The 138,738-nt window shown below is 48.2% G+C and overlaps 14 protein-coding genes across 17 annotated transcripts in view; 10 read left to right on the top strand and 4 right to left on the bottom strand.

Moving 5' to 3' along the window:
• LOC135813817 (autophagy-related protein 2 homolog B-like) overlaps positions 1-4,702 on the top strand; it is a 51,372-nt gene extending 46,670 nt beyond the window's left edge. Inside the window, exons 32-33 of the mRNA XM_065326829.1 lie at positions 2,304-2,453; positions 3,010-4,702. Coding sequence (XP_065182901.1) covers positions 2,304-2,453; positions 3,010-3,240 — 381 coding nt within the window. The 3' untranslated portion in view covers positions 3,241-4,702. The remainder of the gene's footprint in view (positions 1-2,303; positions 2,454-3,009) is intronic.
• A 2,416-nt stretch (positions 4,703-7,118) lies between these two features.
• Positions 7,119-21,979, top strand: LOC135813816 (sushi, von Willebrand factor type A, EGF and pentraxin domain-containing protein 1-like). The gene is made up of 7 exons (XM_065326828.1): positions 7,119-7,770; positions 8,152-8,229; positions 8,889-8,981; positions 10,823-11,083; positions 16,370-16,492; positions 17,155-20,610; positions 21,579-21,979. Exons 1-7 carry the CDS (start codon positions 7,704-7,706, stop codon positions 21,962-21,964), a joined length of 4,464 nt encoding a protein of 1,487 aa, XP_065182900.1. The 5' UTR covers positions 7,119-7,703; the 3' UTR covers positions 21,965-21,979.
• Positions 21,980-23,872: 1,893 nt separating this feature from the next.
• On the top strand, positions 23,873-32,129 carry LOC135813814 (tyrosine-protein phosphatase non-receptor type 1-like). Its single transcript, XM_065326824.1, has 10 exons — positions 23,873-23,964; positions 24,389-24,493; positions 25,063-25,395; positions 26,373-26,450; positions 26,723-26,881; positions 27,556-27,693; positions 28,245-28,376; positions 28,737-28,882; positions 29,689-29,848; positions 30,543-32,129. Exons 1-10 carry the CDS (start codon positions 23,944-23,946, stop codon positions 31,305-31,307), a joined length of 2,037 nt encoding a protein of 678 aa, XP_065182896.1. The 5' UTR covers positions 23,873-23,943; the 3' UTR covers positions 31,308-32,129.
• Positions 32,130-37,520: 5,391 nt separating this feature from the next.
• LOC135813815 (splicing factor 1-like) lies at positions 37,521-49,997 on the top strand. Of its 3 annotated transcripts, none has more exons than XM_065326827.1 (16): positions 37,521-38,050; positions 39,058-39,180; positions 39,919-40,147; positions 42,315-42,404; positions 42,795-42,825; positions 43,497-43,547; positions 44,432-44,533; positions 44,892-45,010; positions 45,253-45,393; positions 45,662-45,761; positions 46,142-46,282; positions 46,945-47,041; positions 47,347-47,571; positions 48,056-48,142; positions 48,715-48,893; positions 49,450-49,997. In XM_065326827.1, the coding sequence occupies exons 1-16, from the start codon at positions 37,780-37,782 to the stop codon at positions 49,468-49,470; spliced, it is 2,007 nt and encodes a 668-aa protein (XP_065182899.1). In that variant the 5' UTR covers positions 37,521-37,779; the 3' UTR covers positions 49,471-49,997. The 3 variants fall into 3 exon arrangements, with proteins under 3 accessions (XP_065182899.1, XP_065182898.1, XP_065182897.1); XM_065326826.1 differs by having other exon boundaries at positions 48,712-48,893; XM_065326825.1 differs by having other exon boundaries at positions 48,709-48,893.
• Positions 49,998-51,017: 1,020 nt separating this feature from the next.
• On the top strand, positions 51,018-63,971 carry LOC135813813 (synergin gamma-like). The gene is made up of 12 exons (XM_065326823.1): positions 51,018-51,368; positions 52,330-53,122; positions 53,560-53,595; positions 53,827-54,740; positions 55,648-55,758; positions 56,369-56,465; positions 56,962-57,040; positions 57,379-59,356; positions 60,442-60,592; positions 60,986-61,030; positions 62,132-62,226; positions 62,883-63,971. Exons 1-12 carry the CDS (start codon positions 51,303-51,305, stop codon positions 63,183-63,185), a joined length of 4,668 nt encoding a protein of 1,555 aa, XP_065182895.1. The 5' UTR covers positions 51,018-51,302; the 3' UTR covers positions 63,186-63,971.
• A 371-nt stretch (positions 63,972-64,342) lies between these two features.
• Positions 64,343-67,790, top strand: LOC135813812 (CDP-diacylglycerol--inositol 3-phosphatidyltransferase-like). Its single transcript, XM_065326822.1, has 4 exons — positions 64,343-64,706; positions 65,364-65,696; positions 65,980-66,140; positions 66,562-67,790. Exons 1-4 carry the CDS (start codon positions 64,670-64,672, stop codon positions 66,637-66,639), a joined length of 609 nt encoding a protein of 202 aa, XP_065182894.1. The 5' UTR covers positions 64,343-64,669; the 3' UTR covers positions 66,640-67,790.
• Positions 67,791-72,610: 4,820 nt separating this feature from the next.
• LOC135813811 (uncharacterized) lies at positions 72,611-88,920 on the top strand. Of its 2 annotated transcripts, XM_065326819.1 has the most exons (14): positions 72,612-73,282; positions 73,518-73,731; positions 74,013-74,346; positions 74,656-74,757; positions 75,054-75,163; positions 76,422-76,564; positions 76,716-76,780; positions 77,293-77,361; positions 79,056-79,167; positions 79,509-79,654; positions 81,059-81,221; positions 81,673-81,868; positions 86,996-87,163; positions 87,983-88,920. In XM_065326819.1, exons 1-12 carry the CDS (start codon positions 73,081-73,083, stop codon positions 81,777-81,779), a joined length of 1,767 nt encoding a protein of 588 aa, XP_065182891.1. In that variant the 5' UTR covers positions 72,612-73,080; the 3' UTR covers positions 81,780-81,868; positions 86,996-87,163; positions 87,983-88,920. The 2 variants fall into 2 exon arrangements, with proteins under 2 accessions (XP_065182892.1, XP_065182891.1); XM_065326820.1 differs by lacking the exons at positions 86,996-87,163; positions 87,983-88,920 and adding an exon at positions 82,223-82,242 and having other exon boundaries at positions 72,611-73,282.
• On the bottom strand, positions 82,611-86,201 carry LOC135813341 (uncharacterized protein K02A2.6-like). Its single transcript, XM_065326440.1, has one exon. The coding sequence runs from the start codon at positions 86,199-86,201 to the stop codon at positions 82,611-82,613; it is 3,591 nt and encodes a 1,196-aa protein (XP_065182512.1).
• A 519-nt stretch (positions 88,921-89,439) lies between the features above and the next one.
• On the top strand, positions 89,440-107,648 carry LOC135813810 (uncharacterized). Its single transcript, XM_065326818.1, has 14 exons — positions 89,440-90,109; positions 90,567-90,780; positions 90,991-91,333; positions 92,151-92,252; positions 92,582-92,691; positions 93,998-94,140; positions 97,752-97,816; positions 98,132-98,200; positions 102,690-102,801; positions 103,472-103,617; positions 105,490-105,652; positions 105,902-106,098; positions 106,246-106,413; positions 106,731-107,648. Exons 1-14 carry the CDS (start codon positions 89,968-89,970, stop codon positions 106,956-106,958), a joined length of 2,202 nt encoding a protein of 733 aa, XP_065182890.1. The 5' UTR covers positions 89,440-89,967; the 3' UTR covers positions 106,959-107,648.
• A 2,184-nt stretch (positions 107,649-109,832) lies between these two features.
• On the bottom strand, positions 109,833-110,327 carry LOC135813340 (WD repeat domain phosphoinositide-interacting protein 3-like). Its single transcript, XM_065326439.1, has one exon. The coding sequence runs from the start codon at positions 110,325-110,327 to the stop codon at positions 109,833-109,835; it is 495 nt and encodes a 164-aa protein (XP_065182511.1).
• Positions 110,328-111,332: 1,005 nt separating this feature from the next.
• LOC135813809 (proteasome subunit beta type-4-like) lies at positions 111,333-117,438 on the top strand. Its single transcript, XM_065326817.1, has 9 exons — positions 111,333-111,559; positions 112,894-112,970; positions 113,338-113,467; positions 114,111-114,194; positions 114,614-114,676; positions 115,101-115,182; positions 115,902-116,021; positions 116,396-116,484; positions 117,080-117,438. The coding sequence occupies exons 1-9, from the start codon at positions 111,423-111,425 to the stop codon at positions 117,090-117,092; spliced, it is 795 nt and encodes a 264-aa protein (XP_065182889.1). The 5' UTR covers positions 111,333-111,422; the 3' UTR covers positions 117,093-117,438.
• A 305-nt stretch (positions 117,439-117,743) lies between these two features.
• Positions 117,744-119,392, bottom strand: LOC135813808 (BOS complex subunit TMEM147-like). Its single transcript, XM_065326816.1, has one exon. It carries the CDS (start codon positions 119,122-119,124, stop codon positions 118,441-118,443), a length of 684 nt encoding a protein of 227 aa, XP_065182888.1. The 5' UTR covers positions 119,125-119,392; the 3' UTR covers positions 117,744-118,440.
• Positions 119,393-119,783: 391 nt separating this feature from the next.
• LOC135813807 (high mobility group protein 20A-like) lies at positions 119,784-133,288 on the top strand. The gene is made up of 10 exons (XM_065326815.1): positions 119,784-120,016; positions 120,454-120,608; positions 121,406-121,480; positions 122,791-122,997; positions 123,230-123,353; positions 125,217-125,285; positions 126,095-126,186; positions 129,357-129,467; positions 129,907-130,064; positions 132,384-133,288. The coding sequence occupies exons 2-10, from the start codon at positions 120,477-120,479 to the stop codon at positions 132,433-132,435; spliced, it is 1,020 nt and encodes a 339-aa protein (XP_065182887.1). The 5' UTR covers positions 119,784-120,016; positions 120,454-120,476; the 3' UTR covers positions 132,436-133,288.
• LOC135813806 (meiosis-specific nuclear structural protein 1-like) overlaps positions 132,960-138,738 on the bottom strand; it is a 9,068-nt gene continuing 3,289 nt past the window's right edge. Inside the window, exons 7-15 of the mRNA XM_065326814.1 lie at positions 138,486-138,577; positions 138,017-138,092; positions 137,335-137,475; positions 136,758-136,807; positions 136,260-136,317; positions 135,845-135,967; positions 135,478-135,612; positions 134,425-134,550; positions 132,960-133,546 (exon numbers count right to left, since the gene is read on the bottom strand). Of these exons, the coding sequence (XP_065182886.1) occupies positions 133,445-133,546; positions 134,425-134,550; positions 135,478-135,612; positions 135,845-135,967; positions 136,260-136,317; positions 136,758-136,807; positions 137,335-137,475; positions 138,017-138,092; positions 138,486-138,577 (903 nt within the window). The 3' untranslated portion in view covers positions 132,960-133,444. The remainder of the gene's footprint in view (positions 133,547-134,424; positions 134,551-135,477; positions 135,613-135,844; positions 135,968-136,259; positions 136,318-136,757; positions 136,808-137,334; positions 137,476-138,016; positions 138,093-138,485; positions 138,578-138,738) is intronic.

Here is a 138,738-nt window from a genome sequence, read left to right as displayed (position 1 = left end):
CCTGTACGAGAGCTTCAGCGTGGTGGCTGGCAGCAGCCTGGGCGCTTTGCTGCACGTGGTCTAGGGCAGTCCCGTCAGCAGAGCAACAAGAGCTTGCAGGCGCTGGTGGTGCCGTACTTCCGACCGTACCCGAACTCTTCATCTGGTGCGTCTGGTTGCTTGAGCTGGAGTTTGAACTTGAGGTGTGTACGGTACTTTGGCCTCGTCGTTTCATCGGGGTTGAGGGTGGCGGGCCCTTGGCTGTAATGGCGGACTTCTTTTCAAGGGAGACACGAACCTCCTCCTTCAACTCCACGATTTGGGCAGACAGCTCATCTAAGCGTCGTAGGAGGCACCTCTCCTGGTCTCTCGACTCACTGACAAAAGTTGTCAAAGTCTGCAGCAAGCTGGCCACATTTTGCTCAATACCAGGCAGAGAGCAGAGCAGTTTTGTCGGCTCGCCCATGGCAAAAAAAAGAAAGACTACGACTACGGGCACCACACTACTACTGCTACCTATTACACTGAACTACTACAACCACTGCTAAGACCCTACCGGTACCTCCAGACCGGCCTGGTGCCGACTGGGCTATCAAAAAGACGAAAATCTACGAGCTGAAAAAACGCTACCCTCACTCATGCATGCAAAAAAATCGAAAATGACTATGTCCTGTTAGCCGGCTCTTTGCACGTCTAGAGAACGGCGGCAGTCTTTTCTGAGGGAACACTAGAGAGGACGTGACTTCTTCTGTCAAGTAAACTGTCCACCATTGAACGGATGCTGCACTTATGTCGGTGCGCTGTTCACTGCAAGCAAGGTACACTAATCAACGAGACGATCAGTTTTGCAACTTTACCCCTAGTGCAAGACTGAGTATTCTGTTTGAAGGCAGGACATTGGAACGTACATAACGTAAATCTGGACTATGAGAGTAGTAGACGGCAATGCATGAAACTCGATTTTTCGTACATGTCCACTCTTGAGAAGCGGTAGCCTTTCACTACTCCTCGAAAAGAAGACACTTTTTCTGCTGGCCTATTACCGTCACTTGTCGTCTCAGACAAGTCTGACAAGCAGTCTGTTATATCCACTGGATCGTCACCGAGCAGAGCGCTTTGCGGACGTTCCAAACCCAGTGCCGGATGTCAGCTGCAGCTTGCAGCTTGTGCTCTGCAGTCAGGTCATCTAGAAGGTGATGCTGCTCTGCAGGGTCTGGCAGTCACATGTTCACTGGCTAGGGGGGGGGTCATAGTGTGGCCTAACACACGACGGTGTTTCTTCTTCCCATACTCTTCCTTCTCAAGCACTACGTTCCTAATCCGTGATGGCGCCACATTGCTCCGACATGGCTTGTTCCATTGCTGGAGCTTACTGGGGCAAGCCAGGCTGTTTTCTTCTCGCAAGCCCAGGTGAACAAATTCCTCCAGAGCATATTGAAGAGCAGCAATGTGGTTGCAGCAGCTGGTCAAGCCTGCAGGACATACGCAGTGTGCAGTGCGCACGTCACCGTTGGTCTTGAGGCATAACGTCACTCGGTATATTTTGCTTTTTGTCATTGAAGGCAGGACATTGGAACGTACATAACAGAAATCTGGACTAGACGGCAATGCGTGAAACTCATGTTTTGCACAATCCACTCCTCACCAAGTAATAGCCTTCTGTGAAATTTGACTCAGTGGAACAAGAACACTTCAAAGCTGTCAGAGTCCTTTCCTAGTGTTCAGTTGCGGTCTTGTGTCTGGCCAGTGGCCACTACTTCACAGATCGTCTGGTCTTGTGTCTGGCCAGTGGCCACTACTTGGCAGATCTTCTGTCTTGTGTCTGGCCAGTGGCCATTGGCCACTACTTGGCAGATCTTCTGTCTTGTGTCTGGCCAGTGGCCACTACTTGGCAGATCTTCTGGTCCAGCTGATCAGCTGCCTGGAAATCCCATATCAAATATCTCAGGCTCGGCAAACCTTTCGGAAATTTGGGTTGCACAGCTCTCCCGCAACCCTAGTAAAGTTGCTGTTCGACCTGCTTCGGTCTCTAACTAGACCAGCATAGTCAGAACTTCTTGAATCGTTACCCGTCTCCAGAGCATGCGACTTACGGAAACTGCGCCTGCAACATTCCGGCGAGCTGAGGCTACTGTCGCCTCCTGTGCCGCTCCCAATAGTTGTGTGTGCACATGCGTGTGTGTATTTATGTGTGCATATCTGTGTGTCTGCGTGCCTGTGTGTCTGTTTTTGTGTGTATGTGTGTGTATATGTGTGTGTATGTGTGTACACATGTCTGCGTGATGGCGTGCCCGTGTGTCTCTGTGTGTGCGCGCTGCTTGCAGGTGCTGGCTGAGACCATGTATGACGTTGTCACACCGTCAGCTGTTCAGGAGTTGGAGAGGCAGCCTGGAGAGTTCCGAGCTCACCGTAATGCTGCCCAGCCAGCCGACCTCAGAGAGGCGGTGGTCAGTGCAGCTACCGAACTCCGCACGGTCAGTTGTTTAGACACAGCTAATACTACTGTTTGTAAAGCCTATCCTCTGCCTGCCAGGCATGCTGCCACTGCACTCGAAACAGGTCTTGAAAGAAATGTGGGCCATTCCAAGCAAGATCGCGTCTTTGGGGCTTAATAATATTTCACGAGAATCAGCATTGACGTATATTTGACTGCTTGCTCACTATTAGGACAACACTAAAATTTCTTCGTAATAACCCTACTTTGCCCCCAAGACACGATTTTGCTGACAACTTCCCATGTGCTTTAGCTACAGACAGTAGACAGTAGCAGTGATGTACACTGGCGTTGCCCTTAGAAACCGTTAACGTCCAGTCGGTGTTTTTAGAGTGAGTGGTTAATGGCATGCTTTTGGGTTTGCTGCGGTTTTCGTATGCGATTTGAGGAAAGTAAGTGTTTCTCTCCGTGTGGAAGGTCGCACATTTCCTGCGGATGCGTTAGGACCATACACCTGTATACAGTAGCAGTAGCCAACCATGTTCCTTTGCTGGTGTGTGTGTCGCTGGGTGCGTATTACGTTCGTGGCGTTTCAGGGCTTTGTGGACAGTGCTCAGAACTTCATAAGTGCCGCTCAGACGGAGTACCGTGCCAAGGGAACGTCCGGAGCAGTAGGCGGTGCTGTTCGCCAGATTGCCAGCTCCACGCTACGGCCAGTGGTGAGCAGTGCCAAGGCTGCCAACACCATGCTGCAGGGGGCCAGGAACCACGTCTTGCCGGACGAGTTCCGTGAATCTGAGGATAAGTACCGCCGTACGGCCGATTAGGACGACATCCCCGCTGTCTTGGTGGTGCTGGTGGTGCTGATGGACTCCCCTATCCACTACTGAGTGCCCCATACTGATAAGGTGTGTCTGTGACTTCTGATTACTCTCAGCGGATTGCTCCTGCTACTGACTACTGACTACTGATCACTCTCAGCTGAATGTCCGGAAACAGCACCAGTGCTTTTCAATGTGCCATTTTTATACATTAATTTTTACGTTTGGTTGGGTACGGATACGGCCACTCGCGAAACAACAAGACATGGTGTGACTGCCACTTGTCCCAGGGCCATGTACATATACCAAGGTACTGCCCGGTACTACACATTCTTACCAACCCTACTCCCCGGCAGGTCACAGACAACTGCCAAGCGTTCATGTAAATATTCATTAGCCCCAGCATGGCGGTGGTGCATTATCCTAGCTAACTTATCGAGTTCCTGGCGCCACCCCTGTGTACATAGACCAGGCCTGCTCTCTGGTGCTGTCAGTGTACATAAGCCAGACCAAATGCACAGTCTGGGGATTCTCTTCATTCTTATCGCCCCGTGCATTGTGCATTGTATTGTGTGTGCAACCGTTAGTACTTACCAACATGTTGAAAAGATATCCGCCGCCTTGCCGTAGGAAACGAATAAACCAAAAACAAAATGACGACGCTATGCAGCGTCACACTGCTGCTGTACACGCGTAGCGTAAATAGATCGATCGTTTAGGCTATTCTGTGTTCTTTACTCGCGATATTGCTGCCAATAGATTGCTGGCCGCCATTATTCGTTTTGCCATCATCTGTACTAGCGTTCTCTATCGCTGTCTCTCTATCTATCGCTCTCTCTCTCTCTTTTTAACCAACTCACTCTCAGCATGGCTTGTTTGCATTGACCACAGGAGCTTTTGATATACTGTCCGCATACCGTTTATGTACCATTTTATGACTAGATTTGATCTTTCTGAAAAGTACTCTATTCTACAAACAATATCAAGTCTATCTTTTCTCTCTCTCTCTCTCTCTCTCTCTCTTTCTCTCTTTCTCTGTCACAATATTTGTGAATATAGATAGCAATTGGCCTCTGCTGCTTGCTTGTATAGGTGCATTCTGTGTTTACTGTCCCCTGAATGCCTGAATGTTGACTGCGTGCTGGCATTTCGTCATCCATTCTTTCGTTGAGCACCGCGGCGTATTGCTGGTGTGTCTGATTGTTGTAGGCACCGCGCTCTCCCCAAGTTCTTTAGCAACGTCCCTTGTGGAGTTGAAGCTGTGCTGGCCACTGGTTTGTTTAGCGTCCTCTTTTTACTAGTATTGTTAGTGGTTGTCGTGCAGTGCAGTACTGTATTGGTTTTGTTTCTCCCCAGCTCAAACACTCATCTTTCTTCTTCACTTTGCTCGAACTTGAGTTGTTGATGTTATACCAAAAGCGCCTATGGTCATAACTAACATAATTATGCTGTTGAGAGCTTGCTTTGATACCTGCTATTGTGTGTGTGTGGCTATTACTCTTTTTTTTACTTCCGCTCTTTTCGATTACCGTTAACAATACGCTTGTGAATACAATTGTTTTTAAAAATTCGACTCCGTTTGCTGCTTTGATAGCTGTGGGCGTTATCACTGTTATGTGCTGCGAGCTACTAGTACTGCAAGTGCTGCAAGTACTGCAAGTGCTGCAAGTACTGCAAGTGCCCTTATTTTCTCTGGCAGGTAATTCCTGGTACCCTTGGGCAGGCGCGTAGCCGCAACCGCCGTTGGAGGTGGTCTGGTTGGACGGGGGTCTGGGGGTGTCCCCCGGGAAAACATCGAAATTAGGGTGCAAAATCCTGCATTCTGCAATTTCTGGGCGAAAAAGTGGTCCGGCCAAAGCCGAAGCCGGACCGGCTACTACGCCCCTGTTGGGTCGCTTGTTTTAGGCAGTGCAGTGGCTCAGTTTCAATGCATTCATAGAACTTCGCACAGCCCTTGTGGATTTCATTGGGGAAATATACTGATGGCCAACATGTCACTCATACTTCGAAGTAGGAGTCATACATTTTAAAAAAAGTAAATTATCGTGGCCGTTCCCAAAGGGAACTCACGACGGCCGCTAACACCCGATAAACCCTAGCGGCAGATGCAGCGCCTAACGGTGGGGGTGAGTGGATAAGTCTCACAACCACTGGCACAAGTGCCGAAAACGACCCCATTAGCTGCATCCATGTACATGTACCCCTTACATAGCCCACTTGGAAATCGAGCAGGGCAGCCGCGGCTCATGCAAACGAACTGAATTAGATGGGAGGGCAATTAGCCTATCAATAGCACCACCAATTGTCCCCGCGATGGTGCCTCATTTTATACATGATGCGTTTAGAATAATGATTGCAGTAATGGGGAGGGGAGGAGGTACAAATCACTGGAGGTAACACTATGTTACCAATAGAGCGGCGGAAACCTGTCGGAAACGCATTTCAGTCGATGACAAGCCAGGAAAGTGTCCTGCCGCACTGCGTGATATACATTGGATACTCAATTATTATTTTTGGATGTGCACAGGTGTTCTTTGTTGGGCTCGTGATCATTTTATGTCACTTTTAGAAGTTTGAGATTCCTAAACTAAACTGGTTGGTTTGCATGTGCCTGCGTTTGTTCATGTCACTATGTTAGTATGTACACAACAGAACAACAAGGACAATCAAGGCTTGTTTGCTGCTACTTTAAGTTTCATGCTCACGCAATCATCAGGCAACACGTATGTATATTATTATTTTTTTATTTTATTTGAATTCGCAAGTGCACACGGGCTACAAACCCAATTACATGTACATGTACATGGAAGGGAATGTGATAATGGGGTTAAAGAAAGGGTTAAAGAAAGGGCTAAAGAAAGGGCTAAAGAAAGGGCTAAAGAAAGGGGTGTAGGAAGGAGGAGGAAGGTAGCAAAGGAACAGGGAGGACAATTCAGGAGCAGCACTAACCATGTTCACCGTGGTCACCGTGTCAGTGTGTCTGCTGCGTTACGGCGTGTGCGCTGTTGATGGCGACGCCCAGTCAAACAAAGCGGGAGATCACAATCGGAACACGGATACCGGGATGGAGACTTAGAGTGGCATATGTCACGAAGGACACTAGCTGTACGGCTGTAGCTTGGTCATCGAGTAGTTTTACAGTACTGTCTGCCTGTCTCTACATAGTATTAACCGGCTTCATTGACATTCCACCTTCTCAGGCTTCTGTCAAGTGTCAGCAGTGCACAACGCCTGCTGTGACAGGGAGTCGACTCCCTGTAACCCTAGTCTAGATCCGATATCCCTGCCCACAGCAGTACAGGCTACAGCCCACAGGCCTCAGCCTACAGACCAGTACCAGAGTACGGTCAGTACAGACTACAGTTATGACATGCGCATATCGCATATCGCATATCATCATTCACACGTAAGTGTTGCTGTGTGGTTATGACCATGATGACGCCTCCGCGATTGATCCGCGAGCAGTCGGACCTGCCCATGTTTCCACCCACTAACTAATACTTCAGTGAGTCAGTGAGTGTAGCCCAGGCCCGTAGGCAGGTCATAACTAATATATAGCCGTATGACATACTTCATCCTCCGAGGAGATGCATCGATGGTCCGGTCCATGCCCAAGTCTATCCATGGCCATGGTCCGCAAGATCGTACGCCAGGGTCACTTGGCCCGGTGTCAGAGGGCCTATACACTAGGCCATATGTAGGCATTACATACTGAGGGCCTAGGGCGGACTCAGATGCTCACGATCACCGCCCCACGAGCACGTCAACACAATCATGGTGAAGTCCCATTCAGTTCGATCGCTTCTTGTAAAGTAAGTAGTAATAAAAGTTCGAACGACTGGTCCTGGATTTTGACTGTGGAGTACTACGAGTGTGGGTTGCGCGCGGTTTAGCAAAAAAAAACGTCCACTGTCACTGACATGACGTGTCTACAATCCTGGCCTAGCGAAGTGTCGCGAAATGAATGCTGATCCGCCAGGAACTTTTCATTCGAAATTTCAGAGGTGCAGCAAGTAAATAGTTAGCTCATCCGAACTCCTCAAAGTTGTGGGCGCTTGTAGATGTTGATTCGGAGACTGACCAACTTACTTGAGAAAAAGGGCTGTGTGACTGCGCATCCTCCTTTATGTTTTAGTCTGACTATTCGACGCGCGAAGACTGCTGATGCGTATCGATCTTGGATGAACAGGTCTGAGAGCTTGTCCACCCACTTATTTCGACAAACACCGCGTACCGGTGCATGAGTGCAAGCTGCTGTTCGTGGCGACGAAACGGGCGGGATCGGAGGCTGCTTGTTGATTTGCTATCAATATTGTGTATCAGCTGGGCCGCAAAGCAATACCTGGCGCTGAGCGATGTGACGCTTGCCACCCGCACTTGTTCAAGTCGTCGGCCATCGGCATCGCCGAAACCGCTAGCGCTACTGCTCGTTTGCATGACTATTTGAATCGAGGATAACCGATATCAACATGGTTGTCTGTGACCGAAGATTGCTGATTGGCATGAAGCTCCTTACCCGACATTTCACCATGCAAGGTAAGATCAGAACCATAGATCTACGTATATACATGACTGTATTGTCAGCTAACAATACAGTCATGCAGTTGCATTGGGTACATGACCATTGTGGTAATGGTGTACTGTACACAATAAACGCTGGTGCATGCCAGTGCAGGATGAGAATATGCACAATCCAGCGTGCCAAGTCTGATCTTCTGCTATAATTATTATACATCGTGCTGCACTTTACAGACTTGAACTAATTCCCGCCCCCTGCCGGAAAACCAGCTGGGATGCGACACGGTGTGGGGGGGGGGATCAACGGTACAGTCTACAATACCTGTGTACATGACGACTCGTGATGACTGACACATGCACCTCTTGGGTGACGTTTTCATGTGTGTCCCCCATCCGCAGGCTGGGCAACAGCTGTGCTTCTACTGGTTGCCATGGCAAAGATGGCTGCTGCTAATGACACAGGCGGCGGCTTCATACGTAAGTCGGGGTTCACAGGCACTTCTTGACCGGGTGCCGTTTTGGACGGTTCGAACTGGGGAAGGGTTGTTGGAATACTAAGCAGGGGCGTCGGAAGGTATTTTAGTGTGGTACCGTCAGTCAGCCATCCGAAGTACAAGTTACTCGTGTGGGACGGGTGGCTGAGCCAAAAAATTCGGAAATTTTAGAGCCCAGATGAGTGTATTTTATTGATTCACGCGGTGTCTGGGGCGAAAAGTGGTACGGTCAATACTGTAGTGACCGTACCGTGTCCGACGCCCCTGCTGCTAAGAAATTATCATCGGTACAACATCTCCAAGCAGAACTGTATGTTGATTGAGTAACCGTGATTACTACCCTAGCTAGGTGGACCTGCACTGGCCGTGGATACATTGTTGACTATCCGGGAGGGTGGGGGGGGGGGGGGGAGTGGGGTGGGGCGGGGGGGGGGGAGTGGGGTGGGGCGGGGGGGGGGGGAGTGGGGTGGGGCGGGGGGGGGGAGTGGGGTGGGGCGGGGGGGGGGGAGTGGGGTGGGGCGGGGGGGGGGGAGTGGGGTGGGGCGGGGGGGGGGGGGGGCATGAGACCACTAACACATGTAACAGTAGCACAGTATGCATGGGACATGAACGCTGACTCTCTTCATCTTGGTGTTGTTGCAGCAACTCCACCACCCACAACTCTACCACCCACAACTCTACCACCCACAACAACAGCCCCAGCAACGACATCCGACACCCTTGGTGAAGCTATGGGTAAGTCAGAAATGTCCATGCCAGTTGTTACGGAGGTAGCCTCAATTGAAGTATTATTCGTTCTCGTTGTTCTGCTTCTTTGAATGTTGCTGAACAGTTTTCCTCTCCATGCTCTGCTAAATCGTTGCCTGTACGCGCCACGTCTAGCGCCTTGTTTCTACGCTAGCACTTAGCACCTTATTCGTCATCACGCGCTCTTCTTATCTACATGTATGTGCTAAGTGTTGGTGTAGAGGCAAGGTGTTAGATGTGGCCGCCGCTCTTGCTATATAGTTCATTGGAGCGAAGGCACAGTTGTTGTTTTTTCCAGAGTTCTGCTTGTGATGGTATTCTTCTGAATGGTCATCGAAGTAAATCTGAGTATGGTTCAAGACAGTTTGTTTGTTTGTATTCCTTATTTAGAGTGGGAAGTCCAAAACAGGCCCTAGCCTAATAACAATGGTCCCACTAAGTAGTTGCCTTTCGAGAGTATCTCTGGGTTTATGAGCCACTGCCCAGTCAATCGGCTCCGAGCAGTGTGAAATTTAGTACATTACTATGTGCAAGTATTTGTGGTGGGTCTGATCTACTCACCTCCCACCGCTTTAGGAGCTGCATCTGCGCCTTGATCCACACAGGGTGGTGGTGTCCCTACGGATGCCTTGATCCACACAGGGTGGTGGTGTCCCTACGGATGCCTTGATCCACACAGGGTGGTGGTGTCCCTACGGATGCCTTGATCCACACAGGGTGGTAGTAGTAGTAGTATTTATTATTTGACTAGGGGAGTCCCAACAGGCATGGCCTTGTTACAGGGAACCCTAGGTGAATCTTTGTGAGGTGAGCAAAAGTACCAGCAGATTGTGCCTGACGACAGTTTGGAGGAAGAGTGTTCCACCGACCTGCCGCCAGAAAAGAAACTGAGCGTGGTGGTGTCCCTACGGATGCCTTGATCCACACAGGGTGGTGGTGTCCCTACGGATGCCTTGATCCACACAGGGTGGTGGTGTCCCTACGGATGCCTTGATCCACACAGGGTGGTGGTGTCCCTACGGATGCCTTGATCCACACAGGGTGGTGGTGTCCCTACGGATGCCTTGATCCACACAGGGTGGTGGTGTCCCTACGGATGCCTTGATCCACACAGGGTGGTGGTGTCCCTACGGATGCCTTGATCCACACAGGGTGGTGGTGTCCCTACGGATGCCTTGATCCACACAGGGTGGTGGTGTCCCTACGGATGCCTTGATCCACACAGGGTGGTGGTGTCCCTACGGATGCCTTGATCCACACAGGGTGTGCAGCAGTGAGTCAGTCAAGTGTCAAGTCGTCGGCGGAATAGCGCGAGCTCCAGTGTGGGAGCAAACCCATTCCTAAACAAAATCATCGCCGAAGTCGCAACCTCTATTTCGTATCATAATGTGTGTGTGTGTGTGTGTGTGTGTGTGTGTGTTTATGTTTGTGTGTGTGTGTGTGTGTGTGTGTGTGTGTGTGTGTGTGTGTGTGTGTGTGTGTGTGTGTGTGAAAAAAAGGAAAAATAGGGATTCACTGGCCAGAAAAAGCCACTTCAATCAGCTGTGTGGTGGATACCAGGCTAAAATCAGTGGCAGTCAATTCATCAGCCTTGCAAGCTGTCGAATGGTGTAATCCCAGCACAAGTTGCTATGTCTAACATAGTGTTCGCTATCATCACTTCCGCGATGGGCATGTCTGAGGTCTGAGGTATGTGTGTGTGTGTGACTGTGTGTGTGTGTGTGTGTGTGTGTGTGTGTGTGTGTGTGTGTGTGTGTGTGTGTGTGTGTGTGTGTGTGTGTGTGTGTGTGTGTGTGTGTCAATGACTCAATGTATGTGTATGTGTGCAGATAACAGCGACACTTGCATCACGGCACAGCATTTCTTAGCGGTTGCCAACGCCAACTGGACCTCTAATAATACCTTTCAAAACGGAGTGACCGACTCCTTCTCTAAAGGCGTATATATCCTGTACTGGTGTGTCAAAGGGTATCATAGAGTTGACGGTGATCTGGTTAGAACCTGCTTGGGAGGAGGTGGTGGTCTGAACAATGAGAGTGTTGTTCGAAACTCATCATTACTATGGTCTGGAAGTGAACCCGTCTGTGAAGGTAAGGTTCGCACACACACACACACACACACACACACACACACACACACACACACACACACACACACACACACACACACAATGCCGATTTATCGTACAACGGGCTTATCAATAGTTATTATTCTACCCACTTACGGTAACATCCACGGGCCATGCAAGAGATGGGGACGGAGCGATAGGCAAACAGATGGACGCTTCACAACTGCAGAGCTTCTGCCTAATAGAAGTACAGACATCAAACAGGCAGACAGACAAACAGACAGAGCGAGAGAGAAATCCGGTGCCCGTTATCAAGCTTTAAAAGCGCTAAATTAATTACCATTAGCTTAGTTGCTTACTCCATCGGTGTCCATGTCCATTGATCCATCCCATCCCAAGATGAGGCTGCCACCAGGCATGGTACTGGTGTATGCCTGCTAGCTGAAAGGTTGATGATGAATCAGCATAGTTGAGCCTTAGCCTTAAGCAGGAGGGTGCAATGTGCACTGGATCAGCAGCTGCATGGAACTCAGTGAGCGGGTTCAACCATTAGCATGTTGCATTGCACAAGTGTTTTAAAATGTACTTCCATTGCACTCACACGGAGTTCAATGGGCAGGCAAATGAGACAAGAAACCCGGAGAGTGGACATCTTAAATGCAGGACAGTGGTGTAAAGTAGCCGTCAATAAATAACGGCACTTCGAAATAGACAGATCATACGGGAAGAAACCACGGTGTCTATTATCACACTACAAGCACTGGATGCAGAGCATAGAGTACAATGTGGTAGTGTGCACGAGAGGTGTAAGTGTGGTGCTGCAAGCCTATATTAGAGTGATATGAAGCATGGACAGAAGGGGGTAGTAACAGCACTGACGACATGACGTGCGGAGATGTCACCCAATGCCTGAGAAGGCAACGAGAGAAGTACTTGCTGGATTCTATCTTGCCAAGAGCCTCGTATTGACTGTGTTGCGTTGGCAAGCTCTATGTGAGCGAAAACTTCAAGATTAGCTTCTTGATAGGCTGCTCATCGGTTGGTTCTAACTATACTTGCACTGTACTGGTAGCAAACACCATATCTATTAGAGGCATATCCGGAAGATCAGGCCAGCAGCAGTGTGTTTGCCATTCCGCTGTAAATCGTCACCTTTGGTTCTGTGTGTGTCAACGTCCTACCTTGATGGCTGGTTTTAACACCCGCTCCCAACACACTGGCATTGGCTCCGATCCCTGGCCATGTGTACTACATGATGCTGTGACTGATACGTATCACCTTGGACAGCCAGATGACTACCATCACCAGCAGGGACGCCGTGACATGTTGTAGAGCTGACACCGACCCAGTTAGCGCCTGTACCATGTGTTTGAGGTGTGAAGCACTGAGCTCACCCGACACTGAGGCCTGCTGCTCACCACTGTAGGAAGTAGCTAAAATCCCACCTGGCGCCGTAGGTGAGCGCTCCGTTGCAATGCCTTCACCGCGTTTGTGATTATCGCATTCCTGCTATCAGCTACAATACATGCAATAGTGATTTCTAACCACTGCGGCCCCGTGTTGATACATTTCAGAGCCAAGCTAAACTGTGAAACACTCTCACCTGAGTATGCTCGCCAGCATTAGCCCATTTCCAAGCTGTATAACAGCTCTACTTTTTCCAATTCAGGCTTATTGTCATCTAGCAACACCTCCTGTGGCTGCAGTAATTTCTGGATTATTCGAACTAGACCGCCGGGTGTGAGCTTGACCAGCAGACCAGCAGACAGCCTTCATCTCCACCAAACACCATCAGTTGTCATCCTCTTGTTCCAGTTCCAGCTGCTTTCTGCCTGCACTGTTTGAGCTCTGACCGCATAGGTGTTCCTGGTGTTCTCTGCTCCCTGTCTGCGACTGGACACCATAGGAACGCTATATGGGAGGCCGCAGTGGAATGGACACCTGTGTTGAGACGTACACCTGTGTTGAGCCGTCACGCTATCCTAATTTGGCTACACGACTGAAGGAACTAGAGTTTGAAGAGCTGCTGGACAACAGCTTCTGGCAGTCTCGTGTCCCGAGTCGCCTTGAGCGACTTCTCCTGTATTCAGTACACAGTCAGAATATCACGCAAATCCAGGAATTGCTGGAGGTGGGTGCAGATGTCAACCATCGTGTCAGCTGTTATCGTGGTATAGGCAGTACGTACCTACATTGTGCTATTGGCCGAGGGTATGGCAACGTGGTCGAGACATTACTCAAGTGTGGCAAGAACGTCGACTTGACAATGACCGATGAACGCAATCACACAGCCTGCTACTCTGCCTACTTGATGGGGCATTTGGAGATTGTCAACCTGTTTCCCGTCAACACCATCTACACGGATGTTATCAGTGTGGTATCGACTTCTCCGTACGCGTACACCCACATCGACCTGTCTGCACCTTCCACCAATGTCTCTCCATCCCAGGAGTCTTGTCAGCCACACGTTGACGAGCCGGAAACCGACTACAGCGACTTAGCTGACCTGGAAGAGGCGGTGAATTCATTCTTCCGTGTGCACAGCTTGCATGATCTGGCTAAGCAGGGCTATGTGGATCAGATGGAGGATGTGCTCCGGGATGGGGACGACAATGGTAACTTCTGTGAAGTTCACCAAAGAGATGGGGACAACTTGACAGCATTGCATCATGCCGTGCGGAATGGTCGCACCGCTGCTGCACAGCTTCTCATCAAGCACGGAGCGGACCTCAGCCAGCAGGACCCGAGCGGCATTAGCACTCTGGCCATGGCGGTGCGTAAACACTGTAACTCGATGATTACCCTGCTCAGCGATACGTGTCAGGAAACAGACTATCTACTGGATGGTATCCACGAGGCTGCCTTCACTGGATATGCCCCCGCAATACGCATCATATCAGCAAAGAAGTCGTTAGACGTGAACTTCCGCCCGTACTCCTCACAGCCCGATGAGTCATCACCACCGGTCGGACACACACTGCTATCTATATCTGTTCACTATGGCAACAACGATGTCATGGTTGAACTGCTGAAGGCCGGCGGGGACCCTAACCGTATTGTTAACCACTACAACCTCAGCATTGTACACTTGGCTCTCAGAGAAACTATTGAAATTGGCTATCTACTGCGCTACAAGCCACGGCTGAATACCATCGAGGATAGCACAGGCGGCACAGCATTGCATCGCTTTGCTCGCTGGAACCGACTGCAATCCGCCGTGGCACTTGTGTATGCTGGCGCCGATCTGAGCGTGCGGGATCGCCAGGGCATGACGCCAGCACAGGTGGCCGACCAAGAAGGTCTGCATCGTTTCTCGGAGGCCATGCATGACCTGCAGTACAAGCTGCAGGAGATGTGTTTACGGTCAGTGCGGTCCCGCCTGCCAGCGGACCTTACCGAGGAGATGCTGGACAAACTACCTCTTACCCCGCTGATCAAGCTACGTCTCATGTACTTAAATGAGTGACTGACACCCGGGTACCGGACTGGCTGATGAATCTCTAGGACAAACCATGGACATGACACCACTGGTTTGTGACTCACAACACATACACTCATGACCAACTTCTGACCCCAAACCGAACAGTAATGACTTCTGATACTTCTGACAGCTTATATCACTGATTTGTGTCCTTGAGTGAACCGGACGGATAACTACTTAATCTGCAACATTTTTTCTGCAAACGGAAATGCTCAAGATGAGGAGAGTTCTTCTAAATACTTGCCTCAGGAACTGATACCACTGTACTTGTTATCGCCGATCTAAATGTGGCCTTCCATTTTCGCCCTACTTTATCGAGTTGCATTGTTTTACCGATTCAAGCACATTTTTCTCTGCTCCCTTTTTTAATGAACACCCATCCTATCTCATTTCCCACCATTTATATTCCTTTCATTTTTCCAGTTGTATGCTCGAGTTGTTTTAGAATGCCCCCTGAAATGGCTAAAGAAAAGAAATGCAAGTTAACAACACGTAATCTTGGCTAGCCGGGGATGCCCCGGGGCTTATCCAGGGTCATTGTGCTATCCTGAAGTGTCCACTAGAGTACTTTGTGGCTTGTGCACTAATCTGGGGACCACATTATCGTGTCCCCAGAGTGTGCACAATTCATCCACAGCATATCGGGTACCGGTTTCTCCCATGGGGCACCCAGCCCATCCCGGTTGGCCTACGTGCTCCTCCCTGGTGTTGCAGCACAGTACCGTGTGTGTTATAGTGTATACATGGTGTGTAAGGACATTTCGTCATGCAGTAGGCTCATGTCAGGCATTGTTTGCCGCCCTCGTTGTTGAGGTGTTTGGGCCGCTAGTCACCGGCACTCTGGAATGGTGAGTGCCCACTAGGCAACAAGCGGGCGTTAGCATCACATGTTCATGTGTGTACACCAACACGTGATGACATGGACCTGTAGCTGGTTGTGGAGTACCCTGCCCCGCAGGCTGCCCTGCCCTGCCTTTCCCACTTAGACTGGTCTAGGTGTGCTGTTCACATTTTGGCAGAAACTGCAGCTACATGAACTGTTAAGTAAGGCCGGGTGGTCTGTACGTACTAACTGTGATGGGTAGGCGGGCTGCATGAGAGACAGTGATGCCACGGTAGACTGGAATCACACCAGGGAGTAGTATTTTACGACTCCCTGAGTCACACAGAGGTGCCCCAAGTAGAGACGTCACACAGAGGTCCCGGCAATGATTGACAAGTCACACAGAGGTGCCCGGGTCGTTGAGAAGTCACACACAGGCCAGTGCCCGGGTTGCGAAGTCGCAACAGTGTTGCATATCACGTCGGCATTGTTGCATATCACGTCGGCATTGTGATATTAAGTAATTCACTCCTCAGGTAGGACATGCAGAGCATATACTACATGTGATCCGCATCAGCGCATCACGGCTGCACACTCGACACATTGTATATCGATTTACCGCTACACTCGGAGCCATGACTGAGTATGGTATTCCACAGAGCCATGACTGAGTATGGTATTCCACGGTGGCTAATAACTCAGATGAGAGTTAGCACCTTCACTATACTCTTGGAGCAGAACTACAGAATTGTAGTATATCCACCGAACCAATGCAGGGTCATCCTCCAGTCCTAAAGTAGGCGATGTAGGTCACAACTGAGGAATTTTCAAGGTAGACATTCCTTGGCCAGTAGCCTTTTAAGGCAAAAACTTTAAAAAAAGTTTTGACCTCTGGGGAGAACTTGCAAAACTGTTGTTTTCATCCATCGTGTCTTTGCTGGTGTGTGGCGTGTTGTGATGCACACACGGTTTGTGATGTGATGTGCTCTGCTGTCCTGCTCTAGATATTGATGAATGTGTGAATGGCACCCATGACTGTCATGACAACGCTACCTGCACTAATACCCCAGGACACTGGGTGTGTACATGTGACAGTGGTACCAACGGCCCTGGGCAGGTCTGCTACCGTAAGTCAATCACACCAGATGTGGATAGAGCCTTCAAGATTGAACCCCTGGGTTATAAGTTATAACCCCCACTCTCCGGCTTACTTGGATAAGAGACTTGCAATCAGACAGGACAAGTGTCCAGGGTACAGCTCAGCTCTGTCAGTCTCCTGCTTACTGAGACTATTCTTGTGTGCAGGAGTTGTAAAATAATGACTTATGAAACGTATTTGCGTGGTATATCATGTAGCGTGCAACACTGCGACTGCACTGCACTGCACTGCACTGCACACTGTGTCACCCAAGTGTGCAGTGCAGTATACTGTAGATCTACATGTACCTGATTATACTGTTTGGTTGGCAGCTGGCCTCAGTACGAATGTGTATGATATGCATGATTGTGTTTGCAATGGCATGTCTTGCTCTTTCTGACTGCAATGATGATGGAAAAAAGCCAGAATTATTATCAGAAGATGTGTTTCATGTGGTTCGGTGCCCATGTCTGCACAGTGCATACCTACATGTGACGTATATGCCTGTGCACGTACCTACTGTGCATTTTTTATGTATGCGCTTGTACCGACCGTGCACTTTTCTTGCATGTGCCTGTACCGTGGCTTCTGTGTGAATGTTGTGGACTAATATAGCACCTTTCCCCTTATGTTCTGTTGTCACATCTGCAGCCGACTGTCCCCGCGCTCTGACTGTGGCACATGCAAGCACTAGCGTTGGTCCACTCCAATCAGTGGAGCTCAACGCCACCCTGACTAATGTGTCCATCACATGTGACATGGGCTATGAGCTTAACCAGACCGTCGCTGCCACTACTCAATGCAGTGCTGCAGGTGACTGGACACCGGTTCCCGTGTGCAGTCGAGTTAACTGTGGTGTGCCGCGGGATGAGAGCGGTGCACACGTGACTTCACTGGCCAACGGGCAGATCAACGGCACGGCGCACGTCTTTGAGAGCGTAGTGCGCTACTCTTGCAACCCGGGCTATGTTCTTCAGGGCGATACGTCGCTGACGTGTTTGTCCAGTTCCGCCTGGTCTTCGGTGACACCGATGTGCATGGCAGACTGTGGTGCTTACACGTACACACCATTGCACGGTGGTCTAGTGCTGCTCAACGATAGTTCAACGTTACAGGACTCTCTAATAGAGCTACGCTGTGACACTGGCTACACTCTATCCGGTGAGTCTGAAGCACGGTGTGGCAACAACACACAGTGGCAACCGGACCTGAACAGCTCCCTCTGTCAGATTGTCGACTGCAATGAGCCCACTGTACCGCAGTTTGCAGAGCTGCAGATGCCGACTGCAGCAACTACCTACAATACTACACGGCGCATCCGCTGCATGGATGGTTACACTCTGGTTGGTATGGGTGAAACCACATGCTCGGCGCTGGGCGCATGGATGCCCGACCTAAACAACTCGTCTCGTTGTGATCCCGTCGATTGTAAAGCACCAGTTAACCCTGCTAATGGTCTGACATCCCTGGACAGCGGCACACAGACAACTTTGTTTTCCACGGCCACGATCACCTGTTACACAGGGTATACACTAAACGGTGCCAATCTAACACAATGTGAAACATCAGCCATGTGGTCACCCCAACCCAACGCTACAAAGTGCGAGCCTGCCATCTGCGGAGCACTTCCATCGCTTAGCAACGGAACGATTGCGGGAACCCAATATACTTTTGGTGAGACACTCGTATTCACCTGTGACAGTGGGTTTCAGCTCTTGGGGAAGAATTCGACCGTGTGCCAGGCAGATGGTGCATGGTCTTCGTCTGTTTCCACGTGTGAAGCAGTCGATTGCCAAGACCCGGGCACTCCTCTCAATGGCACAAGGCTGGGCGATATATTCACCTTTCCTTCAGCCGTGGAGTATTCCTGTGATTTTGGCTTGATTGTGTCTGGTAGTGGACGAGCTACTTGCCTCCCTGATGCTACATGGTCGTCTCCTGTCCCTGTGTGCGAGCTGGTAGATTGTGGAAACCCGACCAGTCCTGCTAACGGACTATCATCCCTGTCGGTGGCTAGTGAAACGACTCTGTTTGCTGAAGCCACGATTGCCTGCACTAGTGGCTATGTGCTGAGGAGTGGTGCTAATATTACACAGTGTGCACACGCAGGGCTGTGGCTTCCAGACCCTAATGCTACACGATGTGAGCCTATCGACTGTGGAGCGCTCCCAGCCCTGAGCAATGGATCAATATCCGGAACTTCATTCACTTTCCAGAAGGCACTGACATTCGCCTGCGACAGTGGCTTTTACCTTATCGGGGAAAATACGGCAATCTGTGAGGCGGATGGAACATGGTCGTCCTCTCAGCCGACATGTGAACCGGTCGATTGCAAAGACCCAGGTACACCTCTGAATGGGTCCAGGACGGGTGACGTGTTCACGTACCCTGCCACATTAGTGTACTCCTGTGATACTGGTCATAACATATCCGGCAATGGAACGCTGTCTTGCCTTTCCTCTGCATTGTGGTCATCTGCTGCACCAACGTGTGATCCAGTTGACTGCAAAGACCCAGGAACACCGATGAATGGCTCAAGAATGGGGAATGTGTTCATGTATCCTTCAGCAGTGGACTATTCCTGTAACAGTGGCTTCAATCTGTCTGGTACCGCAAGAGTTTCTTGCCTTCACACTGCCGCGTGGTCATCTCCTCTCCCAACTTGTGAACCGGTCAATTGCAAAGATCCAGGGACACCTCTGAATGGGTCCAGGGCGGGTGACTTGTTCACGTACCCTGCCATAGTAGTGTTCTCCTGTGATACTGGTCATAACATATCCGGCAATGGAACACTGTCTTGCCTTTCCTCTGCATTGTGGTCGTCTCCTGCACCAACGTGTGATCCAGTTGACTGCAAAGACCCAGGAACACCGATGAATGGCTCAAGAATGGGGAATGTGTTAACGTATCCTTCAGCAGTGGACTATTCCTGTAACAGTGGCTTCAATCTGTCTGGTAGCGCAAGAGTGTCTTGCCTTCACACTGCTGCGTGGTCGTCTCCTCTCCCAACATGTGAACCGGTCGATTGCAAAGATCCAGGTACACCTCTGAACGGGTCCAGGACAGGTGACGTGTTCACATACCCTGCCACAGTGGTGTACTCCTGTGATATCGGTCATAATATATCCGGCAATGCAACGCTGTCTTGCTTATCATCTGCCTCATGGTCGTCCTCTATTCCTACATGCAAACCAGTGGATTGCCGAGATCCAGGTACTCCCGTGAACGGAACAAGAACCGGCAATGTATTTACATACCAATCAGCGTTGGACTACACCTGTGACTCGGGCTATGACCTGTCTGGTGATGCTAGACTGGCTTGCTTGTCCTCTGCCCAATGGTCATCTTCTGTACCGACATGTCAGATTGTCAGCTGTGGTTCGATCCCTGCCCCTGCAGGCTCCAAGTTCCGATTTGGCGTGCATGGCATGACCTACTTGAGCAATGTCAGCATTGCATGTGTTGATGGCTATGTATTGTCAGGCCAGCGTCATGCTACCTGCCCGGCTAGTGGCCATTGGGATGTGGATTTCAACAGCACTCGCTGCAATCCGGTCAGCTGCGGTGTGCCTCCACTGTTGAGCAATGGCTTGTATGCTGGTCCAATAAGCTACACCTTTGGGGATCAGCTTACGGCTGTGTGTGATCGTGGTCATACGGTGGCAGGCTTGACAAACATATCGTGTTTGTCGAACAAGACCTGGTCCAATGCCTCTTGGTCTGGTGTGCAGCCAGCATGCCAGCCAGTCAACTGCGGGACATTACCAGCGGAGCCTGCGTTTGGTACTCGCACTGGCAACACGTCCACGTACACATCTCCAGCCCTGAAATTCTCATGTAGTCCTGGTTATATCCTTTATGGGAATAACACAATAGTGTGCCTGGCAAGCGGAAATTGGTCATCGCCCGCGCCACACTGCCGTGTGCGAGACTGCGGCCCGCTGGTGCTCAACACGACCGGAGTGCTGGTGTTGAGTGGTGGAGCCACAACGTACGGTGAAACACTGGAGTTTAGATGTGCTACCGGCTACTACATATCCGCTGGTGATAGCGAGAGGCAATGCTCAGCAGATGGGATGTGGAACGGCATTGCTCTGGAATGTTCCCGTGAGTACGATACTTGTATACAGTGGTGCGGATATATAGCGGTGTTATTTGCCAGCATACCCGGGGTTGGTGATTGAACTTCCAGTACCGATGTCATTGATTGTTCTTCTTGAAATTGCTGACTTTCAAATAACTGCGGTACGGCATACATAGGATCATGATACCGGTAAATGTGTTGTATTGGCAATACATGTATATAAAGTACTGAACGGATGTTAGAGGTAGTTGCTTGCACTCAATAGTTGGTTTCTTGCCATGATAGATGTTGCAGCAGAGCTCTTGGCTATTCAATAGATTTGAAGTTCCTCTCCCAACCACCGCCACCGCCACTACACATTGCGTCCTAATTGAATCGCACATCGTTTGTACACCATATTCACTGTGCACGCCGCGAGCACACTCATCCTCACTCTAGTGGTTGTGGTGCATGCAAGATGAGTGCAGACTGTATGGGATACAATGTAGTGGTGCTGTTGGTGCTGGTGCTGGTGGTGCTGGTGCTGGTGCTGGTGGCGGTGGTGGTGGGGTGGTGCTGGTGATGCTGCTGGTGCTGGTGCAGCGGGGAGTCTCTCTATATTTCCATGATTTACTTCGAAGTACGTCTCATCACGAGCACAGTGTACTGTATTGACCCGTGGAGAGCAGCTCACCAGGGACATGCTACACCAGGGACTTGCTACACCAGGGACATGCTACACCAGGGACATGCTACACCAGGGACATGCTGGGAAATTATAGCGCCAGTTGTCAAGCATCTTCCCCTCAAGCCAGTGCCGGAATTGTCAAGCATCTTCCCCTCAAGCCAGTGCCGGAATTGTCAAGCATGTGCATTACACAGTTCAGATCATTCATGCATTGTATTACCATGGTTACTCCATGTCACACAATACTCAGTTTCCCTGGTAACTTATGCCGGTCTATGCCTGTCTGCCTGTCTGCCTGCCTGTCTGCCTGTCTGCCTGCTGCAGCTATTGTCTGTACGTCAACGGAAGTGAAGAACGCAGATGTGAAGGTGTTTGATATGGGACAGGTCTTGGAGGTGCAGTGCAACACGGGCTATTTGCCAAGAGAGAAACAGTCTCACAGCTGTGTCAGCGACGGTGATCCACGCAGTGACTCTGCACACTGGCATCCAGCAGTCACCGACTGCAGTATCGTTGAATGTAGCAAGTTAGAAATCCCGCCAAACGTCGTCATAACCAATAATGACACTGGTATTGTGTTCAACAGCAGGTACTCATTTGAGTGTGCCAGTGGCTATCAATTTGATGGAGAACCAGAGCTCATTATCCGCTGCCTGGCCTCGGGAAACTGGAGTGGTCCTGCTCTGCAATGTCAGGGTATGTACATGTAACTGTCCTTGTTGTTTTCTTTGCTGGGTACAGCCAGGGATTGCTGGGTACACTGGGTACACTGGGTACAGCCAGGGATTGCTGGGTACAGGGATTGCTGGGTACAGGGATTGCTGGGTACAGGGATTGCTGGGTACAGGGATTGCTGGGTACAGGGATTGCTGGGTACAGGGATTGCTGGGTACAGGGATTGCTGGGTACAGGGATTGCTGGGTACAGGGATTGCTGGGTACAGGGATTGCTGGGTACACAGGGATTGCTGGGTACAGGGATTGCTGGGTACAGGGATTGCTGGGTAGTACAGGGATTGCTGGGTACAGGGATTGCTGGGTACAGGGATTGCTGGGTACAGGGATTGCTGGGTACAGGGATTGCTGGGTAGTACAGGGATTGCTGGGTACAGGGATTGCTGGGTACAGGGATTGCTGGGTACAGGGATTGCTGGGTACAGGGATTGCTGGGTACAGGGATTGCTGGGTACAGGGATTGCTGGGTACAGGGATTGCTGGGTAGTACAGGGATTGCTGGGTACAGCCAGGGATTGCTGGGTACAGGGATTGCTGGGTACAGGGATTGCTGGGTAGTACAGGGATTGCTGGGTACAGGGATTGCTGGGTACAGGGATTGCTGGGTACAGGGATTGCTGGGTACAGGGATTGCTGGGTAGTACAGGGATTGCTGGGTACAGCCAGGGATTGCTGGGTACAGGGATTGCTGGGTACAGGGATTGCTGGGTAGTACAGGGATTGCTGGGTACAGCCAGGGATTGCTGGGTACAGGGATTGCTGGGTACAGGGATTGCTGGGTACAGGGATTGCTGGGTAGTACAGGGATTGCATGCTGGGTACAGCCAGGGATTGCTGGGTACAGGGATTGCTGGGTACAGGGATTGCTGGGACAGGGATTGCTGGGTACAGGGATTGCTGGGTACAGGGATTGCTGGGTACAGGGATTGCTGGGTACAGGGGTTGCTGGGTACAGGGGTTGCTGGGTACAGGGATTGCTGGGTACAGGGATTGCTGGGTAGTACAGGGATTGCTGGGTAGTACAGGGATTGCTGGGTACAGGGATTGCTGGGTACAGGGATTGCTGGGTACAGGGATTGCAGTAATCAATTAACAGCTTGTAATCATTCACCTGTTTGAACTGATTGTGTACCTCCATTTCCATATTTTCATGATTTTACTTCGAAGTAGTATTGCATGCCACTATGGAATTATAGTATGGACCCCCCCCCCCCCCTCCCCGTTATCCATGCCATGCATTATAGTATGGATGGCCGTTATCCATGCCATGCATTATAGTATGGATGACCGTTATCCATGCCATGCATTATAGTATGGATGGCCGTTATCCATGCCATGCATTATAGTATGGATGGCCGTTATCCATGCCATGCATTATAGTATGGATGGCCGTTATCCATGCCATGCATTATAGTATGGATGGCCGTTATCCATGCCATGCATTATAGTATGGATGGCCGTTATCCATGCCATGCATTATAGTATGGATGACCGTTATCCATGCCATGCATTATAGTATGGATGGCCGTTATCCATGCCATGCATTATAGTATGGATGACCGTTATCCATGCCATGCATTATAGTATGGATGGCCGTTATCCATGCCATGCATTATAGTATGGATGGCCGTTATCCATGCCATGCATTATAGTATGGATGGCCGTTATCCATGCCATGCATTATAGTATGGATGGCCGTTATCCATGCCATGCATTATAGTATGGATGGCCGTTATCCATGCCATGCATGGCACCTCTTGCTGGAGAATGTCACAGGAAGGTAGTGTGCCAAGTTCTCCTCTGCCTTACTTCACATCTGACTTCATACTCTTGTCCAACATAACATTGGTATGCCTGTGTGTGCTTTCTGGCATTTCTTTTTTGCTCTGTGCCTACACTACACCTAACGATGATGTCATCTTCTTGTGCTATGCCACAACCATGACATCATTACTATGTCGGACAATGCAGAAGCTGTAAGTGCATGGATTGTCCAGCACTACAATCATACTTATCATCAACAGTTGAACGCAATGCATTGAGTTGTGTGTACAACAGTTTGTAAACCATTCATCCGACAGAACAACAGGTGAAAAAATTAAGACTGTGACAATGCTTTTATGAATAACTCTTCACTTCTCCAACTCCGAGAAAAAGAACAATACCATAATTATCGTGTATTCATACGTTTGGCGGTGTATATGCTACTTGGAAGACATAGCTGTCTAGTTTTGCCAGGCTAAGCATGTTCACAACAGCACGTCAATGTAATCAGACTGTGCGAGCAGCTTTTGCTGAACTTCTCATTTCAGTATCGGCATAGGCTTAGCCATGCAGATGACTTGTAATGACGTGACATGCGCCGATATCATCTATTTGTCTGCCCTGTGCTGGTATTAGGTGAAGGAAACTGGTGATGACTTTCCACTGTGGGTTCTTGCCATTATCATTCCCTTGCTTCTGCTACTACTGCTGATCATACTGCTGTGTTTGATACGGCGCAGGGTACGTACTGCATGTGATATAGGACATCTCAGTTGTGTCTTGCCAGTGTGTCAGTATGCTAGTGTGTTACAGCAGCACTAGGTATAATTATCAGTTCTGGTCCTGCTGCTGCTGATACATGTACATAACACTATAGAGTATACTGAAGTAGGCTTCGTGTACTTGTAGCAGAATTTACTGACAAAGAACTCCTGCGTGGAGTACTGCTAAGTTGTATTCCGAAATTTGATTCTCTATCGAGATCCATGCCTGGCGATAAGTCACTGATGGAGGTGGGATAAGGGAGAGAAACAACCAGTCTTATGCTCTTACACCAAATGAGACACATGATAAGACCACCTTAGATACATCAGATTGTATTCTTCTGAAGGTCTGTACAGCCGGATTGGCCAAGAACAGTTCAAGTGCAGATGCCAGCTGATCATGTTGATTCGCCAACACACTGCCCATCTCAACTGACTTACAAAATGCTGGTGTGTAGACTCTAGACTAATACTAGCGACGAGGAAGCAACAGACTCTCTAACAATACAGGTGTGTATAAATCTGGTTCACTTCTATTGTCTGTAGGAACAGCGCAAAAAGGAACAGCGAGCTGCGGCTGAGGAGCCGAAAGTTGGAACGGTGGAGACGTTTACGAGAAAACCATCGGTCATCGAGCGATTCCGTTCCCGCCAGTCCTCGTCATCGTCGTCATCATCTGCTCTTCCCTCACCCGGCATGGAAATGGACCCGGTCGTCACTGGTGGCACGGCTATTGGTGTTGAGCTGGATAAGACGGAACAGGCAGAGACATCAACAGCAGCGGCGGCAGTGGCGGTGGTGGTGGTGCCGAATCCAGCCAGCACAGAAGGCAGTGATAGAAACTCCATGACAGTGCGCGAGCTGCCCGAAGAACTGGAGGTGAGCGAGTGCGGTGCCGTGTGAGTCAGTGGGTGTCAGTGTGAGTCAGTGGGTGTCAGTGGGTGTCAGTGGGTGTCAGTGTGAGTCAGTGTGAGTCAGTGGGTGTCAGTGGGTGTGAGTCAGTGGGTGTCAGTGGGTGTGAGTCAGTGGGTGTCAGATGGGAAGCATTGATTGACTTGTACAATGTACAACATTAAAGAGGGTCATACAGAAAACAAAATAACTGTGAATCATCAGAAAGGGAAAGAGAGAAAAGGTAGAGCAATCCGTCGATGCCCACTTACTAGTTACTACAAGAAACATGGCTTAGGCCACACCAAGTTTTTTCATTGTTTCTCGTCACCGCGCGCGTACCTTTCTTGAGGATTGGACCAAAAAAAATCTCGCGTCCCGGTAAACACGCATAAAAAGGCGTTGTAAAAGTACGCGCGGCGTCAAATCTGGAGTGCAGTGCTAGTGCACGAACCGAAGGACGACTTTTGCACCGTGTATGTACGCATACCGGTAGTTCAAGTACCACCCCTTGTATAATAACTTTGGTTTGCTTTCTTTCCTATTTAAATAACATGCAACACTGGACTTCCTCACCAGAGGCCGGTGCAGGAGCCTGGTTTTCTGGCTGTATGTTGCAATTGACTGTCACGCGTGGTGTATAGTCTGATTTTAGGTCATAAATTGGGCCTTTGTAGTGTAAATAGCAGTTTTTGTTTTTCAAACCCTATTTTGTTTTTTTTCCGCCCGCCCGCGTTCCTTTTGAGATTTTCAGGTGACGAGAAACTCGGCAATGAAATAACTTGGTGTGGCCTTACTTCAAATAAATAGAAATCACGTCTCACTGTCAGTGTGCATGTCTATGCTGGTGATGTGCCTGTGATCTATGCTGGTGATGTGCCTGTGATCTATGCTGGTGATGTGCCTGTGATCTATGCTGGTGATGTGCCTGTGATCTATGCTGGTGATGTGCCTGTGTTGATCAGATCCTGAGCAATCCTCTTCACGGCCCTGCGTTGGTGATCTTCTCGGACAACTATGAAACCGTTCTTGACGAGTTCAGGGTGAGTTGCAGGTCTCATGTACACTGTATGTACTTACCAGCTGTTTCTGATTGCTAAGCAATACTCATGTGTGTGTGTGTGTGTGTGTGTGTGTGTGTGTGTGTGTGTGTGTGTGTGTGTGTGTGTGTGTTGCGGCGTATAGTTTGACAACACTATTGACATGACCACTCAGCTGGTTGCATGCCATTCACTAGCCTCGGTCTAATGAGCCATTCTCAGTCCATGTCTGGTTCTGCTGTGCTTTGAATGTTACCATGGTGACGTTGCTGCAGACAATTCCGCTGAACATGGCCCCGGAGTCGGACATCCCGCCCGGTGTTCTCTACAAGAACAGGTTCCGCAACGTTCTGCCCAACGCACACACCCGTGTGCCATTGCCGCTGCTCTACAGCGAACCGCACAGTGACTTCATCAACGCAAACTTTGTGCGCGTAAGTACAGGCATGCGGTGTCACCATGCCAACTCAGTATTTTTTATCTTTTTTATTGTATTTTTTCACGAGTTTGTTGCCTCAACAGTACAATGTACAGCTTCAAATCTGTACACAGTCTGCTGCATGGCTGATAGCAGGCTCAGCGTGACTGCACACTGCACACATAGTGTGTTAGACTGGCAAACCGCCGGGCCACAGTGACCGGGTGACCGAGATGAAGCTGTGGCTGGCTCAGCGGCACCGGCCGGGTGTGCATCCGAGTACACCGCATGAGTCACAGTGATTCTCTTCTGGGCCCCATGGTACAGTGTTTCCTGGCACTGCATCGTTGACTACACTACCCATTACAAACTTCTAGCGGGAGGCTGACCTACTGGGAGTACTTGAGTCCGTAGGTCGGTGACCCGGCAGTATCCTGTGCAGGACATGGAGCATAACCATGGCCGCTGACTGACTTGAGCATATCTATCATGATGTTCTCGGAGCATCTGTTTGCAAGCTTACTTATACCTATAGCGGCCCTTGGCCCAGTGAATGAGTGAATGATTGTGGAACTGATTATGAGTGGTAAGGCTTGCGATACCTGCTACAGTACTATAGTCGTGTATATCCGCATCTATTGCGTTGGTTTGACATATGAAACCATTCTGTTGTTGTTGGCTGTCTGATAGGGTTACGGCCAAGCTCCTCGCAAGTACATTGCCACACAGGGACCGCTGATGGGCACCATGGGTGACTTCTGGCGCATGGTTTGGAAATACGACGTGTCAGTCATCGTGATGCTGACTGGACTGGTGGAGAATGGAAAGGTAAGTTGGTGGGACGGTGTCTCCGGCGCTGGGGTTGGAGCACGGTATAGCTGTGGCTGACCTTGGTATGCGGTTTCCGACTGAGTCACTGAGTGGAGCTCAGAGCAAACCTTCCTGCTGTACATCTACCTGGAAAAAGAAGAACTTACACGAGCGGCTATGATACACGTTGGCCGGTTTTGTGTGTGATGTACATGTGTATATATGCGGGTGTCTTCTCTAGCAAGTTAAACTGTCAGTGAATGCTACAATTCTCAGCATGAGCTCCTACAGCTGTGTGCATCCCATCTAGACTACTGTTGCCAAGACTGGTAGTATTTCCTTCTTTGATGGATATCTATAATTATGGTCTACCAACGAGGGCCACTTGTGTGCATGAAATGAATGTGTGTCTGTCTTTCTGTGCCTGTGTCTGTGTCTGTTTGTATGTATATGTGTGTATGTGTGTGTGTGTATGTCTGTGTGCGTGTGCGCGTGCGTGCGTCATGGTGTGTGTGTGTGTGTGTGTGTGTGTGTGTGTGTGCGTGTGTGTGTGTGTGTGTGTATTGCAGAACAAGTGTAGCAGCTACTGGCCACAGGAAGGTGGGCAGACAATGGTGATAAATGACTTGCTGATAACATGCCAGTCTACAGATGTGTTGGACGTCTACACTCTCACCACCCTGACCATATTCCATTCCAAGGTGAGATGCAACTACAGTACAAGTCTGCTACTGAGTGTTACAGACGCACTTTCGCGTTATCACTATGCAAATAGTTCTTTCTGAGTCATCTACAGCAGCTACTGTTGGTGGTGGTGGTGGTGGTGGCGGCGGTGGTGTGGTTGTCGTTGTTGCTTGCTTGCTCAGCCGGGTGGGTTTGCAAGGCCGCTGAGCTAGCAGGGTCACTGGAGGATGGCAGATAGTGGCGCAGTCCGAGCACTCTATAATCTCTCCGGGTGTTTGTGATGCAATCTGCATTGCTCGAGCAGTTGTGTTTGAGCTGCCGGTAGCTAACTGCCTTGGTGCACATGTATCCCAATTGTCCACTGTGTGCTGCTGCAGAGCAACACAACGCACGAAGTCAAACATTACTTCTTCTCTTCTTGGCCCGACCACGGGGTCCCGAACGAGCCCGACATGCTGACATTTGTACGCGCTGTCTCTCCAGCCATGCGCTGGTCAAAGGCACCCACCGTGGTCCACTGCAGGTTAGTTCTTTCTCACACCTCACATTAGCCGTAACCAGTGCAGGGTTGGCTACAGGCAGCCATATTACAAGAACTATGCTTCTCCGACGGGTTTTTTTTCCAGATATTCAGCCTGTGAGAAGCGTCCATACATGTAGCTTCATGCATGACAATACATGTACAAACAACATTGACTATAATGTTAACTGCTAAAGGGCTAGGCCAGGCATGGGTGTTGTTATTGTTGCTTGCTTCTAGGTTGTAACCTATAGAGGTTGTGCCACTACATCCGGGATGATTTGAGATGCTTTGTAAGGAGTTGTAAAGCTGCAGCGCAGTGGTTTACTTGTGCTGGTTTTGCCGTACAAACTAGCATACGGTGTGTATGGATTGCCACCCGGCCGGGTACTCAGTACTCATTCCGCCCACTCTCTACAAGTCACAGCACTCTGCGGGGTAACTTTTGTTTTACTGCAGTAGGAATGGTAATGGTAGGAGTGGGGAGTGTGAAGTATTCAATGGGTATCATCTGTTGTTACTGTACGCTAACTGCATAATACATGGACATGTATCATCAACCACCGCATCACAACTGCGCTCTCCAGCCAGCCTCGGCACGTTGCCACAGCACACCATTATCAGGAAAGCGACACATCTGTTGGTACTCAGTTCCTTCACACAGCGCTGGAGAGCGCCGCTGGAGAGCGCCGCTGCCGAGCGCAGTTAGGGTATGGTAGTTGGTGATAAATCTGTTCAGTGCCAAATGCTGCCTCTTACCCTTTATTTAACATGTGCATGATTGTACTCGATTGTACACTATGCCACAGTGCTGGAATAGGCCGCACGGGTGCCTTCATCACTGTGGACACCGCCATGCAAGAACTGCTCACGAGTGGAACGTGCGACGTCCTGAAGATTGTGGCCACGGCGCGAGAGGACCGAGGCGGTCTGGTGCAAAACCAGGGACAGTATCTGTTCGTGTATAGGGTAAGCAACAGCTTGTGAACTGTCTATGTTATTTGTATGCTGACTGTCCATGTTATTTGTATGCTGACTGTCTGCTGTATCAGCGCTTGCATGTGCTAAGATCATCTCGCTCCGTTACTGGCTGTGCGCGGATGCTTGTATACTTATACTGTAGGGAATCTGCTGGTCTATGCCTCCGAGTCACCTGTTGAAATGTTGGCCACTTGAACCCTGTGTACACATCCAGTGGGTGAGCAATGACTGACAAATTCCAACAGACTACTATCCATGCTGAAGGCTGTACAGACTACTATCCATGCTGAGGGCTGTACAGACTACATGTACTACATGCTACAGTCAACATACAGATCACATCCAAACGAAGTACCAGTATAACTCAGGGACTACTTCTTTGATCTGTGATCATGCCATCAGACGATGTCGTGGCTGGCTGTGCTCGGTCTGACTCTCTCTCTCTCTCTCTCTCTCTCTCTCTCTCTCTCTCTCTCTCTCTCTCTCTCTCTCTCTCTCTCTCTCTCTCTCTCTCTCTCTCTCTCTCTCTCTCTCCTCTCTCTCTCTCCCTCCCTCTCCCTCTCCCTCTCCCTCTCCCTCTCCTCTCTCTCTCTCTCTCTCTCTCTCTCTCTCTCTCTCTCTCTCTCTCTCTCTCTCTCTCTCTCTTTCTTTCTCTATGTTATGTTTGTGGGCTGTGCCGCAGGTGTTAGGCCGCTTCATCAAGCGCATGCAAGGCGAAGTACCGGAGGAGGACGAAGCCAGCTTCTCTTCAGAGATCGACATCACGGTGACTGCTCCCAACGGCACCGTATTCGACAGCCACGCAGTGCGGCGTATGAGCACTGTACAGCGTGCCCTCAGCGCCAGCCAAGCCAACGACCAGGTGGCTGCTGCTATCACCATGGCTGCCTCCAGTGAGCTGAACCTACATCAGCTGGACCAACAGGAGAAGGACAAGCCCGCCGGCAATGCTGAAGAGAACGTCACTCCTAACAATAGCGACGCCACTGATGGAGCAGTGCCTGCTGTTACGCATGTAGCTGATAAATTCAACAACGCTGTTGATCAGCAAGCTCTCCACGCCAATAGTCTTCCTGCACCACGCAAGAACAGCAATATAGATCTGGCCAACGAGCATCAAGTCACTCGTATCAAAAGTACATTTGAGTCCAGTCGCGGCGGCGGTCCGCGTGACAGCAGTAACCTCACCTACGTCAACCAAACTCATGAAGACGTGGTGTTACGTGCACCCCCGCCCAAGCCGCATGCAGCACCGCCTGTAGCGCCCAGAGCCCCGGCTCCCAATCCTCCGAAAGATGCTAACGATGTGTCCCTGTCAGCTCCTGCCGGCACGTCCACATCAGACTTAAACAGTGCATCGGCCACACTTGTCTCACAGATCGACAAGGTACTGGCTGACCTAGACAGTGGACTAGACGATTTCACAAGTGATGTTGCGTTGGCCTGATATATAGCCTGGTGATACTAACCCGAACACTGCAGGCCTGGTCAGTCATCACACGGTGGCAGTATGCTAAGTCGCACTGGCTATCTGGGCTAATCGAGAACAGCCACAGCCACCGCAACAGCCATCGCTGGTCTGATGTCCTCACAAAAAGCTGGCACACATCGACAGATTTTACCCAGTGTGCGGCGTAGTGTGCCATTGAGCGATTGAAACCGACCATGACTTCTAATGATGCCTTTTATCCTAGTGCGTGCTTACAAAACAGAGAACAAGTGCCAGTCAAGATGCCGGCCCCTTCTGCATGTCATACTTATTCTGCAACTGAGTTGAAGCTTTATCATGCCCCCCCCCCCCCCCTCCAAACACACACCACACACACACACACACACACACACACACACACACACACACACACACACACACACACACATGTGCGAGCGTAATCTAGTAGGTGTAAAAATATCATATTTTATGTTCACAGCTCCCCTGCAGGACGCACACAAAGCACAATATACCGCCGGTATGCCCGGATATACTGTTTCATAGCATTGCACGACTACTACTGTACTAGTATGTCTACTAGTAGTATGTGTACTAGTACAGCTGAACAGTGCACTATTCCCATGACAATGCCTTGAGAGGTTTAGTTCTTGACCATGTCCTCCACACTAACCTTTCTCGAAGACTGTTTTGTTTGTTGTTGGCAGATCTTAGTTGCTGCAGAAAATACATGAAACCATATAGGCATCGTTTTTAATTGTGTTTTTCTACAAAAATTATTTTTTATTACAGTTTTGAATACACAATGGCGACTCTAGTCGAGCGGCCCGGGGATCTGAAGCATGCAGCGTACTCCTAAATCTCAGAACAATTGAACCAGGGCGGACATGTATTGTGTACTACTCCCAGTCAGTACCTCTCAATGCACTCAGTCTGCCTACCTAGCGGTGTGGCATAGCTTGTACCACCACCACCAATAGACAACCACCTGGAGATGATTCTGAGGACTGTTGACTGTTGACCAGTGCATTTCTGATCCTAGCGTACTCATAATTATATTGACTCATACCTTTTGTATTATTTCGGCAATGCACAACAGACAGACTTCATGAATCACTCATATCCAGCACTTGCCAGCGCTGCTGACCTGGGGCCCCTTTCCAGCATTGCAGTCATGTGCACCAGAGTCAGTATTCAGCAGAGAAACCGTTCCTGAAATGGCATTGCTCTCCCACGCATGCAGACGTCCAGAGTAAAACATTCTTACACCATACACACACACCGACCGTTCACATCACCCAGATCAAACCGTTCCCAGGAGATGTAGCAGGAAACAAGTATGCAGACGCACGCGTAGGAATATAGCGAAAATATTCTTGGTATCTTTATCCATATCGGATAGAAGGATAGCTTTACGTCAACCAGCAAAGCACACACGCCACGCTTCAACAGCACGGTACACCGATAAGTAACTACAGGAGGTACCGTGGCCGTGATGGACAGGCGGCCTGAGCACGAACAAACAAACACCTATGTGTGACACAACCAATATGACACTCTACTCAACAAACACACCAGCTGTCGTATGACAAAGATAAATTCACAGTGTGTTTCGTGTCAAAGCCCGAGAACATTTTCCATGTCTTTTTTCAATACTATTGACAAGGGGGATGAGCAAAATCCAGCACGCCAAGACTTTGAGTAAAGCGAATTTCATGACTTCGTTTGATGAGGTAAATTAAAAGCTCGGGCACAACAGCACTGGGATAAACATCACTCAACGTCCAATGTTAAAACTGCACTGAAACCCAACCAGTAGATTCGGTCAAGCCAGCTGGCATGCACACAATAGTAAGAAGAACAGCTGCCGTGCTCCAAGCACACGCAAAGCAGCAGCAGCAGCACACCAAGCACACAAGGTAACAGTGCCTGCTGCACACAGTACAGCAATTCAATGATGCAGCGGCCGCTTTCGCCTGCGGTCTAGCTCCGGTGGCAATCCCCAGGTCAGCTGTTCCTATAGGCGGTTGACTATGCTCCTTCCGACCATCACCAACCCCAACACCCCTAGAGAACAAATGGCTGCCCACTTGAAGATAGGATATGTCAGCGTGTAGGCAAAATGGAAACGAAACCCTCGCTGTAGCCAACAAGACACAATGATAACCAGGAGGAAAAGAATGCATTATTTCAAATTTTTATTTATTTATTCGCAACCAAAAGGGGCAAAAATTAATGTTCTATTTTCGACATGTACAATGAAATGAAAATGGGCAGAATAGACCAGGAAACTGCAAACAATTAGTCACAGCTCCACGGTACGGTACTATGGATCGGATCCGCATACTGTTAGTCACACTACAAATACAACGCACTTACTCTATACTACATCTACCATTATTACAGTGTTACCAAGTGCCCCAGTCTGCCCCCATGCGTACTGCCCAGTGCCATTTTGCAGAATTTTGCAAAGTTTTCCGTACTCGTTTTTCAGGTCAACATTTTGACTGATTTAGTGTAATTTGGAACAAAAAACGATACTGTGCAACTTTTCAAGCTACAGAGTTCACTTGTGAAGCCTACGAATTCAGTACAATTTTCAACTTCACCAGGTCATAACTTCGGTCTACTTCGCTTGATTTTCACAATCTAGGGCTTGTTGGAAAGCTCTTGGCAGGAGCAACGCCAGGATGCCAAGCTCCATGATGAAGCCGTCACAAATCAGGCGCGGTAACCGTAGTAGGCCTTGGCGGATAATGCCGGCAGAAAAATTGGCAGAATTCGGTACTTTTTCTGGTAAGTCTCATGCATGTTTGGTATGTGGATAAAGAAATGGAGCAGAATTCGAGGAATTGCCCGCCATAAGGTTTGTATGGTTCTGCCAATTTCGGTGCAAAAAAAGCAGAATCTGCCATCTTTTCGATGTGGATAAAGAAATGGAGCAGAATTCGAGGAATTGCCCGCCATAAGGTTTGTATGGTTCTGCCAATTTCGGTGCAAAAAAAGCAGAATCTGCCATCTTTTCGAGCATTATCCGCCAAGGCCTAGCGGTAACACAGCAAAGTCGTCTCCAAGGCTAATACGCAAGCAAATTCGTCCCAGCAAAAAGGGATTTCCCCACAAATGGCGAAGAGATCGATCAAAAATTTGATTTTTGCCGAGGTAACTTTTTAAGAATACCTGAATACGGCGCACGATATCTCTGGAATCCGACATCGTTACGCTTCAGCGATTGTTGCATTGGATAGCTTGGAGTTGTTGCTACCACGTAGACCCTTCGATTATTGAATTCGCGAAGAAACGATGGAGTTACGAAGGTATTAGCAATCGTTCATATACATGATCGTTTGCGGGATATTCGATTGAAATCCGTACTGCGGACAAAACTTCGTTTTTCCGTAAAAATACGGACAAATACGGGCGGTTGGCAACACTGTTATTATTGAAAGATTCATTGGTCCAGTCTTTGATGATATACATAGTGGAAGACACTAATCGTGCCACTAGGGTGGAAAGCGCAAAGATCGACCTTTGACCTTCAAACCACAGTGCAAAGGTTGACCTTTGATTTGCAAACACCCTTTGCTCCTCAATTCTAGCAAGATTGGAGCCTATGGTCAGTATGAGGACTTTAAATTTGAAAAAGAAAGAAATAGCTGTGACCGCACCACCAAAGGAGTACGGGTGACAGCTGAATTTCACACTTATCCTGTTGGCATCATACACATGAAATATTCCTGTTTAACCATCCAAAGTGTTGGAGTAAGTGCATCTCAAATCATCTTTGGATATTTCATGATCACAGAGACATGTTCAACTATGTTGTTGGTTGACACTTGACAACATGTAACAAGGTGGAGGACCACCGTGTTCGGAAACAGTGACCTTTCTACAACTATCCACCGTTGGTAGAGCTCCGGTCTTGTGACCATCTGAACCGTATGGGTGTTAGACCCGGTCCTGACCCTCTCTACATTTGTAGGGGAGTTGTCTTAGACTTCTTGTTGTTGTACCGTAAGTCGTGTACTCTTTGTTCGCTCCTTGATGTCTTCTTGATACTCAGTCCTCATAAACTTAGTGGCTTTGTTCTGAATTGTTTATCTGATACCATGATTGTACAAACTAGTGTTGACACAAGGAAGAAAATGTTGAAAACCTGCATTTGAAGTTTTTTTTAACCCATAACACCTGGACATGCTAGTCCGAATAACCGAGATCCCAGTCCGGGTAAATAAGGATCAACTGAACATCATATACATGTATGGTAATGCTTCAAGACGGGCTTTTCTGTGCGTGTAGTACACAATACTTGGCCAGCCGTACACGCATGTGCAGTTGCAATGAATGACTCTTCTCCAGCAACATCCCTAACATGAAGATACCGTATTTTCCGGAGTATAGTGCGCACCTTTGTATAACGCGCATCCCCAATCTTCATTGGGGGTTCGCACTTCAATCTGCATTGAAGTACATGCATTTCATATTCGGAGCATAGTGCGCACCTGCGATTTAGGGCCTAAAATAGCACATAATTATAAAGTGCGCACTATACTCCGGAAAATACGGTAACGGCATAGGCTTTGTACAAATGATCATCAAAGGACTGGTAGTTGATGCCATGTGGCATGTGATACCGGTAATACCAATCAGCACTCCCTGATACCGGCAATCGGGTGCTACCATGGCATAAGCCAGCGAATATTCCCTGAGCTTTCATTTCTCCAACAGATACCATACACGCACAACAGCAAAAACCATAAACTACGGAACATACTGCGAAGTATTATTACTTTTTATCCGCTTTAGAGCGGCTGCATAACGCATCGCTCGCTACTTTTCGTAGTTGGCGCACTCTGGCGCTAGAGCGAAGAGCTATACTGTGATGCCACTTTTTGCCGTGGCTGTTGGTTCGGCTTACTTGTAGCTGTGATGATCAGTGGCCGAAGCAGCTAGCTGCCAGTGTCTATAGCATTGAACACATCTATAAGTTGTCTACATGTACTTTCACTCACCCATCCGTCGTTCTCTTTGATCCATTGGCCAAGTTCCTCGTGCATGAACTCTGCTGTCCATAACGTCAACTGTTCTATGCAGTGTGGCAAATCCGGATCGTCCAGGACGAGTTTCCTTTTCCCTTTTCTGCCAGGGCCGCTGCCACTACTGCTACTGTTATCCAGGCAGTACTCGCAAAGGGATCCAGTGAATGCAATCAAGAGCACGATTCTTCCCCAGTTGACTTTGGCCAGGAATAACTCTTTGGCAACATCTCTAAACGTGGCGTATAGCGTCTCTTTAGTCACCGACAGCTTCTCGCACATCAAGGAGAGTTCTCGTTCGTGTTCGCTTCGCACGTGAGAAACAATGACAGAGACGCTCTTCTCATATCGAGTCACAGGTTCAGTGTATTCTCCTATGAACTCCTCTCGGTAGCCCTTTACGTTGCGAAGTTGTGACGCGACGCACGACCTGACAATGTTCAAAATCTGGACAAATTCTGGATCGTCATGCTGTGAGCTGCTGGCATCAACTTTGAGTGCTGTCGACGCCATTAGTAACGTCCAGCGATCTAGAGAGCAGGTAGAACTGCATGACAATCCATCTTCCTTGATAAGACCCATTCGATCATTCAAATCACCCCCGTCACCAGAGCATTGTGATTAGTAGCTGTAGAGAGAACTCCGACTCAACAACTCGACTTTCAAGTTGAACTACGGTCTTCCTCATTGGCCGACAATTTCTCCGGTTAGAAATCAGCACTTTATCTCAGTGAAGATATGGAGACAGTCTAGTTTGCGGCATGCACAGTATTTTCTACCAAGCTTGCAAGTAGAATGATGTAAATCTACGAGACTGCTTGGATTACGAAAGGAATTTTGCAAGCTGGGCATCTTCTTCCAAACCGCTGCCCAGCATTATTATTGTTGATCCCGTCGGCCGTCGTCGGCGTCGCGCCCGCGGATATCCGATTGTCATCGATCGAGTGTAGAAGTAAGTTCGACGGTATACGTGCGCGTGCACTTGGCCGTGATGTAGCCGATACCGTTGCGTCGCCGGTAGGACGCGGTAGCGCCCGCAGATATCGATCGTTCGTTGCACAAGATCTGCCGTGTATGCTAGCGCGAAATCACCAGCGCGCTAGCGCTGCAGCCGATCTCCGAGCTACGAAAATTTTGCCTTGTTCACACTTTTTGAAGCTCCCTTTGTCAGAAAGAAGACGAGTGTTGTCATGTAACTGTTTGTTTCTCGACTGAGTTCGCTTCAGTTCAGGTGGTGTGACGATCAGACCTTGTTGCAATCTACTTCCCTTCGTCGTTTGTTTTGGCCTGTGAGCTGAACAAAGGGATCCGATGCTGTTCAGTCTTCGCCCTTGGATTGTATAATTTTCAGATTGTGAAACTCCGAGCATTGATTATTTATTTTTGCTGGTTTTGAATCGGGCCACACTTGCTGGATTTGCGTGAGCACCTAAAAGATGGCGACGGGTGCTAACACTACTCCGTTGGGACTCAACCCTATCCTTGCCGCTAGACAAGCTGCTGCAGCCATCCCTGCCCTTCAGAATAGACAGCCCTCAATGCTACCTCAAACTCAGCTTCTGCCACAGCAGCAGCAGCCTCAGCAAGTAACGCAGCAGCAGCAGCAGCAGCCGGCACAGCAGACTCCCCAGAAGCATAGCACTTTGGATACATCAAGTCGACAGGCTCTAACTGCCCATATTGAGGCTGCTAAAAGAGCAGCGGAAGGTGAGAAAGGCTAACGTTAGTGTGTAGCCATAGTTGAGTGTACATGTGCCATGCCAGACATATCCAACACCAATCCCATAGCAACAGCATATACAGTACCTTCGGCATGCAATAGAGAGGTTCCGCATAATGTAATTTACGTTAGTAAAAACGTAGTCGATCTACGGAAAGTCTTACGTAAACTGCATGCGGATCTGTGTTCCGCCATATGAAGTTTTCAAATCACGTAGCTGCCCTTGGCAACTCCGCCTGGGCAGTGTACGACCGGATCGACCTGGGGAGCGGGTCATAGATTTGTACCCCAATCCACTTACGGAGCACCTATGTTATCAGAGCCCTATCTACGTACTCTCCGTAGACAACTTTTCGTAGTGGAGTGCAAACTCGCGAATTCACGGGTTTTTCCCGCCCACTAGCGTAAAGTTGCTCAACTTTACGTAGTGCGGAACCTCTCTACATGATAAGTATTGGCAAATCAATATCCCAACCATCTGAACACCTGTTAATTCCATACGGGCTGTAGCAAGAAGGGAACTCAGACGCACACACTCTGAGTACATGTAGTTACAAATAAACTGCTCAAAGATTGCTGGTTGCTCAGTCGAAAGCCTCCATTTCTCGTGAATTTGTTCAAGGCGCATGGGCTGCGGGAAATAGAAGTACATGGTTGGAACCTGTACTTTGTAACATCATTATTGAAAGGAACACCTTGTCCATTCAATTTTCTTAGAGCTCATGTTTCTAAACACAACTACTACAGTATATACAATGTCATGTAGCTGTTGGTGATGCAGATGTGTCTGTATCTGTGTGTGTGTGTGTGTGTGTGTGTGTGCGCGCGCGTGTGCGCGCGTGTGTATGTCTGCGTGTGCATATGCGATGTGTGTGTGCGTGCGCGCATATGTTTATGTGTGTTTGTCCGCGTGTGTGTGTGTGTGTGTGTGTGTGCGTGCACGTGTGTTTATGTGTGTTTGCCCATGTGTGCGTGTGTGGGTGTTGTGCTACAGCTGTCACATCACATCTCCCCAAGCGCAGGAAGACCCGTTGGGGCAATGAATCAGAAAAGAGCACCGCTGTGCCTACGCAGCTTCCATCTCACCTGTCTGAAGAGGAACAGAAGAAGTATCTCAGTATGTTATGTCATGCATTGTAGTAACACACACCGCATCAGCATGCTTTATGCGTTATAGTCTGACTTTGAGAATTGTTTTCATTGATACCAAATTCATCTTCATCTCTGGGTGCTGCGCTGATGAGTCCGCGAGGACTAAGCTGCAATGTCTGTAGATTGAGTGGCTGTACATATGTACATAAATTATACTGTTGAGTGGGTATCGACATTCCCGTTTTGTAGCCTAGTCCTCGGGTACCAGTATCCGATATAAGCCAGCATTCCCATACTTTGACCGAAGTTAAAGTGACGTGTTGTTAATAATTTAATATGCCCCGGATCCTGCAATCTACACCTGACTCTGCTCACGTGGCATAGAAACTGGATGCATGGTGTTGTCTTGCATCAGTCCTATTCCACCCACCGCATTTTCTGGGGTCAGTGCTGCACGTTTTGCATGGATATCGGATCGGAATCACCCCTTTGGCTTGTACCTCGAATAGTCATTTCATACAAACAAATGCTGGAATGTGCTGCAAGAGCGGGTGCGGGGGGGGGGGGGGGGGTGCAGCTCTTCCCCAGAAATACGGCAATAGAGTGCGCACATGGAGAGACAGTAAAGTCAGCAGAAGTAATGAAAATGCCATTTTTCCTAATCCAATGGATTTTACTGCCATCCAATGGAGAGAAATTTTGCCAGCATTAAAAATATCGTCATTCACATGTTTCGTATTTCTGATCTTTTCATCTCGTTCAGTTCACATTCGCATCGAGGAGCTGAATAAAATGCTTCGCGCTGGCGACTATGGCATTCCCGAACGACAGGAAAACCGTTCGCCGTCTCCAGAGCCGTTCTATGATCACAAGGGAGTACGACTGAACACACGCGAGTCTCGCATGAAGAAGCGCATGGAAGAGGAGCGCCATAAGCTGATCCAGGACGCCATTCAGTTGAATCCGGACTACAAGCCACCCTCAGACTACAAGTAAGTCATTGAAAACTGTGCGTGATTGAGTCTGCTCAGTGTGTTTGCCATGAGAACATATATTGTCGGTTGGAGTCAAGTCCGTTAGTTGGTAGTTGGGTAAGCAATCTAGTGTCCATGCTTCATAGGGTTAATGCTCTTGTACAGAACAAAGCAGTGCTGTAATAATAGTACTGATTGATGGTGAAGTAAAGTGATGGCGTGGACACAGAGCAGATAAGGAAATCTCTCAGATATTGCCCACCAATTCAAGCAATAATAGTTCAGCCAGCACGAAAATTGTGTACGTACGTGTACACTGTAGTAGCCTTATCATTAGTGTAGGGTAGGTGCGTTGATATCGGTACACCTGCGAATTAAAAGCAGCAATAGGCCGCCAAAGGTATGAAGGCAGTTGTTGTCCAGCTAGGCATTGTGATTACGTGACTGTAGTGAGTGGTGGTGTATTCTCGTACCAGTACTCTGTGCTGTCATTTCCATGGACACTAACACCACTGTGTTGTGAGTTTGCCTGTTCAGCAGCTGCCAAGATCCCTCCAGTCAACACCCACACACACACACACACACGCAGACAAAGACATACTAACGTGGCACAGTTTGTTTGATTTACAGGACTGAAATAAACCCCTGTGCAGCAGCTCAAAGCAAGACTTCACATCCGCTGAATGTCTTCATTTGTCCTTGTTCCTTTGCAGCCAACTAACCCACTAATATGGCATGCCGTTGTGTTGTTCTAGTGTTGCTGACTAGGTCCGTGGTACCACTGCACTGTAAACGATGTCAGCGATGGCATCGCACACATGGGTGAAAACACTGAAAAGGTTTTTAAAAGAAACCGAGTTATTAGTACATGGTCCGTGTGTGTTCGGGTTTAGTTTTAGTCCTCTGGGTTCTATTTTTCACACGTAGCCGAAGTGAAATGTATTATACTACATGTGTAACTTTAAGTTATGTGTGGTTGCAGCAAGTGAAATCTGGGCCGGTGTGCACCGCTGGCAACACCAAGGGTTACTCAGCCTTGCGATGTTCGGTGCTCTCTCTCTCTCTCTCTCTCTCTCTCTCTCTCTCTCTCTCTCTCTCTCTCTCTCTCTCTCTCTCTCTCTCTCTCTCTCTCTCTCTCCCTCTCAAGCACGCGTGCATGTTTTCGCATTAGTTTGCAGCTGTGAAAGTGTACATCGGTCCGGATCTCGCCCGTCACAATTGTAGATAGTGAGAGATCGAAATAGTTGCTAGGTATTGCCTTTGGCTGGTCTTTAACGTTACTGCTTTCAATTGGAGTCCAAGATTAGTTTCTTCTCGCTCTTGTGAGTGCTGTCAAAGTAGAGAATTTGTTCCAAATGTGCTCCATTCGAAAGGAAATCTCCGTATAGTGATCGATTTTCGATTAAAGCTGATGAGATGTGTGAGGGGGGGGAGGTTGAAAAAGGTTATAATTCCTGTCACTGAGTCAACTACCTTTGATGAGGTATGCTTGGCTTTTGTATGTGTATCCTCTGTTTGTGTGCAATCGTGTTCTACTGTTTTCAATAAATAATGTGTACATGGCTCTTGAAATGGCTATGGTGGCTGGAGAGTGTAGACTGTAGCGTGTCCCAATCTCATATAACCAGCCATACTAATGCAATGTGCAGAGTGTGTATCACTCTCAGCCTGAGCCCATGCGCCAGTGTGTTGCCTGCTGCATGCCGCTTGTGTGTAGTGTAGGATGATGTGGACATATTGCGACTAACCGAGCACAGTATGCACATGCGTGAGGCGGTAGACAGATGATCTGTTTGCCTGGTAACTCTCTGTGCATCTCCTATTCCTGTGTGTTGACATACCCGGACGTGGTACTATTTGCACTGAGAAAGGAGCATTCAGGCGGTGCTGCTGCCGTTGTTCAGCCGGCTATAATGAAGGTTTGTCCAGTTGTTGTCTCCTTGAGCACACCCCCAGCGTCCTCCTTTCTTTGACTGTCGCATGGCCACTAGGCGTTTGTCACAGTCAGTGCTCTGCTCCTCTTCTGCTGTCCGTCTTCCCCTGTCCCCCTTGCACTCGTTCCTTGTTGCCACATGTGCTAATCCTGTCTGTGCTGTGCGTGCGTGCGTTCTGCTGTCTTCTCTCTTCTCTTTTCTCTTTTTTGTGTCTTCTCACGGTTGTGGCTCTCCTGTCCCTCGTATAATAGGCCACCGCAGATCAGAATTCAAGATCGAGTGTCCATACCGCAGGATGAAAACCCGCACATCAATTTCATTGGCCTGATCATTGGGCCCCGGTAAGCGTTCTGATCGCACTGCAGCACAGTCCAGCTGCAGTCTGCAGTACTTGTGTAGTAGTAGCCACCTACAGCTGCTGGACTTGTGTGATGGGTACTGAATCAGAATTGTATTTTTTCACTATGCCTTTAAAGATAGTGGCAGCAAGGAGTGACTGGGGTGCCATATCTTACACCGGTTTTCACCCTCGCCCCTGTACTGAATGACCTGTTGTGCAATTTCTAGGTGGATAATATCCCGGATTTTGCCCAAGAAAAAGTCAATCCATCTATTGCTCTCTATTTCTCTTTTTCTCTCTCGTGCGCTCTTTCTATTTTTCTCTCTCCCCTCTCTCTCCCTCTATTCCTCACTCACTCACTTTCTGCTTACCCCTGTTCTGCCTTCTACAGTGGCAACACTCTAAAGAAGCTAGAGAAAGATGTAAGTATGGTCATTGCATGTAGTGTTTTGTGTGCTCTCGCCTTCTCTCTGTGCGTCGCATCATGTACTGGTCTGCAAAGTTGGTTTTGACTCGGGCCCAGGGGAATGACTTCGGCAGTGGTCTGTGCGAAGGGGTGACGGGAGGGACAGTGTCATCTACTTTGTGAGCCATGCTTGCAGACATCTATGCTGCTGTGGGACAGACTTTCGCCGAGTGTTCCTGTGTGGAGACATCGCAAGTCCCATGTCTCCACACTCACAGCGAACCCCGGACGAGGTCGGTTGGGGGAGACATAATTATATTAACGGAGACAACGAGGGGAGGCAGGGCGACGAAAAACTTCATGATGATGGAAGAGAGAGAGAGAGAGAGAGAGAGAGAGAGAGAGAGAGAGAGAGAGAGAGAGAGAGAGAGAGAGAGAGAGAGAGAGAAGATAAATGGCCTGAATAGCTATGGCAATATGGTCGTGCAAGCAGCTACCCAGGCCAACGGGACAAGAGTAGTCATACGGGGAACGCAGGAAGCTGCGGGGTGCAGGTCAGCTGGGGAACGGATGTACGAGGAAATGTACGGGAGACGAGGGCCTAACACATGTGTCATGTCATGCATATTACATGCTGTGTTTGTGTGTGTGCGTACGTGTGTGCTGTGCGGACCATCTGTTCTGCAGACGAACACTAAGGTCATGATACGTGGCAAGGGCTCCGTCAAGGAAGGAAAGGTTAGTTAGTGTATGGTGTATATGCAGTGAGTGCAAGCGCACATGAGTTCTTTATTGTCTGGTATATTTCTTACTGTGGCTGTTAGTGCTGTTGCTGATGGTTAGCATGTGGATTTGCTTCATGGTAGTCTCCTTTCACTGATCTTATCACAGGGGTGTCGCAGCTGGTCCGGCTAAAGCCGGACCACTTTTTTTTCACAATGCCAAAAGTGCCCAGAATACAGGATTTTGCACCCTTAAAGGCGAGACCAAAATAAAATCGAGATTCCCGGGCAGGACCCATGTGAAATTGGTGCGGGCGAGCGAAATTTTATTTTTTATTTTTTTCCCATGTACATGTATGTACATGACTATGTGTGCATGCCATGTTGAACTTTTTCTACAGCATTTTCCGGTAATTTTTTATTCAATTTTTTTACAGACAACAGGTACGCGGTTTCCCCGTTCAATTTTTCTATATTTCGGCCAACGATGGCCCTGATCTGTACATCAGGGAGTCGTATACAAGCTCGGGTTTGTGTGACTCCACGTCACAGATCTACTCACACCATCAGTAGTGTACATGCATAAAACATGTACATCCTTCAAAGCGGTGAACCCCTTGATAGGCGACAAGCCTCTGGGTCATCCTAATAAAGATAATATCTTTATTAGGATGACCCAGAGGCTTGTTATTATTATTATTATTAACTGTTCAAAAAATTGGCTTTGGCTCGATTTTGGTGCGGGAGGGCCCGGGAATCTCTATTTTGTTTTGGTCTCGCCTAATTTCAAAATTTTCCCGGGGGACACCCCGCACCCCCCACAACCGGACCACCTCCAAAGGGAGTCTTACGCGCGCCTGTAGCAGTGTTTTATTTTGCTCTTTTCTTTGTTTCTTGTAGACACCCAGGCCTGGTGTTAAGCCAGACAATGCTGAAGATGAAGAACTCCATGCACTTGTGACTGGCCAGACTTGTGAGTCAGTGAAGAAGTGTGTTGACAAAGTAAGTTGTGATGGTTAGTGGGTGTGCTACATACTGTGACTGACACACACACTCTCTCTCCTCTGTCCTTTGTCTCTCTCTCTCTCTCTCTCTCTCTCTCTCTCTCTCTCTCTGTCCTTTGTCTCTCTCTCTCTCTCTCTCTCTCTCTCTCTCTCTCTCTCTCTCTCTCTCTCTCTCTCTCTTCTTAGAACATTAGCTATCTTCGTTTGCTGCCTGTGTGATATGTATTATTCAGTGTATCAAGCACACTACATGTGTACTGCATATCCACTGCATCACTGAGTTGATAGATGTGTGTTCCATTCCACTATTCTTGTCTGATGTGACCGTGCCCTTTGTGCACTTGTCTTGATTGCAGATCAAAGATGTCATTCGTCAAGGTGTTGACGCACCCGAGGGTCAGAGCGATCTCAAGCGACTTCAGCTTCTTGAGCTGGCAGCACTGAATGGAACTTTGCGTGCTGATGAAGTGGCAAGGTTGGTCAGAGTTCCTCAGTGTAGAGCAGTGTGATCTTGTTGTCGATAGATGCAGTTGTGGCGAATGGAGTATGGTGTGTTGCAACTTGCTTATGCTTCTTCACATGTGTGCTGGTGTGCGTTGTGTTGCCTTGTGGTTGTGTAGTTTCCAGCGGTGCACAAACTAGAATGCATGTCATTGGGCTTTGAGTGCTGAGCTTGGCACGAATGTTGTACTTTGTGTGTATATGTGTGCTGTGCAGATGCCGTAACTGTGGTGCCACCAGCCACAAGACCTGGGAGTGCCCTGAGCAGACCAACTTCACCAACGAGGTGATGTGTGCAGAGTGTGGAGGTCGCGGCCACGTCGCTAAGGACTGTATCGTCAAGAAGCCACAACCAGAGTAAGTGACTGGTCGGGGGGGGGGCTGCCTTCTGCTGTCGTGGATGCATTGCGTTTTACAGTGAGGGTTTGTTTATAATCCACAGCTCATACAATACCTGCGCAGATGATGTTGTGAATGCAGAATGTATTTGTTTTTACATGCAAACCACAATAGGCTGGAGCTGAATCCTGTCAAAGTCACTTCACTTCAGTAGTTGACCTGCTGTGTCCTTGTTTGACTCTATTGGTCATTTCTGTGTGTACGTACGTGTGGTTGCTGCCTCCAGGGACAAATCTAACATCATCATACCGCAGCACAACAGTTTAGTAGAAGCTGCTCCGCCGAGTAGCTACCTTACTGGTGGCCGTGGCAAGGTGGATGCCGAGGTGAGCATACTTGAGCAATCAAGTCTAAACTGGTATAGACCCGTTGGGTACATGTGTGCTGTGCTGTGATCCGCTCGTCAGCACATTCATTGTGCCATGTTTGTGATTGTGTATGGCGTTGCATGGCTCAGGTTCTGTCCCGACCAGTATGGTCAAGTACTGGTACCAAGACTTAGTGTTTGCTTTATCTGCTCAATACACTAATGCGACTGCCGCCATGTATGGCATGTTTGTTGTTGATATTGTTGCGGATGTTGCTGCTGCTGCTTTTGTTATTGTTTCAAATCTTTATTCTCACGATTGTTGTTTTTCAAATCTTTATTCTCACGAGTGTTGTTGTTATTGTTGTTGTTGTTGCTGCTGCTGTACCTCTTCTGCAGTATCAATCCTTCATGGCCGAGCTAACAGGCAAGCCTGCTGCACCAGGCAACAACAGCAGCGGTAGGAATCAACATCAGCCACCACCAGGAGGACATGGAGGATATGGTGGCCGGGGCAATGTGCCACCACCTCAAGGACTGGTATGCTCTAAGTTTAATATGTACTGAACATGACTGTACTTCAATATAGTCACCGCACATTAGTAATTAGTAGAATGCGGAGTGTATTGCCGCACTTTTGACAGGCAAGCCCGAGCTACTGGGTTTTTAGTCACTTTTTACTGAGTCAAAAAGCAAACATTGCAAATCGAATGTACTCTTACATGTCATACCAAGAGTACATAACCCCCCCAGAGTGTGCAACGCCTGATCCAGCTCTGCATAGGGTCTTGGTCGAGCGGAATCGGATCTTTGCGTCATAATACCGTACACATCTGAGGGGAACCCGGGGAGTCGCGGGTGCTCTTGGATAAAAAACAATGGTACCCTGCCTCGAGACCGGCCTTGCGCTGGTATGAAGTGTACGCATGACATCAGAAGATCCGATTCCGCTCGACCAAGACCCTATGCGGAGCTGGATCGGCGTTGCACACTCTGTGGGTTATGTACTCTTGGTCATACTTGTGCAGCTCATGCATATTCTTTATGAAGAAACTGTGGGATATGTTGTTGTTATTGTCTTATTTTATTTTACTTCGTTATGGGCACAGGATATCAGCATTGCGCTCTTTGTTTTCCTCTCTCTCAGTTCGGTCTCTCTTTTTCTGTGTGTCCCTCTATCACTTCTGTTTGTGTGAGTTCAGACTGGTCGTGATAACACTGGTGGTATTACGGTGTATGATCATTCCAAATCCGGTCCAATGCCGTGGAACAAGCCTGCAGGTGCACGTCCGCATGCTGGTAAGCTCTAGAGTGGAAGGAAGGCTTGCAGTGCAGCCTAGTTCCATGTCTGTACGAGTTGCAACTTTTTATCTTTTCATCATCTCCCCTCCCTGGCCTTGGTTACTAGTGGGTGATATGCCCTCAAAGCGCTAATATCCGGTGACCTTCGTGGAATTCCGTCAGTCATTAAAAAACGTGATGCATTGGTTTGAGTGTCTTCCGCATGTCATTGTATTTCTATAAGAGAGACAGAGAAAGAGAAAGACATGGGGAGAACTAATTGGTTGTTCTCATTTGTTTTCACACTCAATGGCGTTGTTTAGCTGCCAACAATCCACCGTGGGCACCGAACAGTTCGTCGGCCGGCCAGGTTTCAACCCCGTCATCATCGGTCTCGTCCACTATGCAGTCTAGCCATGGGGGTCCTGCACCACCAGGTGTCACTGTACCGCCTGGCACTAACCCCATGCCACGGCACAGTAGCTTGATGCAGCAGCCGCCACCAATGTCTATGGCACCACCGCACGGAGCTGCACCACCACCTCCCGGTAAGACATGGTCATGTTTCCCTGCTTTTCTAGTGTGGGTGTGAAGGGGTGTGTGAGTGTGTGTATGCGTGCGTGCGTGTGCATGTCTGTGTGTGGGTGTTTCTGCACCGCATCACACTAGGCTTGTTGTCACTGGTGTTGTCTGACTAGATCACAACTTGCTCACTACCAATGCTGTCTTTCTATGGAATCCTGGGGAGCAGATGGACTCACGTAACTTACTGGACTTGAATTCCAGCCGATTTTTCGTTGGTTCATTGTGTACTGAATTCTTCCTCTCTCCACGGAATCCGGGGGATTCGGGCACTGGGTTTGAATTCCAGCGTGTGTGGTTTTGCTTGTTCATCGTACACTAACTTCTGTGTTAGGTGTTTTGTTTGGGTGCACACAGGCAGGTAGTGATTGTACGGAGTCCCGTCGAAGTGTCCTTTGCATACTATCATTGTAAATGCCGAGAGATTGCCTTGTGTGCTGTGTTGTGTAGGAGTTATGCAGCCGATGGGTCAGCAGTATTCTCAGATGGGCCAGCCACCACCGCCTGGGAGTACGTCTGTACCCCCATGGCAACAAGGTACTTACGCTGTGTGCTAACGTGTGCTTGTGAGCCTCAGCTTTTTTTGTTTGGTCATCATGTTAAGTTGCATCAATGCGACTTATAAAGAAAATCGTTCTTGTTCTGAATCTGCGTTTATATTTGAGGGTTCCCGTATCCGTTCCTTGCTATATTGAGGTTCAAACATTGGAATAATGGGAATACCAGGCAAAATAGCAACATCTGGTACCTTTCCACTGGAACAGTAGTAAAACCTGAGGGACCCCTCATTTTTTTGTCAAGGAACGATTTATGAAGACATTATTGACATGTCCACAGAATTTGAATAGAATATTACATTGATGAGCGTTGCATCACTTTTGCACGCCGCATAATGACGCTAAAGACTATACTGTGCGTGTGTGTGCCTGTATGTCGGTGTGCCTGTGTGTGTGTGTGTGTGTGTGTGTGTGTGTGTGTGTGTGTGTGTGTGTGTGTGTGTGTGTGTGTGTGTGTGTGTGTGTGTGTGTCTGTCTGTGTGTGCATGTGTGTGCATGTGTGTGCATGTGTGCCTACATGCGTCCGGCAATGATATCACTGTTCAGCAGCAGCACCAGCACCATGGCAGCAGCAACAACAACAGCAGCAGCCACCATCGCTCATGGGTATGGCACCTCCAGGCACTGGCGGATACGGTATGGCCATGCAGCCTCCTCCACCAATGGGTCCGCCAGGAGTGGTACCACCTGGTGTCAACCCACCTCCTCCCGGCACACAGCCTCCACCATGGGTAAGTCAAATGTAGGACACCTTTCATTTCATTATTCGTCTGCTTCAGTGTGCTTGCCAAGGAGTTTTCATCGCAGTGCTGGAAGTTATGATCGTATGAAGTACGTACTGAGTCCCAAGTGTTGACAGGATATAAAACCCTGAGATGGAAGACTGCAGCGAAGGCAGCAATTTTTTATGGCTTTTCCGAGGGTGAAGCATGCGTTTTCTTAACCTAGAGCAGTGTTTACTATTGATGCAGCAAATGGCAATTTTCTTTGAACGAATATTCTCTTGAATATTGCCTTGGCGAATGAACGCAAAATTATTCTTCTGGTGTGGCTCGCTCACTGCACTATATCCCTTATGTACGTTGCATACTGAATCTCATCGTTTGAATATTGCATAACCAATAGACTAGCGAGCAAGCAGATTTGAAGAAAAAGAGCGGCGCCTTGCCATAGCACGGGTGCAGCTAGGCTGCTTGGCAGTACCGCTAAATGACAGTAACAGTGTCCGACCATGATACACATAGTAACGCTGTAGTGTTTTTCCTCTTTGTGCCCCGGTCTGTGCAGGCAAGTGGACCACCAAGATAACCAACTTGCCTCCTCACTCCGTCGTTGTTTTCCCTTTCTTCTCCCCAAAGTCCTATTCTTTCACGTCTCTTGTCTCGTTCTTGTTGTTGTTCACTGGTTATGCTATCGTGTTGTCTATCACCATGACATAGTTATGGCCATACTAAGCGGGTGATTGTAAAGTCTCCAATACCATTATCATCAGTCTGCTGCTGCTCTGCCTACCCTGTTTGCTCTGCTGTCATCTTGTTGTTATTGCTGTGTGACTGCTCTCAGTGCTCTGTGACTGCATGTTGTCCAGTTGCTGGGTGGCACTCAGCACCACACTCTCACTTTGTGATTGAGGTGTCTTGCTCAAGCCTCGCCAAGTATTAACGGTCTTGCTCTTTTCTCTGCATTCACACTAGCTGTTGTATATCACGTGGAGTCACTTGCTGAGGCGCTGTGAGTTGTCTCTTATACAGTGGCACCAGCCCAGACCCAGGCCTGCTTCCGCTTCTTATTCATTCTCGAAGTACTGATAATTATTTCATTTTAATTAACTGCTACCACGAGGCAGCTCATCGTGTGTGTGTGTACGTGTGTGTGTGTGTGTGTGTGTGTGTGTGTGTGTGTGTACGTGCATGTTGTTGTGCATGCTGTTGGGTGCCTCCGGCTGAAGGGTGCATATTGTTTGGGCCAAGAGGTGGGATTGGAGGAAAAGACGTGTCTGTATACCGTACTGGTATCCCTAACGGTTATTCGTGGGAGATTGTACTTGGACACAGCAGTGCATGCATGCTTCTGGCATCTACCCTGCACGCTCTCAGTTCCTTTATCTGTGCACTGAGCAAAATTCAAGTTGTCCCGATTTATACTTCGTTTCGCGCAAGGGAAACGCGTTGCGCCTGGGAGTGGTAAAGTGCCATATTTCAGGACTCCCTGCTTCGCACGATGTGCCAAATAAGTTGAGCTCAACTGTTCGCCGTGTAATTATTTGCTACTCCCTGATATACAATTTGCTTGCTTGAAAGCGCGGGTTTCACGACTTCCTGGTGGGCCCAGACGGAGTTTGTGGGCAATTCTTCTGGAAAAATGTTTGAAGAATTGAAAACGGAGATTGCCCGTAAAATAATTGCACAATCGACTTCAAGACTCAATTTCATCAAGAGCCAAACAAGATTTAGATTATTTCACCAAAATATCACGCACTGTGAATCACCTAGGTCCTTGCATGTTGGGTGAATTGAACCCTGGCAATTATGCGCTCATAACCGGCCGGGCGCCCCGGGCCTAAACAAGTGTGCGATTTTTTATAGAAAAGAGATGGTTGGTTATGCGGGAAATGGGTAAACTACCCGTTTTTGCAGAGCAAAGTGGCAACATGGAGAAAAACATCGGGTTTAATTATAGTGCCAGATATATGTGCAGCAAAATATCGACGATTTTTGCAGCAACATTTTGTGTGCTGGCTACAGACAGTATTATATACGCGAAGTACGCGGTACGGGCCTACATGTACATACTCCCGGTCTGGTCCTATATTTTTTTCCTGTGGCTGCAGACAGCCTCCTCAAATCTAACAAAAGTAACAGGTCGTCAACGACAATAGCACTGTAGCTGTATCAAGTTCTTGAGTCGAGCGTACATCATTACATGGTGTATCCCTAGGCCCTCTGTCACTCTCAACGAGTCCTTGACTCCTCCGTCAAGTCAGAATGGCGCATGTGTCTAGCTTTGTGAAAGAGTACCTGTAGTCTTTTGCTGCAAGCTATTTTACGTACAGAAGTGTCGTGTTGAGTATCTCTACTACATGTACTCTTCTGGATCACTCACACCACCTTTTAGCTATTGAGATATTGTTGAAGGTAACCATGAGCCAACAATTTGGAAGTGGGTTTGGCCAATTTACGGGTCAGCCTGGAAATGCTAGCTTTCAGGTACGATCTTTCTTTCTGTGTATTTAAATGTTCCAGTGTTTCTCCTAGCTGTTACTTGCATCGATGTGTAGTTCCACTAAATGGGAATATAGTTGAGGTACTGCTGTCTTCAGATTTTGATCTGCACAACTATCACCAGCAATTTTATTCCACTATGGAGCGGTTGTTTCAAATGGACAGTAGTTAGTTCCAGCCACATGAACTCTGATATGTGTAGTCCAAAACTGCACATGAAATTCAAACTTGTAAATTCTGTAGTAGGTATAATACACGAATTCATATCCAAGTTAATGCTGGGTGCTTTTTGAAAACATGGAAAATTGTTTTCTTGAAGTTCAGTCATGTACTTGGTGTTACACCACACCACCATTTGCATCTGCTATAGTCGATAGCAGCGTTCACTGCATCAGCCGGCAAGTTGACATTGGCTGCAGCCAGCAGCCGGAGCACGTCTTTGAGCCATGTTTTGGATTTGTGGACTGAGCGTATTCGCTGTCAAGAGTTTCATTGTCTGTGCACTCGCAAGACTGTGTAGCTCTTTCTTTGCCCTGTAGTTCACTGCATCAGGCGGCAAGTTGACATTGGCTGCTGCCAGCAGCCGGAGCACGTCTTTGAGCCATGTTTTGGATTTGTGGACTGAGCGTATTCGCTGTCAAGAGTTTCATTGTCTGTGCACTCGCAAGACTGTGTAGCTCTTTCTTTGCCCTGTAGCAACCGATCACCAGTCTGGGGGGGGGGGGGGGGGGGGACTCGAAGGTAGCAATGCCTGTACCTATGGTGAAGTAAAACAAAGATAACAAAACTCCTTCTCGACTAGATCCTGGATCTCCCTGGTATTTTATGTACATGTACATGTTTGTCGAAAGCCATTTCTGCTGACAAGGCCGTATCAATGCTGCGGCTATAGAACGTCAACCAGTAACTCATCAGCACTTGCTTTGTTTGTGTTGCTCAACCACAGGGCAATACTGCACAAGGTGGCTACATGCAGGCGTCTGGAGCTGGTGGGATAGCCGGGGGTCCAGCTGGGTTTTCCGCTGGACAGCAAATGGGGTTCATGTCAGGGTCTCAGGCGCAGCAGCAAGTGCCTCAGCAAGGCCAGTTTGGTGCTCCTCAGGGCTTTGCCGGACAGCAGCAGGCGCAACAACAGCAGCCTGGAGGATTCGGTACTTTCCAGCAGCATGGTGCTGGTGGTGGATATCCAAACCAAGCCCAGCAGCAGTTTGGACAGCAACAACAGCAGCAGCCCCAGCAATTCGGACAGCAGCAGCCCCAACAATTCGGACAGCAGCAGCCCCAACAATTTGGGCAGCAGCAGCCCCAGCAATTCGGGCAGCAACAGCAGCAGCCCCAGCAATTTGGACAGCAGCAGCAACAAGCCCAACAATTTGGACAGCAGCAGCAGCAACCTCAGCAATTTGGACAGCAGCCGCAACAGCACCAACAATTTGGACAGCCACAGCAACAGCAGCAACAACAATTCCAACAGCAGCAACAGCAGCAGCAACAACAGAGGCAGCAAGAGCTTGCGCAGCAAAAACGACTTGAGGCACAGCGCAAAGAAGCTGAGGAGATGGAGAAGCAGCGTAAATTCCGTGAGCAGCAAGCAAAGCTGAAGCGTGTTGGTGCTAAAGGAGCTAGTCAGAGTGGTGTTAATCTAGATAGCTTTATGGCACAATCATCAATGATGCTCCCATCGGCCGGAAGTAAACCTTCGCCAAAGACGCAACCTGCCAAGCCACAAGCGCCTGCAGGTATGTCCTGTTTGTATTGCTAATGTACGGTTGCGCTAGGTAAAATCCAACCGCAAGTGCATATATATGTGGCACCCTCGACTTGCACGGCCCTTGACACTCCGGAAGTGGCTCGGATACTGCTGTACGTTCACATGTACACATACAGCGATGTAATTGGAACGGGTCCATGGCGCTAGCTTTGTGCTTTGGGTTGGATTTCGCCTATCGCAAATGTAGATGGAGATGGAGTGAGTGTGTGCGTGAGTGAGAAATTGATTATCCTCGATTTGGGTAGAGAGTCTGCAATGAGTTATCTACGGATTGGTTTTCAGTACTTTTCAGGTACTTTTCACCCCGTCCACACTGTACATAGACTGAATGTGTGAGTCTTGACTCCTGACTAAACACTATCTGTGCTGATTTTTTCTCCTGCTGTTCTTAATTTTTGTGAACAGAGCCGGCCAAACCGAAGCCAGTGGAAAGCAAACCAGGTCAGTCGTTGCTCTTCTTTGTCTCTGGCTGCTGTTTGTCATTGCTGTGTATGTACTGACATCTGTGCAGTCTCTGGCTGCTGTACCGAGTTATGGCTGATTGATAGCATAGATAATCTTCTGGTATTGTGTAGCCGGTGGTAACGTGGACGTGCGAAATTTACGTTTAACTTTATTGTTTTTTTTTCAAATACAAACTGTTGAATGTGTTGTTTGGTTTGCATTGCACAGTTGACTACTCGGCCTTTGCTGATACGTTTGGTGGTGACCAACCTGAAGATGAGTTCCAATCATTCCAGCAGGCTCCTAGCACCGCGGGATTTGCTAGTGCGACGTCGTCCTCAGACAGCCCCTTGCTTGCCCATACGAACGCAGCCTCAGACTGGAGCACTGGCAATGCGGGAGTCAGTGCTGCTGCTGCGCCTGCAGCAAGTAGCACCATGCCTGGTGCAGGAATAAGCCAGCCGACATCATCGTCATTTTCAATGAACAATACTGCCTTTCCAACATCATCCACGGTGCCGCAGTCGGGCTTAAGTGGGAGCACCGCAGCAGCGACTTTGAATACGAGCTCTGGTTTCCCTTCTGCTAATATGTCATCACTCATGTCGGGTCCGTCTACAGGCGCTCCTCTTTCAGCGCCATCCTCTGACTCCTCCGGCGTGCTGAGATCTAGTGGTCAAGCCAGTGCTCCCATGCCATCACTGATGGACGAGAGAGGCATGCCAGCGCCTATGATGAGCCAGGGCAGTGCTCAGGTGCCTCCTTCGTCTACGCTCATGTCGAGTCAGCCGCACCAGAGCTCAACAACAGCCGCTGCAGCGCCGGCATCATCATCAGTGCCCATGGGCTCCACGCCGGCCAATGCTTCAAATGCATCCTCGGATTCCGGCCGAAAATCCATTCTTCCGTCGTGGTGCCGTGAGCTGCACTTAGCGCCTACTCTTTACCAGCAGATATTCCTGAAGTGCTGTCCCAAAGGGCAGACCAGTGTCGATACACATCTCATCTACCCGATCCTGACAGCGTCCGGTCTGTCGCGCAACATCCTCAAGGAGATCTGGTCCGCATCTAATCGTATGTCGCCGGGCAAGCTGAACCGCATTGAGCTCTACATAGCCCTTGGTCTGGTGGCGCTGGCTCAGGTGAGTGGAATTCAGCACTATTCCTGCTTTGTGTGTAGAGTACAGGTAACATGCTCTGAAGTCTTACTTGAACTGGTGTGTTACTCCAAAGCTGAACGAATTACACAACAAATCTACATGATTGTATGGTACAAGAGGCTGCTATGACTGTGCTCAATGCGTTCACCGCAGACCCTGTACTTGTACTTGTAGGTCTTATGCGGGTACGTGCAACGTTCAATCCACTGTAAAAAGTAAAGTAAATTATCGTATCCGTTCCCGAAGGGAACTCACGACGGCCGCTAACACCCGATAAACCCTAGCGGCAGATGCAGCGCCTAACGGTGGGGGTGAGTGGGTAAGTCTCACAACCACTGGCACAAGTGCCGAAAGCGACCCCATTAGCTGCATCCATTGTACTTCAAGTAATACTGGACTACTGGTGCATGTATCGCCAATCCCCAGTCTGTTCCAGTATTGTAGCTAAGACTTCTGGTATACAGTTACCTGTCAAATGGCAATATGTCATATAAACAAGGCTTCACCCACTCACCACCATGGACTTACCCATACGTAGACTCATGCATAGGTCACATGTGATGACCAGCAGTAGATGGCTTGGATACTTGCTTCAGTGTACGTACATTGACTACACATGCCTTGTAGCTGCCTGTTTCTGTGGATACTGGCAATACGACAATTTGTACTGTAGCCACTGTAGGTACTCATAATGTTGGTTAGGATGAGCATTCTGGCTTGTTGCTCACCTCTCCTGCCAGTACATTGCGCTGTACATGTACTACTGCCAGTGGCTTGTTTTGATGATGACTAATCACTACTCATGTCATGTTACTGGCGTGTGTGTGTGCGCGCGCGTGTGCATGCGTGCGTGTGTTGACCTCCTGCCCGTATGCTTCATACGTATTAGAATGGAGAGACCAACTTGACAGTAGCGACGCTATCAAATCGTGTCGATCCTCCCATCCCGGTGCTAAGTAATGTTGAGCTACCTAACCTACCGGCTCATCTTCGTGCCCAGGTTAGCCGAACTGCTCATGCTGTATCTCATCCTGTGTTCGGATATATGCATGGCAAATGGGAATACTGCTGACTTGTCTAATACTTCAGCAGTGTGAATGTACCGGTACATGTACGAGGCAGAATGTAGCACAGTCCTAGTACAGTATGATAGACTGCATGTTCACTGCACTTAGTTTTGAAGCACAGAGTACTGTAAACTGCCTAATATTCGCCACGGACTAATGTTCGCTATTTTCGCGAGAAGAGCGTAACGCGAATATTAACCAGCGTGAAATCAAGCTTCAACAGTGGGTGTATGTAGGTGGCCCCGTTGTTTCGCGAACTTTTGCCATCGCAAACTTGCTGGTTCTAAGAAATCGCGAAAATTTAGTGACGCGAATATTGGGCGGTTTACAGTATGTACTATGTATGTATTTGTGTACAGTACAAGTGCCTGTGATGCTATCAGTACAAGTGCCTGTGATGCTTGTGGACTCATTGTGTTCAAGTATCACTCACTGAGTCTGTGTACAGGTATTGCTCACTATGTACAAGTGTGAAATCCCGAGCTTTAGAAATCGATGTCTCGTTCTATTCTTGTTTGTGTGATCTTGCTTGACGTGCTTTAGCCACCATCGGCAACACCATCCACAACATCAACACCATCTCCCATGCCACCATTCTCTTCTTCTGCTATGCCCAGCAGCTCAGGCTCGTTTACACCAGGTATGTCCTACTGTCAATGTGTACAGATATTTAGTGCTTGCTTCTAATTGGTCCTTTATATCTTATGCAATGTTGCCACAGCCAAGTACACGTACATGAGTACATGTACATGTACTCGGAAGTAGTGTGCATGGTGTTATCCTGTTGTGGATTCATGGGTAGATTACTGTTAGCTACTGTGGTACTATCCAACACATGCTGGTTGTACAGTCAACTTCGCTAATAACGACTGCGGGTATAACGACCATTCGCGAATAACGACAGACTTTCCATGCCCAGAGCATAGTCCATACTACATGTAGCTGCATACATGTAGTGAGACTTCGGGTATAACGACACTTTGCGAATAAGGACACTTTTCTGATGCCCGGCTGAGTGTCGTTATACGCAAAGTCGACTGTATGTATGTGTGTGTGTGCACGCGTGCGCGCGCACGTGCATGTGTGTGTGTCTGCATGTGCGTGTGTGCATGTGCACTCTCAATATGTGTTTACAGACAACGCATCATTGGGACCGTCGTCTATAAATGATAGCCGGCGAGGAACATTGGCAGCTCTTGCTGAACAAGTACCCCAGTAAGTGATCATTCTCTGTCGGTTGGAGATTTTGGAATATGTTATGTCAGTACCTTTCAGGGTTACTGGTGGTGATAGTGGACAGTGCTTGAGTGTAGGTTGTACATGTAGGTGATTGGTGGGTATGCGAAACACCCATGCAACAACACTCCCTGGCACTTAGTGTTGTGGGTCGGAAAGTATCAATTTGAGGGGAGGAGGGCTCAGTACAGGGTATTTCATCTATTTCTACGCATCTCTTTCGCCGGTGTGTAGTGAGGTTGCAGTGGCATTGGCAGCCATGTTTATCCCCCGTGTGTGTGTGTGGGTGGGTGGGTGTACATTTCATTTCTCTCCAGATCCCAGCCATCTCTCGGTCCTCTCAATGACCCGATGGGCCTTGGCTCCTCTGCATCAGCAGCACTGCCCATGTCGTCGACTGGGTCTGCATTTAGCACTGGAATGCAGCCAACGGCAGCATCATCTGCGACAGCTAACACCGATCCGTATGCTGCTCTCAGTGGCTCGTTGGCTACGAGTTCCTACTCTTCTCAGTCACAGCAGCAGCAACCGCAGGCACCAATAACTGCAACAGCAACAAGTTCTGGTGGTGACTTTGGTGACTTTAGTTCATTCAACAGTGCACCGTCTCAAACTGCTCCGGTCACCAACACTAGCAGTGGTAATATGTTTGCTAATTCCTCCGCAAGCACCACGTTCCCGGCTGCCCTTAGTAGTAGCAATAACAATACCATACTACCCCCAGCTTCATCTACTTCTCTATCCTCAGCAACAGAGCCGATGTCTAGTTTTGCAAGCATGCCAATGGCTGGTGGGAGCACTGCACCGGTATCAGCTGCACCTGCTGCATTGGCCTTGAGCAACAACTCCAACACAAAGTACAGCGCTCTCAGCGGCCTGGCAGCAGACTCATCCGCTTCTACGCCCGCTACTGAAGCACCGTCCGGCAGTATGGGCCTGACGTCGCTCACCAGTTCTGCTGACTTTGCAGCGGACTTCAGCTCAGCACCAATGTCCACAATGCCGACTCTCGCTGAGCCTGCCGCATCGTCATCATCTGGTGCTGCCAGTGACAAATACAGTGTGTTCACGGCACTGTCCGGCGACACTTCTGCTGGCAGCGAGGAACTCTCGAGTCTTACATCAAACCACCAGATGAATCAAGCCAAACCTGATGCCTCTGATGATGGTGATAAATATGGTGCCTTCGGCGGCTTGCAATCATCAGGCAGTGTTGCAGCTGGGTCATCTGATCAGCTGGGTGAAATGAGTGGTATCACTGGGGGCAGTAGCAAGTATGGAGGTTTTAGCAAGCTGTGTTCTGTAGCCTCTGATAGCAGTATTGCATCTGCCTCCTACTCAGGAGGACTACTGGGCTCAGCTTCTGATCAGAAAGCAGATCCTGGCATCGCTGGTGACAAGTATAGTGCTTTGAGTAGTGTGTCGCGTGCCCCGTCCGACGCCAGTATTGGAGGTGTGCCGTCGTCAATGACGGAGAAGACCGGCAGTTCAATGTCCTTCTTCAGCAAGAAGTCCTCCGCCTACAGTGGCCTAGCTACGGTGGCGTCTGAAGCTAGCATCCCACCGCTTGATGGTGGGGACAGTGCTGGAACGACGACAGCAGCAGCCACTGCTGATAAGTATGGTGCGTTTAGCCAGCAGTCAGCAGTTCGTAGCAACATGCCTATGAAGCCCTGTGATTCTTCACTGTCCGGCATGACGGAGAGTAGGTCACTGCTGGCTGCAAGTGACAGTCTACCAACACCAGATGATAATGGAGGTGCTGGCTTTGGTGACTTCAATTCCATCAACATCACGTCCTCACAATCCCACAAGCCCATGTCCACGGCAAGTACCTTCGGCCAACTTTCACCCTTGACCCGACAGGAATCCTCAGCCACAGTAACCAGTTCCACGCTTCTAGCCAACCCTGATGACCCTGCTGATGAGTTTGGCGGATTTGCGGGTGCTGCTGGTGCCCAGTCTGTCCAACAGAACAGCAACACGGGCATGGATGGCTTTGGCGACTTCGCCACGTTTGAAAGCACAGCGCCAGCTGCCAGGGCACCTGATCAATTGTCTGTGACAAGCAGTGGTGCCAGTGCAAGCAGTGGCTTTGCTCCGCGACGAGCGACTGCCGAGAAGCTTGAAGACAGATTTGCCAGCCTGACAGGCTTCACGATGGATGGAGAGGATGTAAGACCATCACCAAAGATTCAAAACAAGGCCCTCAAAGCCGCCTTGACGCCCTCTATGTCCACTAGCAGCAGCACTCCTCTCGTTGCCAGACCTGTTGACTACAGCTCCCTGTCGCTGGTTAGTAGCACTGGAGGTTTTAGGTGCATGTGTGGGTGTATGTCTCTCTCTCTCTCTCTCTCTCTCTCTCTCTCTCTCTCTCTCTCTCTCTCTCTCTCTCTTCAGTAGTATGAAGTTGAACTTACTTTTCTGTAAGAGACTACCGTTCTCTACATCCAAGCAGATATTATTTATTTTCATTTTTTACAATATAGAAAAGAAAAAGGACCAAGGAACTGCAAGACTAGTTACGCTATACTGTCCACTAACACCACCAGTTACTTTACAATCAGCTCATGTGATAGCATTGCACGACACTGACTAACTGTACTGACATTCTACACTACCTGGCTAACAGCTCTAGCACATCTTGGATGCACACTCCAACAGCCTTCCAACTTGGAAGGTTCTAAGTTACAATTATGATAACATAAGAAGGGAAGGCGAGCGCAACCAAGACAAGCACGAGCTGAAAGTCTCAGCTGTTAATTTTTTATGCCATATTTTCCCTCAATAAATGTGCACATCTCCAATACTAGTACATGTTGAGTATGGATCACAAAGTATAACGAATATTTTCTCCAATAGTAGTACAGTGTACATGTCAGAATGGCCTGACGGGCATTACTGGGGCACAGGCACATGTACCAGGATCCACCTTACTGTGTTTTTCATACCTGTTATCATCTTTTGAATCTTTCTACACTGTTCAGTACCCTAGTTGGAGTGTAAATTTGTACAGATGTCTGCAGTCTTTCAGATCATTATTATGAGTGGTGTGATGCCCATGATAGGCGATCAATCTTGCCAGAATCAATAAAAGTACACGGTTCCTACACTACAGTAGAGGTCTGACCACCTTTGGAGAAAAAAACGAACTGCACATTTATTGGGGATAATACGGTAATCATTTCCTGTGAAGTGGCTGATGGCTTGATACTAGTAGGCCAGCAGTCATGTGCACATTCAGCGTCTGTACGAGGACATGACATAATCACGATTGCATCATGAAACCAGACTCCCAGGTACCCAGTAGTATCTCATGTGAACTGATATTGCTTTGTATGTTTTGGTGCGTTTACGCCGCCGGCTCTGATCTTCTCTAGGACGATGATGTCCACACGAAGGAGTGGAAACGCTGTCTTCAGGCTTGCCAGCAGCTTCTCAACACTGCGCTGACACTACTAGCCAATGTCAGCGGCGCTGAAGACATGTGTGCACTGGCAGAGTCTAAGAAAGGCGGTGATTATATTGCAGGTAGGTTGAGTGCGGACATGGCTGTGTTTGCAGTACAAGTACCAGGATGCACCGGACTGTTTCATTACCTCTCTTTCTGCTCATAGCAGAGCTAAGATTGTTTGAGATGCATTGGTAACTAGTTTGTAGTTGGTTCCAAGTGTTCCTGCTTTTTTTGGTAATTTGATCATTGATGAGCAGCTCACTGATACTTGGCCCTGGATCATGATCATTCTGTATGTACACCTCAAGCTCTGTTGACAAGCCTCGTCGAGATCTTTGTGAAGCCCAGCATCTACTTTGCAATAATCGACATTGTGTTCATGATCTTTCTGTCGGTGTCTGTGTGCCTGTGTGTATCGGCATGTGTTCATACGCTTTCTGTTGTTGTTTTCCGTGTGCCTGTGTGTTCAGCTGTTATTGAAGTGTACCGTGTTTATCTGCGAGTAGTCGCTTCAGGTGAGTGACCAATGTCTACGTTACTTGGTATGTTCAGTGCTGGGAGAGCTCTGTGCACTGGCGAGATGTTTCTACAGTGAGACCTGCCAAAGCCGTCCGCTCAAGGGACCTAACAGATGTTATCCCCGTGTGCAGGTGGTCTTCTTACCCAGGGTCATTTGACTGGAAAGAACATCATCCTTTTCCTAGTTGTACACTAGACGAGCAAGACTTTGTAGGGCTTCCACCCGTCTTCGGGTTTGAGACCATCGTCTCACTTCAAATACACTGCATACATACCTTTTTCTGCCGGTTTTCTCTACCGAAATTACCGATGTCTCCCCTTATGTCTCCACTACAGGAATACTTGTACATGGGTAATGGATATGAGTATGCTGGGATCAACAATACACGGTTCCAACACTTTACATAGCCAACCTCAAATATCTGTGTAGGGTACTCCCAGTACAAACTCCAAGTACGTCATTGCGCAGTGCGTGTGCTAATATACATAGAGTTACACTAGTGGTGAAACGAATATACCGAATGTTCGAATATTCGTTCGGTTTGACACATTCGAACGAATATTTCTCATGGCAAATATTCGTTAACCCGGTATGCAGAATCAACCGGGCGACTTCAAACTTTCGTAACTTCGTGAATACTTGACCGAATCGCTTCATTGAAAGATCTATCGGCATTAGCAAACTCTCAGCTGTTGTTTAGAAGCCACCCGAACGCAATCCGAGGTCCTGGAGGGGAGGTATGGCGCTCGAACGAAAATCACGTCTCAAGCTGTTTTTTGAGCCTGTGAAAGGCACTTCAGCTGGGTTTTTTTGTGAAAATGACCTAGAAATGATGGAGAAAATATATGCCTTCGTTCGTCATGCCTAATAATAGTGACAATATCCAATAAAATGACTGAGAGGAGGGCATGTGATGTCATCCGTGTTAACGAAAGAATGTTCGTTCGTTCGTTAAGCCGAAGAATATTCGGCTACTGGGTTTTGATATTCGTTTCACCACTAAGTTACACCGAAAATAGCACTGCATGCTATACACTAATACTAAAAATGGACTGTGTTTATATGTATTTGTATTGCTCTTTTGCTGCTTACACAGCATCCAACGCTGTCACACTACCTGACCAGAGCATGAGCCACATCAACACTGCATGGGCATCGATTGCATCCAGAGTTGCGGGCACTTGCTTGGAAGTGAGTAACTGCGAGCTATTGTACATGACTACTGTGTTACGAAAAGTATAGACCCCAAGACAGAGTGTGCAACTCCACCTGCATTATCTAGTGGGTTTGCCCATGTCTGTAGGATTTTCACATGTCTAGTGTTTGCACATGTCTATAGGGTTTGCTGGTGTCTATAGGGTTTGCTCGTGTCTATAGGGTTTGTTCATGTCTATAGGGTTTGCTGGTGTCTATAGGGTTTACTGGTGTCTATAGGGTTTGCTCTTGTCTATTGGAGTTGCTCATGTCTATAGGGTTTACTGGCGTCTATAGGGTTTGCTGGTGTCTATAGGGTTTGCTGGTGTCTATAGGGTTTGCTCGGGTCTATGGGGCTGTCTATAGGGTTTGCTCTTGTCTATAGGGTTTGCTGGTGTCTATAGGGTTTGCTCATGTCTACAGGGTTTGCTCATGTCTGTCTATGGGGTTTGCCCATGTCTACCAGTATAGGGTTTGCTCATGTCTATAGGGTTTGCTCATATATATCGGATTTGCTTTTAATAAAGCTCGCATCGTGTTACAGTAGACCAGTTTTACCAATCTGATCGCCAATCTCCATGCTTGTTCAATTTCGAGGTGTCTCCGTCTAATACATTGTGCTGTGTTGTTTTCTGTGTGAATTGCTACTGCAGCCCAAAGAGGACACCGTTTCGCTCAGTCAGTTACGAGCTACTCCCAAGTGTGCGGACATTGAGCGCTCGTGCGGCGTGTGTCTGCTCAAGGTACCCGAGGAAAACGCTCCCTCGTCATTGAGTGGCGTTGGCACAACCGCCGACGTGACTCGCTTGTTCACGGAGACGGCCATCCAGCGCGATCCCAACGCAGCACGTCTGCAGTTTGGCAAGCGCTGGTACCACGCAACCTGCGCCAATTTCTGGTGCAACTGCGTAGAGCGAACGCTACCCAACTTGCCGTTGCTCTCACAGCTCCTCTAGCTGCAGCGCTTGCTGTAGATTAGGTCTGTAGTGTTGTTTGTAGCAAATTTCAATTTTTTAAATCTATCCCTCTCAAATCTCGTCCCGTTATTCCCCGCACCCGTTGCTCTATCGGTTTAAAACATGAAACTCACATTAGCGCTTTTATTATTATTATTTAAAACTTTATGATTCTGCTATTCTGCTATTCTCACCCCCGAGCCTGGGAATAGACGCTGCTAACTGCCATCGTACTGCGATAGACATGGCATTAGCTGTCATGCGCTGCCACACATTGAGCTGTATGCTATCACAAGATGGCTGTGCTTTTACTGAAAACACTGCTACACACTGTACATAATGGTGTGCCGTTGTCGCAGTCGGCTTGTATCCGTGCTTGCCAGGGAGTAACGACGTTACGTTACTACTACTTCCTGGTGCTTGCTGATTACTGACTGGTTGATCCAGGGGTTGCAGTGTACAGCTTGCATGCCACTCACGGCAACGTCCCACATGTACTCTTCTTGCTCATGATCTATCTTATATGGAACACTTGCCGGCTGCATGCTTCATCGGTACGATGATACTGAAAAACATTCAGTCAAGTGTGATGTTGTTTGTTGACGTCGCAGGTTAACCGGTTGTCTTGTCGATAATTTTTCTGTGCAATTCAACTAAAATGAGGATTATTTGTAATTTTGAGATATGCTCTTTTTCTATTCATGTATCTAAACGCTGGCTCCAAGTAAATACATGTACTTGTAATTCATTTTGCTTCACCTCGAACTATGGTGTATGTGAGTAACGTATTGTGTTGTCGCTGTGATGAGGAGGAGGAGGGTGGATCTTCTTCACACACTCTGACCCATGCGAACGTCCATGTTCCTACTTTGTAGACACTACCGTCAGTGCATGGGTTTGTAGAAGCTACGTGTAGCTCAGGGATCATCTGTAGGGTCTGGCTGTTGTAAGATAAACAAAAGGACGACTTCCTGAGATCCAACATTCATTGCCATCATCATATTTTTGGTATCGGTATGAGTTCATTTTGATACAATGATCACGTCATGCTGAGCAGTCACGTGGCCTGCACTCTAGGCGTTTTCAAGGCTGTTGGCCCGGGCCTGTTGCTGGTTTTCAAGGCACTTTTCGAATTCAGCTGTGGAGATCTACTGTCATCATGGTCATCATGATGATGAAAGATTTGTGTTGTGACACGATCGATGACTGACGCTGATATCCGACATCGCGGAGGATTTGTTCAAAGAGATGTAAATACGTATGTGGATGAAGGGAGTTCCTCGTCAAAGGCAGGTCATTGACGATGGTGTACTATTTACGTCCCTGAAATCCAGCGGTTTAGATGCATCCTGAATCTCCTATTGGAAGGTCTGGATGTTAGCTTTATTCATGCTCTTCACCGGCGAATAATTAGCTGGCAAGATTGGAAAGAGAGTGGATTTCCTGTGGTGTCAAGTGTGCGTGCAGTTCTTCAATCGGGTACAATGACTTCTGTATACCTGTACGTCCCAAATGTAATTGGTGAGTTTATGAAGTTCATGAGAATTGAAATGTCCAGTTCCATACAGAGAAGAGAGGCTACATGACACATAGATTACAACAGTCTTTCAACAATTCTACAGTATCTAAAGTCACACGGGCTCAGCTGCAGTGAGACGCTTCCCACGGTTGCAGCTGCAGTGGTTTTAAAACTGGCCTGAGAGTTGACGCAGGGAGTGCACACATGCACACACGCACGCACAAGCGGAAACACAGTTACGATTTGAAGGGCGGTGGACCCTGGCTACACCTGACCAGACGTACTACGTCACTTTGTGATGTCGAATGGTATCAGGAATAACTGCAAGTATATGTGTGGATCGGGTGGCGCTCTCTGGCTAGTACACCCGCACATGTGTGTGTATGTGTGTGTGTGTGTGTGTGTGTGTGTGTGTGTGTGTGTGTGTATGTGCAGCCGTGCAGGCGTTTGATAGAGCTATAGGAGAGAGTTGAAGCTCAATGGGTCACCAAGTCGGAAATGTTGTTCTGTACCATACTTAGAAGTGTTGAAGATAAGACTTTAAAAATGGCACATATAGTGCTGTAATCGAAAGTGGCGGGGAGGGGGGAGGGGGGTATAGCCAAAGGATGTAATGTGCATTTTATTTTTTTTAAATTGTGCGTGTTTCTGTGATTCAGGTTACATTCGTCTGTTGCTCATAGTGGCATCATGGTACGTATGGGACAGCGCGCCAGTGTTGTTCGTAGTCCTGTACAGCACGTCAGCACTGCTCGATGCTCTGGACGGCATCGCAGCGCGCCGTCTCAATCAGATATCGGGATTCGGTGCGTGGCTGGACGTCGTCGTTGATAACATCGGTCGCACGATGATCTGGTCGTGCCTGGCGCCGTGGGGCTGGATGGTGGCCGTTCTCGAATGGTGTACGTTCTCTTGCACCCACAACAACGGCGCACACTGGAGGGATTCGTTTGACAACGCGCCCGCCTGGGTGAAGGCCGTCATGGCGAATGGTCAGTGACCGCTGCTACTCTGCTGTGTTCTCACTAGTCGTCAATGCCATGCAATGCAGACCTGCTTGATATGGGCAATACTGATCTTGTTCACCACAACACACTACTCATCTTGATGCTGGTATACTGGTAACACACGTAGACAATGTACTTATCTACTGTAGTATTTGTACTCTATCTCATTGTGTGTACAGTGCTGTGGTCTACGATATAGGTCGTGTGAAAATCAGGCTAATTATTCTATTGTATTGTCGTCGTGTTGTTTTCCCGCTGTACTGTACAGGTTTCAGGACACCTGTTGGCTTTCTAGTCATCGCCGGCCTGCACGTCTTCCCAATAGTTCACTATGGTATGGAGAGAGGCATGTTGGCTTGGCTTAATCCGGTATTACAACCAGCGAGGGTCCTGCTCGCCATTGGCAGGATTGTTTGTGCGGCTACAGAGGTTAGTACGTCATTGCAGTGTGCGTGCCGCTCAGCAAATTGATAAGTAGATCCAGTAATAGGGTCTTGCACAGTACGTACTTCTGCTTGAAAGGAGAGAGCATGCCTCATTGCGGGTCCTCACTTTGCTGTTGTCTTGCTGCAACGTCGCGTGACTACATTGTAATGGGTGAGTAGCTGCAACACCACCTGACTTTGCCAGGCAGTGCAGCTGCTCACCCATTACCCATTACCGACGGTAGTCACTCACCTGTACCTTGTACTTGTAGTGAATCTGTGTGTGTGTGTGTGTGTGTGTGTGTGTGTGTGTGTGTATATGTATATATGTGTGTATGTGTGTGTGTGTGCGTGTGTATATGTGTTTGTGTGTGTGCGTGTACATGCGTGTGTGTATGTGCGTGTGCGCTCGTTCTTGTTGACAGTGCTGGTGTATTGTGGAGCATATTCGTCATCTGGATCCAGCACCAGCGGCGGTGGCGGAGAACTCACCCGCCTCTTGAGACAACTGCTCAGTCACTGAGTGTACTCCTGCACAGGTCTTACATCATGGCCGCCTGCCCCTCCGTGCCTCTTGCACTATTCCAGTGTGAAACCATAGATTAGCCAGGACTGAGGTGAAGAGATGCGCTGTGTGCTTGCCCATAGCCTGTGAGTCATTAGCAGGTGAGTGTCTGCTATGGTTGTGCAGTGCTGCAAGAGGATCATGTTATCAATGTACATGTCATGTACATACTTGTGCTACTGGCCTGGATCATGTGACCAATGTACATACTTGTACTGCTGGATGCCCTGAGACAAGGCAGTGCTGAGTGATCTCCATCGCACTGTGATGCAGGCTGCTGCTAGTCACAGCACTGCCAGGCAGAGCGGGCTGTGAAGTGCTGTAACATGTAGCTAATTACTTACCAGCCAGTTATGGGTGGATGGCTGAGCACACTGCACTCATCACTGTCATCCGCCCCCGATGAGAATGTGAATGCGGCAGCAAGCTGGATCGTATGCCAACATTGTGGTACACAGTCAGTGCGTAGCTGGTTGTGTCCTGCCGTAGTCTACACACGGCACCAAGAGTGTATGAGCTTGCGTACTCTTGAGAACACTCAGGCAGAATTACTGTTGATACAAACAATTTAAAAAATACTTGAAATAAGAAATTATTGCAGGCACAGCTGTCATGAAGCTGACTAGTGATGTTCCAGGTGACTTCCCAGGTGATTCCTGAAAGGTCAACAAAGAACCGCTGATTTTATTCTTCTTTGTCAACAACACGACATAGTATATACTGTATAGTCTTTGCTAATACTGGCTTGAACACTGTTCGCTAAGCCAATCAGTTGCTACTCACATCCCTCACCCTGTGACTGACCACTGTACAAATAGAAGTTTCTGTGCGTACTCTCGCCAGGAGCAAGTTTTTACTTCAAGTATTTGGAATATTTTAATCGTGGAGAAAGTGCTGTTATTTCAAGCACTGAGCCTACTCCATTCTATTGGAAGTCTGTAATTTTTATTTTAGTTGTGTCCTAGAATAGGTAGGTCATTTTTCAATAGGCGATTGTGTGAAAATGAATTATGCCATCATGCCGCTGCCAATTTTTACTACTTTTTTAAAGTAAATCTTGCAGCAGATTTAAATGATTTAATATGTTCAGCTGGTATTGTTGTTTGTTTGTTTGTATTCTTTATTTAGAGTGGGAAGTCCAAAACAGGCCCTAGCCTATAACAATGGTCCCACTAGTGAGGGAATGCTGTACATCTGTGCATAAGGATCAGTGAGTGTAACAGCAACTAGTAGGAAAAGAAAAGAGAGAAGAAAAACGACTCAAAACAGGAGTTGCGACTTGCATAGGGAGAAAATTACGTAAAGAGCAGTGCATACAGCATTTGTAAAAAAGGCTTATTTATCTGGTAAGCAAAAAGGCAAGAGCCATTGACTTAAAGCGATTGCGTTTTCTTTCTTGCCTGACCGCAGCGGGGAGCTGGTTCCATAAGATGGTCCCAGCATAGGTAACACGTTTGGCAAGATATTATGCAGTTGGGCTGGCTGGGACAATCAGTAAATTGCTGTGCCCACCACGAGTTTGAGTGAAATCACTGCGGCTGAAAAAGTTAGCGAACAACATGCTGATGTTAGAGGAGTCATGGAGACAACGCCAGATAAAAACCAGAAGGTGCATGTTGGCGTATGTGGTCAATGTTTGGATGTTCATGCGTGTAAGAATATTGCTTGTGGGTGTCCCGGGAGGTACCCGACATACTGCGCGTACAGCACGATTGAAGAACCCATTAAGCTGTCGACTTTGATACGCCGTGAGAAATGGTAAGTAAGCAGAAGCGGCATACATAAAGTGTGATAAAATGAAAGAACGAAAAAAGACTATTTTTTTGGGGGGGGGGGGGGTGGCGGTATGGAGGGGAGAGAGGGGGGGGGGGGGGGCTTTGGACAAAGTTGCTGATGTACAGTGCTGGCAACTGAAATCCGACCCCCGGGTGGCGTGCTGTGCCGCCCCGGGGGTCGGATTTCAGTTGCCAGCACTGTAGTTCAGCTTTCTTTTACTTCAGCACTATGACTGTTACTATGCGTATCCTTGACGGCGGAGAGTTGTTGCATAGCATCTCAGATCTTCTTATCGGTTGTTCTCGTACTGTAAACTAAGCGAATGCTACATGTACCAGTAATGTTGTGCTAACACAACATTCCACCCACACCTCAACACTTGTCTGAAGCAGATTAGGATTTAGCTATCATCATTAATTTTATGACCCGGAGTATACAATGTGAGGAGGGGGGGGGGGGTTGTAAGTAAAGTTGCTTTGTAATACTAATAGGATGGATGCAGTGAATGGGTTCTTCGGTCTTTGACCGTCTTTGGTGGGTCTGATCTCCTCACCTCCCACCGTTCTAGGAGCTGCATCTGCGCCATGATCCTTGAAGGGTGGTGGCGTTCCTACGGATGCGGAAACTGACTCGGCCTCTAGCCGAGTCTGACGCGAACCGTGATTTTTAATCATTTTTTGTAATAATAATAATCTTTGTAACTGGGCGTACCCCGTATAGCTGATAGTGTCGCTAGTGAACATGTGAAATGCTCACACACGGATGCCATGACCTCTGATCCGATCTACGCCTTGCTCGGAAGTGAGACGATTGAAGGCGCTCATGTTGCTCATGACGCTGGGCATGACCAGGGGTAGGGAGTCCATGGCTCTGTCTGACCATGTCTCACCAGTTGCAAAGCTGCAGTTCGGACGGCGGCATCCGGATACCCAGGCACACTGTAGTGTAGGGCCTGGTAATGCAGCACCGCGGGCGTTGCAACCCCGGGCTGTAGATAGGAGGGTCCCTGGTCCAGGCTATTCTTTGTTATGAACTCCTTCTGGTGGCCAGGCATTGGTCGGAGTCTTTTGATAGTAGCGGATGTTGCATTAGAGTGAGACTTGAGTTGTTGAGACTAAGACTGAGCACAGTGAGCATGGTGAGGGTGACTGATGATCAGAGCAAGAACCTGGCACAGTGGCAGGATCTAGGACGGGCATAGGATAGGAATGTCCTGGTAGCTATGGTAACGCAACAGTGTCTCCGAGCTCCAGCGCTCTTGAGTCTTGGCGTTCTTTTCGCCGGGAAACCTCCAAACTGTTTCTTCTCCATGCTGCAGAGCTACAAAGTAGCTACCGGTACCTACACACCAGTACTGCAGTAGTTCCATTCTGGATTTGTTGTCGAGGAGAAAGCTTTTTGTTTGTAAAACCCACCAGGTGCATAGCACTCACTGTACACCAGGTACACGTGTGCCAGCGACAACTACCGGTAATCGTTACTTGACCGGTCCGTGACCAGTGGTGACAAGTAATTAGTTAGTTGGACCACTAGGCCACTGCGGACTAGGGCGTCGCATCCCTCGCATCGGACGGGTCATATACCCGGGTAGATGATCTACCGGGTATGTTCTGAGCTATTCGTTTGTCCCGTCGATCTGACCGTCAAACGACACGTAAGTCGTTTGTGACCGGATTTGTTGTCGATCCACAATTATTAATTTTGTAGGTCACTACGTAAACGTCGCTTGTGTTGATCATGCAAGTCATCAATCCAGTGTTTGAGCATGTCGAAGAAGCGGATCCGTCTTCGCTATCTTTACCGCGAAGCTGTTGCCTGTCGCCTGTTGCGCTGGGTGCAGGGACCAAGGCGGAAGTACCTGCATCGTGTATCCGGGGTACTTGGACAGAGCGCTAGAGCGGTGAGTGTATGCCTAGGCAATCTTCTTTGTTTGTTGTGATTGTACATTGCATTCGTCACAGTGTATTGCTATGAAAAGTTAGAATAGAGTCGTCGACGCCGACGACCACAACAACAACAACAAGCTCACGCTCCGAAGAATGCATTGCCGAAGTACAACACAGACTGAAATCCCAGAACTTTTCAACGGTTTCCTCTGTTTTCTTTTTTGGTGACCTACTGTAGAGAAGGAAGCAGAGCCATGAATTCATTATCAAAGTTAATGTTGAAAACGCCTCCAACACACGCTCAGCATTTCCCTTGTGCACATTATTTATTATTACCTGCATGTACGCGTTGGAGTCAACCATGCAAGCATGATCCACAACTTCGCTTATGCTGAACATGATAAACAGGACTATGACAGGGGAAAAAATGAGCTAGAACGATGATAATAATAATAATTATGATAACTATAATAGTATATGCAATGTAGCTCATTGGTATTGAAGATATGTCATTTATGAATATGTCTATAATTATGAATATTGCAGCCTGAGTGATAATGATAGTGCTATTTCCTGAGTTTGACTTTGGTTGAGTTGGGTAACTCCGCTCTTCTTCCTCGCTCACCGGAGGAATTGTAGTCTCCTCGCGCAACTGGGGAGCAGTTTTCATTGGACATTAGTGACGGGACAATGCAACGGGAATCAATGGTACGAGCTGATGAACGAACGCTTTACGGAGGAAAAGAAAAAACTTGCTGTCGGAACTTTCAATGTGCGGGGCCTCATGTCGGCCGTCAAGAGGAACTCCTTGTGTCGAGACCTCTCTTTCTACGGCATAGACGTCTGCACCCTTCAAGAAACCAAGTTACCTGCAGGGCTTGACGAGCAGCGAAACGGCTAAAGAGGGAATGGAGCAGAGTGTTAGAGCACGCGGACGGCCAGTGTCAGTGTGGAGTCGCGACTTGCAGCTGTTCGGCTTGTTGGTCACCCGGAGCTCCGTCAACGCGGGCATAGAGCTAATGCGAGCGTGTGGCCGAGGTTGCGCTGACTAGTTGGCGGCGGCTAGCCGAGCTTGACGACTTGTGCACATACTAATACTTATTGGGAGCATACAGACATGTAGAGAGGTTTGTCATTGAGCGCTTTCGCAGCAACCGTGCTTACCTGTACTTGTATGTGTGGGTGTTTGCCGGTAGGGAACACCAACAACCTAGCACTCGCAAGAGAATAAACAAACAAGCCAGGTGGGCTGAGGACCATGCGAACATGTTGAAAACGAGATGTACCCAAAACGACGAGTGTAAGAACACCGAAAGAGTTGGAGGCAGCCTTGAGTTGGAGATGTCAGCATGTCGCCAGTGGGTAGCTGCACTCATGCTTGCCAATCTGGGCGGTCCAGGACCGGGCACTACCCATATTAAACTTGAAATGTGCGTATCTCTGAATGGCATGCACTTCAATGGGGAAGGGCCAGAAATTGGACAGCATATGGCATCACTTGTCCGCAACATTAACCTGATAATATTTCCACTAAAACTCACACAGGGTTGCCCAGCAGGCCGAGGTTCCCGTAAAACATCGAGGTCCGGATAAGAGAGATATACGCCACCACCCTTCAAGGATCAAGGCGCAGATGCAGCTCCTAAAGCTTTGGGAGGTGAGTAGATCAGCTCACCAGCAAGTGGTCAAAGACCGAAAATCCCATTCAATCTTTCGATCAAGCACAGGGGAAAATCCACAGGGGAAAATCCGTGGTAGAAGTAGGACTGGAGTTGTACTGGAGGTGAACCACTCCAAACTTCATAGCCAGTGTACATGTATACCTCGAGCTCAATCAGAGAGACCAATGAGCTTGCATGACAGTAGACCTTGCGAATCCTACTTGAGCCCAGGGCAACAACGCAAGGAATGGTGTCTTCTAATGATTGTTTTTGTCCAAATCAGCCACAGCAAGCTATGTGCAGGGAGCTGAGATGCCATATCTCTGCCAATCCTGTCGCTTTCTGCTACCGGCTTATTCTAGTTGAATTATACTGATGATGCACATGTTGATCCATTCCCTGATAATGTCTACAGAGGGAAACATTTGGAATTAAGTGAATTGAATGAATGAGATAATTTGGTGCAGTGAGAGACTGAGAGAAGTTGGAGGCATTTTCTTTAAAAAAAAGATTTACCAGAAGCATTGTAGACAAATAGTTTTAAACATTCCTTCCCCGGGCACCCCAAGTCTTTGTCGTTGATAGCACAGCGTGCTAAGACCCGAGAGCGCAGATCGCTTAGAAAAGGAAAGGTAACTGCTCTAGACTCCTGACAGCACATGGTGCCATCTTCCCCCGGTGTAGCTAGTGCCACTGCCGTAGACCTTGGCTATGCATCTCTGTGCTGTTGATTATTGAATCGGCTAACAACGGCCTGATGCTCAGATCATGTCATGATTGGACACGGCCTGTCATAACCTCATGACTTCTCTTGTCATCTGATATCGGTCATCAGGTGTTCCGCTGATGGACACACCTCCACTGCATCAGCCTCAGAATAACAACTAGGGCAGTGAGGGGCATGGCTGTATCAATTCGTAACTTGTTCCATAGAGCTACTAATGATCTCAGTCGCAGTTTGAGAGTGTTTGTAAGTTAGTTTAGGAGCACATCCTCGCCCAGCCATTGGAGTTTGTGCTGTTGGAGGCATTGGATGGCTGACTAAGGAGAGTAAGGATGAGCATCTTCACCAAGACGGGCAGCCCTGGCTGGATAGGTTCAGTCAGTATGTCCAGCTGGCTGGTAGCTCTTGTCATCGTCGTCTGTTTCTTGGTGACCCGAGCTGCACACAGTCGACATGTAGGTCAGGAACAAGTGCAGAGAGCTAGCCAGGACAGTGTTGCTGATGCTGATGCTCTGACTCAATACTATGTGTCAAGTAAGCATGCTGTATTGACCAGAATGCACCAGTTCTAAGTTGAACCAGGGAGTTGTACAACTCCCCTGTTGACTGTACATTGTGACCTTATCTGGGTGTTCTACAGGGGTCATTCATTTGTTAATCCAACACCACAGCACTAGTGCCACAACCCGAACATATCGTATTACACTCTGATATGCATGGGGTGTTATTTTCCTGTGCCCATCTTTCTCATTCACTACCTACTGAACAGCCAGTGGCAGTGACAGCGGTGATGGAAGTCAGGCACATCCATTCCGTACCGTGACACGTGCACAGACGGCCGTGCAAGCATTTAAGAAAGCACACAGCGGTCATGTGCCTGCTCCAGGTGTTGTTGTAAATGTGGCCAGCGGTACTTATGAGTTCTCAGATGCACCGCTGCAGTTCACTAGTGAGGACTCCGGAGAAGCAGGAGCTATTGTAACGTGAGTAGTACACCAATTTAACAATTTAGATGAATCTGTGTACTACATTTGTAAAGTGCTCAACGTGCACTTTTTAAATTCATCTTTTCATTGGTGTGTGTTGGGTTTGTGATGTGCTCGTTTCGTCTGTTTGTGATGCTTTCTGAAGTGCACTGGTGAGGATGCGTGCTGCTCATTTCATGCTCGGAACAAATATGTTAATACGTGTTTGTGTGCATTTGTATCATGGCCCTGCATACAAATGCCTGTGCACATGACTGACTGTACATCTCTCCTTACAGTTACCGGGGTTCGGATACCGGTGCTGTAGTGCTGTCCGGTGGTAAGGCAATCCCCACATCTAGCTGGCAGTTTCACTCCTCTGTATCAGTACAGGCCAATGCTGATAGTGCTGGTGATGCTAGTGTGCATGGCAAACTACATACTGGTGATGCCCAGTACCATCGTCATCACGAGGATTCCAATGATCCACGATCTATCATTGAAGTGACGGGTATATCAGGCGCCGAGCATCCCTGGCTGCACGCTGAACCGGAGAAAGCCAAGCTGGACATGCATAGTCCACATCATGTGTCCAAGCGGCATGTCAATGGACCAACGGTCGATGTTATGAAGGTATGGACAGCTGCACTGGATACAACACTCTGTACTTTTATCACTCCGCTGTTTCAACCTAAGAAGGTCGAAACAGCTAGTTGGCTGGAGATCCAGTATCATCCTTCTTACTTATCCAGCACTGTATTGGATCCATTCTACTTATCACTGTATTGGACGTTTTGGTATTGTTAGGATACACCCGATACACCCCCGTGTGAATGCCTGTGTCTGTGTGTCTGTGTGTCTGTGTGTTTACTACGGTCTATGTATGTGTGTCTCTGTCTGTATGTCTATGTATGTGTGTCGCTGTCTGCACCACGTGGGCAGGTGGATCTGACAAAGCTGAACATCACTAACTATGGAGATCTCAGCTCTGGTGAGCTCGGAGACTGTGCCAATGACAAACTGGAGGCATTCTACTCTGGAGAGGTATGTTCAGTTTGCAGTTTGCACACACATTTGTGCATGCGCATATATAGCATGACATCACATTCAGAGGATGCATGATCATCAGCATATAGCAATGACATCACAAACAGAGGATGCATGATCATCAGACTAGGTGTGAGCAGTAGTTGTTCCATGTTCGTTAACAGGGCTTAGCCGCGGCACACGCCAAGCCACCATTATCATGCAGGATTCCTTTTGATTCATGGGTTCAGCACTGCATGCGTACTGTACATGTGCGTTCTCTTTACTCGATTTTTCTCCATGTAATGCGACAGCCTCTTGTCCTCGCACGCTATCCTGACATTGGTAGCGATGGCAAACCTCAGTTCATGAATATTGCCAAGGTCATCAACAGCAGCAACCAGTTCCAGTATAACAATTCAAGGCAAGTGTCAGTGCCGGTTGTTTGGTTGTCTTTGCTTGCCAGTACAGTAGGTGAACCTGGTTTGAGCAACCACCTGCTTTAAGCAATCACCTTGTTTCAGCAACCACCTCGTTTATGCAGCCTCCTCGTTTCATTAGGCACCTGACCACTATTCTCTGGTACCAAGTAGTGAGTAGACGTGTGTAGAGTGTGCACGGGTCACCCTGGTTGTAGAGACCAGCTGTGTTCAGAGGCCGTGATAAGCTGGTCGATTGGTTGGCCTCTGGAACAAGGTATTACCTACCTGTGTGTGTGCGTACACGAAGACAGAAACCGTGTTGGTGAATGTAGCCAGAACTTGCAAGCTGATTGCTGATACATTGGACTTATTTAACCCCAGGCCATTATGTTAACCCTTTGACGCCCATAGTACGGATCCGTACCAGTGTACAGTGCATACTTTTCAAAGCGCAACTTGGCATAACTCGGCTGTCCCTTGACCAAATCGGACAATCGAAAGGGCTATCGACATTAGAATTGTCTCAGCTATCGGCTCGAAAAAACCCGAAAGCGATCCGAGTTCGGAGAGCGGAGATACGAGACTCGAACTAAATTCGCTCAGCAGAGTCAACTCGAGCGCGTGCATTTTGAACTCGTTTTTAGGGGTTTTCCCTGACTCGCGGCACACGCAGCTACAGATAGTTCACGTCATCGCAACGGCATGTTTCTCAGCTCTCCAGTAAAAAAATTGAGCGATCTGCGATGCCATTTGTTGAAATGGCAGAGAATTTGAAATGGGCGCTCGCAATGCTGGCTTTGGAGCGCCGTATCGCGCTGCGGCGCTGGTTCTGTGGATCGAGTGATGTATTGCTGGCTATCGCTGTGTTCCTATGGCCAAGAGCTTTCCAGAAAGCCCAAGATCACCAAAATCGGCCAAAGGACACCAACATTACGACCAGATAAGTACCTGGGCTCGCGTCTGCAGTGCATTTCTTGAAATAATTGTGGGCCCTAAAGGGTTAATAGAAGAAGCGACTACAATCAACTTCGCTCATAACGACTGCGGATATATCGACAATTCGCGAATAGCACCAGAATTTCCATGCCCAGAGCAAAGTCCATACTACCTGTATACATATAAGGACACTTTTCTGATGCCCTGCCGAGTGTCGTTATACGCGAAGTTGACTGTACACATGCCAGCTGAAGGTGATGAAGCGACTACAAATGTTATCAGCTGATGATAGTGTTTTTGGATTGCAATACTGTACTGCTATAGGCTATCTGCAGTGAAGAATGCTAGTTCAATGTGGCTACACGGCTACTGGGGGCAAGACTGGGCCGATAACTACGTACGTGTTGTCAAACTCGACGGCGCCGCATCCACTGTCACCACGGATACCAAGACACCACCGGTGTATGGTAAGGTTGAGAGAATATGTGTGTGTGTGTGTGATATCCTGGTTAAGGAGCTGTTCTGTTTGGCCCGGGTTAGAGTACATACTTCAAAGCAGTGTAATCCAAGTTGTCAGACCATCTGCCTGTGTGTGACGTCTGTTACTGTTCGCTGCAGGCTTTCACAAGACTGCACGATTCTACGCTTTGAATACGCTGGAGTTCCTCGACTCTCCTGGTGAGGTGAGTGGCAAGCACTGCACATTGGCTTTATCGCAAGGCATGCAGGCGGTATTGAGTACCCTCTATAGTGCTGCAAGTATATGTATTGGCTTAGCAGTGATTTGTGTTTGCCGGCGGTGCATGTCCACGGGCATTGCGTCATGGGTCTAGCCTGTGTCATCTGCTAAGCTCCTAGCCATTGTCATCGATTCTGTAGAAGTACAAAGTTTCGTTTGGAATTAACTTTCGCTATTCGTTAGGGGGCACGAGATAACGAAAGTTTGTAAACTGAAGTGACCCCTTCTGAACGAGACGGGTGACAGACCTCGACCAAAAACGAAATTTAGTACGTCACAAACCTGCTGGTGGAGTGATCTAACGAAAGCTTTCGTGAACGAAAATTTGTGCTTATACAGTAGGTTGGACCACATTGGACTTATACAGTATGTTGGACCACATTCGACTCGTTCATAAACTGTACAACTATGTGATGATGACAATGCATACTCTCATCTTGCTTCCTATCTCTACAGTATTATCTTGACCGAGGCGCCGGAGTTCTCTACTTTGCCTTGCCCGCTGATGCACCTGTGAATGGCGAGGTTAGTTGTAGCGGCTCTTGCATGCTCTACCTACCTGGTGGGCACATCAAACTGGTAGTCCACTTAACCGTTAACTGTGTGTGCAGACAGCTGTCCTGGAAGTAAAGGATGACGATTATCTAAATTAAAACGTTTCCGTGAAGATAAGAATGATATAAACGCAATGGATAGGGTGAGTTGCTCATGGTTTTGTACTCAGTGCGCAACTCACCCTATTCATTGCGTTAATTATTTAAATTGTTCCCATTGGCCTTTACCTTCAAAGAATGTGTTCATGGATACGGTAGCTTTGCTGAGTTCTCTTCTCTCAGTTGTATCCTTGTCCAGTAGCAGTTATTCAAAAACATGCTGGGCAATGCACTGTCTCTACCGTCCTGGTATGATACGGACTGCTTTCGTGTGAGCCTCGGCATGGGGGGGGGGGGGGGGGGTAAGGCAATGGCAAAAGCCAGAAGTGGACAGGATAAGTATTTTGATCCATGGACGACGACACGCGTGTGTGGGTATGGGTGTGTGTGTGTGTGTGTGTGTGTGTGTGTGTGTGTGTGTGTGTGTGTGTGTGTGTGTGTGTGTCCCATATGGTGCAGTGGTATGTGCAGCGATTTCCAATCGATAGGTTGCGGGTTCGATTCCCGACGATTATGGTCACACACGTCTTTCTTCTCTTTCTCAGACTCTTCCTGACTTTTCTTTCATTCTCCTGGGTGGTTACCAACAGCCAGTGTATGCCGGAGTATGTGGTGTGGTGTGTGTGTAGAAAAAGAAAAAAAAAGAAAAAAAGAAAAAAAATGGAAAAATGAAAAATAGGGATTCGCTGGCCAGAAAAAGTCACTTCAAACAGCTGTGTGGTGGATACCAGGCTAAAAATAGTGGCGGTCAATTCATCAGCCTTGCAAGCTGTTGAATGGTGTAATCCCAGCACAAGTTGCTATGTCTAAAACATAGCTGTTCGCTATCATCGCTCCCGCGATGGGCATGTCTGAGGTCTGAGGTCTGAGGTGTGTGTGTGTGTGTGTGTGTGTGTGTGTGTGTGTGTGTGTCAGGCTGCGTGCTCCATCTTCCTCTCTGATGCCCCTCCGGGGCCCACGTGACCCCTGTGGCAGTGGCTCTACAGGACAGGACAGGACAGGTGTGTGTGTGTGTGTGTGTGTCCCATATGGTGCAGTGGTATGTGCAGTCGATTTCCAATCGAGAGGTTGCGGGTTCAATTCCCGACGATTATTGTCGCACACGTCTTTCTTCTCTTTCTCGGTCTCTTCCTGACTTTTTTTTCATTCTCCTGGGTGGTTACCAACAGCCAGTGTATGCCGGAGTATGTGGTGTGGTGTGTGTGTGTAGAAAAAAAAAGAAAAAAGAAAAAAAAAGAAAAAAATGGAAAAATGAAAAATAGGGATTCACTGGCCAGAAAAAGTCACTTCAATCAGCTGTGTGGTGGATACCAGGCTAAAAATAGTGGCGGTCAATTCATCAGCCTTGCAAGCTGTTGAATGGTGTAATCCCAGCACAAGTTGCTATGTCTAACATAGCTGTTCGCTGTCATCGCTTCGGCGATGGGCAGGTCTGAGGTGTGTGTGTGTGTGTGTGGGTATGGGTGTGTGGGTATGGGTGTGTGGGTATGGGTGTGTGGGTATGGGTGTGTGGGTATGGGTGTGTGGGTATTGGTGTGTGTGTGGGTGTGGGTGTTTCATGTGCAGCTGACAGTTTCAATGCAGCCCACAGTAGTATCGCTAAAGAATGTGTCCTTCCTGACACTGGACAACCTCAACGTGATGCACAGTAGATCAGTGGCTGTGGAGAGTGATAGCAGTAAGTATACGTGTTTACATGCGTGTGCATGCTGTGGTGCATGCTGTGGTCTTAGCACTGCATTCATTCCTAGCTTGCTGGTACTAAGATCATCTTCGATGGGAAGTCAATGATTGTTTTCTGTCCCGGGCACGCTCTGGGTAGGTACTGCTTTTGAGGTCCAATCGCATTTTGGACCGTTCTCTGTTAACTGATGGTGGCATGGTTACTTCGTGAGGAAGACATTGTTTCATATTAATTTTGTTTCTATCTATTTTATCTATCCATCTATCTAACTCTCTCTCTCTCTCTCTCTCTCTCTTTCTCTCTATCCGACTTTTCTTTCTTGTCTCTGGTTACAGCGATGAATGTAACATTCTCTAACAGCGCAATCGTAGGTCATGGTGGAAGAGCGTTGAGAGCTGGTGGTGCAGTACAGACTCTGATACACAACATAACTGCTCACGGTATTGGATGTGCGGGACTGTCCCTGGAAGGAGGGGACCTGGTAAGTGTACATGTACCACCCTATGTACAATACACAAGGCCGTCACAGCCGGGGCGGCTGGGGCGGCAGAGGCGGCCCACTTTTTTGGGTTTTTTTTTTTTTTTTTTTTGAGCACACTGCAACAAAGATCGATGATCACGCGCAGCTCATTGCAAACGTGGCAAATTCTTGTCCCGATCGTGCAAAACAGCCTTTCATTGCAGTTACACTGAAATGGCCCCAAATGCCTGGAAATGCTTGCAATTGGCTTCAATTTTTGTCATTTTTCCCGGGGGAGGGACCGGAGGGTTATGTTTGTCCCCGATCGTAGCATCTTCAAAGTTTGTTGCAGGATCAAAAAATCTTTCATTTTAGTTACGCTGAAATGGCACCAAATGCCCGGATATGCTTGCAATTAGCTTCAATTTTTTGAATTTTTCCCGCGGGCGGACCTCCGGACCCCCCTTCCATGGCCGCCCACCTCCAAAGTCGGTGCGACGGGCCAGGTACACACATGAATATCAAAACTGGAGCGGACTATGCTGTTCCTGTTTGTTAGAACCCAGTTCTTCATGACAGTAAGCTGGGAGGAGCTACCTGTATATTCATGGTGATAAGGTGATTAATACCTTAGTTTGGCTGCTCCCACCGCTTTAGGAGCTGCATCTGCGCCTTGATCCTTGAAGGGTGGTGGCGTTCCTACGGATGCGGAAAGCCTGGCTTCCAGCCGAGTCTCACGCGAACCGTGAAACATTTTTTTGGCTGAATTGTGCCCTAGGTTCACAGAATTGCATGCTGCGTATAGTCTATACACTGCACTGTGCATGGATGTCTCTATACCTATCCCACAGAAGACCCCAGGGCATCAGCCTGCACTAGAAATCAGTCCCCGTCGTGTCCACACTCTGTAGCTAGTGATATGTCACGGAGGAGATGACGGTTGGCGTGTAGGACACTCGGCTAGCAACTGTCCACTGTGATGATGGTACATTCATACATGTATCTCTCTTGTCCGGGCAGTCCTGGACCGGGCAATGTCCAGAACTCGGAAATGTCAGTAACTCGGCATCACGTACATTTTGACGAGGATGTTCCAGAGATCTGGCGTGACGTCACTATGTCCACGAACAAGTGGCGAAAGAGTAGTAATATTTCCACTAAAGTTCACCCACAAGGTGCCTGGTAGACCGAGTGCCCGTAACTTTGAGGTCCAGATAAGAGAGATATGAGTGTATTCCCATTTTGAAATCTGTGGCAACCATAGCCAAATCCGGTCAAATGGCAAATGCAAGAGACATGCATGATGTCATTCTGCAGGACACTCCAACCAGAGACTAGACTCGGATCTTGTTTTGTGTTTTCAACGCACTGGACAACACGTCTACCTGTGTGCTAATGCATATTTCTCTCTTTCTCTCTCTCCAGCACTCACTAACACGTGCAAACTCCACAATACAGCACTGTAGCGTGTATGACTTTGCTCGCTGGAAGAGAACCTACAATCCCGGTGTTGCATTCGGTGGTGTCGGCAATGACTACCTACACAATACCATATATGGAGGTCCACACACTGCCATATTCGGAGCATGTATGTTAGTGGTATTGTATTTAGATGCTAGTACTGGTTTTCTATGTACGGTGTATTGCTAATGATGCTTACCAAGTATTGCTGGGTAAGGGTATAGGTACAGTAGAGCTGTTCTTGCCTCGATAGGGAATTGAGATTGAGTGTTGCCCCTCTACATGCTCCTGCCGTAGACATTGAAATCGGATGGGATGACCGGGGCCAGCGCCGTTACTGCTGTTAGCGCGTACATGTACTGTAGTTAACGTACACGCTGTAAAAATGGACCAACAGTGAGTGCTCTTGGCTACAAGGCCAGCTTGACTTCCCAACGACTCTCCATGTCTGCTTCAGAACTGTGTTTCTGTTGTTACTTTCATGCTTGCCTTGGACTGGGCCATCCTGCACCCATGTCTACTCCGCTGGTATAATGATTATTTCATTATTTATTTGTGTGTTGTGTGTGTTTCTACAGGCAATGATTGTCTATTTGCTTACAATAACATTTCCAACATGTGCTTTGAGTCGACTGACACCGGTGCTTTCTACACGGGCCCAGTTGGATTCGTCGTGGCAACGTGATGCATAACAATATCTTCTCTCACATACGAACAACGGAGCACACCGTTCTTGGTGCACCGTCGGTGCAGGCTATTTATCTGGATGACCAGGTAAGATCGGACGTCACCAATTTATGGACACTACCACATGTCTTGGTTGCGCTCACCTTCCCCTCCTCATGTTATTTCTACAACTTAGAACCTTCCAAGCTGGAAGGCTGTTGGAGTGCGCATCCAAGATGTGCTAGAGCTGATTGCCAGTTAGGTGTAGAACGTCAGTACCGTTGGTCAGTGTCGTGCAATGTTATCACATGAGCTGATTGTAAAGTAACTGGTGGTATTAGTGGATTAGATGTCTCTGTTTCGTGCCAAAATATCTGAGTGCGGCTCATACTTGGGAAAATACTGTATGTCTGAACCTTGCTGTTCCTCTCCATGGTGTGTATGGACTACCTGTCTGTGCAGATGAGTGGGTTTCATATCTCTCCATGGTGTGTATGGTGACCAACAGTTAGGTGTGCAGGCTGAGAGAGAGATCTCCCTGTAGCTCTGCTAGTCTATTATACCAATCGTATAGGTGTGACATGATATAGGTGTGACATGATATGAGTGGTATATGATAACGTGTGGTGCCAATGTATAACTAAGGTAACGCAATGCAACACCAGAGCATTAGTACTTGAAGGCAATACATTACACTCTGTAAACTAACACCACTACATTACCCCCTTTTTTAAAAAGAACGCAATTTTGAGTACAAACTGCAGCGTACAGCGCAACGTCGATCAGATGTTGTGTTCAAGGATTGAGCCAATGCAACTCAAGACTAGCTCTGAACCCTAGTGCTATCTCCTCACACCAGTCCCATAGCATCCTTTGCTTTCTGTGATAACTGAACGCTCCTTCCTGCACGGGTCACGATGCCTTCACGGAATACAGCCCCGCCACCGGCAGGCCCTCCAGCCACTCGGCTTCCCAGGTTGGCACGCTGACTCTCCGGAGGGTCATCCGGTCGCGCTGGTAATGCATCTGGGGCTGGTGTACTTCCACTGGCGACTCCGGTCGGACCTGCTTCTGAATGAACAGGACCGGGCTGCACAGGGTGTCCAGTTGACTTAGGCTCCTCCTGTCGTCTCGTCTGTGGCATACTTGCAGGTGGCCGATCTGGGTGAGGAATGCTCGGCTGCCGCAGATGTCGCTCCTGCAGTGTTACCTCTGGCTGCACCTGGCATCCCGGCCGGACCACTTCACGTAAGTGAACACGATTCCGCAAGAGTATTCTGCGTCCATCCGTGATTCCAACCTGTCGTCCGTACTGCTCGACGACTTTCCAAGTTTGTCTTGGGTTGCAGTAACCATCCTGCACTATAACTTGAGTGCCCGGCTTCATTGAAGGAAGCGCTCGCACTCCTCGGCGAGCGTCATGCTGCGTGGCCATGTCTGCCTTGGCTTGGATTTGGTGGGACGGATTGACAATCGTCGGAGTAATTGACGCGGGGAGCCTCGTGCGAACCAATCTACTGAACAGCGCCTCATTTGGCGCCATCCCAATCATTCGGTTGTTGCTGTTACGGACGTCGAACAATACTTGCTGCAGGCGTCGGCTGAACGGTAAATGTGGTTTAAGCCCTGCCATCCGCTCCTTCAGTAAGCGATGAAAATGCTCAACCATGCCATTAGACCGAGCGTAGCGTGGGCTCGATTTAACGTGACGGATCCCTAGGCGTTGGAGGAACGTTGCCATCTCTCTGCCAGCAAACTGGGGACCATTGTCCGAGACCAGTTGTGCTGGCAAGCCGAACCTTGCGAACGTCTCCATTAATGCACTCACAATGCTGGTGGTTGACGTGCTTTGCTGTAGGATCACCTCCGGGTAGCGCGAGCCATAGTCAATGATGGAAAGCAGTTGATGTCCTTCCACATTCACCAGGTCTACTGCGAGCTTCTCCCATACACCTTCAATCTCAGAAGGGAGAAGCTCCTGATGCGAGTTGCTATGTTTCCTATAGCACTCCGAGCAGCGCTCGGCGTACAATGTGGCATCTTTTGTGACACCGGGCCACCAAACTCGACGTCGGAGAGATTCCAGGAATGCAGCTCGACCTGGGTGCCCCTCATGTGCCAACGCCATAACTGCAGTGCGAAGCGCTTCCGGGATGACCACTCTTGCGTTGAAAAGCACGACACCTTCTGAGGCTGAGAGCTGATCGCGTACGATGAAGTATGCCTCTTCACTTGCACTCACAGCCTCCCATCTGGACGTCAGCACTCGTTGCAGAATACTATGTAGAATAGAGTCGTCCTGCGTGGCCTGTGCAACCTGCTCCAGGTCTACTGGACAGGCCTCTAGCACCATGCCAACAAACTCGGCCATAGACTTTGTCTCAGCAGTCGAAGGGGCGTGGCCGGGTAGTGGAGCCCTGGATAAAGCATCCACGCACAAGAGCTGTTTTCCTGGTACGTGCACCAACTTGTAGGTGTAGGGCATGAGAGACACCAGCCAACGCTGTAGCCGGGGAGGTACATCATCAAACGGCTTCTGCACTATGGATATCAGGGGTTGGTGGTCAGTATGCACCTCGACGTGTCGCCCGAGCACGTACTGCCGGAAGCGTTGCAGCGCAAACACGACTCCCAGCATCTCTCTCTCCATCTGCGAATATCGAGTTTCTACCTCTGTGAGAGTGCGGCTGGCACATGTCACTGGTAGCCATTGACCACTAGAATTCTGCTGCCATAGAATTGCTCCCAGGCCACAAGGCGATGCATCACAGCTTATGGCCGTTGGAACGTTTGGGTCCAAACGAAAGTAGGCCAGGTGGTCCAGTGCCTGCACCAGCTGCGTCTTAGCGTCGCTGAACGCGTTGCAGAATTCGCTATCCACAATGAAGGGCACACGCTTTGCCAACCGTCTCACCGGCTCGGAGATGGACGACATATCTGGAATGAATCTTCCGAGGTAGGTTACCATTCCGAGGAAACGTTGCACATCCTGAAGCGACTTAGGCATAGCCATGTCTGCAATGGCCTGCAGCTTGTCACCGTCGGGAGCCACACCGGTGCCCGACAGCCAGTGGCCAATGTACTTGACGCTGGACTTGCTCAACTGGCATTTGTCTGCATTGAGCCGGAGATTTGCTGCTTCCAGGCGCTGCCGGACTGCTGCGAGACGCCTGTCATGCTCTTCCTGGCTGCTTCCAATCACAAGAATGTCGTCAATGTAGACAATCACTCCTGGGAGCCCTGCCAAAATATCCGAGACCACGCGCTGGAACATTTCTGGTGCGCTGGCAATACCAAATGGCAGACGCTTGAAGCGATAAAGCCCACAATGGGCCGCGAAAGTCGTCAGTGGACGCGACTCCTGGTCAAGCTCAATTAGGTGAAATCCCGACTCTGCATCGAGGACTGAGAACACCTGCGCTCCGTCAAGCTGCGCTGTTATCTCATCCAGGGTTGGCAGGACATGTCGCTCTCGGACAACATTCTTATTCAGCTGCCTGTAGTCGATACACAAACACAGTTTGCCACTGGGTTTGCGAACTGGCACGATTGGGGAAACCCATGCCGCAGCCTCTTTCACGGGCTCGATGATGTCAGCATCGACTAACCGCTGAAGTTCTGTCTCTATCTCGTCCTTGATGCTGAAAGGGGGACGCCGAGCTGGCAGAGCGACAGGCACTGCATCTGGCTTGACGGTAATGCTGACTGGTGCAACGCTGACCACATTTCCAGACTCCACCAGGTGGGTTGGCACTAGTAGCTCGAGTTCCTTGATCACGTCCTGGCCAAATAGCACTCGGTGGGAGCCCTTTGGTACAATGAAACAGGCCACAGTGCAGCTACGACTGGCAGATGATAGGGTAACGTCTGCCATCCCCAGTGTGCTGACAACTCCCCCGTTGTAGGCACGGAGAGTTCGGTCACTGCGACGAGTAGGCTGCACTATGTCCGATGTCAAAATTGTTCTCGTTGCACCAGTATCGAGCAGGCCTTCACATGATTTTCCATCCACCTGCAGAGCTGCTGTGAACCAGTGTTTCTGATCAGTGTGCATGGTATACACAGACTCGCAAATTTCATTGGCTTCATCCTCCTCGCCAATAGTCTGGGCTCTAACTTCCTTGCTCTTGGACAGGCAGACAACTTCAAAGTGCCCGACCTTTGAGCAGTGTCTGCAGCGAACTCGCGCAGCCGGGCAATTGTCCTTGTCTGGTGGATGGGTTCCGCCACAGTACTTGCACGTGTGAGCCTTGCATCTGCCGTGCTGACGGTGTTTCACCATATTCACCGCAGCCGTATCCGGTGCTACGGCTGCGACACTTCCCGAAGGCATGTCCAGTGTCCTTCCTGCTTCCTCACTGAACAGCCTATTGTCAACCTTTGAGGCTTCTAATGCGACAGCTTTCGCGATAGCATCAGCTAGCGTTAGTCTTGACTCCATTAGAAGCTGCTTGCGTGCCTCCTGGCACTGCAGTCCGGCTATGAACTGGTCCCGAAGCTGGCCATTCACAACCGAGTCCACTGCAGTCGAGTCAAACTCGCAAAGTGCCGCCTTTTCTCAGAGCCGTCCCATGAAAGAGGTGACGGACTCATCAGACTGCTGCCTGAGTTTCCTGAATCTGTGACGCTCCGCAGTTGCATTTACCGACGGGCGAAAGTATGATTGGATTGCGGCCTTCAAGACTTGGTACGCGTCCTGGTCACCAGAGGGTTCTGCGACCTGGAGACCCTTCACAATGCGGCGAAGAGATAGGCCTGCCAGGTTTAGAAGCAGTTTCTTCTTTTCCCCTGCGCCTGCGACCTTAGCGATATCGAGATAGTCTTCGAAGTCCTCTAGCCATAGGTCGAAATCGGCTGCGATATTGGCAGAGGGGTCCACAACAAATTCGCGTGGTGGTCGACCCTTGACTGCTGCCATCCTGCCTGGCCACAATCCTGTTCACTGCGCCAATGTGGTGACCAACAGTTAGGTGTGCAGGCTGAGAGAGAGTTCTCCCTGTAGCTCTGCTAGTCTATTATACCAATCGTATAGGTGTGACATGATATAGGTGTGACATGATATAGGTGTGACATGATATAGGTGTGACATGATATGAGTGGTATATGATAACGTGTGGTGCCAATGTATAACTAAGGTAACGCAATGCAACACCAGAGCATTAGTACTTGAAGGCAATACATTACACTCTGTAAACTGACACCACTACAGTGTGTATGGACTACCTGTCTGTGCAGATGAGTGGGTTTCATATCTATAACAACACTTTCATTGACTGCCAGAAGGGGACGTTCATTGGCGGTGGACGTCGCAACCTTGTTCATGATAACTACTACGAGAACTGTGACACGGCTGTACACTTGGATGCGCGCGGTCTCAGCTGGATGAGTGCATACTGTCAAAAGGTACGTGCTCGTGGCATTATCATGTGGCTGTGTGTGTGTGTGTGTGTGTGTGTGTGTGTGTGTGTGTGTGTGTGTGCGTGTGTGTGTGTGTGCGTGTGTGTGTGTGCACAACTGAATATGTAGGTGTGTGTGTGTGTGTGTCTGTGTTTGGTGTGCGTTCATGTGCTTGGTGTTCGTGCATGTGGAATGAATTTTTCGAATCACACTGCATACTGTCGTTTCATGTGCAATGGTTGATATGCACCAGTACAACGTGGCATGGATGGCCTGTTAAGTACAGTCGTCCCTCTCTAATCCGGCACCTTTTGCAACGGCATTTTCTGCTGGATAAAAAAGGGTGCTGGATTATCAAATCCTGCCCTCCAACCCGGCCCACATGTTATCATGCATGTTTGTGTTGTACGTCAAAACGTAGGGATTTTCTGTGTCAAACCAAGTACTTTGTGGAATGCATGTCTATAACATACACTTAGGAATATCCTATGTCCTGGCATGGGATATTCCCAAGTGTATGTTGCATGTGTTGTGTATGTTACAATGGTCCCTGACAGTCTGCGATGTACAACTGCTGGATTAGAAAATCGAATTGTGTACAGTTTGAGTGATTTGTTGTAGACAATCACTGCTGGAGGCGGAATTCAAGTGCCGGATTAAAGCGTAGAAAATGAACTGAACAAATCCGTTTTGCCAGAAAGTGTGCTGGTTTGCAAGGGTGCTGGATAAACAAGTGCCGGATTAGAGAGGGACGACTGTAATAATTATGTGCTGTGGTATGTTGTGCTGCCCATGGAGCATTGTTCTTGTTTGGCCTATGCACAGAATGGTTCCTTTCTGGCAGAAATGGAGTCGGTGCACTACGACAAGCCACCCTGGTCCACGCATTACCCAGAACTTCTGACCATATTCAGTGAATATCCTTGCTATCCAGCATTCTCCAGCTTCACTAACAACACCTACTGCAAATGCAAGGAATTTGCCGACGCGTCCACGGCCCAGATTAGCAAGTGGTATGCGTCCTCTTCAGGCAATGTGGAAAAGTGCCCCTAGGTATTTTATACAGTCACGCAGTGTGTGCTGGTCAGGTGGCCGCCAGTAACAGTTACAAGCGGATCAGGTGAACAGTACATGTAGATGTGCAGTGCCTGTGTTCTGTGCTTGCAAGGTCACTGATCTCCAATAGAGAATCATACTGGTCAAAACATGTGCCATGTAGATGCTACAAGGCACTCAATCCAGTGACTAAAAAGTGCCCATGGGACTATGGCAAATTTCGAGATTGCTACATTCTTGAAACTATTTACTATGATTAAACTCGTAGTTCCTTATCTGTGCAGAGTCACAGTTCTCAATGCCAATGGTGGCAGTGCATTTCCCACAATAATAGGGAACCTCTTGCTGATGATTGCTTTTGGCAGGAGACTTGACGTAGCAGCAACATTCGTGATTTTGTCCTTGTTCTTGTGTAGTAAGGCTCACAAATTTCACATGTCTCAGTATCCTCTAAATGAGCTGTTGGATCGTGTGACTATAGACAAACATGAACCATCGCAGTACGTGACTAGATCCTGCTATTCACTGGTTTGAGGGCTATGGAAGGGGTTGAAAGGACAAGGTGCTCTGTTGGTAGTTGACACCTCATGTACTTTACCTGTATGACATAGGTACACATATCCATACTACCCGCACTGTCTGCGTATTGTACAGTGACTTGTGTCTGCTACCATAGGTTACTCGGGGTAACTGATCTGTCCATTCAACTTCATTGTAATCTAGATGGGAGATATCATGCATGGCTGTCATAGTAACATCCAGCACATGCATATACTCCCACCTGTACATATTGGTGCAACCGCAGTGCACGTGACATCACCATGCTGCATACCCTATGGACCGCTACTTTTATGTTGCTTTAAAACAAAAGTAGCTGTAAGCCATGCATGCAGGTGGTGTGTCAGTTATGTATCTGTTGCAGTGTGTGCTGCCGTGCACTTCCAGTTCAGCCGTGACTTTAGTTGAAACCATTCACTGGCCTCCCCCCCCCCCCACACACACACGTCTCTCTGTCTATCCCGGCTGTCCTTTTCTCCTCTCCTCTTCTCTTCTCTCTCTCTCTCCCTCCCTCTCCTCTCCTCTCCTCTCCTCTCCTCTCCTCTCCTCTCTCTCTCTCTCTCTCTCTCTCTCTCTCTCTCTCTCTCTCTCTCTCTCTCTCTCTCTCTCCTCGCACACCTGAACACCAGTGAACTCGCTTAAGGATTCGTTTTCTCTCCTTATGTAGCAGTGCATGCCACTGTAATCGTCACCATGGGCTATAAGTGCAGTATGAGAAACGTCTTCTCATGAATGGGATACTGTATGGCTGTGAAGTACATGTATGATTAGCTACAAAGTAAACCAAGCTAGATGTCAAGCCGTATGTCATATTCTGTCACCGAGATGACTGCAGGTGTCAACTGAAATTGGTCGTCAGATGCTGTCAGGTGATCGTCACATTGCTGCTACTCCACATGACTGAGCACCGGTGCTCTCTTTCTCCGACTTACACACACTGCTGCGAGCTCATTATTTCTCTGTATAAACGCTACAGTGGTGATGTGTGGAAGATTGAGACCGGTCCAGCCCCAAACCTTTGACACACTCCGCCTGTATGCGATACTTCTCCTTCAATCAATCAACACTGTGACCTGCATGAATATCAGGACAGCACTGGGTTTGCATTGCCTACAACTTACACTACATTGTGACATTGAACCAGGGGAGTGCAGGTAGCTCTGCTGTATCCCAGGAGAAGATTTTGAGTTTGAACAATGCAGTGGTGCGTGGTTCTAGCTGCTGCTAGCTTCCTGCTGGCATCAGCACGTGGTAGATCTGTAGAGGTTCAGAGAGGAATGTCAGAGAGTGCTACTGGTTCTGCTGCTGCTGCTGCTGCAACACAGTACTATGTCTCAAGTAAGTTGCTGATGCTAAGAGCTGTGTCACTTGTTGCTGCTGCTGCTTCTGCTTGGCCTGCTTAGCCTGCCTACACTATACTGTCACAGGAAACTGTAGTAGATAGCCAAACCACACAACTATAGTGTAACCGTCTTTGACAGGATAATTGTGTTATAGTCATGATATGCAGCAACATACTCACAATCAGCGGCAATAGCTCATGTACGGTGTGCTGCTTGCTGCTGCTGCTGCTGCTGCTGCTGGGTATATCTAGGTCCACAGTCCTAGTGTCATGGTGACTTTCGCTGATTGGTGGCTGGTGGCTGTTGTAAACATTACCAATTACTATATTAGTATGCCCCCCCCCCACTACACACACACGCACACGCTATTCCATCCACCCAAGCATCTGTTGTTGGTTTTCAGTTTGTGATTGTACTTGCCTCTCTGTTCTTATTCACTACCTACTGAACAGCCAGTGGCAGTGACAGCGGTGATGGAAGTCAGGCACATCCATTCCGTACCATGACACGTGCACAGACGGCAGTGCAGGCACTGAAGAAAGCACACAACGGTCATGTGCCTGCTCCAGGTGTTGTTGTAAATGTGGCCAGCGGTACTTATGACTTCTCAGACGCACCGCTGCAGTTCACTAGTGAGGACTCCGGAGAAGCTGGAGCTATTGTAACGTGAGTAGTACACAGTTGAAAGTGTCTCTGAATTGGTCCATGTGCTCGGCTGCAAGTTAGTTCAATAATTATGTGTATGTGTGTGTGTGTGTGTGTGTGTGTGTGTGTGTGTGTGTGTGTGTGTGTGTGTGTGTGTGCGTGTGTGTGTGTGTGTGTGTGTGTGTGTGTGTGTGTGTGTGTGTGTGGCTGTGACTCTATCTCTCCTTACAGTTACCGGGGTTTGGATACTGGTGCTGTAGTGCTGTCCGGTGGCAAGGCAATCCCCACATCTAGCTGGCAGTTCCACTCCACTGTATCAGTACAGGCTAATGCTGATAGTGCTGATAGTGCTAGTGATGACAGTGTGCATGGCAAACAACAGCATGCTGACCAGCATACACACAACGATGGCTACCACCACCATCACAAGGATGACAATGATGCACGGTCTATCATGGAGGTGATGGGCATACCTGACCAAGCATCCACGCCGGAGAGGACGGAGAAGAGTGCTCCTCACCGGGTCTCTAAGAGGCACACAGGTGCTGGCAGCCTGACTGTGGACATAATGAAGGTAGGGGTCAACGGCCAAGTCCCTCCACACTTATTTAATTTTTTTTACGAGAAACCACGAACCTCACTTCACTGTCCTTTTGCATAAGCGTGCATGCGTAGAAGGAGAAAGACCACTCGTTCCGGAAAGCTTCAACACTGGTACATAATAGAAATGGAAAGGGAGACCCGGTCCGGTTGGTCGGGCTACGGCGGGAGCAACGTTTTGCCCATCGACTTGTGTTTACTGCTGGTTTGGTCATGTGTAGTCACCATCACACACAAATTATGACAGGCCCGGGTATGGCCAGACCAATCAAAAACTCATTCCGCGGGGCCTGAAAGGGAGGGTAATCCAAAACTAAGCCGGGTGAGAAATCTGGCAATAGGTGGTGCGCATGTGGCATGTACGGTTGCTAGGTGGCATGTACGGTTGCTAGGTGGCATGTACGGTTGCTAGGTGGCATGTACGGTTGCTAGGTGGCATGTACGGTTGCTAGGTGGCATGTACGGTTGCTAGGTGGCATGTACGGTTGCTAGGTGGCATGTATGGTTGCTAGGTGGCACACATGGTGAGGTATAGCGCATAAGCTAGTGTGAACCGTTACCCCCCCCCCCCCCCCCCCCGGCGCACACACACACACACACCCTGCTGTCCAGAAGTCAAAAGGCCGAAAAAGAAACAAAACCAATGACGGTTGAAGAAAGCAAATCACAATTCTGAATATCAAAATGAAAGCCAATGTGTCTGTCTGTCTGTCTGTCTGTCTGTCTGTCTGTCTGTCTGTCTGTCTGTCTGTCTGTCTGTCTGTCTGTCTATGGTGTGCATGGGTATGCAGGTGAACCTGAAGAAGCTCAACATTACCAATTATGGAGATCTTGGGTCTGGTCAGTTGGGTAATTGTGCTAATAACAAACTGGAGGCATTCTATGCTGGAAAGGTGAGCCGTTATAGTGACAGTGATGCCTAATCGATGTTAATAATCGTACAAGGTATCGGTCACTGTCCAAAAAGTATCCTCTGTCCGAAAACTGACCTGAGAGAGGAACCCTCCACTTTTGAGAGAAACCCCAGAGTTATGCTGTTTTCCAGTATTTAGCTTTCCGTTCTCCGTATGTCGATGGTTCACTCAGAACCAGCCCAACTTCCCAGGGCGCTAGCAATGAAAGCGGGAAGTTAGGCTAATTCTCTGGAACTTGGTAACGCCTGCCGGGATCGCCTATGTGTTTTCCTTTGTGCCTTATGCTCATGCGATATGTTCTGCGACAGCCTCTCGTCCTGGCGCGTTATCCCAACATTGGTAGCGATGGGAAGCCGCAGTTCATGAATATTGCCAAGGTTATCAACAGCAACACTGAGTTCCAGTACAAAGACTCCAGGTAAGAAATGTCCATTGGGAAATGTGCTCTTAAAGGTATATGAGCAGGGATGAATTTATCCGGTATCGCATCGCAGTTTGCGATTCAAAATCGATCGAGTGCAACTCAAAAATCGCAGCGACTCGCAGGAAACTGCGATGCATAAACGGCACTGCATACTAGCTCGCGCAGTCAGTAAAAGACTTAGTGATCCTGTGACTGTGTCGTACACTCACTACACCTGTACAGTCAGTGCACGGACCCCGCTTTTTTCTCGGGAAGGTGTGATTTCTAGTACATGTACCTGTGAACTGTGGCTGGCTCCGCGTGCACATACTGACTGTACTACTGGTGTCCAACTTGAACTACACGTACCACTTTGCGCGGCTTTCATTCAGTATTACAGTAAGTTCAGTAAGTTCATGTACATGTACTTTCCGTACTGACAAGCATCATCTTTCCTCCACGATCCCGGCGGAGGTCTTGTTGTTTGTTTTCTTCTTTCTGGTTCACTTACCTCTTTTCGTGATATTATAGCTTTCTGCTTGTAGCCAGTCGGTCTTTCTGGTCGTGAGGAACTTTTGGAATCACGTTCGTCCTTCTCTCTGACAATTGTCCAAGCTGTAGTTTTTGTCTAGTCTGGTTCTGCCTCCAACATGTCTGTACGACAGAGTACCTTTGAGAAGTGGGTGGCAGAGGTCGATGTCCAGAAGAAATGGCTTGGTTCTGAGAAAGCTACAGGTGCAGCGGTGACGCTAATTTTCTGCCAGCTATGCAGACAGCACGAGTACTCCCTCCGTGGACTGAGAAATTTTAGTCGATCTTCGTGGAAGAAAAAGTGCTAATCAAAAATCAAGGACTGCTACGCATTTTGGCGTTTGCGTCGCGAAAACTGCTATGCAAAAAAATTACAGTAAATTCATCCCTGTATGAGTGTGCACATGTGTGTCTGTCTGTGTTGGTCTCTGTGTATCTATGTCCTGCACTTGACGGTGCACTCTAAATCATGTTCGAGCCCCCCTACACGGGTATTTTAGTGTTGCAGTGCTGACAGATCATCTGATGTGTCACTGTCCAAGCGAAAATTCACCTTCTCTCCAAAACCTTTCCGGAAACCCTACCAATATAGACTGAAACCCAAAGAGTTCACTGTGTATAAGCACCAGCATTGTGATGGTGCTGAACCCATGCACATGTAAGCCCATGTCCCATTTCTGCATGAGGAATTGAACATCTATGATTGGGTATCTGGAGGTGTCCGATTTTGGGTGAAATTTATTTGACAACACTGCTATTTCAATGTGTTATCTGTACTATACTGCTATAGGCTATCTGCAGTGAAGAATGCTAGTTCAATGTGGCTACACGGCTACTGGGGGCAAGACTGGGCCGATAACTACGTACGTGTTGTCAAACTCGACGGCGCCGCATCCACTGTCACCACGGATACCAAGACACCACCAGTGTATGGTAAGGTTGAGGGTGCATTATGGGTGTGAGGGGGGGGGGGGGGAGGGGGTGCATGACATTGTGTTGTATGTGTGTCCCTTTGTGGTGTGTGTGTGTCCCATGTTGTCCATAGTTTAGTAATACCCTTTGGCACAGTCCCAGATTCAAACCACAGTCGAACATTCCACTGTTATTTGTGCACGAATGCCCAATGGTTGAGTACCCTTTTAAACAGAAGGGAGATTGTGCTGTGAATCTGTGTTGCAATGTCTCGGTCAACATGCATGCAACTTTTGCTCTTATATTACTAAGAACTTTGACTTTAATCCCGTAGCTATGCAGAAGACGTTACTTTAGTAACGTCTGGCGCTAGCCAGGGTCCACACAGCTTTAATTTGGTGTTTGTGTGTTTGTGTCACGCCTGGCGCTATCCCGTATCTGTCCCGTACCGTACCGTACCATCAAACACAGCTGGCCACATACAGCTGGCCGCAATATTCAAATCGGGCTTTCAAACGCAAGATCATAACGTGAAGCAACTTGGTAGAATGAGTATGAATGCGAAGTGTATGGGGGAATGCATGTAGGGCGATAGTGCGGGTTCTAATCCCAGGTTATGCTAAAAAAAATAGGAGAATTGAAAAATTTATAACATCTCTATGCTTTTTTGCCTAGGTCATCAAGGCGGTAGACGGTGTCGTATTACCCTCGACCGTACCTGTCCCGTACCTGTCCCGTACCGTGCTATCAAAGACGGCTGGCCACAATGCATATTCAAATAGGGCTTTCAAATGCAAGATCATAACGTGAAGCAACTTGGAAGAATTAGTTTGTATGCGAAGTGTATCGGGGGATGCATGGACGGCGATAGTGCGGGTTCGAATCCCAGGTTATGTCTTTAAAAAAAGGAAAAATTTATATGAATTTATAACATCCGTATGCTTTTTTTGTCTAGGTCATCAAGGCAAAAAAGCATAGCGTAGGGCCCTGAGCTTCCAAGCTCTCTCATTTGATAACAAACTGGGCGTCGGACTCGGAATGAAGAATTCGAAAAACGCAAGCAAAGAAGGCAATGGTGACAAATCCAGTTAAGTACATTTTGTAGATAGGAAAATCAAATCAAATAAATAGGAAAATCAAATTACATGTAGAAAAAATCAAGTCAACTAGGGAATACCAAAACAAAGAGTAAACCCGCATCCGCAAACACCATCCAAGCAGCACCGTTTACCCAATTCATCCAACAACCCAGACAAGAGAAAAACCAGATAAGGTAAACAAAGAAAATGAGTAAGTCAACCATGAAATCATGACCAACATATAATAGCAAAATTGCTACAACAAAAATACAGACAATATCATGAAACAGTTAGGTCAGGCTAAACAGCCAGGTGAGCACGGACTCTGCACTCAACCACAAAACCGCCATGACCGGCACCCATGAGCCTTCTGCGGTACGAGTGTCGTGACCCCCGCAGGCAAGTAATTTGCCAGCGAATCAGGCACACACTGATCCGGGCACGAAGCTGGCGCATGATCAGTGAGTAGGGGAGATCACGGTTCCTCTCACTGATTCGAGCTGCTAACGACTTCAGGAATGTCGACGCCTCCAGCGCACACTGCCCATTGGTGGCGAAAACCAACGGCGTGAACGAGCCGCGGTCGACGTTGTTGATCCGGCTCGAGTACTGGCGCTTCTTCTGCCTCTCGCTGTCATACAACTGGCTTGCTACTCCCGAACGGGACAGCAAAGACGGCCTTGGGTGGGTAACCCGAACATCAAAAAGGCGTTTTGCTGTCGCGTCCAGAAACCGCGAGCCCGTATATCTGCACGAGCGGCATCAGCTCTAATACCCGAGACCGTCTCACCATCGAGAGGCAGCAGAACAGGCTCCAACTCGACATCATACGCCACCTCGGACATGGCACTAGCCAGCAGGTTCTGAACCTCGTTGTGACGTTGCGTTGGGTACCCACCACAGGAGCATGTCATAGCGTGGTGGCTTGTCATGTCTTTGCCACACACGCATGATGTTGGCAAACCTTCCAAGGGAAGGCCATATCGTAGACCCACCGCATCACGGAAATCCGTCTTGCTGAAAACGGTCCCAGGCATTGTAGTTGCAGGTGGAGTCGTCAACCAACTTGAGACGCCATCTTCACCTGCGAGCTCTACCAGTAGCCGTGGCATGGGCGGAAGGCCGGATCGGATCTCCTCCGCCAAGTTCCGCTACTGAACACGGCGCGCCGCCCGAGCACCTACAGCCAATGTCCTGCATGCTGTTACCACAGCCAACACCTCATGCGTGGAGGTGCCACCGACTACCAACTCCACCATGGGTGCAATGGCGTCTCGGCACAAGGTGCGCTCAGCGGCCGCCCGTGACACATTGCTGCGCACCGCAAGACCACCAAGCTTCGCTGGAAGGGAAAGCAGTGCTCACAAACCTCCCTCAACCGGCACAGAATGGCCCGTGAATGCAGGCAGCAGCTGATCATTTAGGACGCGATCCAGGGGTGCGTAGAGTGCCCTGTCAGCATTAGCAACGTGCTGCAAGTACGACCACCGAGACTGAATTGCAGAGATGAATAAGTGGTAAGCCGCGTGGGGCTGGGTCTCTGCAACACTCGCCAGCCTCTTGGTTAAAGCACACCAGTCACCCACACGGCTTCCCACAAACCCATCACAGAACTCAGTGCTGCCGATGACTCCACCCAGATACCGGACGCCATCAGAGCAAATCCGGATGCCAGTGCCAGCAAATACCTGCTCTGCGTCTGACACCAGGTGGCTCTTGACGAGGAGCACGGTCTTGGCAGCATTAGGCTTGTAGCCATACTTGGGGCCCTCAGCCGTGATGCAGTTCCAGTACTCGCTGAGTGCCACAACGCGGTCCACAGCGGCATCGTCGTCAGCATACCACACCTGCATGGAACCACTGCATGTTGTGGACAGATGCTTGGCCAGAGGGACGGTAGCTAAAGCATAAAATGCCATGGCCAGTGGATCTCCTTGGCACGTGCCCTCTCTTGAGTAGAGTGTCTCGCCACCATCCAGGTACAGGGGACATCTGCTTGGTACGCGTTCACAAATACCTGACCTGCAGCTGGGCACACGCGTGGTATGTTGTGCAGTGCAGCTGCCCGGTTCACTGAATTAGATGCGTTAGTGGCGTCGACGAGGAGTATTGCCTCCGACTCCTCCTTGGCAAATACCGATGACAGCACCTGCACAGTCACTTCACATGCTGATGGTATCCCAACGCACAGCTGGGTCGGCGCCGTTGCAATCACCACATCCTTCTCAATCGCCGTCATGATTGCCTTGCCAACTGCACGCCGAAACACCTCACCTACAGCGATTGGCGTACGCCAGGTCGCTTATCCGGTGGTATCAGTCGTGCTGCCAGAAACGGGCGCAGATGTTTGCTCTTATATTAGTAGCATATGATGCAAAAACAACATGGCAGTGGATGGCTTAGTTCGCCCGCACAGTTGCATCATTCCGACAAAGGAACACGACTTCAAAGTATGTTGCGACGTGTGTGTGTGTGGGGGGGGGGGGCTTAATTAGCTGCTTTATCGGCCCATCACATCTGATGATACTCCTTTGTTTGTTTCGTTGGATGCAGGATATCACAAGCCGGCACGGTTCTACGCATTAAACATCCTCGAGTTTCTTGATTCACCTGGCGAGGTGAGATCGTCTTTCTAGGATTCATTGAAAATGCATGAAATGCATACATGTACATGTATATGTATGTCAGGCTTGGCTTGCTATGTGGTGTACTCGTTGGTTGCGAGAATTTGACTTTTGTGAAGGGCGCTGCAGTGTTTGCCAGCCTGTGTGTGCATGCATGCCGTAGGTACACATACTGCTGCTCCATTTTGGCATGTTTGTTTGTGTTGCAGGGGAGGTGGGGGAGCTGAGCTGTGCATTGTTCCCCGGTTCCAATGAGACCGTGCTAGGGCTGTGTATACTATATCTGTCCTCTATCATGTCTATGTGCAGTACTATCTTGACCGCGACACTGGAATCCTCTACTTCACATTACCATCAGATGCACGTGAGGATGGAGAGGTTAGTGATCACTTATAGAGAGGCTAGTCATTGCTTATGGAGAGGTTGGTGACTGCTTATGGAGAGGTTGTGGGCTGCTTATGGAGAGGTTGCGGGCTGCTCATGGAGGGGTTGCGGACTGCTTATGGAGAGGTTGCGGACTGCTTATGGAGAGGTTGATGACTGCTTATGGAGATGTTAGTGACTGCCTATGGAGAGGTTGGTGACTGCTTATGGAGAGGTTCGTGACTGCTTATGGAGAGGTTGGTGACTGCTTATGGAGAGGTTGTGGACTGCTTTTGGAGAGGTTGCGGGCTGCTCATGGAGGGGTTGCGGACTGCTTATGGAGAGGTCTCTCTCTCTCTCTCTCTCTCTCTCTCTCTCTCTCTCTCTCTCTCTGTCGGACTGTCAGGGACCTACGTAAGCTGAAGCTTGATCAATCTATAATTATTCCCGTAGCTATGCAGAAGACGTTACTTCAGTAACGTCTGGCGCTAGCCAGGGTCCACACAGCTTTAATTTGGTATTTGTTTGTTTGTGTGTTTGTTTGTTTGTTTGTGTCACGCCTGGCGCTATCCCGTATCTGTCCCGTATCTGTCCCGTATCTGTGACTACAAAGGCTCTACAGGATTGTACATAACAGCTGTCCACAATTTTTGCGGGCTCCTGTATCTGTCCCGTACCGTACCAATATTCGTCGTATTATGTATACGACTCCCTGATGTAGAGGGAGATTTGGAATGAAATAGGGAGACGAGGAGGAAATTAAATTAGAATAGACGCCGAATAGGTGATAGGATGCGTCAGCACAAACAGCGTCAGCATAAACATACATGTACTTTGGAAGAGAGATCGCGTCGTCTCCAAAATAAGCGTGAACGAGCGATTCAGCGCCGGTCACAGGAAACGTCGGAAGAGAGATCCCGTCGACTCCAGAACGCCCGTAATCGGCAGAGTCCGCCGGTCCCAGGCAACGTCAGGACAGACATCCCGTTGAGTCCAGAACGCCAGTGATCGGCAGAGTCTAAGCCGGTCCCAGGAAACGTCAGGACAGACATCCTGTCGAGTCCAGAACGCCCGTGTTCGGCAGAGTCAGCGCCGGTCCCAGTGAACGTCAGGACAGACATCCCGTCGACGCGCAGAAAAACTAAATCTGCAGCCTCTTTTGCCGTCGGACAGGATACGTATTATAGGAGACTGTAAAGTTATGTAATGTCCAAATTTCCACGTGAGCAGCAGGTCACTCGCGTTGATTTTTCGACGTGCGAGCCAAATAACGCGAGCTGAACTTTCGCGTCGCAGACATCCCGTCGACGCGCAGAAAAACTAAATCTGCAGACTCTTTTGCCGTCGGACAGGATACGTATTTTAGGAGACTGCTAAGTTATGTAATGTGCTCCACAGGCAACCATGCATTCGGCGTCGTCATTGGCTCAACAGGTCAATGTACATGTCTTACTACAAAAAGGCCAGAAAATCCGATTACTGTATTAAAGTCAACTAATTTTCGCTGGCGATTTCATTTCGCTGATTTCGCCGCTTGGTACCAACCGGCCAAAGTAAATCACAGGCCAAAGTTTGTCATATAGGAAATTGATGCATTATTGAGCAATGGATGCATGTGAGAGCAAAAATACCTATCGATTTCAAATTTGACGTAAAATTGCGCGTCACGTCGGAAATAACGTGCATCTTAACCTCTGTAATAGAGAGGTTTCTAATTTTCTCATCAGCCAAAATTTGTTGATTTACAGTGTAAGGAGATAAAAAGAAAAGAAGGAGCAAACCAAAAGAAGATAATTATTAGAGAAATAACAATCCACAATAAATTCTGCAAATACTTTTGCCTCAGTTCTTATAACATGTACGATGAGCTAGGCAAAAAAGCATAAAAGCATAGCGTAGGGCCCTGAGCTTCCAAGCTCTCTCGTTATTTGCTTCTTTTTATCTTCTCTTTCTCATTTCTGTTGCATTTTCAGATGCTCTCATAAGGCCATCGTTCATAGTATGCCCATTGGCCCGCACAGTCCATGTTGATTCCGAGACCGGAATGGTGGGAGGAGTGCACTACGCCTGACCAGCACAGCTCTTGTAGCACCTACTACTCCTTTGCTGTCTTTGTATTTTGTCTTTGTCTCTTTTATTACCCCTATTACTTTGTAGGGATGTGCACATAGTATTTTAAAAATAAAAAAAGTTGGTGATTGGCTGATTGCTTATGGAGATGATGCGGGCTGCTCATGGAGGGGTTGCGGACTGCTTATGGTGAGGTTGCGGACCTCTTATCGCGAGGCTGGGGACTGCTTATGGAAATGTTGAGTACAAACAGGACGAATACTCCCCAAGACACAACAATGGACAGCGGGAACATTTAGGTGGAACAACATTTACTATAGACGAAGAGACGGAGACCAAAACGAACGAAACGACTACATTGTGGAAGAGAGAGACAAGGAGAGAGAGAACAAGTGATGGCGGCAAGATAAAGGGCCTGAGTAGCTATGGCAAATATGGGCGCACAAGTAGCTACCCAGGCCAACGGAACAAAAGGTGACAAAAGGAGACAAAAAGTGAGTACGAGGGTGCATGCAGGCCAGCTTGGAAAAGGTTGTACAACGTACGAGAGGAGGTACCTAACATAAAGGTTGATGGCTGCTTATGGAGAGGTTGGTGACTGCTTATGGAGAGGTTGGTGACTGCTTTTGGAAAGGTTGGTGACTGCTCATTGCGAGGCTGGTGATTGTTTATGGAGAGGCTGGTGACTGTTTATGGTGAGGTTGCAGACTACTTATGAAGAGGCTGCGGACTGTTTATCGCGAGGCTGGTGACTGCTTATGGAGAGGTTGGTGACTGCTTATGGAGAGGTTGGTGACTGCTTATGGAGAGGTTGGTGACTGCTTATGAAGAGGTTGCGGACTGCTTATGGAGATATTGCGGACTGCTTATGGATAGGTTGAGGACTGCTTATGGAGAGGTTGTTGCAGTCTGCTAATGGAGAGGTTGCGGACTGCTTATGGAGAGGTTGATGACTGCTTATGGAGAGGTTGGTGACTGCTTTTGAAGAGGTTGTGGACTGCTTATGGAGAGGTTGCGGACTACTTATGGATATGTTGCGAACTGCTTATGGAGAGGTTGTTGCAGACTGCTTTTGGAGAGGTTGCGGACTGCTTTTGGAGAGGTTGATGACTGCTTTTGGAGAGGTTGGTGATCGCTTATGGGGAGGTTGGTGACTGCTTATGGAGATGTTGCGGACTGCTTATGGAGACGTTGCGGACTGCTTATGGAGAGTCTCCGGACTGCTTATGGAGAGTCTCCGGACTGCTTATGGGGAGGCTGCAGACTGCTTATGGAGAGTCTCCGGACTGCTTATGGGGAGGCTGCAGACTGCTTATGGAGAGGGTAGTGACTGCTTACGGGAGGTTGCGGACTGATTATGGAGGGATTGCGGACTGACTATGAAGGGATTGCGGACTGCTTATGGAGAGGCTGTGGACTGCTTATGGGGAGGTTGCGGACTACTTATGGAGAGGTTAGTGACAACATATGAAAAGTTAAGGGGTTGCTTATGAAGAGGGAAGTAACTGCTTGTGGCGAAGTTGGTGACTGCCTTTGGCGAAGTTAGTGACTGCTTACAGAGAGATTGATAACTGCTTATGGAGAGGTTGATGACTGTTCGTGAGAGGTTGGTGACTGCTTTTGGAGAGGTTAGTTATTGCTCATGCGGAGGGTGGCCACTGATTCATGCTGTCGCTCCGGCCCGTAGTTCGCCGACTCTTATCATTCGAGAATTTCAAGCTACAGTCCAGAATGTGTAATGGAACATGCACAATGCTTCAGTGACTGCGCTCACTCCTGGCAGCGACGTGGAGGTCTAGCTTGATTCAAGTGTTCCAATTGCCAGACCAGCCCCGTGGCAAGAGACGTTCACGAAATTGGTAAAATTGAGGCTAGCCACAACTACCAAGTTGGAACGTCCCCATTGCTATAAACTCTGTGAAGTCCATTGAATTGCATAAGCCTCTTTCCACTCACGAATATAATAGACTAGTTGCACACTGTTATTGTTATATCTTTCGCACACATTGGGCTTATGAAAAGAGGGCTTCCCAGATATGCAACTGTGCACACACGCACACCCATTCCGTCCTACATTCCTGGTTTACGCCCATTTCATCATTGTGTCCAACAGGTATGCACAGCCAGTCTGGTCTCTTGCTATCACGTGTGAGTGTGTGTGTGTGTGTGTGTGTGTGTGTGTGTGTGTGTGTGTGTGTGTGTGTGTGTGTGTGACAGAAACACTGTGTGTAGAACGGTCCCCTTTCACCTCAATTTCTCTCCTTGTTTTTTTCTTTTCCTTTCTCGCTGTTGTCTCCCACTTCTGGGAGCCACGTGGCCATGTTGTGGCAGTTGTGCATAGTAGTAGTAGTAGTAGTAGTAGTGTGTGTGTGTGTGTGTGTGTGTGTGTGTGTGTGTGTGTGTGTGTGTGTGTGTGTGTGTGTTTCATGTACAGCTGACAGTTTCCATACAGCCCACTGTGGTATCTCTAAAGAATGTGTCCTTCCTGACACTGGACAACCTCAACGTTATGCACAGTAGATCACTGGCTGTGGAGAGTGATAGCAGTAAGATTGCTCTTGCGCACGTGTGTGTGTGTGTGTGTGTGTGTGTGTGTGTGTGGGTACGTGCGTGCGTGCACATGTGTGTATGTGTGGGTGGGTGTGGGTGTGGGTGCGGGCACCCAGGCAAACACAGACGTGCTTGTGTCCTGTGTCTTTTACAAAATTGCACTCACTCCTAGCTAACAAAGGTAATCATCGGCTCTTTTATTATCTGTCACCATGGTCACCTCTGGACAAAGAAATACCAAAAAGTAATATAATTGTTAAGTATCCTACCCAATTGGTAAGCGTTTTGAAAGGACACATCATTTTCTGCTGACTGGTGCCGACCTAGCTGGTGACTATGGAAGCAATAGTTTCATACTTTTCGTGTGTGTGTGTGTGTGTGTGTCTCTCTCTCTCTCTCTCTCTCTCTCTCTCTCTCTCTCTCTCTCTCTCTCTCTCTCTCTCTCTCTCTCTCTCTCTCTCTCTCTCTCTCTCTGTCTGAGTGTCTCTCTCTCTGTCTCTCTGTCTCTCTCTCTCTCTCTCTCTCTCTCTCTCTCTCTCTCTCTCTCTCTCTCTCTCTCTCTCTCTCTCTCTCTCTCTCTCTCTGTCTCTCTGTCTCTCTGTCTCTCTGTCTCTCTCTCCCTCTCACTCTCTCTTTCTCTCTCTTCTTTCTTGTCTCTGGTTACAGCTGTAAACGTGACATTCTCTAACACTGCTATCGTAGGCCATGGTGGAAGAGCGTTGAGCGCTAGTGGTGCAGTACAGACACTGATACACAACATAACTGCTCACGGTATCGGATGTGCGGGACTGTCACTGGAAGGAGGGGACCTGGTAAGCTGCTGCACATGGAGCTTTTATATTGCTGTAGCTAGATGTGTATGTTGTAATTGTAACACCATGTTGTAAGTGTAACATTACTTCTCCATCAGCTCAACCGCCACCACTGGACTGCCTTTTTACACTCTTTTTATTGTAACAAGCAGGACCACGGAAAACGACTACATCTTGACAAGACGACAGACCAAAGACCAGCTCACACAGTCTTGCGCATGCACCACCACCAACCAATGACGCGTGTGCACAGCAACCAAGACGAAACAAACACGTGACACAAAATCTACGACACTGTCCCGACCAAAAAAAAACACATACCGTCCTCGGTATGACCAAATAAAACACAATACGCAGAGAGACGCAACCGCAAACAGCAAAAGTAGCCACAGGACCAACGCATGTAGCTCCCCAGAAAAAAAAACAGGGCAACCAAAGCCAGAAGAAAGAAAGAGAGGTGAATGTTAAAGAGAAGAGAAGAAACACTGCATTGCTGTCTAGCCACGCACACACACAAAAAAACACGGGCTAAACCTAAGCCTAAAACCGATGAGCCATGCCCTTCCACACAACGCCAGCCAATCCCATGATTGTCACCGAAAAAACAAAAATAAATAAAATATATACATGACAACGACAAACAAGCAGCGAGTCTAGCTCCCAGCAATGAACCGGGGCTCACCCTGATCGGGCGTTCGTTGCCTTTGATGTGGACTGCCACAAGGAGAACCGACCGTGGTTCACCATGATCAGACGCCAGTTCCCAAGCCAAGTAGCAATTCAAACAAACTCTCGCATGCACGCAAACATGCACACACACAAACACTCACCGGAAAAACAAAGAAAAGAAGAGAGATATGGAGAGAAGAAAGGCGGCACATTCCCAGCCAGCACACGTCTGCAGAGCAGCAGGATGCCGACGGCGAAGCTGATACTCTACTCGTATCAGGACGACGAAACGGCGGACGCACAGCGACAACAAAGCTCAGCGGAGCGCGTCAGCTTGAGTAGAGGACGACGACGGGACACCGGACAACGACACAGTTGACTCAAGCGGATGGCGACACAGCTCCACGACGAACACGGACAGGGGTGACGAATAAACAAGGACAGTCCAGCAGTGACGGAAGCAACACTACTCGTAAATCACATCTCAGGGTCGTGAGCTGCGGAGGCAGAACTCCGCGTCAAGTAAAGTCGGGTGCCAAATGTTGTAATTGTCACACCATGTTGTAAGTGTAACATTACTTCTCCATCAGCTCAACCGCCACCACTGGACTGCCTTTTTACACTCTTTTTATTGTAACAAGCAGGACCACGGAAAACGACTACATCTTGACAAGACGACAGACCAAAGACCAGCTCACACAGTCTTGCGCATGCGCACAACACCACCAACCAATGACGCGTGTGCACAGCGACCAAGACGAAACAAACACGTGACACAAAATCTACCACACTGTGCGTGCGCACACTCACTCAAACATACACACACACAGATGCACACATGCCGTACACACACACACACACACACACAGATGCACACATGCCGTACACACACACACACACACACACACACACACACACACACACACACATGACTTTAAAAATGCTTCAACTCACTGCCATTTACATCGCCACGTCTACATTGTACCCATTGCTGCAAAGCTCTATTACTTCTGTCATGACTCACATGCACCACGTTCCTTCACAACGACTGGACTAGAAGCTGGCGAATAGAATTGCAGCGAGGTATGTCGGCATGGCGATGCCTGTAGCGACTAGCAAGTAGCAACCAACGCTATCGTCCCCGGTTACGTACTTTGCTAAATGGTGATGTCACCCCTCTTTTCCTTCTACTTCTCTCTCCAGCACTCACTGACACGTGGAAACTCCACAATGCAGTACTGTACCGTGTATGACTTTGCTCGCTGGAAGAGAACCTACAATCCCGGTGTTTCATTCGGTGGTGTCGGCAATGACTACCTACACAACACTATCCATGGAGGCCCACATTCTGCCATGCTTGGATCGTGTAAGCCATTGCTCTAGACGGATCCGTGTTGGTGTAGTGACTGTACAGTTGATCAGGGGTACGGCTACGGATATCAGAGAGTGGGAGACATAGAATGATCCAACTGGAACCTTTTGGTTGGAGTGCGCATGGCATAATGTCATACCTGCAGAGCACGATGCCACACGTGCATGGCATGATGCCATGCATGCAGAGCTCATTTTTGTCTTGCACTTCTTGTCCTCTCTGGCATTCTGTGTGTTTCTACAGGCAATGACTGTCTATTCGCTTACAATAACATTTCCAACATGTGTTTTGAGTCGACTGACACCGGTGCTTTCTACACGGGACGTAGTTGGATTCGTCGTGGCAACGTGATGCATAACAATATCTTCTCTCACATACGAACAACGGAGCACACCGTTCTTGGTGCGCCGTCTGTGCAGGCTATCTACCTGGATGACCAGGTAATGTGTCCCTATCTGCAATATGGTATTATATGATACACTGAGTTACGGCCATCCTGAATTGTTATTATTGTTGTTGTGTGGTTGTTGTTGTAGTCGTCATCATTGCTGTGGTCCCCACCGCTCTTGTGCCACCAATGCATACAGATGAGTGGCTATCATATCTATAATAACACATTCATCGACTGCCAGAAGGGGACGTTTATTGGCGGTGGCCGTCGCAACCTTGTTCACGATAACTACTATGAGAATTGTGATGCGGCTGTACATATGGATGCCCGCGGTCTCGGCTGGCAAAAGACTAGTTGTCAGAAGGTGAGCATATTCTGTGCATGCACAGACATAACAGTTATACATCTGTGGGTGGTATGTGTCTGCTGTGTCTGGGAAATTGCGTAGTTAAAAAGCTATGATTGTGTCACTTGTGTTCTTGTGGTGACTGCCCAGCAAAATATGGGTACAGTCATGTACTTATTACGGCACATGCACAGAGGGCGCTTGAGCAGTAAAGCTGGTACTTCACAAAAGAATCCTTCGACACCTTCGTTTGGCGAATTGGGACCTTCGTGTCACCGCTTGAACTTGCCACACATTTTAAGCATTCTGATCCTTTTTTCTTTGTCTGTTCACAGAGCGGATCCTTCTTCCAAGAGATGGAGTCAGTGCATTACGACCAGCCACCTTGGTCTACTCATTATCCAGAGCTGCTTACTATCTTCAGTGAACACCCCTGCTATCCAGCATTCTCTGCTTTTACCAATAATGACTACTGCAAGTGCAAAAAATTCGCTGATGTCTCCACCGAGCAAATCAGCAAGTGGTTCGGGACGTCTTCCAACAATGTGGAGAAATGCCGCTGAGCATTGAAAACATCCTTTCCGCTACTGCTGCTATGCATGCGCATGTGTGCATGGAGACAGCTCCACTGTCTGCCGCCTGGTTTGCATATTGCTGCAGCCTCTCGTGCATTATTGAAGTATATGACTCGTCTTCACATAAGCTGCTGATTGTGGCATGTGTTCTGAACTTCTGATACAGCGTTCACAACTGCTCATAGTGTGAATAATCATGAACGTTTTTGCTGTAGATGTACAGTGCAATCCCATCATTGTGAACACATGTATTCACTTTAATATTTGAAATTGTTCCGGAGCCGTTCCCTTCAAGAATCTGCGGTCACACATTCCGCGGTTTACCTAGGTTTCTGCGAATCTATGGAAACCTGGCGATTTTCTTCATTTTTCAATGATTTTCAGCGGATCTATGAGCCTGCCCGGCTGGAAGGCTGTATTATACCGATACAGTGCCCGGCCGGAAGGCTGTATTATACCGATACAGTGCCCGGCCGGAAGGCTGTATTATACCGAGATACAGTGCCCGCATTCTGTGCACGTACACAACAGTGAACCTCACCATTGTCACCATTGTAAGGCGCAAACCGGTGGCTGGATGTCGTGCATGGTCGACAATATCGTGCCCGTGAACTGTTTTTTTGTCTCAAGGACTGAACTTTGATTCACGCAGCTACATGTACAGTCGAATGTCACTTATCCGGTCGCCAGTTATCCGAGCACGTCGGTTATCCGACAAGCCCGGGAGTGGTAATTTTATGACTCTCAACGGTAAAATTCTAAAAAAAATTGTTTTGTTTGTATATTATACGGTGTAATATGCATTTACTTGAAGTAGATGTGGTCAAGTATGCTAACATCAAGAGTCCATAAACAAGAGTATGCAACTGTGATCTCTTTTCTATGGGCCAGATGCACGGCGCGCTGCCTTCATTACATCATTCAGCTGCAGTCCGCGCACTGCGGAAAATCAAACACCGCACTTTCCCTCTGGTTTGAAATGAACTTTCGTACGTAACTGGAGTTCAAGCGCCAGAATTCAGAGATCGCGTAGGTACTGGAACGAATCGAGCAAGAACGGATGGGCTCGTACGAGAAATTGTGAGTTTGAATGAATGCTTTCAGAGCGTGATGAAGGCAAGTTACGTAATGAAGGCAGCGCGCCGCGCACTGGGCCAAAACCACAGTTGCATACTCTTGTTTATGCACTCTTGCTAACATGTATGTGTACATGGAGCAATCATGAATATGCATGAATATACTTCGAAGTATTTGGGTATTGTGTACATAAATCAGTGAAATCCAGCCATATATGCACATAAAAAATGATATCAGTTATCCAACATGCCTGATTCCCGAAGTGGTCGGATAAGTGACATTCGACTGTACATGTATTTGATTAAAAACAGTATACTGTATAATCCCATGGGCTGGATACTCGATCAGAATTTTTTTCAGTGAATCTATGAGGTAAGAAAAAACAAAGATCAAAAATAAAACAGTTGCGAAGATTGTGATTTTTTCCTTGAAGATTGTACAGTGCTGCTCAATGAAATCCGATCGAGTGAGTCAACGCCCTGTACCAGTGACCAGTATTCGTAGGTCTAGGGCTGCATAGCGCCCGGCCCGGTGCACACTTGACTCAAGCATTCGGATTTCCTTGAGCAACACCGTACTTGTAGTAGTCTAAGTCAGCAGGAATGATAATTAAAATATTTTTTTACGAACGTAACGAACTGGTGGTACATGTCATATTTCATGGCCATGCAACAGTCGGAGTTAACATTGCGCTTGCTTGAAAGTCTGCGATGGTATGCTCTTGGGCCTGAAGCTCGCACCTGCGAACCCCCGCACTGTCTCTTGGCAGGTAGCAGTTACCAAAGTCAAAGCGTGTGTGCGCGCGTATATTGCAGATGTTATGTGTGCAGTGTAGGTCCTGCTGACCTAGCATGTTATCTAAAAATCAAGAGTAGGTATTCCCACATATACGGGGCTGGAACAAAAGCTACAAAAACACAGCGAATGGTAAAAAGAAGATACAAAATTGTAAAAAATCGATGCCCACATAAACCACACCATATCTCAAGCCTATGTAGAGCGTACAATGTTTACCGAGCATGGCAAGCATCTACAGAATTCCAAGCCTCAAGGGCACGCGTGCTATGTACCTGCATACAACGTTATCTGGAGCAGAGCCCTGTCTACTGCAGCCGTCAGCGTGAAGGCAGTTCCCTGCCACAACACAAAGCATGCAAGAACAACAATACAAAGATAAGCAGCACCCCAAATTGGGAAATATACAGTATTAAATAGGCGGAGGGCATTGCAAATCCGCACAGGACTTTAAAAGATCCCAAGTACCAAGCCGATGGTTTCAGCAGCCATGGGCCACAGTCAGTCATCTACGTAGACACACACAATGTACAGCAGATAAGAACGTCTGAAGGACCAATAACACAATTATGCCAGGACCAGGATATGCCACACGTACTGTAAAATACGGCCGGCCAGGGTGGCATACTGATTACACACGTCATGCATGTTATCTCAGTGTAAGCTTGAGAGATACACGTGTACACTGTAGAGTTCTACCTGCCACACACACACACACACACACACACACACACACACACACACACACCACACACCATCACACACACACACACACACAACACATGTACACTGTTGAGTTCTACTCGTCATACACGTAGCACACACACAACACAATGTCATGTAGGAAATAGGAATCGCACAACAGTGCTTGTGGACAGAATCTACAGCGTGATGCAGCCACCGGGTGCTGAATTCACGAGCTCACAACACATCAGCACAGGTACAGCGTGTACATGTACATGTACTTACCTTGGTCACATGACCAGCACGTCACAAGTCCGCATTCAGGTACTGATTGAAGAAGATAAAGTAGACATTGGGCTTGCAGTCTTGCCCATTCATCAGCTTGCTCAAGTACGCTGTGCCACTGTAGGACAGCAGGAGAAGCTCGTCGTCGTCAAGAAAGTGACAGCGGAACGGCCCAGGTTCCGACATGGTGAACTTCTTGTAGCTGTAGAGAGCGGCCGGCACTCTTGCTAGTGCTCCCGCTGCTGCTGCTAGAACGCCGCTCTGGTTGTTTGACTGCTCAGCTATGTCAAAAACATGAAACGTGCCTTTGTCACTTGCCACCACCAGTAAAGACGACATCGGGTTGAACCCTAGGTAAAATATGGTGGCAGGCTCAGTGCCACGCCTGTACTCATGCACTTGATCAAGACTAAGCACGCTGAAGATTCTGACGAGGGTGCCGTGTGTTGACGCTGTAGCTAGCATACTCGCAGAGGAGTTGAATGCTGCAATGGCAACTTCATGCTTAGCCACCATCAACTTCCTGACCGGTTGGCTGCTGCTGCTGCTACCCGCAGTCCTGTGACCATGTGAGTAGGCAGGCTGAAGACGTTGACTGATATCAACAATTTGGAGGCAACCTGGAGCTTCACTCCTATGCGGAAGGGCCAACATGTCCTTTTCGAGTGCACACACACTCATCGGATTATCTCTTGTTGGAATTTCACACAGTTGGCGCACTGGACAGTCCACTGAGAACAAATAGATCCTGTCGCGAAGCATAACGACTACGCACTCGTGTTGTACTTTCATATTCAAGATTCTTCCAGGCAGCTCCTGCTTGTAAGCGACTGTATTATCAGCACACTTTAGGAAAGCTATTACGCCATCACTCTCAAATAATGGGGTTCGGCCGCCACCAACTATTACCAGCAGCCCGCTTGGATGGACCATATCCACCATTTTGACAGTGCCAGCAACCGTTTCGGGAATGGTTGACACGCATTTCGCCGATCTCGCACAGTAAACGCGAACGCCGTGATCCTGTGTCGAGCACAAAAAGAAGTCTTGGCTAACCCGAAGATCAGCAATACCGTAATTCACTGAAGCCGCAGCCATATTCCTGGTTTTCAACACGATGGGTCGATGGCCACTACAAGCCTTCAAATAGAAATAGCAGTAGAAACTGGCAAATTAGCTTTCACTGGCATAATTCGCAGTCAAGAGATCAAACTGATGCTCGATTCGCACGCACAGTGCAAGCGGTGACAACTGCACTGCCTTCCTCTAAAAGCCATTCTCCTCATCTTGCTGAAATTTTATTACAGTACGAGCGTAGTAAAGGAAATAGTGTTCATCACTCTTCATCACGATCACTCAATTCAATCATAATCAATACCGGTATCTTCACTGACTGCGCAAATGGCAAAATGATCATTCCACACGCGTCACGTCACGCAGCATGTGCTGTGACGTCGTTATGAGTCATGATCTACGTACATGTATAAAAAAAGAAGTTTCGCGAATTCGACTTTTTGTTTTGGGCGCTGCACAACTCGAGCTTTTGCTCGCAATTTTTCCAAGCAGATTTTGAAGTGTGATTTCAATAAAAGCAAAGATCGAAAAGGAAGGATGGCGTTTGCAGCTCCTTCACCAAGTTTCTTTAAAGATTCTAGACCTAGCCCTTTGTGGAGTGGTGGGCCTGCTCCAGGTTGTCTTCATGAGTTTCCCATGAGAACTGCGGCCGACCAGGGTCGACAACATACGACGTGAGTGTTTTGCGGCTTACACTGTTTGTAATTCTATCAACTCCACACAATCACTTGAGTCTTGAGTATCTTATTGGAGGTGTAGTGGTCTTCTTGGCACGTAGGTGTACATGGCATTATGTCCAAGGCATTCAGGCCCAGGGAATAGGCCCACTCTAATTTTGTTGTTACTAGTTTCTGGACTTGACCAGGAACACGCTTGGTTTCGATCTGTGATTGCTATGCACACTGTTCCTCTGGGGCACACGGCGTAACATACACTAGTATAGGGATAGTTGTATGCTAGAATAGCACATGTTGGTGTGCTGTGATGTGTATGCATTGCACTGAATGATCTCGTCCTTGCAGCCAATAGACAATAGGGAGGTTTCGCTCTACGTATTTACGTATGAACATCTGTATGCCGTGCGCGCCGGGGAGCGAGGTCAACTTTCATACGTAAATCTCTCTACGGATTTCCGTAGGAAAGCGCTTTCCTACGTTCGGTCCTCCGTAGGACTTTTTTAAATGTGTTTGCCGGTTTCCGGCTTTACCTGTATCCATGGCACAGTTCAAGTCGCGCGAAATACAAGGTCCACAGCACGTGGACAACTACTGTACTAGTAGTACTGTCACCGTGCCTGTAGGGTAAGCCTTACAGCATGTTTGGGTGTGTTCCTGGCACTCGAGCTGAACCTTTGAACCTTTCAGTTGAACCATGGTGTGAAAGTTGTAGCCTGCAGGCACGGTGACCAGGTGATTGGGATACGCATGAGCACATGACCGCTTATTCAACCATGTTCGATTGGGAATAAGGGCCGAACGCTGCATCGCAGCCTTCTCGGACCAAAACCAGTCGACTCCGCTTCCGAAAGACTACAAAATATGGGCCAATCGCGGTCATCCGTGCTTTTATATAAGAACGAAATGGCGCGTTTAGTAACATTTTGCATACAAATCCCCATCTAGTAGGGAGCAGTCACCCAGTTTTGGTGGAAGTGGCGAGTTCGATTGGGAATAAAGGAGGAAGGGAGCGTCTCAGCTTCCTCGGACTAAGACCATTCGACTCAGCACCCCGAAGACTACAACTGGTGAAAATTTGATTTTATATTATCTTCCCCTTTAACCTGAGCTATAGTTGGTGTTACTCTCCACTGGCTGCGCTCAGGCATAGAGAATAAATCTGTTTCATACATGTAAGCTCATCCTGGCAGAGCCTGGGCTTGTGTAGCTCGGTGTTGTGGTTTTTTTTCCTCCTTTGCCGTATCATTCATGCATCATTCATGCTTCTCTCTTACTAGTGGGTTCTGCTCGTTACTACTGTTTGTATTATTGTCTTGTTTTGCAATTTGCAGTCAGCCCATCACAACAGGAACGTCAGTGCTCGGCATACGGTTCAATGGTGGTGTGATGATAGCTGCAGACACCTTGGGTAGGTAGACTGTAGCTGCATGCGGCCGTCACTTCTCTCTGGTAAATATTACGGTATACATTGCAGCACTAAGCATTACTGCTTTCCTGATCCTGTGGTTGTGTGCTTAGATATACCGTGTAACGGTGTAAGCCAAGCCTCTCGATGAGGAGATTGCACACAAAATGAAATGAAGTTTGTTTCTGTCTTTTCACCTCCCTCAAACTGATGAAATTTGTAAATTCTGGACATCATGCCGGGTGTGACGAAAGAATGTACTTGTACGAAGAGTAGAAGATTGGTGAAAACGCAGCAGGAACGAATTTCTGGTGATTGCTGTCTGTGTGCCGCCTTACACGATGGTATCTGTTCTCTTTGCTCTGCCCAGGTTCCTATGGCAGTCTGTCAAGGTTCCGCAGTGTGTCGCGTGTGATCCCGCTCACCAAGGAGTGTGTCATGGGTTGCAGCGGTGACATTGCCGACATGCAGGAGCTGAAGAGCGTCCTCGAGTCCTGGATGTAAGCGTTTTTTTCTTTTCTCACATTGAACTGCTGTTACATGCGCTTTGCGGACATGTTGTGGAAAGTGTTGCCAAGAAGCGCACACACGGAAAAGCTTGAGTTGGGATTGCATGTACATGTTACGTACTGTCTGGTGCCGAAGAACTGGAGGCTCAGCCACGTAGCCTAGGTCGTTTTTATTTTCATGTACTATGGTCTATGCACAGTTGAGTCGCCGTGTATACATTGGTATGCTGTGCTTGGTGGAATCCTAGCCTGGCCGTTCTTCTGCACTCGACAGTACTGTAGTCTGATGCATGACTTCTACAGCGGGCGATGAACTGCCCGTCCTGCTGTTATCGTGTGCGGCTGGCGTTAGTACTGTATGCATACAGTGTTGCGCCATAGTATGCTTGTCTCTCGGAATTGTGTTATGCCAACTACTAAGTCTGCCTTCTATTAGTGTTCAGGACATAGTTCTGGCGCTCTGGTATGGGTGCCACCATACCTTGGCATTTTCCTTGTGCTGAACTTCTGATCTGGCCAGGCTGTTCGTCTGGGATTTGCCAGAATCTGCTCCCACACTCGTAGAGATTATCTTGCTCTCGCTCGTAATCTGCGTGCATGCATGCGTGTGTCGTGTCTGTTTGTGGTTGTGTAGTATTTTGGATGAGTCGATGCAGTATCCGTACAAGGACAGTGCCCACGGTCTCTTCTCCGTTCTCACCCGCGTCATGTACCACAGGTATGTTTTCGTACACATGGAGAGAAGTACGAACACACATACAATGTAGCCTGTACAACTGGGTTCTTACAAGCTGGATATGTGTGTGGATGGTTGTGATGGTCACACACGTGTGTTCGTACGAAGTAGGCGTGCGTGTGTATGGGAAGGGATATATGCGCATGTGTGTGTGTGTGTGTGTGCGTGCGTGTGTGTGTGTGTGGTACTTTGCGCTACAGTATCATTGATGGTAACTATGATACCGACATTCCACATTTTGTCATATTCCCGTAGTGTGACTTTTCCTGGCGCCCCACCAGATAGTGTGCCTGCTCATATGCATGTGTGTGTGTGTGTGTGTGTGTGTGTGTGTGTGTGCGTGCACGCGCGCGCATGTGTGCGTGCGTGTGCGTATGCGTGGTGTTGGTATTGCATCACAGGCGGTCTCAGATGAACCCCTACTGGAACCATCTTGTGATTGCTGGTGTCGATGATGGTGAATTGTAAGTGCTTGAGTACAGTACTAGTAACCAAGTTCACTGTCCCAGCCTTCCAGCTCATCTGGCTATGCTTCAGTTTGCAATTCTGGCTGTGTTCGAGTAGAAAGAAACATGCTACACTATTATGGATGGATTATAATGTGGAGGGCATGCAGAAAGTCCAATTTTCTGTTGCTGCACAGACCCAAGTTGTGCCAAGAGAAGGCTAGGTTTTTTCCACACTGTGTTTTGCAAGAAAGAGCCTAGCTGGATGGACTAGAATTCTTCTTCCTGATTTCCATGGTTTTCCCCCGTGGATATGCCTAACACACAAAGACTGCGCAGCTGCCTTCTGCATGTGCTGTGTTTTTAATTTTGTATGTACCACTCCTGTTGCTGCTGGTGTTCTTGCTGCTGCTGCTATTGCTCTCTCGCTGATTGAACCCAGTCTACTTGGAGTGGTGGACAAGCTGGGAGTAGCGTATCAAGCACCGGTAGTTGGTACTGGCTATGGAGCTCACTTGGCACTGGTAAGCCACACACATGCAGCTGCTGGGAGTAGTACACTCCACAGTAACTTACCAGGCGGAAGGCAGCCAGCCAATGATCATACAGTGCAACTCCACAGTGTCACATACCCTGGATATAGCATGGCTGTGCTCAACTATCGCAGTATGCAGTCTCTGGCATTGCTGCTGCTCACCGATGACGTGTGTATCCTTTGCATCGGATACTGGTATAACATACGGAATACTACTGATGTTTACGTGCTATGCTGGCGTTTCACTGTGCATATGAATTCTCCTGACGGCATTTCACAGACATGACGAACTAGACTGCCGACTGTAAACCTGTGTTTCTCTGGCTGGAGCATCACAGTATGTGTGCCGTTTCATACCCTGGGTAGGATAGGGCATGAGGCCTGCACCTGGTGCGGTGAAATAGCCAAAATGGACATGCTAGATTCACTTGATAGTAACAGTGAAGCTTGTGGACAAAAGGAATCTGCTAGTGATGACCATGACAGTGTGTGGCATTTGTGTCTGGCGAGGCCGTCCTGATCTTGACCCAGCCCGCCCTGCGGCATGCAGGAAGACGTGTGTACGTGCAGTCGTGCACACCTAGGCCATAGTATCTTTGAATGCTACTGGTGGTGTAGCTTAGCCTCAAAATGATCTGTATCTTTCTTTCATGCTTATCACACGTGCATGTGCATGTCCTGTGCTGCTGGCTGTTGTGCAATGCATAGCCTCTCATGAGATCTGAACTCGAGAAGACTCCAGGTGGTCTCAGCAAAGAGCAGGCTCGTAACTTGCTGGTGCGCTGCATGCGACTTCTCTTCTATCGTGACTGCCGGGCATCCAGCAAGGTGAGAAGTGAAAAGTGAAAACATGTTTCACACCAGGGGAGTATTGTACTACTCCCTGGTTCACACAAGTTTTAAAAGCACCTCTAGCTGTTTCCGCCCTCATACTGTTCGTGTGTTCTTACTATGTTCAGAGAATGTTGAATTGTATGACAAGTCGGCGTGGACTTCAATTGACACAATCTTCTTCTCGTGGCATCCATTCTCAGATTGCAATCATCTGCTTGTGTTTTGATGTGCATTTGACATGTTGGTGATCGTGTTGACCTTCTGGGCCAATGTGTGTGCGTGCGGCTTGTGTATCTTCATGTGTACAATACATGTAAATACATGTAATATGATAATAAATTATCTGCATGTGCCTTTTACATTGGCAGTTTGAGATTGCCACAGTCACTGCAGAGGGTCAAGAGATTGAGGGACCGCTAACGCTGGACACGGATTGGTCTATTGCACATATGGTCCAGTAAGTTGTCTGTAAAGATTTTAATTTTTTTATTTTATTTCACCGTCCAATGGCAAAATTTCAAATTTGACTCTCTTCCAGGTCAGTTACTTACAGCTGTAGGGTTGGTAACCGTGTTAGGTGTTTGACTGCTGGAGATTGTACAGATGTCTCTCAGTGCGTGGACCTCCCCTCCCTTTCACATCTCTCCTGGCCTGCTCCAATATGGTACCATGTAGGAAGGGCAATGCCAGTGAGAATGGTCCTGTTAAAAAATTACAATCTGCAATTGTAGACAATGGAGATTTTTTTAATTTCATATCCTTTCAAAGATGTCACCATACATTGGAGGTAAAGAAATCTGCTCTCCTTGAGTTCCAATCCAGAGCTATAATGCTGCTCAAGTATAGGACATTGTGCAAGTTGTGTCTTATTCTCTTTCCTCTCTTTCTCTCTCTCTCTCTCTCTCTCTCTCTCTCTCTCTCTCTCTCTCTCTCTCTCTCTCTCTCTCTCTCTCTCTCTCTCTCTCTCTCTCTCTCTCTCTCTCTCTCTCTCTCTCTCTCTCTATCTCTCCCTCTCTCCTTTCTTTCGTTTCTCCTTGTGCTTGAACTTTCAGGGGATTCGAATAAAGAAAGTTGCGTGTACGGTGCTGCTGCCTCTTGTTTTTTAATTGCATTGCTGCTGATGATGATGATGATGATGCTATTTTTTTGTCATGACCAATCCTATATTCAAACTGTTTGCACAAACTTTACTGTACATAGTCTATGGTTGCTGTGTTCTTTCCAGTTCATTGCTCAGTTTTAAAACTCCTTTCTTCACATTCCCACACGCACACATACTTTATGTGCATGCTAGCGCATTCATCTGAGAATGTTCATTATAATGGCCAACATTGCACCTAGTCCTGTATAGACGCCACGTCATGCGTTCTGGAGACAAATGAATATTGATTCCAATGTTGTCATTCCTTCACTCCGCGTGTGCATTGCTACTCCGTAGCCAAGTGGTAACAGGCTGTCGAAAGATTGCCTTAATACTACCTCTCCTGATCACCACTACATGGTGACTCGACTTGTTTACAGTGGACGCACCCCAAGCCTATGGGGGGGGGGGGGGGACAGTGAAGCGTACCAGCTGTGCTACGAGGCACCCGTGTGTGAGCCAGTACAGACCGAGGAGTGATGTATTTCCTAAGCGGCCAAGCTATATGCTCCGGGCCTGCATGTAATCGGTCATTTTCCTCAGTGAAACATATAAGTTTTCGAAATTCAAAGAGATTCACGATGCTATGGTTGTTTCAAAATAATCCGAAAGTAGAGGATTAGCATGAGAAATGCAGTCAAAGTGCAATCATACTCTCCAGCGAGTCATTCGGAGGGGGGTACAAACTGGACATTCACGTGTACCTTCACGTGTACCTTGCTGGCACATGAAATACAAGCAGAAGAGTTAGCGGTGGTGAAGACATTATGGTGTCCTGATAAAAGAAATCCTGAGCAAGCCAAAGACGAGCACATACATTATGTACAAGACAGCTGTGTCCATCAACTCCTAGCGCTTTTACTGCGCAAGGTACCAAATCCAACAGGCAATTGCACGATCCCGTGAGGAACATTTGAAATTTGTAAAAAATACTACAAAGCTGAGAAAGTTATGTACAAAGTCGATGACAGGGGTATTATTCTACAGACGTTTCATGAGACATCGCTCAGATAGATCTAAGCAGCGCCTGCTGCTATGTGCAAATGGTGTGCGGGTTACCTAAATCCTCAAATTAACAGAAATGAGAATGTGCAAAAAAGGACAACAAAAGAAGAATGTACTATACTACATATAGTAAGGCCGATAGCTCTGTTGCGATAGCTCTGTCGCAGTATTTTATTGTGAAGAATATACTATCACAACAAATCCACATACTGTGCAGAGTTTCAGAGTTTCATGTCCAGATGGCTATGTCAAGTCTCAGCTCAGCTGTTACTTCGCTATCACTGTGAGAAAGAGGACAAACGTGATCGAGCTGGCAACGACCGAATAAACAAACTTGGCCAGCAATTGCATCCACACGTCATCGGTGAGCAGCAGCAATGCCAGAGACTGCATACTGCGATAGTTGAGCACAGCCATCAGTACAACGACGAGTGGCAGGAAGCGCTTTTTCAAGTCCGTACGCATCCACAGCCACACCAGGCCGGCACGCGTAAGATGCTGAATCAGTCCGATATTGCTGTCCAATGCTGTCTGCACATTAGCCCAGGTAAATTCTGTACCTCTTGCTTGTACCCACAGAGGTAACAACTGAGTACATAGAAGCTCAGCACAGCCCCAGCCCAGGCCAACAGCTAATATTTTCAGCTCTCCTTGACCCGTCACACGTAGACGCTGCATGATCACGTACAGACCCAAAAAATCTAGCAAATCCATGGTACCCTTCATAACTTCCACGTTAAAATCAATTTTACTGTTGCCATTTACACCTTCCGATGATGCAAAGAATGTGGCCAGTACTACCATTTTCACTGCTTGAGTTGCTAGATAAGCAAGTCCCGCTCGCAGACATTTCCAGAAGGCGTTATACTCTGGTAGAGAGGAGTACCGGTATGCAATGAAGTATGGAGCATACGAAAGCGCCAGGCAATTGCCAAAATGGAAGAGAGTCATTGTCGAATGATGGACAATCTACAAAGGGCACTTTTCAGTAGACGATTAATTTTGAGTTGAGGCTGGGTTGGACTGAATAAAATGGAAGAAGCTAGCAGGTACTAGGTATTCACTTTGTCGATTATACAGGACTTCGAAACACACCACCTGCATATGGATCTCAGATTCTCTAACTCCCTGATTGTGAAAACAAGAAGCTGGACTCACAAAATCACAAAATCAGACATGCAAAAAAAGCGCACAGTCGAGAATACCGTGTACGAGAAAATGCATGTGCGCATGCATGATCTGATTGTACATGACATTGTGTGTGTCACTTGTACAACAAGCTTGTGTTGTGAAGCTCCTCTTTTGTAGCTGGCTGTCCTTGGTGACCTGGTGACAGGATGGAAATGAGTCGTCAAGTGATTTGTATCGCCATTTTTGCCATGGAAACACATGAGAGTCACGTGCGCGGCAAATTATTATTTACCCCATTTGATGTACAACAACAAAAAATAAACAAAAAGGGAAAAGAACGGGGAACCGTACAAAAATCCAAGGCAGGTTGTATCTGGCACGCGGTACGCGACTAAGCGCGCCGATATCGTAGATTCAGCGCGCACGGTCGGGCCAGGCCAGGCCAGGCGAGCTGACCCACATAAACCAGGTTTCCCTGATTATGGTGTTGAGAATACACATTCTCTTGGTTCCTCAATGCCAATGGATTTGAGGTGGCGTAAGAAAAGCAATGCCTCCGAAACAAGCGAAGCAGGTGTTGCTAGCTTCTGCTCTCGCCTTCTCTGTTTTGGGAGTCCACTTCTACATTGACTTCGCACGTAAGAAGATTCGAGAGTCTGTTGCCTATGCTGATCCGGATCAAAAGAGAGAGTAATTTCCGAAGTAATTGCAGGTACGGTAATTACAATACCTCGTGTGCCTACATTCATTTTGGTTAGGCCCTATCTTAGTGTCAATAGACTCAATATGTTATCTACACGAACATTATCCTCTCCCTACGACTACACAAAGCATTTATAGACCCTATCTCGATGTCAAAGTCTCGAATAGATGCCTCTTGAACACTGATGATGATGCTTCTCAAGAAAGAACATTCTCAACTATTTCTTGATTTCATTTATTTTGTTGTGTTTCCAAACACGATTGTAAAGCCGGTGGTACCGTGCATGTGCGAACTTTGCTCTTTACTAGCTCAGTGATTAGAACATCGCTGGCCTATGGCGAAGGTCCCTGGTTCGAGTCCTGCTGGCGACGGTCAATTTTTCCCCTGTTCATTCCCTAAACTCATGGATGTTCACTCTTTTTCTTTTTTCTTTCTTTTAAATTTAGTCGTTCCCCCAAGCCAGTTGAGAATGGCTGAGCCCAGGTTAGCAGGTCAGCAGCAGCCCGTAGCCACATCTGGAGCAACATTTGCACCAATGGTAACAACAGCTTCGCTCCCAGACCAGCCCGTAGCTAATCCAATGACGGCGGTATCTAAAGCTGTGAGTTGTGTTTCCAAAAGTGTCCAGCATTTCTTATCACAAGTACTTGTACATGACTTATACAGTCATGTAAAAGGATTTGGGCATTTCAAAAATATTTTAGTAAGTAACGCTATGAAAGAATTACCGTAACTCTGCCGTCATGTCCACACACCCACTCACTCATGCATACACGCACACACACACACACACACAAAACAACATAGTCAAGTTTGAATCCAGAGCTTTTTCTTGTGACTGTCTTCAGTGGAAAGTCGTCACTGATTGGTAATATTCAATAACATGGGATTATGTATACCATCAGGTACTAACTATACAACCAATGAGAAAACTAAAGGGATGTGACAAATTATATAATCTGCTGTGAGGTGCTGTGAGGTGTGCAAGAATTACAGTAGTACATTTTTCTGGATTTGCAGTACCTTTCCGCCCCATATGACTCCGCTACCCCATGGGCAGACATCAGATTTAGCTCAGTGGTGAGTATGGATCAGATCCACCAACCATAGGCCGAAATCCCAGCTGCTGCATGCATGTAGCCAGCGCTCCATAACCAACAGCGTGCAACTGTGATCTCTCTCCTATGGGCCAGCTGCATGGTGGGTTGCCTTGGTTACATCGTACAGCTTCACCAGAGCAGTGTGGAAGATCAAACCGCCCTTTCCCTGTGGTTTAAAACTCAAGTTTTGGATACACCTTAACAAGTGTTACTGTTGCTGCCGCTGCTCCTGGTGGTTGTGGTGGTGCTGCTTCTGCTGTTGCTGTTCCCTCTGGTCTTGCTGCTGATATGTGCACAGTCTGTGGAGAGCGACATTCGCTATGCAGTCGACTTGTTAGGTGGCCAAGCACAGTCTGGAATCAAACCTCCAGAGGTGAGTGATATTTGTCTCAGCTAACTGGTTCCTCCTCGTGTGAATGCTGTATTACGTGTGAATGCTGTATTACGTGTGTTCATTTGAAGGCAGTACAGTACTACCAAGAGTAGATAAACAAGAGTGTGCAACTCCCGGATGGGTAGGCCCACGGCGGAATTTTTTGTTGATCTAATCTTTTCGACGATGCACGCGCTGCGAGTCTTTCGGAAAGTTTTCCCTCGTGCTCTTGGCCGGGCTTTACAGTACAAAGGTCGGTGCCCAGCACGTGCTCTCACACTGCTCTGCGGCAAAATGCGCGTTTCTCTGAAAAAAGGTGACGTCAACAAAAAATTCCGGCGGGGGTATCTGCAGATTGTGCAGGAGAGATCCGGAGTTGCACACTCTTGTTTATCTACTCTTGGTACTACTGTAAGGCATGTTATTATAACGGGTTGCGAAATTAGCAATTGTCCAAAATGCATTGGTTAACGAGAAGATATGTTAGCGATCTTGCAGTCTTCAGCCATATCCGGACGTAACACATTGTTGCATAACAGCCTCAACAGAACTTATTATAACGGAGAAATGTCACCCGTTAAAACGTTAGATTTACTTCCTCGTCATTAGGGGTGTGCACAGGTAGTCGGGTACCAGTGCTACCCGTGAGGACCTCGGGTAGTCAGGTACAGAATAGTACCCGAAAACCTGAAGTCGCAGATGACATAATTATGACATTCCAGGGCACGCGTACAAATTCATGTAATACTCTGCATGTCTCCCCAGTGTGTAAGGGAAGGGATGCATTGTGGTGTTACCATGGATACATTAGACACCCTTAGCAAACAACGGTAACGCTATTTTTTACGGTACCTTGATCACCCAAATAGCGTTGAAGCTGCAGCATATAAACGTTACGGGGGCTGATTTATCGTTTTGACCAACGGTACGTGTTTTGGCCAAATATTGCATAGTCCGTACGCATTTCACCTTGTATCGCGTATATGGTGACAAAAATGGTTGTACCGCGCGAAATCAAAGCTATTCTCGTGGCAACAGCGTACTAAAAATAGCGTGCATCTTGCTAAAGGTCGAACCCAAAGCACGGTATTTTCCCCCTTACGATAATACCGTTACAACCGTTTTTTGCTAAGGGTGTCTATTACCCGATCGGGCACCTGTGCTACCCGTGGAAAACTACCCGAACCCGATACCCCGAGAAAATGCTACCCGACTCGGCACTACTCGTTATATATACATGTCTTGCAGTATTGATTTCTGCACTCATGTCACTGACTCACGTTCAATTTGGTCTGTGTTGTACTTTGTAGGGGCAGCGTCGTAGTGGTTGGCAGAAAGGCCGTAGTCGTCGGGAAGACCGGGATGAGAATGCACCGCGACCGCCCCTCACCGGCTACATTCGTTTCCTGAACGAACAGCGGGAAGTTCTGCGGAAGGAGCAGCCTGACATTCCGTTCACTGAAGCCACTCGTATCCTTGGTACGCGGTGGACGGACATGCCGCAAGCAGAGAAAGATGTGAGTCCTGTTCGGGGCATCCTTACCACTGTAGGCAAGGACCACTGCAAGCATGCTGCTGTAGCCATGTTGAGCATCGTTGCTTTACCAGCAAGGACCCATGTGAACTTGTTGCTCTAGTCATATGGGCTCTACTGCATTTGCCTGCAGGCTGTCACTTGTCTTCCTAGTTATAATAGCTCTACTATATCTGAATCAATGAACTTTTCTTCTTTGCTGCTGCCCTGTACAGCGCTATCGCTCTGAGGCTCAACACGACAAAATTGCGTACTCGCGAGAGCTCGCAAACTACAAGCAAACCGAGGCATACAGTGCGTTTGTGCAGAAGAAAGCGCTCGTTCAAAAGCAGCAGAATGGTGAGTAGCAGCCTGCAGGTCTCTGGCTCCTGGCTGCTGTGCAGTGAGTGGGTCGTCTTGACTCTTGCTGTGGGGCAATTAGTAGTGCACTACAGAGAAACTACCTGGTACAGTATGTTTCAGTTGTTGTTTTTGCGAGCAATTCCACATGGGAACTGCTCTGAACATGGCACTGTGTGTGTGTGTGTGTGTGTGTGTGTGTGTGTGTGTGTGTGTGTGTGTGTGTGTGTGTGTGTGTGTGTGTGTGTGTGTGTGTGTGTGTGTGTGTGTGTGTGTGTGTGTGTGTGTGTGTGTGTGTGTGTGTGTGTGTGTGTGTGTGTGTGTGTGTGTGTGTGTGTGTGTGTGTGTGTGTGTGTGTGTGTGTGTGTGTGTGTGTGTGTGTGTGTGTGTGTGTGTGTGTGTGTGTGTGTGTGTGTGTGTGTGTGTGTGTGTGTGTGTGTGTGTGTGTGTGTGTGTGTGTGTGTGTGTGTGTGTGTGTGTGTGTGTGTGTGTGTGTGTGTGTGTGTGTGTGTGTGTGTGTGTGTGTGTGTGTGTGTGTGTGTGTGTGTGTGTGTGTGTGTGTGTGTGTGTGTAAAGGCCACAGGACTTGCAACGCCATGCCAAATATTGTTGACTTTGCGATTTCTCTCTCTTCTCTTCTCTCTTCTTGTCGTTGTCTCCCGCTTCTGGGAGCGGCGTGGCCCGATAGGGTAGCTGTACATAGTAGTAGTAGTAGTAGTGTGTCTGTGTGTCTGTGTGTGTGTGTGTCTGTGTGTGTCTGTGTGTGTCTGTGTCTGTGTGTGTGTCTGTGTGTGTATGTGTGTGTGTGTGTACAGAGTATGTAGGGAACAGAGTGAAGATCACATGTTGGCAACTCTTCAAAAGAAGACCAGTGCTTTCTGGCCGGACTCTGAAGTGAATGTAGTTGTGAGATAACATGTGCATGTAGTATTCAGTATACACATTTGCTGTTGTCATCACTCTAATGCGTTGTGTGTGTGTGTGTTTCTCTCTCTCTCCTCTTCTTTGCTCATGGGTGCTGCGTGTTCCTGATAAACAGAGGTTAGTGGTGTGTGTGTGCTCGCTATGCCTATTCGTCTTACCATGTATGAGTGGACATGTACGATTACATGGTGGTGCTGATCAATCCTGGCCTGTTAGATCGTGTTGCGATATCTCCATTGATTATTCGCAACTTGTAAATATCGCACCTTATTACCTGCTGTAGGTATTTCTCGAAGTTGTTTGCTTCGCACACCAATGCAGGATGGCCTGTATGTGGTTGTGCACTGCTGAAGTTTTAGTTACAGCAGAGCTGTACATGTACTGGACATGCAGTGCCACACTGCGCGATATAGCACTGAACCACCGATGTGGCATTCTCACGGGGGTTTTGTCATGGATGCCAGTGATGCATCTACACTCTATGGCCTGGATGTTGCACATACAGTTGCGCTCTGTGAAATTCGACCCAGTGCACATTTGGCGCCCTGTTTTTGCACGGCCCCTGACGCCCTGGAAGTGGCACGAATGCTGCTGAACGTACACATGTACAGATACGATGATGTAATCAAAACTGGTACAGGGCGCCAGTTTTGCACTTTGGGTCGGATTTCACCGAGCGCAACTGTAGTCTGTGCAGTGTATCTGTTAGCCATTCACTGGTTGACCTGCTATCGTCCACAGCTGTCTCTTGCTTGGTGTGATCACACTGCATTGCGACTGGCACGCGTGATCTTCTTGTCTTCACCTCTGTGTGCATAGTCTAGTGGGCCCAAGTCCTGTTCTCTTTCAGTCATAGCCCAGTAGTGGTAGTGTGTCAGTTGTAACTTGAAATGCCTTTATGCCATTGCCTGCCTTCTCTCTTTGCTGGCGTGTTGATGCAGGGTAAGATTGAAGCACCTGGATTCAACTTACCGATTTTCACCGACGAGTTCCTGGACTATAACAAAGGTGGGTCTGTGTCTCGCTGGCGACAAGTTAACCAGTATCTAGTCATGTATGCTGTGCTGTGTCTGTGTGTATGCTGTGCTGTGTTGGTGTATGCTGTGCTGTGTCGATGTATGCTGTGCTGTGTTGATGTATGCTTTGCTGTGTTGATGTATGCTGTGCTGTGTTGATGTATGCTGTGCTGTGTTGATGTATGCTGTGCTGTATCAATGTGTATGCTTTGCTGTGTCGATGTATGCTGTGCTGTGTCGATGTATGCTGTTTTGTTTCGATGTATGCTGTGCTGTGTCGATGTATGCTGTGCTGTGTCAATGTATGCTGTGCCCGTTGCCCCTTCTCTGCACCTTCATTGCTGTGTGCTGTATAGTCATATTTGATAGCTGTTGTTTCTGCACACTACCCATATCTACGGTGAAACAGTTCAGTATATCATGTACGCAATAGCCATAATTATAATCTGTACTCAGTACTTTGTAACCGAGGTACTGTTGTGGACATTGACATCTGCTGGAATGACCAGGGCCGGCGCCTTTACTGCCTTAGCGCGTACACGCACACACCCACTGCGGAAAGGACCAGCAGTGCTCATGGCTGCGAGGCCAGCATCCGTGGCCACTTGACTTTCTCAACGCATTTCAATGTCCACAACATTACAATCATGTACTCTATATCCAAGGTCAAATGGCTTGTTAGTAATGTTTCAATGCAGGGTGGTCAAAAATAGCATTTCTTATGCCATAGTGTGTTACACCCAGGGTACTTTATATTGAATTGTTTCGCTGTTTCCCTGTGCTCTACTCTACTCTGTTCAGGAAAAGATTTAGAACTGCAAGCACTCCGGCGTGCGAATGCCGAAGCTGAAGAGAAGAACAGCGTCCTGAGCAATCACATTCAGCAACTGAAGGTGCGTGTGCGGGCGTGTGTGACGGGCATGTATGGTGGCGGTGGTTTTTGTGTGTGTGTGTGTGTGTGTGTGTGTGTGTGTGTGTGTGTGTGTGTGTGTGTGTGTGTGTGTGTGTGTGTGTGTGTGTGTGTGTGTGTGTGTGTGTGTGACCATTGACCATTGACCATTGACCATTGACCATCTGGCTTGGTTTGGGATTGCTCAGGATCGGTCTGCCTGGCGGGTGTCTGCCGTTGAGCCGAGCCTCGCCGGTCCTTCCCATGACTGTCTTATCTGCCACCGTTCGTTTCGTCGGCCAGGTGACAAAGCAAGACACAAGTGTAGCGCAGAGCGAAGTCTCCCCATCCAGGATCAGCGTGGTGCTGTGTAGTGTGGTACATGCAGGAGGTGGTTTCACTCTCGTGGTGGCTTGCGTGTACATCATTGTTTACCATTGGAAGCCTCCGCGCCGGCATCACCTGTTCCGCTCAACGTCCCAGCTTCTCTCTTGTGTGTGACATGCAATCGGCAATTCAAGTCAGTGCCTGGTTTCAGACGTCACAAGTGCGACCGTGGCCATCGAGCAACCGAGTCTGATAGAGCGTCATATGGTGTTCGCTGTTCTCGCTGCAGCTGTCAGTTCCGTCGACAGAGTGACCTGAGTCGTCATCTCCGTTTCTGCTCCTGACAATGACTCTGGCTCCTTTCGGAGTGGTGTGGCCCTTGTCGCAACCAAGCTACAGTAGTAGTAGTAGTAGTAGTGTGTGTGTGTGTGTGTGTGTGTGTGTGTGTGTGTGTGTGTGTGTGTGTGTGTGTGTGTGTGTGTGTGTGTGTGTGTGTGTGTGTGTGTGTGTGTGTGTGTCCCATATGGTGCAGTGGTATGTGCAGCGATTTCCAATCGATAGATTGCGGGTTCGATTCCCGACGATTATGGTCACACACGTCTTTCTTCTCTTTCTCAGACTCTTCCTGACTTTTCTTTCATTCTCCTGGGTGGTTACCAACAGCCAGTGCATGCCGGAGTATGTGGTGTGATGTGTGTGCGGGGAAAAAAAGAAAAAAATTAGGGATGAAACGAGTACACCGATTACTCGGAACTTACTCGTTATCTCTGTGATCGCTACTCGTTATGCTGTTATCGAGTATGCACGACTTGTACATGTGCAGTGTACATGTGCATAGTACTAGCTAAGTCACACTGTCTGCATAGTCAACTCCAGCACGCGTCATCCAAGGTGACAAAATTCACACCTTTTTCTAGGCACCTTCGCATTTTGGGATCCGGTGTGTCATGCACATATTCCCCGGAGACCAGTAAAATTTATTTGTCATACAAATTCAGCATACTCATTTTATGATAACTCGATCGTTAATAATAAACGGTACTCGATAAGAAGAAATGGATGATCGTTTCATCCCTAAAAAAAATGAAGAAAAAAAATGAAAAAAGACCAAAAAAAGGGATTCACTGGCCAGAAAATGTCACTCCAAATAGCTGTATGGTGTAGACCAGGCTGAATAGTGACGGTCAATTCTTCAGCCTTGCAAGCTGTTGAATGGTGTAATCCCAGCACAAGTTGCTATGGCTTCTGCCGTAGCATTGCTATCATCGCCTCCGGCGATGGGCGTCAAAGGTCAAAGGTCAAAGGTGTGTGTGTGCAGTGCATCTAGTGTCTGCTTCTATCAAAGCAGCGTGCTGTCTATACTGGTTACCCCAGCAAGTGTAGGGTGTGCATAGGTAACTGTCTTGGCCGTTTTATGCCGATGTACTCTGTGTGGTGTAGACCAGGTGTGCATTGGTGGTCGATTCACATGGCTTCGCCAGTTGTGTGGATTAGACAGTTATCTGGCGCAAGTCTTGATCTGTCTCATCAAGAGTCCATAACTCCCCAGAGTGTGCAACTCGTGATCCTTCTCAGCACAAACAGTGCCGCAACGAAATCCAAACTTCATACGTCATGTAGTGAGTAGCTATGACGAAATGGGAAGTTTGGCCCGGACCTACTTCGCCCGTTTGCCCAATTTGGGGTCTTTCTTTACGAATCCACGGCCACGTAACACGCCTGAAAGGCTCAAGTACGTTAAGTACACAAAGAATTATTTTAGAGTTGTCGAACAGTTTTCTCTTTTGAGTGTCTCTCCGATAAGAGAAGAACAATGGCCACTGTTGAACCTAAAGCAAAGCGCTCCCCATTGTCGCCGGAGTGCAGTGTCTCTGTGGACGATATTCGTCAGTTTTTGCTCGATCTGGGCTCCTCATTTTCTTCTCTCGATTGTCGAGTGTTGGAAATTGTACCAAAATGGGACTGAGGAGCAGGTTGAAGCACATCTACTTCGAAATCGATCGGGTCTTCATGCCGTGTGCCAAGAGCTACATGTATTTCCATCAAATCTTGTAAATCTATATCCATGCCTATTCTTGCTATCCCGGAGTCACGAACTCTCCCAATACAAGCTTTTCAGACAACGAGCAGAGAAACTCTCTTCAAATAAAAAAATTCTGTGACTGTGAAATCAAAGCCGTTCTGCTGACACTGCTGTAATGCATAGCCCGTGGAGCAAACGTTTTACGTGACACTTCCGTGGCTTGCTTCAACTTTGTACTTGGAACCCCCGCCCGATGTACCAGATATGCACATGGCCCCATCCGCCCATGCTTGCCCGGGGACCGGATGACGCAATGTTTGGATTTCGTTGCGCCAGACCCCAACCTGGAGTTGCACACTCTGGGGGGTTATGGACTCTTGGTCTCATTCAGATCTTGTTCGCTATCGTTGCGATAAGAGAAAATCTGTGGGTGCACATCCAGTGCATTTGCAGATTTGTGTGCTTCTCTTGTGACGGACGTATACATGGTACATGATGTGTGTGTGCGTGCGCGCGCGTGTGTGTGTGTGAAGACCGGATTATCTATTCTCTGACCAAGATAATCTTTGGAGTAAGGAAGATCGTATTTTACATCTAGCTTGACGCTCTCATCGTGGTATGTCAATGTGTACTTTCCTGTTGGGATATGTTGCATTGAAGATCAGCAATGCAGTACAGGATTTTCTAGTTTTCTGCTCTTGTCTGTCTGTGTATGTGTGTGTGTGTGTGTGTGTCTCTCTCTCTCTCTCTCTCTCTCTCTCTCTCTCTCTCTCTCTCTCTCTCTCTCTCTCTCTCTCTCTCTCTCCACTGTTGCTGACTTCCAGAAAATTGTCAGCCATCTTGACCAAGAAGCTGAACAGCGGCAAACAGCTAACGTACTCCTTGAGAAGAAGCTGAACCTATTGCGAACGACGATCATTACGAAATTTGAAAATGTAAGCATTAGGTTTGACAGCATGAAGGAGCTTGTACATGTCACCCAGATCTGGGTAGCTACAGTGCTGCTCAATGAAATCTGATTAGGTGAGTGCAGTTTGCCCGTGCACCAGTGCACAGCCCACTATTCACAGGCCTGAGACTACACAGCGCCCGGCGTGACATTGCTGGCATTGACTCGCATGATCAGATTTATTTCAGCAGCACTGTAGAAGACCGATGTTTGTTGGGGTTCTGCTTCTTGGTTTATGTTAGTATGTGCAATGTGTAAACTTGCCAGAGATTCTCGAGAGTACAGTGTTGGCAGGACTGGTGTTGCACCCCCCCCCCCCCTTCTCACACACACACACACACATTCTATCTTTTTGTCTTTATCTCTCTCTCACTCTCTCTCTATCTCACACTCACTCTCTCTCTCTATCTCTCTCTCGTCTGCAGGTATCGTTACCTGACTCTGGACTTGTAGCTGTTCCAACCTCCGTTGATATGTACATGAAGAAGTTACACAGCATGCTAGTGGACCCGGCTCAGGCCAGTAGCAATGAAGGATTTCTGCTCAAGGTCAAGGAGATTATGGCAAGCATTGACCTTGAAGGGTGAGTTTCCCTGAGTAGCACACACACTCACACTGTTTGAATTTATCATGTAATCTTCGGATATCTAGAACTCGGGGAATTGGATTTGTTCATGTACTTCATTAGGGGCCATCCCGCATTATCAGTTGTAGTCTTCGAGGTGCTGAGTCGGATGGTCTTGGTCCGAGGAAGCTGAGATGCTCCCTTCCTCCTTTATTCCCAATCGAACTCGCCACTTCCACTGAAATTGGGTGACTGCGCCCTACTAGATGGGGATTTGTATGCAACATGTCACTAAAAGCGCCATTTCGCTCTTATAAAGTACGGACGACCGCGATTGGCCCATAGTAAAATTCCGTAAATAAGCCCACCCTAAATAACGCCCATGTCCGATAAGGCCACACGTTTTTATATCTATGTTTCTCGTCACCCGCGCGCATACGATTCAGGAGTCTGGAGGAAAAAAGAAAAAAAAAGTGCTGCACTGACTGTGCATGTGGGGACCAGCACACTCATGCACATGTACATAATGTGGCCTGGCCTACGCGACACATGATGCGAGGTCACCAATTATTGTGCGCAATCTAGCTGCACATGCACAGATTGTGACAGAAGCTCCTACCACATACTAGTTGCAAACTGTGCATGGTGTATTGCATGGTGTATTGGTGGATTTTAGTGTGAACAAAGGTCTAATAAGCTTTTTTTATTTTTCGGTCATTTTTTATTTTTTTTCCACCTCTCGCATACGTTTTTAGATTTTCAGGTGACGAGAAACATAGAAATAAAAACGTGTGGCCTAATAAGCCCAGTGTTAGGCGGTGTACACTTCAAGTCCGTTTTAGCGCCCATGCTCGAAATAAGCCCAGGGCGTAAAGTGGACTCAAAATGACCAGCGCGCGAGCGTGCGTTCGCGTACAAACTAATTTCAGGGTCATCTAGTTTTCTGCCTTACCTGCTTCAGCGTCACGACGTTTTCAACCATGCCGGTACCTGTTGTGCCTTGTACTTACCATAGCAAGTGGTTTACCTATCAAATCTGTAATTTATCGCTACATTCTTGGTTACGACCAAATTTCCAGCTATGGTTTTATGTACCTGTACCGCGCTCAGTGTGAATGGTGGTTCACTGAAACTAGTGGGTTGCTGATTGATTGATCTTCTGCATATTGCGTCCGAAATAACGCCCATGCCCTAATATACGCCCGGTTTGACGCTCTGCAAAGTATACGCTCGGGGCTTATTAACGGAATTTTACGGTATGTAGTAGTCTTTTGGAGTCGACTGGTTTTGGTCCGAAAAGGCTGCGATGCAGCGTCGGCCCTTATTCCTAATCGAACACGGTTGAGTAAGCGGTCACGTGCTCATGCGTACACCAGTCGCCTGGTCACCGTGCCTGCAGGCTACAACTTTCACACGAAGGTTCAACTCGAGTGAGGCTAGGGTGATCAGGTGACTGGTGTATGCACGAGCACCTGACCACTACGGTATATTGACTAGACAGCAGCTAGAATCGATGGATTTTTCAGCTATCATTAAAAAAACGAAACTCTCCTCAACCCAGTGAGAAGTAACCCACCCGTAACATAATTATGTCAGTGTGTGTGTGTGTGTGTGTGTGTGTGTGTGTGTGTGTGTGTGTGTGTGTGTGTGTGTGTGTGTGTGTATGCGTGTGTGTATGCGTGTGTGTGTGTGTATGTATGATTGTGCGTGTGTGTGTGCCAGCTAGTTCGGTTGGTGGGTACACTTATGCCTGATTGTGTTGGGCCTGTTGCCAACAGGCTCGGCTGTATGATGGTGTATTGTTGTATCTGCCACCTTTGTTGGTTTCAGGGTTCATATACTTTCTATTTGAAGTATACATACCTGTTAACCATGGACTGCTTCTGGCTAGATTAACTCTTGTGTAATCAATGCTGCTAGTGACGCTTATATCAGATCCACTCTGATTTAGCCACCCACACTAGTAGCAAGTATTACCTTCACTGGGGGCAGGGGTAACTGCAGTTGGATCCCGGGACGGATACCCTGATGCCGTCAATCATTTTTTCTGCACCTTGTCCTCACCCACTTACTGAGGTGTGGTGAGCCCATAAGTGGGATCATTTTCACCCAGAGTTTTGGGGATTTCAGGGGATGTCGGCCGTCGGGTGGTTCAATAGCCAATTGAGTCATCTTTCCAAGATTCCTTTTGAGTCTCTCTCCCCTCTCCCGGGGAGACCAACGTGACCAGTTTTGGCAGTGAGCAACAAGTACAAGTGTGTGTGTGCGTGTGTGTGTATGATCGTGTGTGTGTGTGCGTGTCCATCCTCGTGGGTGAACCTCTTTGCTTCTTTACAGAATGTTTAGTGGAGTTAGCCAAGAACAGCTTGCAGCCGCTTCAAAGCCGTAATGCTAGTCTTGGCACCCGTATCTGCCTATGCAGATGCCCTTCCTGTTGCTACCCACTTAATCTTGTAGCGCTACTTTCAGAGTACATGTTTGAGTTTGCCGTGAGTATGGTACAATTCAATATCCGTGACCCTTGTATCTTGTTTTTATCCAGGCCCTCTACCCTCTCTCCCTCCACTGTGTTTTAAGCCACCTTTTATTATCTATTTTTTACTTCTTTTGTTTTAGACTGTGTTTGGTGCATGCTCCTGCTGTGATGTCTCCACATTATCTAGTTTTACTTTGAAAGTGTAATGGTAACCTGTACTTAAACACACTAAACACACAGCCGTCACTCTTCGTAGGACTACTATTACCTAGGTCCAGGGGCACTGCACTTTGCCACTACCCCTACACTCTGCTACTATGAACAGTGCTATTATGCCGCCATGAGTTACAACACCACAACACACACGCACTTTGAATTATATATTTACACATGATTGTTTTGCAACCTTTCTGCTGTGACTATTATGTCAATGGTGATTATGTCAATGGTTAGGTTTTTTTTAGTTTTTGTAATCCAAGTGATTGATTGCCTTGCAGCAACAAGTTTAGCAGCTACACATTGGCTCACTCACTCTCACTCTCTCACACACACACGCATACATTCTCAATTACTTGCTCAGCAATATGTACAGGCTACATGTGATGAGGTTGATATGCACTTGTACTCGTAGATGGTCACATAACAGCAGAAGATACTACATACTACTACTTACTGCTAACTACTGTGCTTAAGATTTTCATATAACCATACTACATCTACCGTGTGTACTTGAAAAAGGGATTCTGGCACAACTGTTGTTCATCAAGTCTGTTCAAAGTGTTCATAGTACTAGTAGTACTGTCTTGGTTGCTTGTGGGAAATACCAGTGCTGGTAATTAGTATGGTAGCCTTCCTGGTGTTGGTTAGTAACCGCTGTGCAGGTAGATGGGGTGTTCTCTCGCCTTGGCAGCTGCACGCTCGATCACCAGCCGTCTTCGGAGAACAGATCAGCCTTCCTTGCCTGATACATCTGCTCAAAGTCTTCTCCCAAGCGCTTTACATCGCCATCATCTCGCAGCACGCCCTGTAATGGCGAAGAGCAGACACAAATATAATTTACAGTAGAGTCATAGTGATTACATGACTGTATATGACTGTAGTAGCAAGAGTACATAAGCCGTACTCTTGCTAGTACTTGAATACAGCACGTCAATGCATGCGAATATTCTTAGAAGCAGAAACACGATCTGCGCTGGATCCCTATTTTCCTGTACTGTCACTGTACCGTCAGACTTCTTGCACCATTCATAATTACACCAAGACCATGCAGAGGCGATGACCAGTCATGCACACAGGTACACCATGCTGCCAACACTACAACGCACCTCATTGGCCTCACAGCACACAACAACGCACCTCACAGCCCACTACAACGCACCTCACAGCACTCAACAAAGATTGGTCCAATACAGCTTTCACTATGAACATGTAAGTTACTTGCTTGAGGCCGAGCCAAAGCTGGAAGCCTGTGCACGAGGATGGAATGTGTTACTATGGTAACCTTTGTGAACATGCATGTCAAAGCAATTTGATTGGGTGCGAGGGCCATGGATAGGGCTTGAAAGTGCTACGTCACAGCATAGCAACAATTTCAAAAATTCAAAAACTGGATACACTTGGATCCAGTTTTTGTACGGATCCAAGCACATTTCAAGCCGTCTTACTCACCGCAAGGTGTTGTAGCCAGTGAAACTGACTGGTTTGGCTACTGGGGGCGGGGTTACAACTGGTGGCGAAGTAAAAGTCACCCCTGCATACAACATGAGTGGGTTGCTATGCACCCACATACTTAGGCAATAGCAAAGTCACACCTTAGTGGATCCAAAATAGAAATCTGATGTTAACGTCATAACTTTCAAGCCCTATTACGCCAGGGCTCAAATCACATTCTACATGTCTCACCTTCGGAAGATATCCAAGGAGTTTGGACGCATGCTCCTGCAGCAGTTTCTGTCTCTCCTCCTCCACTATACGCTGAATGTTAGCCTGGTGTTCTTGTTCGGCAAGCAGTCTCTCCTGCTCAGCAACCTGCAACAGAGACAGACAGACAGACAGACAGACAGACAGACAGACAGACAGACAGACAGACAGACAGACAGACAGGCAGAGATGTGATGAATATTTGGGAAGAATATCAATTATAAGTGGATAAGAATTCATGAAACAAACAAGTGACAATTGTCCACTGCATTCCATCCGGCAATCAGCACACCTGCTATACCAGTACGTGAGATCTGGAACGCCGTATGTTGATGAATGCATATGCACACACACACGCGCACACACACACACACACACACACACACACACACACACACACACACACACACACACACACACAGCACAACCATGCATGCACACACACACACACACACGCCGCGTGACCACTTGTGCTGGGATTGCACCATTCAACAGCTTGCAAGGCTGAAGAATTGACCGTCACTATTCAGCCTGGTCTACACCATACGGCTATTTTGAAGTGACTTTTTTCTGGCCAGTGAATCCCTATTTTGGTCTTTTTTTTCCCGCACACACATCACACCACATACTCCGGCATGCACTGGCTGTTGGTAACCACCCAGGAGAATGAAAGAAAAGTCAGGAAGAGTCCGAGAAAGAGAAGAAAGACGTGTGTGACCATAATCGTCGGGAATCGAACCCGCAACCTATCGATTGGAAATCGCTGCACATACCACTGCACCATATGGGACACACACACACACACACACACACACACACGCACACACACACACATGCATGCACACACACATGCATGCACACACACACATGCATGCACACACACACATGCATGCACACACACACATGCATGCACCCACACACACATGCATGCACACAAACACACACACACACACACACACACACACACAGTGCACGCACACTGCAAAACGCATGCACACTGCACAGCAGCACATGTAGCCTTTGCAGCAAGCCTACCTTGTCACGAGCAAGCTGTTCTTGTCTGTCTTCGATCATCTTCTGCACAGCTCTGGTATGTTCCTGCTGTCTCATGCGTCTCCTCTGCGCTGACATCTGCTCAATACGATCATCTTCAGCCAATTTAGCCATCATCTGAACATGGTATGCGGCATGGCATGATGCAGCATGATACGGCATGGTACAGAATGACACAGCAAGGTACAGCATGGCACGGCATGGTACATCTTCCATCTTCGTTGCCATTATCGTGCCTCACACTCAGAATCCGTCAAGGCGAAAAGACATGTATTTCCTACGCATGCACAATATGAATGATGACAGTGAAAGGAGTCGTAATATTACTACTTGTAGACATAGCACCAACCTGTCGACGGAACTCGTCCTCCTCTTCCCTCATGGCCTGCTTCTGCTGGTCCCTCCAGGCCAACTGGTTGCTGTGAGCTCGTTGCAGGTCAAGACGCTGACGAATACGAGCCTCCAGGTCACTCTGAGACCCCAACATGAGACAAAGCAGCACCGAAACTTGATACGACCAGAGGACATTGGATTTGGGCAGCATGATAGAGCATAATGAAAGCATGCTGTTTGGAACTACACTGATCACATGCCGCTCGGTTCTGAGCCGATAGTCTTGGATACTGGAGAGATGGGAACTGCACATGCTGTATTCATTCCCGGTTAGCTATCCGGCAACCATGCAAGATGTCAATAGTCATTTTAACACTTTGAAATGTGAGTTTACGGCCGAAGATTGCAAAGTGACTCTGACACTCTCTTACCCTCTCCTTGTGCCGGTCACGTTCTTCTTGCTCTTCCAAGTCCAGTTCCAATCGAATTCTGGAGCATAGAAGTGCACACATGAACACACAGTCATACACACAGTCACAGAGAGAGAGAGAGAGAGAGAGAGAGAGAGAGAGAGAGAGAGAGAGAGAGAGAGAGAGAGAGAGAGAGAGAGAGAGAGAGAGAGAGAGAGAGAGAGAGAGAGAGAGAGAGAGAGAGAGAGAGAGAGAGAAAGTGAGAGAGAGAGAGAGAAAGTGAGAGAGAGAGAGAGCCTAGAGAGAGAGAGAGAAAGAGAGAGACAGAGACAGACAGAGAGAGAGAGAGAGAGATAGAGGGAGGGGGGGGGGGGTAAACAAAGAAAACAGAGAGATACACCTCTTTGAAACCATACGTGGAATGATACTTCTCCGTGCTTGATACTATGCACTGTAATAGCAGACTGGTAGTGGGAATATAATAATTATTATGACCGGTTGTCTCTAACAAACCCTCACCTTTCCAGCTCCTCCGCTTCTTGTTGCTTGAGAGCCACACCACTTGCAATCTGTTGTATCACGCAATGTACAACAGCAAAGTGACCAAAACCAGCAATATTGCTCACTCTGCTCAAGCTGCCCAGGTTGTGCGGCTCTCGTCCCCGGATGCGCAGAATACCGTTTCAAACCCAGTTTGTTGGAAGATCGCAGCCGTGTGTCTAGACCGTCAGAACAGTGGACGCGTGTATATGTGCGGCCTCCGAGGGCCTGGGTTTGATTGACTCAGGGCATAGGCACAGCACTAGAAGTCACAACACTCTTGACTGGCCAGGACTAGGAGTGTCCGTCAAGGCACACCAATGCTGGTAGATCACACGCAAACCGGCATTGATGCAAGATGCTGTGACCATACGTTCTAGACACAGTAACTTGCATCGCCATACTCAACTTACATCATACCAACCACCGCAGCTAACACCAAATAGATTCAACCTGTATCAATGGTATGCTGCATGTAGCTAGCTATTGTCATTGGCGCATGCCTCAAATCCACAGCACACCTGTACGCCAATCAGGATGCATGCGTCAGACTTACGTCCATCTGAACCTTAGCCATCGCCTCCTCTCTTTCACGCTGTCTGTCTTGACGCGCCCGCTCGCGCGTCTGCTGCTGGTTGGCAAACTCCAAGATTTTGCGGTTCTCTTCTTCCATGCGCTGCTTCTCCATCTCACGCCACTATGTGTCGGGTAGAACAAGGGACAACAGAGCAGATCTGATGCTATCAGCATACATTGAATGTCACTGCCTTTGGACAATCCTTTAAAAAAATAGATATCAAATCAATCAATCAATCAACCTCAAGTCCTATTGTGATCCCTGACAGCGTACTAGCAGCTAGTGTACCTAACACCCACCCACCCATAAAGTAAGTAACCTTGAAGAAATTTTAGAATGCAATGCATAATAATTATTTGCACACTGTGTTTTACCGCTAAATACCCTAAGCTAGACATCCACAGTCACTGAGCAGATGCCGTAGTATTGAAAGTATTGCCGGAACGTACAGTGAAATCTGTCTTAGACGCCCTCTCAAGGGACCTTCAAAACGTGGTCTCTGTTACCAGGTGGTCAGGCTCCTTATCCAGGGTCATTTGACTGGAATTAGCATCGCCATATTTGGTCATGGTTGCAGTGGTCTTCAGGGACAGGTGGTTGCCTTATCCGAGTGGTCACCCGAGCTGACAGGATTTACTGTACACGTAAGTGACCAACTCACCTCGTCACGTTTCTCAAGGAAGTCGCGCACATACTGCTGCGTTGCTTGCTTCTTCTCCATATCACGTTGCCGCTCCCTGCATCACGGCCAGAGCAACAGAGTAACTGAGTACCCACACAATGTCAGTTGTTGCTACAGTACAGCCTCGGACTACGACCTGGGTGCACATTAGAGTATGGGGCTGGCATGGTGAACAGTGCCCGGCAGACAGTGAGCCAGCTAAAAGAAATCTTTGACAATCTTTTCATCGAGCCTACCTGTCCTTGATAGTTTTATCTTATTAGCTGATTCACTTTGCTGATGCAGCACTGGGTTTGTGTATTGAAGCCACTACTTCCACAGACAGTGCCCCCCCCCCCCAACATTGCCCCTGGACCCTTGACGGAAAAGACTCGCGGCACCGTGAGTGGGAGACCGACTAGTTTAATAGAATTAGCCCTGACACAGCAGTCAATTACAGTACATGTACCTCTGGTCTTCCTCGTAGATCTTGCGTACGATCTCATCAATCATCAACTTCTCCTTCAAGAACTCCTCATACGCCTCCTGGCGCTTTTGCTCCTACACAAACACACATACGTATACACAGAACAACAAGGACAAGCAAGGCTAGTTCGTCGCTACTCAGAGTTTCATGCTTACATTGTAGTTACTGCTTACGCAATCATTAGGAAATAATCAGACATACGTAATACACATGGGCACCTGTTGCTATCATGGTC

The sequence above is a fragment of the Sycon ciliatum genome, chromosome 4, assembly GCF_964019385.1.
Source record: "Sycon ciliatum chromosome 4, ocSycCili1.1, whole genome shotgun sequence".
NCBI classification, from domain to species: Eukaryota; Metazoa; Porifera; class Calcarea; order Leucosolenida; family Sycettidae; genus Sycon; species Sycon ciliatum.
This window is presented reverse-complemented; position numbering and strand designations above follow the sequence as displayed.

Bases quoted from the DNA above. Each gene is read 5' to 3' on its own strand.
- LOC135813808 (XM_065326816.1), bottom strand. From the start codon at position 119,124: ATGACTCTCTTCCATTTTGGCAATTGCCTGGCGCTTTCGTATGCTCCA.
- LOC135813341 (XM_065326440.1), bottom strand. From the start codon at position 86,201: ATGGAGTCAAGACTAACGCTAGCTGATGCTATCGCGAAAGCTGTCGCA.
- LOC135813340 (XM_065326439.1), bottom strand. From the start codon at position 110,327: ATGGTGGCTAAGCATGAAGTTGCCATTGCAGCATTCAACTCCTCTGCG.
- LOC135813815 (XM_065326825.1), top strand. From the start codon at position 37,780: ATGGCGACGGGTGCTAACACTACTCCGTTGGGACTCAACCCTATCCTT. The intron at 40,148-42,314 runs GTAAGTCATTGA...CTCGTATAATAG, and splicing joins AAGCCACCCTCAGACTACAA to GCCACCGCAGATCAGAATTC. The intron at 47,042-47,346 runs GTAAGCTCTAGA...GGCGTTGTTTAG, and splicing joins AGGTGCACGTCCGCATGCTG to CTGCCAACAATCCACCGTGG.
- LOC135813816 (XM_065326828.1), top strand. From the start codon at position 7,704: ATGGTTGTCTGTGACCGAAGATTGCTGATTGGCATGAAGCTCCTTACC. The intron at 8,982-10,822 runs GTAAGTCAGAAA...GTATGTGTGCAG, and splicing joins CACCCTTGGTGAAGCTATGG to ATAACAGCGACACTTGCATC. The intron at 20,611-21,578 runs GTGAGTACGATA...TGCCTGCTGCAG, and splicing joins CATTGCTCTGGAATGTTCCC to CTATTGTCTGTACGTCAACG.
- LOC135813807 (XM_065326815.1), top strand. From the start codon at position 120,477: ATGGCTGAGCCCAGGTTAGCAGGTCAGCAGCAGCCCGTAGCCACATCT. The intron at 122,998-123,229 runs GTGAGTCCTGTT...TGCCCTGTACAG, and splicing joins TGCCGCAAGCAGAGAAAGAT to CGCTATCGCTCTGAGGCTCA. The intron at 123,354-125,216 runs GTGAGTAGCAGC...GCGTGTTGATGC, and splicing joins CGTTCAAAAGCAGCAGAATG to AGGGTAAGATTGAAGCACCT.
- LOC135813813 (XM_065326823.1), top strand. From the start codon at position 51,303: ATGAGCCAACAATTTGGAAGTGGGTTTGGCCAATTTACGGGTCAGCCT. The intron at 53,123-53,559 runs GTATGTCCTGTT...TTTTGTGAACAG, and splicing joins CAAGCCACAAGCGCCTGCAG to AGCCGGCCAAACCGAAGCCA. The intron at 62,227-62,882 runs GTGAGTAACTGC...TTGCTACTGCAG, and splicing joins TTGCGGGCACTTGCTTGGAA to CCCAAAGAGGACACCGTTTC.
- LOC135813810 (XM_065326818.1), top strand. From the start codon at position 89,968: ATGCAGTGGTGCGTGGTTCTAGCTGCTGCTAGCTTCCTGCTGGCATCA. The intron at 92,692-93,997 runs GTAAGAAATGTC...ATACTGCTATAG, and splicing joins TTCCAGTACAAAGACTCCAG to GCTATCTGCAGTGAAGAATG. The intron at 97,817-98,131 runs GTGAGATCGTCT...GTCTATGTGCAG, and splicing joins TTCTTGATTCACCTGGCGAG to TACTATCTTGACCGCGACAC.
- LOC135813814 (XM_065326824.1), top strand. From the start codon at position 23,944: ATGTCGGACAATGCAGAAGCT. The intron at 23,965-24,388 runs GTAAGTGCATGG...TGCTGGTATTAG, and splicing joins TGTCGGACAATGCAGAAGCT to GTGAAGGAAACTGGTGATGA. The intron at 28,883-29,688 runs GTTAGTTCTTTC...ACTATGCCACAG, and splicing joins CCCACCGTGGTCCACTGCAG to TGCTGGAATAGGCCGCACGG.
- LOC135813809 (XM_065326817.1), top strand. From the start codon at position 111,423: ATGGCGTTTGCAGCTCCTTCACCAAGTTTCTTTAAAGATTCTAGACCT. The intron at 115,183-115,901 runs GTAAGCCACACA...TGCAATGCATAG, and splicing joins ATGGAGCTCACTTGGCACTG to CCTCTCATGAGATCTGAACT. The intron at 116,022-116,395 runs GTGAGAAGTGAA...TTACATTGGCAG, and splicing joins ACTGCCGGGCATCCAGCAAG to TTTGAGATTGCCACAGTCAC.
- LOC135813812 (XM_065326822.1), top strand. From the start codon at position 64,670: ATGACTTCTGTATACCTGTACGTCCCAAATGTAATTG. The intron at 64,707-65,363 runs GTGAGTTTATGA...TCTGTGATTCAG, and splicing joins GTACGTCCCAAATGTAATTG to GTTACATTCGTCTGTTGCTC. The intron at 65,697-65,979 runs GTCAGTGACCGC...TGTACTGTACAG, and splicing joins GAAGGCCGTCATGGCGAATG to GTTTCAGGACACCTGTTGGC.
- LOC135813811 (XM_065326819.1), top strand. From the start codon at position 73,081: ATGAGCATCTTCACCAAGACGGGCAGCCCTGGCTGGATAGGTTCAGTC. The intron at 74,758-75,053 runs GTATGTTCAGTT...GTAATGCGACAG, and splicing joins AGGCATTCTACTCTGGAGAG to CCTCTTGTCCTCGCACGCTA. The intron at 75,164-76,421 runs GCAAGTGTCAGT...GTACTGCTATAG, and splicing joins TTCCAGTATAACAATTCAAG to GCTATCTGCAGTGAAGAATG.